At 46.1% G+C, this 144179-nt stretch overlaps 1 protein-coding gene across 3 annotated transcripts; it reads right to left on the reverse strand.

Annotated features, from left to right (window-relative positions):
- Nucleotides 1-20547: 20547 nt before the first annotated feature.
- Nucleotides 20548-96521, reverse strand: CYSLTR1 (cysteinyl leukotriene receptor 1). Of its 3 annotated transcripts, XM_073641362.1 has the most exons (5): nucleotides 96367-96521; nucleotides 50529-50743; nucleotides 49993-50127; nucleotides 34074-34213; nucleotides 20548-23127 (listed from the first exon to the last, which is right to left on the reverse strand). In XM_073641362.1, exons 4-5 carry the CDS (start codon nucleotides 34092-34094, stop codon nucleotides 22081-22083), a joined length of 1068 nt encoding a protein of 355 aa, XP_073497463.1. In that variant the 5' UTR covers nucleotides 34095-34213; nucleotides 49993-50127; nucleotides 50529-50743; nucleotides 96367-96521; the 3' UTR covers nucleotides 20548-22080. The 3 variants fall into 3 exon arrangements, with proteins under 3 accessions (XP_073497463.1, XP_073497464.1, XP_073497462.1); XM_073641363.1 differs by lacking the exons at nucleotides 49993-50127; nucleotides 50529-50743 and adding an exon at nucleotides 75783-75872; XM_073641361.1 differs by lacking the exons at nucleotides 49993-50127; nucleotides 50529-50743.
- Between the last annotated feature and the right edge of the window lie 47658 nt (nucleotides 96522-144179).

Raw genomic sequence — 144179 nt, forward strand, 5'->3', positions numbered from 1 at the left:
ATAATGACTTCACGTGATCTAGACTGTATGCTTCTGTTAATACATCCCAGAATTGTATTTGCCTTTTTTGCTGCTGCATCACACTGTTGACTCATGTTCAGTCTATGATCTATTAGTATACCTAAGTCTTTTTCACATGTACTGTTGTTTCAGATGTGACCGTCCTCTCCGGCAGCTGGCGATACACTGACAGAGCTATGGCTCCTGCAGTATATCGTGATTTGCTGCTGGCTGAGGTCACCGGAATTCAAACAGCTGATGATCAGCTGAGAGCTCCAGTGATCTCACTTTCGACATTAGTGCTGTGTGAGAATTTTCTCATGAATTTTCCCACCAGCACTGATGCAGTATATGAGATCACCGGAGCTCCCAGCTGATCATCAGCTGTTTGAACTCAAGTGACCTCACCCCTGCAGCACAGCACTGTACACTGACAGGAGTGATACACTCCTGTCAGTATACAGTGCTGTCTTCTACAGCAGTGACATCACTGATTGATGTGACTGTTGTAGAAGTGACCCGGATCGCCGTGGGATTACATCATGATGGCGGACAGGTGAGGGATATTTGTTAGTAGGGTTTTTCCTAAAGTTTGGCAGCTGTTGGACTCACTGCATACCATATAACTGTATAGCAGACCCTCTCCTTTCTAATAGGAGCATGTCGTTACTGTGGACCAGCTCTATATGTCTTTAAATTGTTACTAGATATTTTCCTAAATTTTGGCAGCCGTTGGACACACTGCATACCCTATAACTGTATAGCTGACCCTTTCCTTTCTAATAGGAACAAGTCATTACTGTTGTCCAGCTCTATGTGTTTTTAAATTGTTAGTAGGGTTTTTCCTAAATTTTGGCAGCAGTTGAACTCACTGCATACGCTATAACTGTATAGCAGACCCTCTCCTTTCTAATGGGGACATGTCGTTACTGTGGCCCAGCTCTATGTGTTTTTAAATTGGTATTGGGTTTTTTCCCAAATTTTGGCATTACCACTATAGGAAACCCACTCCTTTACAATGGGAACATTTTTTGTACTGAGGCCCTCCTCTATGTCTCTTCAAAGGGGTATTGGGTTGCGTTCAAATTTTTGGCAGCCCTTGCAGTCACTGCATACGCAATAACAGTATAGAAGACCCACTTGTTAATAATGGGAACAACAAAGCATAACCGGCTGATGGCCCTCTAACAATACTGAGGTCCAACTGCTGGCCCTTTAAGAATAGTAAGGGCCGCCTGATGGCCCTCTAAAAATAGTGTTTGTGACTGTCAGAGTCCCTCCTTCATAAATGAAACAGGATGTGTCTGATCATGTCTCACACACCACATGGCCAGATAACGTAAAATGTTAAAATGACATTTCCCGGTGAATGTATTTTTCATTGTTGAAAGCAATGCAAAAGTGCAAAAACCCATCAAAAACGTTACGTGTGAACATAGCCCATTGTGTGGAGAATTTATTTATTTTGCCTTATATACAAGTCATTACCCTGGAAAGGATCTTCCTTAACATATTTCCCAGTAAAATCCATTAAAAGTGGTGTAATACTCTAACAACATTGTTGACAGCGGTGACCTGGGAGTCAGAGATGCCTCCAGGGGTCTTCCCCATGCTGTTCCCATGTCATTTGAGTACTGTTCCCATCGATTTGGGCAATTTTTAGGCCCCCTGCAGACCGCCGGGGGGGGAGCCGCTGGGAAAATGCTCGAGTTTCGCATAGACTTACATTGGGCTCGTTTCTCGGTCCGAGCGCTCGAGCATTCCAATGTGCTCGACCCGAGCAACGAGCACCCGAGCATTTTAGTGCTCGTTCATCACTATTATTTATTTATTTATGTTCAAGTGGGCATTACCAGAGAGATTTCGCTGGGGGCATGTACTACTTCCTCTTTCTGAAGTTGACCAATCATAGGCAGGCGGAAAGAAGAACACACCCCACAATAGCTTAGAACAGGCTACTTTTGTGTGTGACATAATGACACAGTCTGCTCTCCTCACGGCAGAGTGATGACATGTGCTGGAGTGTGAGAGTGTGAACTGTGATAGCAGCAGAAGAGCATTAGGACCCTGTGAGTTTTGCCTGGCTGAGCTCAGAGCAGGGGCAGAGCAGGAGACCCTATATGTTCTGAGGGTGTCTGCTGTGTGAGACACTGGACGGGGCGTCTGAGGAGAACTGTGAGGACTGAACTGCAACAAGACTCTCTCTCTACAAGCTTTCCTGTGGGGGTTGTTAACCCCTGGCCCTGGTGAAGCTGTGTCCCTGTTTAAGAACGAGTGCTGAGCTGGGGAAAGCTGTGTGGCTCTTTGGAGTTTTGTGGAAGTCCATGCTGAGTGACTAGAGACTTTGTGCTAAAGGAGCCAAGTGTCGAGTGAGAGGGAAAGAGACTGAGAATATCATCTCTGTGATGGAGCACGTGGTTGGTGGTCTGGAAAACAGTGAGTCACTACGAGAGGAGAGAAGGGGTCCGGGGCCATTCACATTGAGAGGATACTGACAAGCCTTGTGAAGAGTTCTTCCCAGACCTAAACCTGAGGCTACAGGACTAAAGTCCCCGGCGTATGGGCTCGGCATCGGCCAACAAGACAAGGAACCTTTACTGTTTTTGTGACCATTGCTTTTTATTTGGCGCCAATGTTTTCCAGGACTAGCTGCAGCCACCGCGATTCACAGGCCTGTGATAGACCACATCTGAGGTTAACGGTACTGTAACTTTAAGATACCCGGGTATCCCTATACTAGGGGAATAAGTGCAATTGGTATAGTTTCATGCATTGTTATTAATAGTGGTAGGATTGTACTCAGTGTGCCATCTCAGGAGTCCCTATAGAACACCCTCACTAGATTGACACAGTGTTTAGGTAAAATTGTTCCAGATCTTTAGAATAATTCACATAAACTGGAAACCTTGAGATTGGCACATTGATTTCAGCTTTTGCTGATTGTGTGTATTTAGTAGAGACAGTGTCCCAGGTAGAACCTGAGACTGATTCATGCAACACTGAATTTTAGTCTAATCCCTGTTTTAGTAAAGAAAGTATTGTTTATTTCTGTCTCTGTCTCAGTTTGTGACTCACTGGATCTCTCTCGGACCTCCAGTCATTACAGGAGCACAGCAGACTTGAGTGTGATTAACAGCTTTTAGCTTCCATCTCTAGGAGTCAGTGTGGAGGGTGGGCATAAAAACATTTAAAATAAAAAGCTGATTTTAAATAAGTAATTTTTTTTCTTAAAGGAATGTCTGTTTTCTTTACTCCTAAGAAACAGCAGGAAGTGAGAACAACATTAAAAGCCATCAAAGTCTTCTACGTTTGATTAAACATCGATGGTTCCAAAACTTCTGGCATGAGAAAAAGCAAAGTCATTTTGAATATGATGTATGAAAAAGTGGTGTTTGTTTCATTTTTATGATTAATTGAAATTTCCTGCCTTTGTTTGCTGTTCATTTTCCTATAACGCCAAATCCCAAGTGATCATCCAAATCAGTCTTACATATGATACGTCTCTTCACATCGTTGGGCGAGCACTGGACAAGCTGATCATTTGCTGCAGTGAAATATTTAGTTGGTGTCAGACAGGACCAGGAACAAAGGAGACAATTCCTGGCTGCACTACAGAATATGTAGTAATCATTATATTGGTTTTGGAAATAAAAAAAAAACTAAAGAAAAAGTATAAACTATACATGCTTTCTTCTCTCTTTACACTTGAATCTGCTGTGCATAACAAATCTCCCACCTCTCCGATCTCGCAGACTAACTAGTTAGGTGAATGGTTTTGCAGCAGCAAAATGGAAACTATTGAAAAGTTGCTAAATTTTACATTCAGAAAGCAAACAATCAAAAAAATGTATGGCAAAAAGGTGTACATAGTCTTTACCTTTTGTTTTTAACCCCCAGGAAATGGAGAAGGTGTTGGTGGATGCAAATATATTTTACACATTGCTTTCTATAGTATATATCTTTATTGTAATTTATTTTTAACAAGAAAGAAAAAAAAATACATTCATAATAGCATATTTCTTTTGGTCAGGAACCAACCGGCATGATACAATTATGCATATGACACAAATATATTACTTTCCTCAACATTTATTAAAGCAATACTGTTCAGTAATGGGTTAAGGCACATAAGTACATGGTGACAGGTCGGGAAGATAACAGTCTCCTAACTCTTTGGCACAATCTAGGCGGATGTAGGAATTAGATTGATTGGCAATTAAATTGTCAAAACCCTCTCTGCTCCCATTCATTCGAGGTCGTGCGAAGCTCAAACCATTAGATAAAATGCTGACTATTAAGCATATTCATATTGATATAAGTTAATCATTTTGTACTAATCAGTTGTTTTTTTTTTCAATATAACATTATCGAGGTTGGAGAGCTGATTTTTTTTTTACATACAGAGCCTGCGGCCACCACTAGTAGGATCAGATAAGCTTACTGCAATGAACTCAATTATAGCCCCCTCTAGTGGTCAAATAAAACAGTCATAATTAGAGATGAGCGTTGTTCTACTCGAACTGTTCGCCAATCTCAAATTCGAGCTGTTTTGGGCGGTGTTCGAGCCGTTCGGCGAACACGAACAATTTGAGAAAAATTCGGCTGTTCGAGGTTATGTTCGATAACTGTTCGTGCACCAAAATCATAACTGGATTTTTTCTCAGTAATGATGAAAATTAATGTTAATACGCAGTTTGAGTGTACAGCGGGGTGGGGGGAGGGGCAGGGGATGGATCTCTGCAGGAACAATGAAGATCTCCATTTTTTTTTCTCTTTCCCGCATTTACAGTGGGGAGGTGCAATCTGTCAGCCTATCAGCAGCGCACACACGGAGCGAACTGCTTTTTTTCACACAAGCAAGGGCATGTGTCATTGGCAGTGTATGTCACATGTCCTTGCTCTATAAGACCAAGCCATTTTCCCCGTCGCCACCATTTTCTCACTGCTGCAGCTGCGTGTTAGACGGCACCGCTGTTGCTGTGTGCGCTATACCTTGTTAATTTAAAAGCCAATTTTCGCACAAATCTACAGATAGCTTGGGAGTAGGGAATAGTTGTGATTGCAGTCCTTTTAAGGACTAGGTTACAGCATTTCCTACGACTTTTATCAGGCAGGTCTGTGCTCTTAAATAGATAGGTTGTGGGAGTAAAGACTAATTGTAATTGGAGTCCTTTTCAGGACTAGGTTACATGAGTTCCTATCAGTTTTTGCCAGGCAGGTCTGTGCCAGTGCTGTGCAAGTTTTTTTCACAGCATTTGGCTGAATCTAGCAAAGCTAATCCTTTTTGGCCTATTGCAGAGTGTGTTAGTCAGTGGAGAAGTCTATCTGTGTTGCAAGATATACCACCTGTGTATAGAACACCAATTTTTTTACTGCACCTAGTGAAGTAAAATCTTTTGGGCATAGCATCATTCTATTAGTCCATCTATACTGACCTCCATCAGGTTGCAAACTGAATATAATTTTTTTCTGCATCTAGCTCTGAAAAAATATTTGGCCTTCTAGCAGTGTGTCGGACTTTCTCTATTAGTCCATCTATACTGACCTCCATCAGGTTGCAAATTAAAAATAATTTTTATCTGCATCTACAGTACCTCTGAAAAAATATTTGGGCTTCTAGCTGTGTGTGGGACTTGTTGTATTAGTCCATCTATACTGACCTCCATCAGGTTGCAAACTGAATATATTTTTTTCTGCATCTACCTCTGAAAAAATATTGGGCTTCTAGCTGTGTGTGGGACTTGTTGTATTAGTCCATCTATACTGACCTCCATCAGGTTGCAAACTGAATATATTTTTTTCTGCATCTACCTCTGAAAAAATATTTGGGCTTCTAGCTGTGTGTGGGACTTGTTGTATTAGTCCATCTATACTGACCTACATCAGGTTGCAAACTGAATATATTTTTTTCTGCATCTACCTCTGAAAAAATATTGGGCTTCTAGCTGTGTGTGGGACTTGTTGTATTAGTCCATCTATACTGACCTCCATCAGGTTGCAAACTGAATATATTTTTTTCTGCATCTACCTCTGAAAAAATATTGGGCTTCTAGCTGTGTGTGGGACTTGTTGTATTAGTCCATCTATACTGACCTCCATCAGGTTGCAAACTGAATATATTTTTTTCTGCATCTACCTCTGAAAAAATATTGGGCTTCTAGCTGTGTGTGGGTCTTGTTCTATTAATCCATCTATACAGACCTCCATCAGGTTGCAAACTGAATATAATTTTTTTCTGCATCTAGCTCTGAAAAAATATTTGGCCTTCTAGCAGTGTGTGGGACTTTCTCTGTTAGTCCATCTATACTGACCTCCATCAGGTTGCAAATTAAAAATAATTTTTATCTGCATCTACAGTACCTCTGAAAAAATATTTGGGCTTCTAGCTGTGTGTGGGACTTGTTGTATTAGTCCATCTATACTGACCTCCATCAGGTTGCAAACTGAATATATTTTTTTCTGCATCTACCTCTGAAAAAATATTGGGCTTCTAGCTGTGTGTGGGACTTGTTGTATTAGTCCATCTATACTGACCTCCATCAGGTTGCAAACTGAATATATTTTTTTCTGCATCTACCTCTGAAAAAATATTGGGCTTCTAGCTGTGTGTGGGTCTTGTTCTATTAATCCATCTATACAGACCTCCATCAGGTTGCAAACTGAATATAATTTTTTTCTGCATCTAGCTCTGAAAAAATATTTGGCCTTCTAGCAGTGTGTGGGACTTGTTCTATTAGTCCACCTATACTGACCTCCATCAGGTTGCAAATTCAAAATAATTTTTTGTATGCATCTAGCTCTGAAAAAATATTTGGCCTTCTAGCAGTGTGTGGGACTTTCTCTGTTAGTCCATCTATACTGACCTCCATCAGGTTGCAAACTGAATATAATTTTTTTCTGCATCTAGCTCTGAAAAAATATTGGGCTTCTAGCTGTGTGTGGGTCTTGTTCTATTAATCCATCTATACAGACCTCCATCAGGTTGCAAACTGAATATAATTTTTTTCTGCATCTAGCTCTGAAAAAATATTTGGCCTTCTAGCAGTGTGTGGGACTTGTTCTATTAGTCCACCTATACTGACCTCCATCAGGTTGCAAATTCAAAATAATTTTTTGTATGCATCTAGCTCTGAAAAAATATTTGGCCTTCTAGCAGTGTGTGGGACTTTCTCTGTTAGTCCATCTATACTGACCTCCATCAGGTTGCAAAATGAATATAATTTTTTTCTGCATCTAGCTCTGAAAAAATATTGGGCTTCTAGCTGTGTGTGGGTCTTGTTCTATTAATCCATCTATACAGACCTCCATCAGGTTGCAAACTGATTATAATTTTTTTCTGCATCTAGCTCTGAAAAAATATTTGGCCTTCTAGCAGTGTGTGGGACTTTCTCTGTTAGTCCATCTATACTGACCTCCATCAGGTTGCAAATTAAAAATAATTTTTATCTGCATCTACAGTACCTCTGAAAAAATATTTGGGCTTCTAGCTGTGTGTGGGACTTGTTGTATTAGTCCATCTATACTGACCTCCATCAGGTTGCAAACTGAATATATTTTTTTCTGCATCTACCTCTGAAAAAATATTGGGCTTCTAGCTGTGTGTGGGACTTGTTGTATTAGTCCATCTATACTGACCTCCATCAGGTTGCAAACTGAATATATTTTTTTCTGCATCTACCTCTGAAAAAATATTGGGCTTCTAGCTGTGTGTGGGTCTTGTTCTATTAATCCATCTATACAGACCTCCATCAGGTTGCAAACTGAATATAATTTTTTTCTGCATCTAGCTCTGAAAAAATATTTGGCCTTCTAGCAGTGTGTCGGACTTTCTCTATTAGTCCATCTATACTGACCTCCATCAGTTTGCAAATTAAAAATAATTTTTATCTGCATCTACAGTACTTCTGAAAAAATATTTGGGCTTCTAGCTGTGTGTGGGACTTGTTGTATTAGTCCATCTATACTGACCTCCATCAGGTTGCAAACTGAATATATTTTTTTCTGCATCTACCTCTGAAAAAATATTGGGCTTCTAGCTGTGTGTGGGACTTGTTGTATTAGTCCATCTATACTGACCTCCATCAGGTTGCAAATTGAATATAATTTTTTTCTGCATCTAACCCAGCCAATAGTTTTGTCCTAATTCCACAGTTTGGCCACTCAGCTCTGCTCGGTTACCATCCATTGTTTTTTTGTGCAAACAACTCCAGAGTTGTGAATTAGTTAACCACCAAAATGAGTGGAAAAAGGCCTGCTGCTGGTGGAAAGGGGAATAGGCGTGTTGGGAAGGGGAATAAAGGTTGTGTCCGTGGGGTAGGTATTAAAGCACCAGTAACATCTGCAGAAGAAAGACCATCTTCCAGCCAAACTAAAATGTCTACTTCTTTTAGCGGACAATGTGATAAGATCCCTTTCTTACGGCCACGCCAATCGCTACAAATTCCAGATGAGGCACAAAAACAGCAGGTGCTTCAACGGATATCAAGTGCTCCTTTAAGTGGGCTCTCCTCCACATCAACTTCAACATCACAAATACTCCAGTCCTCAAAGGTGTCACCCCAATCGCACTTGCTTCCTCACAGCTCCCAAATCTCCAGCTGCCCGTCTGAGTATGAGGTAGAACAGATGGTTGAGTCTGCAGAGCTGTTTACTCATACTATAGCCTGGGAATCAGAGGTCGACTCCAGCGCTTCTGTGAATCCAGACGAGGAAATGATCTGCACTGATGCCCAGAATCTTTATGAGTCGGATCCAGGACCAGACGCAGAAGGTTCTGACCATAATGTAGACCCTCATTCCCAAACTGTAACTCCTGTTGGTGGAGACAATGAGGAAGACGATGATAAGACTCAAATACCTGATTGGAGCGACAACTTTAGTTTTTTGTCAGGGAAGGAACAGGTTGGCTCTGAGAACGACGGGTGTGATAACGCACAGGGTGATGATGATGAGGTTGGAGATCCCACTTACTGTCAACCCACAGTCAGCCAAGAGATGAGGTCAGCAGAGGAGGTGGAGGAAGATGCTAGTGACGACGAGGTCAGGTTGCGCCTTCCTGGACAGAGACGTAGTACTGGAAGCACGTCAACAACTGCATCCTCAAACACAACTCTGCCTCTCACCACAAGTCGTGGTGGCTCTTCAGGTCGCATGGGTGCTAAGCCTTGCATAGCCTGGGCATTTTTTCAGATCGATAAAGATGACCCAACTCGTGTTATCTGTAACATTTGTCAGCAAAAGCTAAGTAGAGGCCAAAAAATACATAGTTTGAGTACTTCATGCATGAACCGGCACATGGACATGAAGCATAAGTTGCAGTGGGAAGCTCAGTGTGCTACAATGCGGCCTAGCCGGCCGGGCCAACCGCCGTCTGCCATATCTTGTGCATCCGTGGCCTCTTCATCCTCTGTGACTGGGGGGACAGCAGTCACACCTGTTTTGGGGCGCAGACCTGCCACCTCTTTACCCGCAACAGCCAGCGTGATTGGCAGGTCATCATTTTCTTTGGAGGTGGGAACACCAGCTGGTGTTGAGCGCTGTCCGACATCGATAGCACCACCTTTGGATCAAGGCAACCTAACATGTCCGCCTGCATCTTCCTCACAGTTTGCCGGGGACACCCTTATCAACCTCGTCTAAGCACAATAGCCAGCCCTCGGTCCCTCAGATGTGGACAAGTAAAAGACCATTTCCTCCTAGCCATGAGAAAGCTAAGAGGTTGAATTTCACCATCTGCAAGCTCTTGGCTACAGAAATGCTGCCTTTCCGCCTGGTGGACACAGAGGATTTTTGAGACCTTATGTCCGTCGCAGTGCCCCAGTACCAGATGCCCAGTCGGCACTACTTCTCAAAGAAAGGTGTGCCTGCGCTCCACCAGCATGTCGCACACAACATCACCGCTTCTTTGAGAAACTCTGTGTGTGACAGGGTGCATTTCACCACAGACACTTGGACGAGTAGGCATGGACAGGGGCGTTACATGTCGCTGACTGGGCACTGGGTAACTATGGTGACAGCAGGACAAGGGGCTGCTGTCCAAGTCTTGCCGTCCCCACGAGTTGTGCGTCAATCCTCTTTATGTCAAAGTTCCTCCACTGCTTCTGCCTCCTCAACCTCCTCTCGGTCTTCCACCTGCACCCAAAGCCTGTCTGGTCATGCCACAAGCTTTCTAACTGCGCAGAAGGGATCCTGCACACCTCCTTACTATGCTGGCAGTAGGGCTCAACGTCATCAGGCGGTTTTTACATTGAAATGTCTGGGAAATGTGAGTCACACAGCTGAGGAGTTGTGGTCAGCTCTGGAGAACCAAGTTCATGAATGGTTGTCTCCACTGGACCTGAAACCAGGGAAGTCCGTGTGCGACAATGCTGCAAACCTGGGTGCGGCCCTTCGCCGGGGCAATGTCACACACGTGCCTTGTATGGCTCACGTGTTGAACCTGGTTGTCCAGCAATTATTAGCCCACTATCCCAGACTAGATGGCCTTCTGCAGAGGGCACGGTCGCTGTGTGCTCACTTCCGCCGTTCGCATCCCGCAGCTCAGCGACTTACATCTCTACAGAAGTCGTTGGGCCTGCCACTTCACCGGCTAAAATGCGATGTGCCTACCCGGTGGAATTCAACTCTGCACATGTTGCAGCGACTGTGGCAGCACCGACAAGCCCTGGTGCAATACGTTCTGACGTATAGCCTGGGCCAACGAGATTCAGAGGTGGGGCAAATCACGCTGGAGGAGTGGTCTCAGATCAGGGACCTATGCACCCTTCTGCACAGTTTTGGCGACGAAGATGTTTAGTGCTGACGATGCCATTATCAGCATGACTATTACGGTGATTTACATGCTGGAGCACATGTTAAACAGAATTCGGAGTCAGGTGGTGGCACAAGAGGAGGTGGAGGAAGTAGAGGAGGAGGAGTTGTATGCGGAAGGGCTAACATCTGCAAGGTCCAGACGGTCGGCAGCACCAAGGCGGCAGGCATGTGAGGGTGGGGGAGATGGTTTTACCAGGGCGCATGGTAGCAGCCAAACTAGTGAGGAAGGTGCAGGAGCCCAGGAAGAAGTGGAGGACGAACTGATGGAAGACTCATCAGATGAGGGAGACCTTGATCACATTTCTGTTGTGCGAGGTTGGGGGGAGAGGACAGAGGAAGGAAGCATGATTGTTACCTCGCCACCAACACAACAGGGACTTGGTGCTCCTGGATGCGCAACACACATGAGTGCCTTCTTGCTGCACTACCTGCAACATGACCCTCGAATTGTGAGAATTAGAAATAATCCTGACTACTGGGTTGCCACACTGTTAGATCCCCGGTACAAAAGTAAATTTGCAGAAATTATTCCTGCCATAGAAAGGGATGCACGCATGCAGGAGTATCAGCAGAGTCTGTTGCAGAATCTTACATGTGCTTTTCCACAAAATACCAGTGGTGCACGTAGTGAATCTCACAGTTCCAACTTGCCAACCGTGGGACCGTCAAGTGTTCAGCACTCAAACCGTAACAGAACCACAGTATCTGCTGGTAACATCAATTTTGCGGAATCATTTCACCACTTTTTTAGCCCATCCTTTGCAAGGCCACAGGAGACAAGAAGTCTGACACATAGTCAACGCCTAGAGACGATGGTACAGGAGTATCTCCAAGTAAACATTGAAGCCACGACTGTGTCACTGGACCCTTGCTCTTTTTGGGCTTCCAATCTGGATAAATGGCCGGAGCTAGCCACTTACGCCTTGGAGATCTTGTCATGCCCCGCAGCCAACGTTCTGTCTGAACGTGTGTTCAGCGCTGCTGGTGGTGTGCTGACAGATAAGCGTACGCGGCTCTCCACTGATAATGTAGACAGACTCACGTTCATAAAGATGAACAAATCATGGATCCGAAACGACTTTTCTACCCCTGTGTCATCCTGGGGAGAGTAAAAGCTTGATGATTGGTTAAAATCACCCTACCAACCGTTTTAAGCTTTCAAATTACTAATCATGTTTATCTGTATCTTGACTGGAAAATAATTTGGGCTTTGTAGCAGTGTGCAGCACTGATCCTATTAGGCCATCTATACTAAAGCTTCACCAGATTTAAAATTAAAAATAATTTTTAGCTGCATCTAGCCCGGAAAATAATTTTGGGGCTCCGAGATGCGCAAGACACATAAGTGCCTTCTTGCTGCACTACCTGCAGCATGACCCTCATATTGTCAGAATTCGAAGTAATCATGACTACTGGGTTGCCACACTCTTAGATCCCCCAAACTTTTCGATCAACCTTTTCATTTTAATAAAGACCAAAAAAATGGTCATTTTTGAAATTATAAGCATTAGCAGGTTGTTAGAAACTGAAATCAAACAGTTTTCAACTCAAAACTTTATTCAAGGTGATGTTACATTTTCACATAGGACCCCTTGTTCGAAAGGAGCTTCTGAACTCTCTCGTCCATTGAATTTGTCAGGTTTTGGATGGTTTCTGCTTCAATTGTTTTGCATGAGGACAGAATACCCTCCCAGAGCTGTTGCTTAGATGTGAACTGCCTCCCGCCATCATAGACACTCCTTTTAATGATGCTCCAAAGGTTCTGAATGGGGTAGAGGTCAGGGGAGCATGGGGGTCACACCATAAGTTTGTCCCCTTTTATGCCCATATCAGCCAGAGATGCAGATGTTTTATGTGCAGCATGAGATGGTGCATTATCATGCAGAAAAATGATCTTGCTGTGAAATACACGGTTCTTCTTCTTGAACCATGGCAGAAAGTGCTGTTTGAGAAAATCCACATACATTATGGAGTTCATCTTTAGCGCCTTCAGGGATCCTAAAGGGGCCGACAATCTCTCTCCCCATGATTCCAGCCCAAAACATTACTCCACCTCCTCCTTGTTGGCGCTGTAGCCGTGTTTGCGTGGGGTGTCCATCAACCAGCCATCCTCCACTCCATCCATCTGGACCATCGAGCGCTGCACGGCACTCATCCGTGAACAAAACTGTTTTGAAATCAGTCTTCATGTAATGTTTGGCCCACTGGAGCCGTTTCTGCTTGTGTGAAGTGGATAGAGGAGGTCGACAGGATGGCGTATGCACAGCTGCAAACCTCTGAAGGACCCTGCATCTTGTTGTTCGGGGGACGTTGGAGGCACAAGCAGCTTCAAAAACTTGTCTGCTGCTATGACAAGGCTTTTTTGCCGCTGCTCTTTCAACCTGACGTAATTGCCTGTAGGAAAGAGTCCTCAATTTGCCCTTATCAGCACGCACACGTGTGTACTGTGAATCAGCTACATACCGTACTTCTTGATTGCCAAGACACTTCATCCTGATCATCGCACAATGTTGATTGTAGTCATGCCTTGACCTAAACACTCCACAATTTGTTGCTTCTCAGCAGCCGACACATCCTTTTTCTTTCCCATTTTGGCAGAAAATGTAGGCTGCTTAATAATGTGAGAGAGCCTTCTTAAGTAGTCTTGCCTTTCATTGGACACACCTGCCAAACTAATTAGCACAGGTGTCTGCAATTGCTTACAGTGATATAAAGAGCCCTGACACACATCACCATCAATGAGTTTAACTGACAAACAAACAAATTCTTCCCTTATCACTCCTAAACACTTTTTGCATAATAATTTGGAACGCAGTGTACATGTGCTTTTCCACAAAACACCAGCGGTTCACGTAGTGAATCTTACAGTTCTAACTTGCCAACCGTGGTCTGTATGGAGTTGTTCAATAAAGGGCCCAAAATTAAGATAACATAGATGGGAGAGGTCTCTATGAATAGGAATTCCTAAGTATTTGATACCCTGTGAGGGCCAGGCAAAGGGAAAGTTGGACTGGATGGAATCCTATATGGATTTGGGGAGGGAGACATCGAGGGCCTCAGACTTCGCTGCATTGATTTCAAAATTTGACCATGTAACAAAGTGATCTATTTCAGCCATAACAGCATGGATGGATATATGTGATTGAGTGATATATACTAGGACATCATCAGCAAATAGAGAGCACTTGTACTCGGTGCCTCCCACCTCAATCCACCTAATATTGGGGTTATGGCGAATTGATGAGAGCAGGTGCTCCGTCACTAGGATGTATAAGAGAGGGGACAGAGGACATCCCTGCCTTGTCCCATTGGTGATTGTGAAAGGTGATGAAAATGTTCTGACGCACCCCCTGGGCCTTGGGACACCCGGAGCCGGACCCTTTTTGGTGGATGCTGGTGGTTGTAGTCTTCGTGGCGGCGACCCCGTTCCGTGGCTCAGGGCGGTCAAACCAGTGGCGGAACTATTTATGTGGTTTTGATGTTTAAATGTACGACTACGCCACCCGTGGATTGCGGTCAGAGTGAACCGCCGCTACAGGGCAGAGCGCTGAGGCTGGTGTTGTGGGTGCAGCAGAGCGTAGCATAACTCCCCACGGGAGGAGTATAGCCTCAGGACAGTGTATGCGGAGGATGGGGGTGATGGTGCAGGGCAGCAGCAGTAACGACACGGAGTCAGTGATGCAGTTCAGGGCCTTTACTCACAGTTCTTATTATCCAGACCACGTCTGCAGGTAACGGCTGCCCACATCGTACTGTGCTCACCAGGTGAGGGGCTCAGACAACTCCCAGATAACTTTGGAGCACTTCACAGGACCCCCTTTGTGTGTCCTTTGTCTGGCCTTTCTTACCAACACTTCTGTCCGGCTGCCTCGGGCCTCCTCTTGGTAAACTTGGCGCCAGTTTCCCTGACCCTATGTGGTGCCTTCCTAGCGGGTGTAGCGAGGGGCTGCGCCACATAAAATGTCAGAGCCTCCGGTTTCTAGCTGATTGTCGTTTCCTGCCTCCACTAGTTCGGGGACCGGTCTCCCCCTTTGGCCTGACCCCTCCACGAAGGTGGATTCGGGCGTGCGGTGGCGACTCGCCCGTCCGCACCCCTGGGATCCCTTCATTCCTCGTTCCTGGAGCCTTCTCCGCTCCTCTTCCTTCCTTCTCCCTCTTCCAGGCCTGGGCCTCTGTTACTAGGCCCGCCTCCGGAGCAGAGCTCATGCAGAGCCCCTGCTCCCTGCCACTTCTGCTCAGACTTCTCTGCACTGAACTAAGATGGTGCCCACCTTTTATACTCCCTTCTCAATGCACCCAGGAACCGCTTCCTCCCTGCTCCTGCACTACAGGGTTCCCCTTCCTCAGTGTTCCCTCCCCCCACTCCAGCCAGGGACAGGGACTGTCGTGCCCATCTCAGGGGCATATTGGTCGCCCTGCCCCACGGCAATGTGGTGTAATGCATGCAGGTGTCGGGTCCTGATCCACACTCCATCCTTACCTGAGAGTGAGATATCACACCTCTGGGTGAGGTGCAATACGTCTGTAGCAACCGAGCCCTCAGGGTGCTACAGTTCCATTTATCTTCAGCCTAGGTGACGTATTGTGATACAGGGCCGTGATTTTGGCTATAAAAGGGTCCCCTAGACCCCTACCCCAAGCTTTTTAAGAGAATCATATATGGCGTGCCAGGAGACTCTATGGAATGCTTTCTCAGCATCCAACGAGAGTATCTAATTACAAATTTTTAACTGCATCTAGCCCAGGAAATACTTTGTGCCTAGTAGCAGTGTCTGCTAGTCAGCGGATTATCCCGGCTGTTAAGCAAGCTACACCACCTGTAGTTTAGACACTTAATTTTTTCAAAGGAAATGCTTCGGGACCATGGGATACTTAGTGAAGAGCATCAGGAGGCACCCCAAGGCATAGGGGCTGGGACTGGCAGTAGGATGCCTTGCGGTGGACAGCCGAGCTCGATCCTTATAAAAGCTTTTTAACTGCAGCAGCTTTAGTGGACGCTACTGGAGCTGGAATTACGCGGCTGCTGGCATGAGACTTGCCCTCCAATAGATCCTTGTAAATGGATTTAAAGTGTATTCATTCAAATTAGAGAGACAATTTAAATTAAAAAGCTTAGAGCTGCCTCCACCACAGGGGGGCTCGCTCGGCCCACCAGCGGACAGGCACCAGTATTGGGAGAGGGGGGCTGGCCATCAGGGTTCACCGCGGCTCTGGCACAAACCCGGCGACACGGAGGTGGCACGGGCAGGAGCGGACTGGCCGTGTCGGCTTCTCACTTTTTGGATTTTAGAAGGGCATGACATGCCTATATCTGTGTCTCCCCCTCCTTTTACTCCTCCACCTCTTTTATTTTCGCATGACTATATGTACTTGTCACTTTTCCATGTGTTAGTTATGTCTTCTGAGCAGTTTGTCAGCTTTTGGACAACTTTGAAGGTGTTTTCTATGTGTTTCTATGTGTTTTTGTTTGCCTGCCATTGGTTTTAACGGTGTTCGAAGGTGTTCGACGAACAGTTCGACGAACAGTGTTCGGGTGTTCGACGAACCGAACCGAACTCGAACACTACGGGGGTGGCTCAACACTAGTCATAATCCTTCAATTTACCTTAGTATTTATACAGGGGATTTTGAGCTTTGGATAAAAAAACTAAATCTGACCTCTACAAAGATATATAAAGTAATTAATCAGCATAGGACTACATTCAGATAACCGTGTTAATTCGTGTGCTGATTAATATCAATATAAATATACATTAAAGTGGTAAAATTTGATTTGCAAAAATAAGATATTATACAACTCTTCTCTTAAATTATTTAAATAGAACTAAAATAAATAATATAAAAATAGTAAAAAGGAAATGGCAAAAAAACCTGCATATACCAGATACCCCAATTGTTCTCATGCACAGAATATAATAGGGTATTAGTGGGAACCAAGATCTGGCTGCAGTTAAGGGTCCCTAGAGAAGTTTTCTTTGTTTGACCTATAACAAAGCAGCTGGGCAGTGCCAAGATCTTACGGACCAGCCTTTGCCAATGCTAGATCAAATAAAGGCCTATAAATAATTTGCATTGAAATAAAATACAATATTCACGCATTCTGCTATGCAGAAAACATATTTATGCATTAAAGTGGAAAGTACCTGGACTAAACTGTTACCCAGAGCAAATGATCAGCAGTCCTGCTGCCGATATTGTGTGAGATTTTATGCTGAAAGGTGAGCTGATGGACAAAAATACATTTTCCCATTAAGTCTATCAAGAGGGAAGGGAGGAGCATATTGAGAAAATAAGCAGAGTGAGATACAGACCGATCCTGCTGCAGATTTCTGGTAAATGCTCATCTTACCCCAGTGCTGGGTTCTCAGCTAACTGCTATATAATGTCCACCAAAAGTTCATGTCTATGTGCAGTATATGGGAGACTTCATAGCAGCTAGTTTTCACTCACTAGCTCAGAGGCAACTGAAAACCCAGACAGAGGTCGTGGGGCAAATTGGTGAAAAATGCAGGATACCGGTTATATAATGGACAGATATAGTGTACACCCGACAGCTTATTCATGACAGCTATTCCATATACATATATTTATGGGCCCTGCTGTGTATTTTATGTGTATGGACGCCATCTGACTCTCCCTGGCTGATGAAGTCGGGTGAAAAGAGGAGTCAGGCATACTGAATTCAGCACCTGATCAGTTCATATTCAAGGGAAATAAGCCGCAATGACTTACTCCCCTCTCCTCATTAAAAACGTATGCATACTCCGCCAGCGGGGTAATTACAGCTTTACGGTATGTTCATACTGAGTTTTTCACCTAGTTAAATCCACATCTAAAAACGGCCTCTAAAAGATGTGGTTTTTGAAGCATATTTTTAAACAGTACATGGTTTTTGACGTTTTCTTCCAGTGTAGCCATTGATGTGTTTTTTTTTTTTTTATAATATGGGGTGTAACAATATGATGTGCTTTTTGCTGTGTTTCTGTTGCAAAAAAAAACCAACGCATCAAAAACTGTGATAAAAAACCATGGCAAAAACACGCATCTGGGAAAATTGGTTTGATTATGCTGATCAGAGAGTGATCCGATTATCTCGGGTGTGGAGAAAAAAAAAAAGAAAAGTTTCTCAATGTTCAGTCAGTCAGTCCGTGAAAATCAGACTGCACCTTGATATTGTGTGATCCGATGTTTTCCAAAGACCCTTAGATATAAATGGACAAAGGCGAACCGATTACCAGAGGCAACTCGTGCATGCTGTGATTTTTTTTCTCTCTCTTCCCTGGCATTGGATAAAAAAAAGAGGCATGAAAAATTTCTACAAGAATAAAGGAGCAAGAGGTCAGCAAGAAGTTAAGGATAAAAAGCTTCTTAGTACCTGTACCATAAGAACAATGCCAGTCAATAGGTCCTATTTAAGGACTGAGCACTTATGAGTGGAGAAACAAACTAATAGATAACTTTGGAAAAAACAAACAAAAACAAAAAACCTAAAACATATTTTGGCTTCATTCATATTTGACACAAATTCTATTACAGATGATAATAATCGCTCTACATAAAAAACTATTGGTCCGACAGACCTTATTACAAGCCAGGAGGCTCAGTGGGTGGACAGTGGTGGGGTTGACAGCTTCTCTAAAGCTTTTTTAATGATCCCAGACAGCCAACTTTTTTTATGGACACGTTAGGAAACCAGATTAAAGCATTACAATTTTAAGTGACACATGTCTGCAGTAAATAATTACAATATGAAGATATTTTCTGTAAACTGTAAAAGGACGGTAATTACATTCATAATAATCTGCGCGAGCCTCTCCAGCTTAAAAAAACCCAAAAACTTACGCATCAATTGGTATTTATTTTTTTTACCGACAAAGGAAAAAATTGCCTTTTTATGGAATGTTCAGGAATTTCTATGTGATTGGAAATCCAAATCAGTCTGGCAGAACTGCTTTGTGGTTTCTGTTATGAATAGATATTAAACACAGATGTGATCAAAATTGTATTAATCTCGTACAAAGAGTAATTATTTTCACACAGGAAGCATAGTCAATGTAAACCTTCCTATACAAACTAAGAAGTGGTCAAATATTAAAAAAATTACACAATTGTATTAAAAGGGTTTTCCGGTCTAAAATGAAAAGTCTGCAGTCACTCTGTGAGACTGCAGACTTTTGAATCCTCCCAGCGCAGGCACTGTGTGCTGAGAGGATTAGTCGGTTTCTGAGCCAGGTATGGCGGTGATGTATGCGATATGTATACTCCCCGGCAGAAGCTATCTAGTGGGTGCGGCCTCGCTCCATACAAGTGTATAGAGCGAGGCCCCACCCACTGGACGATCGCACCCACTGGACAGCCACACCCACTGGACAGCCGCACCCACTGAACAGCCGCACCCACTGGACAGTCGCGCCCTCGCTCTATGCACCTGTATGGAGCAAGGCCATGCCCACAGTCCGGGAGTCTGCATTTCACGTACATCACCGCCGTTCTCGGCTCAGAAACCGACGAATCCTCGCAGTGCACAATGCGTGCACTGGGGGAATTCAAAAGTCTGCAGTCACACAGAGTGATGAGGTGATGTCACAGCTCACCTCCTCCACCTCCTGTACAATAACACCTCTATATACAGTAGATAACACAAGATCCAGCATTCACAATAGGTGATGTCACAGCTCACCTCCTCCTCTCCCTTCACAATGACCTTTGCCCAGATGAGAGCATGATCGTTAAATACTTTAATACCAGTCAGTAGGGTCTGAGTCAGTCTGTTGTTGCTAATGTCCCTCTAACACAGGGATGTCAAAATTAAACACACAAAGGGCCAAAATGTAAAACTTGAACAAAGTCGTGGGCCAACTAGTATACAGTATAATGGGCTCCACAAAGTCCTCCATACAGAATAATGGGCCTCATAGTCATTTATATAGTATAATGGACCCCCAAAGTCCTCCATGCAGAATAGGATCCCCATAGTCCTCCATAAAGAATAATGGGCCCCCATAGTCCTCCATACAGAATAATGGGCCCCACATAGTCCTCCATACAGAATAATGGGCCTCACATAGTCCTCCATACAGAATAATGGGCCTCACATAGTCCTCCATACAGAATAATGGGCCCCACATAATCCTCCATACAGAATAATGGGCCCCACATAGTCCTCCATACAGAATAACGGGCCCCACATAGTCCTCCATACAGAATAATGGGCCCCACATAGTCCTCCATACAGTATAATGGGCCCCACATAGTCCTCCATACAGAATAATGGGCCCCACATAATCCTCCGCACAGAATAATGGGCCCCACATAGGGGTGGCGGTTCTGGTGTCGGAGGCCAAATATAACCAACCTGTGGGCCAGAGTTTGACATGTATGCTTTAACAGGAAGTAATAGGCTAATATTAGACCTAGAGGCAAGTATGAAACTTGCAAGACTTCAGATTTTTAAAAAAATATCTAAATCGTAATCTGGAAAAAAATAAAATTAAAAAAATGTTAAAAAAAACACATCTAAAATAAAAACCTGTTTTTTTTTTAAGATGACACATTCCCATTAATACCTTAATATCACTACTTTACTTTTATACATGTTTTATTTTTTTTTACTTTTTAGATCTAATTGTTCTTTTATTTATTTTCCTGACTGCTCCAATGTTCCAGGCTAACTTTATATTTTTTTTCAATATTCTAAAATTACCCTTGTGAATATACATATCTATACATTTATAGTTTTCTAATTTTTTAGCCAATGCATGTTTTTTGAAAGTGTTATTTACTTCACACTGTCTTCATTGTTAGAAGTACCTGCTGTTACCTATGGGTAAACCTGGCAACAATCTTTCAATTTGTCTATGGCGCCACCACAGGAGACATGAAGCATAACACAATTCTCTTTTTAATTACTGGGCTGTTTATTTTAATGAGTGGGTAGATTGGATTCTCCAGAGAAAATAACTTTTTAGCTGTGTTCCATTCTGGCTAATAGAGAGTTTCGTGACCACCCCCTTACGTCCCCTCCCCCATCTATTGAGTCTGCCCAGGATTTTTTTTAAATTGTTAACAGTAATTAAGTCTTGCTGACTAAGGCTATGTTCACATTAAGTTGTCACGGTTGGCACTCCTTCACTGTAGACAAGTCAATACGACCCTTGGTACTATCGGAGGAGCTCTGTTAGATCAGCTGGGGTATTACTAGGTTAGCATAAGTTATTCTTTTATTTTACCAAATCCAATTACGTTTAGTAAATTTTATTAAAATTATGGACAATTCCTTCAACTCATAAATCTCCAATATTTTTAATGGGTTCTTAAACCAGACAATCCCATTAAGGTCAGTCTTACCTGACCATTTTGCTTCGTACATATATATCAATGCTGATATCCTTATTATGACTTTTCATACAATATGATTTTAAATTTATCCTCCTTAATCTGTCGAACTTGGCAGTAGTCATTACGGTCTACATATACATGAAACATATTCCATTTACATTTTTCAGTGGTTTCTAATACATAGAACTAATGGAAATCAGCAGTGAAATGTCCTTGAGCATAACTGCCAAGATTTGAGAAGTTTTACCATACTTCTGCTTTCCATGATAAACATAGAAATTAACAGGAACACTGTTTTCACATCTTCTCAAAGTATGTTTGTTTCTTTGAAGTCACTTGAAGAATTAACTATTTCTTGAGAAGCATTCCATAGGAAAAGCATAGCAACTTAAGCCAAATGTCTCCGCCAAACACAAACACACACAACATTGCTGTAAAATCTTACATCGTTTGGTAAAAGTAAAAGTGGTCCAGTTGCCTATCTTTGGCTAAGTGACCTAGTGCAACATCTTTATGCTGTACCCAAGAGAAGGTAAATATATCATTATACAAAGTCTTCAAAATAGGCCAATGAAGATCAAGCTCTTATTTCAGAAAGTATTTAGAGTTAATGATTCACAGACATCGTTTGTTGAGCTTATTCATAGATATCATTCTACCAGGAAATCAACAGTTGAAAGAATTTACAACAACGGACATCTAGAAAACAGAGAGCTTGAAGCATAGAAGGTTCCTTCTTCGCTAAGGCTAAAAACACTTTCGCCATCTCATGGATGAATCTACAGATGGTTCTTTTGGCGAGTTGTGGCAGGTCTCTTAAATTGCTTATGTTTATTCGATAATCCAACTTGACCCCATTTATCTCAATTTTTGGTAATCTGAAATTAGAACCATCATATTGATTTGGTAATGTGAGATTGACACAGGAACTTAACTTTCACTACTGTCCTGCTTCTCCAAGGCAGGAAAGACTTCAGATTTCTCATTTAAGCTTCCCGACTTTTTCCTTTTATTCTCTTGAGCCATACTTGTAACAGAGTGCTTTCTTAAGGTTGAGAGTCTCCTTCGAAAGTTTTCTCCTGAGAAAAAGTAGAGCATTGGATCAAAGCAGCAATTAGAGGCAGCAAGGGCCAATGTTATCACTACCTTCTTCTGCTCCCATAATGCCTCATTGCAGTCCTTATTCTTGTTTACTGTGTGAAGGTGTATTGCCCGTTGGATATGATATGGCATAAAGCTTAGGAAGAACACAGCCATGACTATGATAATCATGCGAATGGCCTTCTTTCTGGAATTCTGTTGTTTTGTCATAGAATTCTTTAGCAATGTCTTTATAATCATGGTGTAACACACCAATATTACAATGAATGGTAATATGAAGCCAATGATGAAAGCAATGTAGCTGAGAATGAGCACCATTTTTTTTGTATCTTCAGTAGGTGGTGGCTCGAAACACTTGGTTGCATTGGTTTTGGAGTCTACATATGACTTAGTCGATAAAAATGGTGAACTTGTTATAGTGACAAAGAGCCATATTCCTACACAAGCCCACTTTGCTCTCCGTATAGACACAAATTTGAGATTTTTAACTGGGAAGACTATTGCCAAAAAACGTGTGACGCTCATTGCCGTCAGAATGAAAATGCTGCAGTACAAGTTGACGTAGAAGACGTAAGAACTGATTCGACAAAAGAATTCACCAAAGTACCAGTTTCCTTTGCTGACGTAATAAACCACTCTCAATGGAAGGGTGCAGATGAACAGCAGATCAGAGATGGCAAGGTTAAGCATGTAGATATGGAATGCTGTTCTCTGCCTGTAGGTTTTTATCAGGACAACTAAAGCAAAGCTATTGCCGACAAGACCACATACTGTAAACATTGAATACGCGGTAGAGTAGACCTTGTTACGGAAATCATCAATGTTGCAGGATGATGCATCATAACTTGGAGTTGTGGTATTCCACATGTCAGGTATCTAGAGAAAAAAAACAAAAGCAATAAGCAGAGGCCCATGAGACTGGAGTTTGTAGGGAGGAGCGAGGATGGTTTTAAGGCGAGGGGTATAACAGGGTGGGGAGCTGGTATAACAATAAGGAAACTTTGGGAACAGGGAAATCCTGGTGTAGGAATAGCAAGTTGGGAGTCCCATCCTACCCACCGTGTGATAACTGCATTTTCCTGTGTTGGCTCTGTATCGGTGGCACCTATGGTTGGTACTATTTGGATCTTGGCAACTTCGGCATTGGGGGTCCTTACAGTTAATTTAGTAGTTAAATTAGTGATCTGGGAATAATCTTGGTTATGATTCCTTTAGTTCATAGAGTCAATTTTGGTCAATTTGAGGAAATTGGTGGCTTTGGAGAGGGCATTGTTCCTGTGAGCTTGTGAAGCAATTAATTCTCCACATGCTTTGGCTTATAATCACCTGAGATGGTGGTTATTGCTAAGAAATAATTGTGTTTGCCAGATCTGTTTTAGCTTCAAGAACCCATCTATTGGCTTTGTTATTTAGACTCATCAATTGAGATGTTATTTAAGAATGACTTATGTAAGTTTTATATTTAGTTTAATAAAATGGCAGCTGTAGCCAATTCAATCCAGCCTGGATTGTCATGTGTTCTTTTTGGAGCGAGTGGTAATATCAATTGTCAATTCCTCAGAAGAACAGGTAAAATATTGCAATTTGGAATATGCAATGTAATATCATTCTGCATTAAAGATGGTCAGAATGACTAATACAATCATATTTTATTTAAAAGGGTGGTCCGAAATCCAAATCAATTTTCATCCTTAATCCCCATCTATTTAATGCCATAATCTAAACTATATTCTATTATACACACATGGTCAAAATTGTTGGTACCCCTCTTTAATGAAAGAAAAACCCATAATGGTCACAGAAATAACTTGAATCTGACAAAAGTAATATTAAATTAAAAATCTATGAAAATGAACAAATGAAAGTCAGACATTGCTTTTCTGCTTCCACTGAATTTAAAAAAAGAATTAAACTCATGAAATAGGCCTGGACAATGATGGTACCCCTGAAAATAATGTGACAAAAGGGATATGTTAAATCAAGTTGTGTCCACTAATTAGCATCACAGGTGTCTACAATCTTGTAATCAGTCAGTGGGCCTGTATATAGGGCTACAGATACCCACTATGCTGTTTGGTGACTTGGTGTGTACCACACTCAGCAGGGACAAGAGGAAGCAAAGGAAAGAGTTGTCTCAGGAGATTAGAAAGAAAGTTATAAACAAGCATGTTAAAGGTAAAGGTTATAAGACCATCTCCAAGTAGCTTGATGTTCCTGTGACTACATTTGCACATATTATTCAGAAATTTAAGATCCATGGGACTGTAGCTATCCTCCCTGGACATGGCCGCAGGAGGAAAATTGATGACAAATCAAAGAGACGGATAATACAAATGGTAACAAAAGAGCCCAGGATAACTACTAAAGAGATTAAAGATGAACTTCAAGCTCAAGGAACATAAGTGTCAGATTGCACCATCCGTCGTTGTTTGATCCAAAGTAGACTTTATAGGAGACGACCAAGGAGAACACCATTGTTGAAAAATAATCATTAAAAAGCCAGACTGGAATTTACCAAACTACATGTTGACAAGCCACAAAGCTTCTGGGAGAATGTCCTATAGACAGATGAGACAAAAATGGAAGTTTTTGGCAAGGCACATCAGCTCTATGTTCACAGATGGAAAATGAAGCATATCAAGAAAATAAGTCTGTCCCTACTGTGAAACATGGAGAAGGCTCTGCTATGTTCTGGGGCTGCTTTGCTGCATCTGGCACAGGGTGTCTTGAATCTATGCAGGGTACAATGAAATCTCAAGACTATCAAGGGATTCTAGAGAGAAATGTGCTGCCCAGTGTCAGAAAGCTTGGTCTCAGTCGCAGGTCATGGGTCTTGCAAAAGGATAATGACCCAAAACACACAGCTAAAAACACCCAAGAATGGCTAAGAGAAAAACATTGGACTATTCTGAAGTGGCCTTCTATGAGCCCTGACCTAAATCCTATTGAGCATCTTTGGAAAGAGCTGAAACATGCCATCTGGAAAAGGCAACCTTCAAACACGAGACAACTGGAGCAGTTTGCTCATGAGGAGTGGGTCAAAATACCTGTTGAGAGGAGCATGTAACGGGTCTGGGAGGCGGAACCTCTGAGCTACTATACAAGGGGGCGGTCCTTGTAAGGGAGCGGGTGGCGACCAGGCAGGCAGTCACAGCAGGTGACCGGGACAGTCTCTAGAAGAACGGGCAGGAGGTCACGGCAAGTGACCGGGGCAGTCTCTGGATGAACGGGCAGATGGTCACGGCAAGTGACCGGGGCAGTCTCTGGGTGAACGGGCAGATGGTCACGGCAAGTGACCGGGGCAGTCTCTGGGTGAACGGGCAGATGGTCACGGCAAGTGACCGGGGCAGTCTCTGGGTAAAGGGTTGGTACGACCTGTGGCGGCTGATGGTAGACGTGAGCTCCCAGGTGAGCAGGCGAGAGTCTCTGGATAAACGGGTGGTCACAGCATGTGACGGCGGAGCCTCCAGGAAGACCAACAGACAGGCGGCAGATGAGCGCTCCCGGGTGAGCGGGCAGAAGTCTCTGGACAGGCGGGTGGTCACAGCACGTGACGGCAGAGCCTCCAGGTAGGCTAGCAGACAGGCAGCAGATGAGCGCTCCCAGGTGAGCGGGCAGGAGTCACTGGACAGGCAGGTGGTCACAGCACGTGACGGCAGAGCCTCCAGGTAGGCTAGCAGGCAGGTAGCAGATGTGCGCTCCCAGGTGAGCGGGCAAGCTGGTCCATAGACAGACTGACAAGAGTTGGAAGGCAGACCGTCGGACCTCAGGCAAGCAGGCAGGTAGTTGATGTGCGCTCCCAGGTGAGCGGGCAAGCTGGTCCTTAGACAGACTGACAGGAGTAGTAAGGCAGACCGTCGGACCTCAGGCTAGCAGGCAGGTAGCAGGATATCAGGCAGGAATTAGACAGCAGACTGGCAGGAATCTGGCAGGTATCTGGCAGGTAACTGGCAACGGGACCTGAGGGCTGAAGCAGAGTAGTGAACAGTGCTACAACATTGCTCGGGCACCTCCATTTTGGAGGAGGTGCCTTTTATATGGGAGGTCCTCCGGCAATTGGCCGGGGACTCCTTAGGACGGCGCGCGCGGTCCCTTTAAGAGAGGGGGAGCGCGCGCGCGCGCGCCCTAAGCACACTGCCGGGGAAGGAGCGCGTGCCGGAAGCAGCGGGGAGAACAGCGCTGGAGGACGCCGCGCCAGGAGCGGGGAGGTGAGAGGGACGGCGTCTCTGCCTAGAACGGGGCAGAGACGCCGATGCTACAGTACCCCCCCCTTTAGGCCCCCTCTTTTTTTGGCCAGAAAGAAATTTCTCAAGGAGAAGCGGGGCGTTGATGTTTTCCCTGGGTTCCCAAGTTCTCTCCTCAGGACCAAACCCCTTCCAATCTACCAGAAAAAAGGTTTTTCCTCTTACCCTCTTGGAGGCCAGAATACTCTCTACCTCAAAGATGTCATCAGCGGAAACCGGAGCAGGAGGGGCACCTGGATTTTTTGAAAAAAAGTTAAAGACAACGGGTTTGAGGAGAGATACGTGGAAGGAGTTGGGGATCCGTAGGGTGGCCGGGAGTTTTAATTTGTAGGCCACAGGGTTAATTTGCCTGAGGACTTCGAAGGGGCCGATGAATCGAGGACCCAACTTGTAGGAGGGTACTTTGAGCCGCACATGTTTGGATGAGAGCCAAACTTTGTCTCCCGGACGGAATTGGGGCGGATCCAGACGTCTCTTATCAGCATATCTCTTCATCCGCTCAGAGGAGAGAAGAAGAGCGGACCTGGTGCTCTCCCAAATAGTAGAAAATTCGCTGACAAGAGACTCCGCAGCAGGGTTGTCCACAGAAACGGAGACAGGAAGTGGAATCCGGGGATGTTGGCCACCGACTATAAAGAACGGGGATTTGGAAGAGGACTCGCTCTCATGGTTGTTATAAGAGAATTCGGCCCATGGTAGGAGATCCACCCAGTCCGAGTGGTGAGCATCAACGAAGTGCCGGAGGTAGCTGGACAAGATCTGATTGATCCGCTCCACTTGACCATTGGACTGAGGGTGGTAAGCGGAGGAGAAATCCAGGGTAATGTCCAGCAGCTTACATGTGGCTCTCCAGAAGCGAGAGGTGAACTGAACCCCACGATCCGACACGATGTGGAGGGGCAGACCATGGAGACGGAAGATGTGGCGGATAAAGTCTTTAGCCAGCTCGGGTGCAGACGGAAGACCAGGCAGGGGAATGAAGTGGGCCATCTTAGAAAAACGGTCAGCGACAACCCAAATGACAGTGCAACCGGCAGAAACTGGAAGGTCGGTGATAAAGTCCATAGCGATGTGTTGCCAAGGAGCAGCAGATACGGGAAGGGGCAGGAGATGGCCGGCAGGTAGATGTCGGGGAACTTTGTTACGGGCACAGGATGAACAGGCCGCGACGAAGTCTACCACGTCCTTACGCAGGGTAGGCCACCAGTAATGCCGGGTAATAAGTTGGAAGGTCTTCTTTTGGCCAGCATGGCCAGCTAGTTTAGAAGAATGTCCCCAGCGAAGAACCCTCTCCCGATCTGGCACAGCTACGAACGTCTTACCGGGTGGAAGACGAGTCAGATCCAAGGGGGCCACATTCATCACCTTGGAGGAGTCGATGATGTGCGTAGGTTCCTCCTCTTGATCAGAGGACAGGAAGGACCGGGACAAGGCATCAGCTTTGACGTTCTTGTCCGCCGGACGGAAATGAAGAATGAAGTCGAAGCGGGCAAAAAACAACGACCACCGGGCCTGGCGAGGATTGAGTCTCTGGGCATTTTGGAGATATGCCAGGTTTTTGTGATCCGTGTAGATAATTACCGGGTAGAGAGCCCCTTCAAGCAGATAGCGCCACTCTCCCAGTGCCAATTTGATGGCTAGCAATTCATGGTCTCCTATGGAGTAGTTGCGCTCCGACGAGGAGAAGATTTTGGAGAAGAAGCCGCACGTTACCATTCTCCCAGTAGAAGACTTCTGGGTGAGCACCGCTCCGGCTCCGGAAGAGGAGGCATCAACCTCCAGGTAGAATTGTTTATTACAGTCCGGACGGTGCAGGACGGGAGCAGAGGCAAAGGCTTTCTTTAGGGAAAGGAAGGCCTCCTCGGCTTCAGGCGACCATGTTCTGGGGTTAGCCCCCTTACGGGTAAGTGCAGATATGGGAGCAGTCCGAGACGAGAAGTGTGGGATGAAAAGACGATAATAATTAGCGAAGCCCAGGAATCGCTGTATCGCCTTCAAACCTTCAGGACGAGGCCATTTTAGAACGGAAGAGAGCTTCTCGGGATCCATTTGCAGACCTGTTTGGGAGATGACATAGCCCAAGAACGGAAGGGAGGTCTGATCGAAGAGGCACTTCTCGTATTTGGCGTAAAGGTGGTTCTGCCGAAGCCTAAGCAGGACCTGACGAACATCCCTCCGGTGTGTGGGGAGATCCGAAGAGAAGACCAAGATATCGTCCAGGTATACCACTACGCAGGAGTACAGGAGGTCACGGAAGATGTCGTTGACTAGTTCCTGAAAGACCGCGGGAGCATTACAGAGACCGAAGGGCATCACAAGGTACTCGTAGTGACCGTCCCGGGTATTGAATGCCGTCTTCCACTCATCTCCTTGACGGATACGGACCAGATTATACGCTCCTCGTAGATCCAGCTTGGAGAAGATCCTGGCGCCCTTGAGACGGTCAAACAATTCGGAGATGAGTGGCAGGGGATATTTGTTTTTTACCGTGATGAGATTGAGTCCTCTGTAGTCAATACAGGGACGTAGCGAGCCGTCTTTCTTTTTGACAAAGAAGAATCCGGCTCCAGCCGGGGAGGTAGATTTTCGGATAAATCCCCTAGCCAGATTCTCTTCAATGTACTCAGACATGGCTCGGGTCTCGGCTGCAGACAACGGGTAGATACGCCCACGGGGAGGAGTGGTGCCAGGTACCAGGTCGATCGGGCAATCGTATGGCCTATGGGGTGGCAACGTCTCAGCTTCCTTCTTACCGAAGACGTCCGCATAGGGCCAGTAGGGAGCCGGGAGACCAGGTAAGTTAGCTGGAGTAGGCTGAGGGCGGAGTGGACGGACCGGGACCAGGCAGGTCCTATGGCAGTCAGGACCCCATCGGAGTACTTCACCGGACCGCCAGTTCAATACGGGTTCATGTGTCTGGAGCCAAGGTAGACCTAGCAACAGGGAGTGAGAAAGTCCGGACAGCACATGGAATGAGATCTCCTCAGAGTGCAGCATTCCCACCTGCAGGGTTATGGGTTCAGTGACGAGCAGGATGGTCTCCGAGAGAAGTCTTCCATCCACGGAGGCGACTGACAATGGTTCAGCCAGGGACTTGGTGGGAATATGGTATCTCTCTACCAGAGACTGGGAGATGAGGTTTCCAGCTGCTCCAGAATCCAGATGGGCGAGTTCAAAGAGACGGTTTTCTCCCCAAGCAATAGAGACCGGTAAGGTCAGAGACGGAGAGGGCTTACTTTTGTCTAGGACGACCTCTCCGAGTGGTCCTAGACACTGGCGTTTCCCGGCTTTTCCGGGCAGGAACGGATGAAGTGCTTCATACTGCCACAATAGAAACAGCTTCCCTCGGCTCGGCGAGATTCTTGGTGAGAACCGACCATCTTGGTCTGGTCGACCTGCATAGGCTCAGGAGAGTGTAGCTGAGGAGAGACGGAGGGAGTGACGGGTTTCTGAAAAGTAGGAGCTAGACGTGGAAACCTCCTCTCACGGGTAACCTCTTTGGCACGCTCCTGGAACCGCAGGTCAATCCGGGTGGCAAGAGTTATTAGGTCATCGAGAGTGGTAGGAATATCCCGACCGGCAAGTTCATCTTTTATATGGCCGGACAGACCCTCCCAGAAGACGGAAACCAGAGCGTCATTATCCCAGGCCAGCTCCGAGGCAAGGGTACGGAACCATATGGCATATTGGCCCACGGTGAGACTTCCCTGACGGAGGCGTAGCAGAGATGATGCGGATGAGGTCTTCCGTCCGGGTTCGTCGAAGACTTTCCGGAAAGCCGTGAGAAAGGCAGGCAAGTCGGAAACCAGGGGGTCTCCTCTCTCCCATAGAGGATTTAGCCAGGCCAGGGCCTCCCCGGTGAGATGGGACATGATGAAGGCAATTTTGGCCCTGTCGGAGTTAAACTGGTGAGACAGGAGTTCAAAGTGCAGGGTGCACTGATTTATGAAGCCCCGAGCCTGGGCGGAGTCGCCTCCGAAACGAGGAGGTGCAGAAAGCCGGGGTCCGGGGTAGGATACCATGTTATTAGTGGGCAGTGGAGCTGCCGGATTGCGAGTCATGGCACTGGCGGTGGTTGCAGGCAGAACAGTCAGAGTGTCCAGGCGAGAATTGACATTCCGCAGGTGACCCAGGATGGACTCCTGTTGGGACCTCTGACGGGACAGTTCATGACACAGGTCCGAGAGCGAGGGAGCTTGGGTGCCACCGGGTTCCATGGCCCGAGCAAACTGTAACGGGTCTGGGAGGCGGAACCTCTGAGCTACTATACAAGGGGGCGGTCCTTGTAAGGGAGCGGGTGGCGACCAGGCAGGCAGTCACAGCAGGTGACCGGGACAGTCTCTAGAAGAACGGGCAGGAGGTCACGGCAAGTGACCGGGGCAGTCTCTGGATGAACAGGCAGATGGTCACGGCAAGTGACCGGGGCAGTCTCTGGGTGAATAGGCAGATGGTCACGGCAAGTGACCGGGGCAGTCTCTGGGTGAACGGGCAGATGGTCATGGCAAGTGACCGGGGCAGTCTCTGGGTAAAGGGTTGGTACGACCTGTGGCGGCTGATGGTAGACGTGAGCTCCCAGGTGAGCAGGCGAGAGTCTCTGGATAAACGGGTGGTCACAGCATGTGACGGCGGAGCCTCCAGGAAGACCAACAGACAGGCGGTAGATGAGCGCTCCCGGGTGAGCGGGCAGAAGTCTCTGGACAGGCGGGTGGTCACAGCACGTGACGGCAGAGCCTCCAGGTAGGCTAGCAGACAGGTAGCAGATGAGCGCTCCCAGGTGAGCGGGCAGGAGTCACTGGACAGGCAGGTGGTCACAGCACGTGACGGCAGAGCCTCCAGGTAGGCTAGCAGGCAGGTAGCAGATGTGCGCTCCCAGGTGAGCGGGCAAGCTGGTCCATAGACAGACTGACAAGAGTTGGAAGGCAGACCGTCGGACCTCAGGCAAGCAGGCAGGTAGTTGATGTGTGCTCCCAGGTGAGCGGGCAAGCTGGTCCTTAGACAGACTGACAGGAGTAGTAAGGCAGACCGTCGGACCTCAGGCTAGCAGGCAGGTAGCAGGATATCAGGCAGGAATTAGACAGCAGACTGGCAGGAATCTGGCAGGTATCTGGCAGGTAACTGGCAACGGGACCTGAGGGCTGAAGCAGAGTAGTGAACAGTGCTACAACATTGCTCGGGCACCTCCATTTTGGAGGAGGTGCCTTTTATATGGGAGGTCCTCCGGCAATTGGCCGGGGACTCCTTAGGACGGCGCACGCAGTCCCTTTAAGAGAGGGGGAGCGCGCGCGCGCGCGCCCTAAGCACACTGCCGGGGAAGGAGCGCGTGCCGGAAGCAGCGGGGAGAACAGCGCTGGAGGACGCCGCGCCAGGAGCGGGGAGGTGAGAGGGACGGCGTCTCTGCCTAGAACGGGGCAGAGACGCCGATGCTACAGTGCAGAAGTCTCATTGACAGTTACCGGAATCGTTTGATTGCAGTGATTGCCTCAAAATGTTGTTCAACAAAATATTAAGTTAAGAAGAATACAATCATTTCTGTCCAGGCCTATTTCATGAGTTTCATTTTTTTCAACATTTCTGTGGAAGCAGGGTTGAAAAGCAATGTCTGACTTTCATTTGTTCATTTTCAAAGATTTTTAATTTATTATTACTTTTGTCAGATTCAAGTTATTTCTGTGACCATTGTGGGTTTTTCTTTCATTAAACGAGGGGTACCAACAATTTTGACAACGTGTGTACCTGAATTAAAAATTCCCTAACTACCTAACTACACTATCTAGGGATTATAGGGATTAAGGATGAAAATTCATTGAGATTTTGGACCACCCATTTAAGGTATTTAAAGGACCACTATCACTAAAAAATGACCTATTGTTTAAATCAGGTTTTGTGTTCCATGTATTTATTAAAAATTGTCAACTTTTTTCACATCACAATATTTATTAAAAAACAAAATGAGTAATCTTGATATGTTCACACTGACCACTAGAGCTATTTTAGACTCATAATTCTTGTTCTTTCAGGAACAGCTTTCAGCATGCTCCTTATCAGTAGAGGTAACATAACAATGACAGGTAACACCTCTATACACAGCTGATAACACAGGATCCACCAATCACAATAAATAATGTCACACCTGACTGCTCCTTTTCCTTTTACAATCACCTTTACACATGCTCATTAGATGCTTTCATAAAAAAGGATATGGTCGGAATCTGTACATTACAGCAAATGTACATGTGTTGTTTCCTAAAATAGGAAGTATGCGTCTAAAAAAAAAAAAACAGTGGCCAACATGAAAATTGCAAGAGTTAATTTTAACATTTTTAATACAGATTGTGATATGGAATAAAAATATTACCAACAATTAAAAAATAAACACATTTAACAAAAACTTGATTTAAACTATAGATCTTTTTTGATGACAGCTCGCCTATAAGAGTTGACATCCATGTTATATATATTTTTACAATTTCGCCATACAATCAGCAAAATAGAAGCTGCAAAGGATCTGTCACATGATGACTAGCAATAGTGCCTGATGGGCTCTATTAACTTTAAAATTAGATCTCACATACCACGGTGTCTGTGGGACAACAAATTAGTGCTTCTATTTTCTTCTGGCAAATGTGATGGAATCTGTGAAGAAGCCTTCAATCTAGATGTCAACAAATTCCAAGACAACATAGCAAAATGTTCTTCTGTCCAAGAAAAAGCCTGATTACACCCCTGCCAGTAACGACTCTGTTAAGATCTCAGTCGCAGAGGTCGCGATCGCGACTGGCCCGAACAGGTGGAGGAGTCCGTTGACACCAATCCTCGGATGCACATTCAGCTGAAGTCTATTGCAGCGCAGGGGACCCGCTGGGTCCGTGCACAGCAATACATGCTGCCGGCCAATCAGAGGCCAGCAGCTGATGTCGGCGTGCAAGTGACTGGGGGCGCATGGCAGTTATGTCATTCCCTCTCATCACTTGCACGCTAAAGTCAGCTGCCAGATTCAGAAGAGGGAGATAGGGGAAAGTGAGCATAATCATTTTTTTTCTATGCATTAAAGAACAGTGGTTGAATGGGGACATATACCAGGATGCGCCCAGGATGGGGGGAGACATATATACCAGGATGGGGCTCAGGATAAGGGATATATATTGTATACCAGGATGAGGGACATATATACTAGGATAGGCCCAGGATGGGGGGAAACATATATATCAGGATAAGGCTCAGGATAAGGGATATACACTGTATACCAGGATGAGGTGACTTACATACTAGGATAGGCCCAGGATGGGGGACATTACTACGTAATGGGGGAGAAAGGACAACTTGTATGCCATTATAGAATGCTATAAGGGCCCATATATCTGATCAACATGTGGGTTCAGGTCCAAATTTTGCACTGGGTCTGTACCAGTAATAGTCACGCCACTGATTACTGGTGCGGACCATCAATGATGGTGACCACTAACGTGTGGCCATTGATGGTTGGCAACAGAACTTGCCTATTCTAAACATTAATGTAAGTTTACTGAATGCTACGTTACAGGAACTGAACTTCTTCATAACAGAAATGCTCCTATGTACCTGACTTGTATGCGGCAACATCTTAAACCTTGCAGAAGATGCTCAGGAACAGTGTGTAATTCTTGTAAAATATCTTCTGTGATTTTTTGACTTTTGAATATTCTTCTAGATTCTAATGACTCTTGACATGGTTGGAAGTCCTAAAATTAAAGGGAAGACAGTTATGATTTGTACTGCTTTCCATTAAAATACATTATGCATAAGTGTAAATCGTATTCAGATTATTTTTCAAGAAATGTGAGAAATGTCCTGTTAAGCTGAATGTATCTTACAGAAATCAAACACAGGATGTACAGGAGGTGTGAAACACTGTAAATCTGAGGAGAACACTATTTAAGGGAGTTATCCACTACTACAATATTGATAACCTATAGTGTTGAGCGAACATGCTCGACACTGCTCGGTACTCGCCCGATCATCACGCTACTCGGGATGTTCGGCGAGCACCGAGCATTTCCGGGTTTCTCGGGCGGGAGCTCGGGTCTCCGCCCTGCATGTTTGGCACTTTTTACAGAGCCAATGAACATGAACTGGATTGCCAGCCAGTCACTGTAATGCTGCAGCCATGTTGTTTGTGGGCATTACAGTGATTGGCTGGCCGCACAGCGTCACCTTGAGTATTTAAAACCGGGCGCCGCCATCTTGGACACAGTCGCTCCGGATCAGACAGTGTAGGGACAGCGCTGCTGATTTAGGGAGAGATATATCCTGCAAAATAGTTAGTGTAGGGTCTGTAAAGGCTGCCAGATCAAACAAACAGTCCTTCTCAGGACTAATATCCATCCCAGATATCAGGCAGGCAGGCTGTATAGGAGACGCAATGGTCATACCAGCGAACGCTGCATTACAGTCCTGTGTGCTCCTGTTGCTGAAATTGATAAACTTAGCTCCAGGTCTCGGGGGCCATGAAAAATCCTTTTTTTTCATCTAAATCCTCTTTTTTTTTTCCTCCTTCACACTGTACAAATACCCATCTTATTAACCTTTTGGTCCCCCCCCCCCCCCAAAAAAAAAAAAAAAAAAAGTGTGTCTCTGATTTTTCAGACACAAATATATCTGTTGAAAATAGTCTGGTGTAGGCCCGAGAAATACAAGTGTGATGTTGCAGTTCCACGGGTCAAATCTCTGTATTATCCTGCTTTTTTGCATTTTTTTCCGTAAAGAAAAACAGTAGTGTCTCCTGATTGTTCAGACACAAAAATATTTGTTGAAAATAGTCTGGTGTAGGCCCGAGAAATACAAGTGTGGTTTTGCAGTTCCACGGGTCAAATCTCTTTATTATCCTTCTTTTGGCATTTTTTGCCGTAAAGAAAAAAAGTAATGTCTCCTGATTTTTCAGACACAAATATATCTGTTGAAAATAGTCTGGTGTAGGCCCGAGAAATACAAGTGTGGTTTTGCAGTTCCACGGGTCAAATCTCTGTATTATCCTGCTTTTTTGCATTTTTTGCCGTAAAGAAAAACAGTAGTGTCTCCTGATTGTTCAGACACAAATATATCTGTTGAAAATAGTCTGATGTAGGCCCGAGAAATACAAGTGTGGTTTTGCAGTTCCACAGGTCAAATCTCTGTATTATCCTGCTTTTTTGCATTTTTTGCCGTAAAGAAAAACAATAGTGTCTGCTGATTATACAGACACAAATATATCTGTTGAAAATAGTCTGGTGTAGGCCCGAGAAATACAAGTGTGGTTTTGCAGTTCCACTGGTCAAACCTCTGTATTATCCACTTTTGGGCCGTTTGTATCTAAAAAAAAACAGTTTGAGTGTGTCGCTCACTGTTCAGCCGCAAATATATATATATTTAAAAAAGTCTGGTATACACACCAGTAAATTATAACTGTGGTTTTGCCGTTCCACGGTAAAAAATCTCTATTATCCAGCTTTTGCTATTTTTTCTGTAAAGAAAAACAGTAATAGTTTCTCCCTGATTGTTCAGATTGTTTAAAAGAGTCGGGTGTAGGCCAGAGAAATAGAACTGTGGTTTTCCTCTTCCACGGTTCTAATCTACTTTTTATTACCCTTTTTCCATTGATAGTGCGAGTGTAAGCTATTTTACTTCCTTTACAATGGGCAAGGTGCGTGGCAAGGGACGTGGAACTGGACGTTCTGGTGATGGTGCGTGCTGAGGACTGGGGCCGTGGCCAAGGTGAAAATGTGCACAACCAACAGCCACATCTTCTCGCTCCCACTTCTTGACAGAATTACTAGGGAAACACAGAACAACACCAGTATTGCGAACTGATCAGTGTGAACAGGTTATTTATTGGATAGCAGATAATACTTCCAGTTACCTGGGCACCACCACCTCCGGTCTGTCTTCCACACGGTCAAGTCTTAGTAGCCGTGAGTCTCGACCGCATACTCCTCCTCACCCTGATGCTCCTTCCTCCCACCATGCCGAGTGAAGTCAGACAGCAACTGATCCCACACTTGGACACTCTGAAGAGCTGTTCACTGGTCCATTTCCAGATTTGTGCCCCTCGCCTGCTACGCTTGAAGTGGTGGAAGAGGAGATCCCAAGATCCCAAGAAGAGGAGAGCTGGCAATTTGTCACAAGAGGTGGACGATGACAAGACACAATTGCCACGAAGTGAGGAGGAGGACCGTGGTGTGGAAGTGGAAGAGGAGGAGGTGGTGGATGATCTAGTAACTTACCCAACGTGGCAGGAGGACATGCAGAGCGAGGCCAGCAGCACACAGGGGGAGGGAGGCAGAGTACCCCAACAGGCAGAAAGAAGCAGTGTGGTGGCTGCAGACAGAAGGCGGGCAACCGTTCCCCGTAACACCAACACGAGGGACGTTGCCAGTACAAACGGTTCGTCTTCCAGAGTCTGGAATTTTTTTAAAGACTCTGCTGATAACCCCAAAAAGGCCATTTGCACCACCTGCCAGGCCAGCATCAGCAGGGGTGACAAAACTACCAGCCTGACCACCACCAGCATGATCAGGCACATGTCAGCAAAGCACCCGACTTTGTGGGGCGAACCCCAGGGTCCACGACCAGTGTCAGCGGGTGTCACCACTGCTTCTACCGCTGTTGTGTGTGTAAGAGAACCCCCTGTTGTGCGTGCAAGGCAATCCCCTGTCCATACTGCATGCAAAGATGGCCCCTCCTCTCAGTCTTCACTTGTTATTGCAGTTTCTCAAGAAACAGCATCAACGTCCACGTCCACGTCCCACCGCAGCGTTCAATTGTCCATATCCCAGACCTTTGAACGAAAGCGGAAATTCGCAGCTAACGCCCCACAGGCCACAGTCCTAAATTCGCACATTTCACATCTGCTTGCGTTGGAAATGCTGCCTTTTAGGCTGGTGGAGACGGAATCCTTCTGCAACCTTATGACGGTGGCTGTCCCTCGGCACTCGGTCCCCAGCCGACACTATTTTGCCCGGTGTGCCATCCCCGCACTACACAAGCACGTGTCCCAAAACATCTGCCGTTCCCTCAACAACGCAGTTACTGGGAGAGTCCACCAGAAAACGAACACGTGGACAAGTGCTTGTGGCCAGGGACAGTACATCTCTCTGACGGCACACTGGGTAAACATAGTGGAAGCCGGGACCCAGTCGGACCTTGGGACGGAACACATCCTCCCCACACCGAGGATTGCGGGCCCTATGTCAGTCAGAGTTGCCCCCACAGTGTACAGCTCCTGCGCATCATCCTCCTCCTCATGTTCAGCCTTCATCTCAGATATCACCACATCAATTACAAGCTGGAAGCACTGCAGTACTGCCTCCGCCAAGCGGCAACAGGCTGTGCTGAAACTCATAAGCTTAGGTGAGAAACCTCACTCTGCTTGTGAGTTGTGGACAGCTGTGAAACAGCATGCAGATCTGTGGCTGAGACCGCTGAACCTACATCCAGGCATGGTCGTGTGTGACAATGGCCGTAACCCGGTGGCGGCTCTGAGGCGAGGTGAGATCTCACACGTACCATGCCTGGCTCATGTGCTTAACCTCGTGGTTCAGCGGTTTCTTAAATCGTACCCCGAGTTGCCAGATCTGCTCGACAAAGTACGCCGCCTGTCAACTCATTTTCGCAAGTCGGCTACAGCTTCCGCCGCCCTTGCTGTGTTGCAGCAGCGTTTGTAGCTTCCGTCACACCGACTGGTGTGTGATGTCCCCACACGTTGGAACTGTACCCTCCACATGTTGCAAAGGATTTGTGAGCAGAAGAGAGCAGTTGTGGAGTACCACCTGAAACAAGGCCGTCGATATTCAGGTCAGACTACACACATAAGACCTCAGGAGTGGACCTGGATGTATGATATCTGTACCATCTTGACAAACTTTGAGGAGTCCATGGTGATGGACGCCATCTTTAGTGTCAGCATCCCACTTATCTGTCTTTTGCAACGCTCTCTGCAGAGAATTAAAGAGGAGGCATTGCAGCCAGAGTATGATAAGATGGATCAAGATGCCATTGCGGTCGATTACACACAGCCCAGCCTCATCTCATCCCAACGTGCATTGGGGGACAATGAGGGAGAGGAGGAGGAGGAAGAACAGGAGCTTGTATCATGCGCTGTAGACGGTAGTACCTGTACAACTGTCATACCGTTGGTTCAGCGTGGGTGGCCTGAGGACAGGGGGGAGGAGGAGGAGGAGGAGTAGAGCATGGTCAGTCGTCATCTTGGTGAGGACACGGAAGTCTTGCCCATTACCAGTCTGGCACGCATGGCTGACTTTATGTTACGCTGCCTTAACCGTGACCCTCGCCTTGTCACAATGTTGGGTGACAGTCATTACTGGTTGGTGACACTTTTAGACCCCCGCTACAAGGAGAACTTTCACTCTCTTATTCCTGTGGTGGAGAGGTCTACAAAAATGGGGCAGTACCAGAAGGCCCTTGCTGCAGAACTGTTAAAAAAATTCCCATCTGAACACGCTAGCGGCAGAGGTCACAGTTCGTTGCCCAACCAAGGCGAGAGAGACGCAACTCCAATCCAGCATGGGCAGGGGAACACTGTCAACGTTCTGGGACAGTTTTCTCAGACCCTCCCTTCGGACAGACCCTGAGGCGCGGGGTACTCTCACAATGAGTGGAAAGTTTCAAAAGATGGTGTGGGAGTACCTTGCCGACCGTATCAGCGTCCTCCGTGATTCCTCTGTGCCTTTTAATTATTGGGTATCCAAGCTGAACACTTGGAATGAACTCACTCTCTACGCCTTGGAGGTCCTGGCCTGGCCTGCCCTGCTGCTAGCGTGTTATCAGAGCATGTTTTTAGTGCCGCTGGGGGATTTATAACTGATAAGCGCACTCGCCTGTCAACTGACAATGCTGACAAGCTGACCATTATCAAAATGAACAAGGGCTGGATTGGGCCAGACTTCTCATCACCACCAAATGACAGCAGAGTAACATAAAGTCAAATCCACTGTGTTATTTCGGGAGGTGTATTCACATGCACCGCTTCACACGCACACATGGGTATACGCTTCCTCATTTCTGCTGTTTTATGTTCTTCTCCTTATCCTCAGCCTCGACCACCACTATACCACCAGGGTGACTGTGGTCCGTGTTGCTATTATTGAAAGTTCCTCCGTCCTTATTTTTGTCAGCTTTTGCTTGGAAGGCATAAGCAAAGACTGTGGGATACCCACTCCCCATTAATGGGAATAATATTTTTAACATGCTGTACTGTATGGCTCTTGTAACGGGCATTAAAACCGTCTTGTTAAGCTACTGGGACCTCCACATCTCTTACGAGGGGCATTAAAACCGTCTTGTTAAGCTACTGGGACCTCCACGTCTCTTCCAAGGGGCATTCAAACCGTCTTGTTAAGCTACTGCGACCTCCACCACTTTTCCAAGGGGCATTAAAACCATCTTGCTAAGCTACTGGGACCTCCACGTCTCTTCTGAGGGGCATTAAAAGCGTCTTGTTAAACCACTCTGAACTCCACAGCTCTTCCAAGGGGCATTGAAATGTTGTTTTTAATTAACTTTAACCTCCACGACTCTTCGAACGGGCATTGCATTTCTTCCTAATTTTTGGCAGCTTTTGCTTGGAAGGCATAAGCAAATACTATGGGAGACCCACTCCCCAATAATGGGAATAATGTTTGTAATATGCTGTACTGCATGGCTCTTGTAAGAGGCATTGCAAGTTCCTCTGTCCTAATTTTTGGCAGCTTTTGCTTGGAAGGCATAAGCAAATACTATGGGAGACCCACTCCCCAATAATGGGAATAATGTTTGTAATATGCTGTACTGTATGGCTCTTGTAAGGGGCATTAAAAGCGTCTTGTTAAGCTACTGCGACCTCCGCCACTTTTCCGAGGGGCATTAAAACCGTCTTGTTAAGCTACTGTGACTACCACGTCTCTTCCAAGGGGCATTCAAACCGTCTTGTTAAGCTACTGGGACCTCCACGTCTCTTCTGAGGTGCATTAAAAGCGTCTAGTTAAGCTACTGTGACCTCCACCACTTTTCCAAGGGGCATTAAAACCGTCTTGTTAAGCTACTGGGAACGCCACGTCTCTTCTGAGGGGCATTAAAAGCGTCTTGTTAAGCTACTGTGACCTCCACCCTTTTCCGAGGGGCATTAAAACCATCTTGTTAAGCTACTGGGACCTCCACGTCTCTTCTGAAGGGCATTAAAAGCATCTTGTTAAACCACTCTGAACTCCACAGCTCTTCCAAGGGGCATTGAAATGTTGTTTTTAATTACCTCTAACCTCCACAACTCTTCCAACGGGCATTACATTTCCTCCTATTTTTAGTCAGCTTCTGCTTTTCAATGCAAAGGCGAAAACTAAGGGAGACCCACTCCCCAATAATGGGTAGAAGGTTTTTAGTATGCTGTAATCCACGTCTGTTTCAAGGGGCATTGCAGTTCCTCATAATTTTTGGAAAGCCTTCCATTCACTGCTTAGGCCAACAGTGTACAGGAGACCCAGTTGCTATAAATAGAAAAAACGGTTTAGTTAAGGCCCTCTGACCTCCATGTCATTTCCAAGGGGCAATGGAGTGCCTCAAAATTTTTGGTAGGCATTGCACTCACTGTATGCCCTATAACTGTGTAGCCGAACCGCTCCTTTTGTTACAGAAACATATCCTACAAGACATATGTGGTTGACTGGTCTGATATTGATGTGAATGGTCCCTGTTCCTCCTACTCTTTCTCCTTTGCCACTACCTCATCCATCATTTATCACCTGAAGCTTTGTTTTAACGGGAGTCTTAGAACTGGGATAGTAGCAGGAAAACATCCAGCAATCCTCGGAGGAGGTAGGATATGTGCCAAAACGCTGACCACCTCAGGCCTTGTCGCTACTACATACATGCGCTGGCATTCCAAGAAAACAAAGCAGATGCTAACTTCTATCATCATCATCATGCTCCTCACCTTGGCACTCTGAACTCCCTTGATGGAGAAGTCAGGGCCCACTGGAGGAGTCTTGTTCTCTGGTGGGCTCGTCCAATGCTGCCCTAAAGCAGGCCGGGCTAAGAAAAGTGTGTGGGGGGAAGTTGACAGGATAAATAGGGGCGGCTGGGGACCGAGTATGGACACCCGGCCGCCCCCTGGCGGCTGGGGACCGAGTGTGGGCACCCGGCCGCCGGGCGGCTGGGGACTGAGTATGGAGACCAGGCCGCCAACGCAGCCATGACGTGGTGGCCAGATTCCGCCTCCACATGCCTAAAAGGCCCAATTTCAAGTGCAAGCAAGCAGTATGGTATTGCAGCCTGGGGATGGGTGGGTGGTTGGCAGCATATTTGCGCTTGCATTGCAAGGAATGGGGGATGTACAATTGAACACTACCCTGGGACAAGAACTTGCACGGGCAGGGCCGGCTCCAGGTTTTTCTGGGCCCCGGGCGAAAGAGTCTCAGTGGGCCCCTTTAACACATACCACGATTCATGATGCAGAGATACCGCAGAGAAATATATATATATATAGTACAATGCAAAGATTTCACTTCTTACATTACATGAGTGATATCTACTGTAAATTCCACAATAGCTCAGAAACCGGTGAATCGCTCCACACAGAATAGTGGCCCCCATATAAGGCTCCATACGGAATACTGGCCCCCATATAACGCTTCATACGGAATACTGGCCCCCATATAAGGCCCCATAAGGAATACTGGCCCCCATATAAGGCCCCATACGGAATACTGGCCCCCATATAAGGCTCCATGCGGAATACTGACCCCCATATAAGGTTCCATGCGGAATACTGACCCCCATATAAGGCTCCATGCGGAATACTGGCCCCATATAAGGCTCCATACGGAATACTGGCCCCCATATAAGGCTCCATATGGAATACTGGCCCCCATATAAGACTCCATGCGGAATACTGACCCCCATATAAGGTTCCATGCGGAATACTGACCCCCATATAAGGCTCCATGTGGAATACTGGCCCCCATATAAGGCTCCATACGGAATACTGGCCCCCATATAAGGCTCCATACGGAATACTGGCCCCCATACGGAATACTGGCCCCAATATAAGGCTCCATACGGAATACTGGCCCCCATATAAGGCTCCATACGGAATACTGGCCCCCATATAAGGCTCCATACGGAATACTGGCCCCCATACGGAATACTGGCCCCCATATAACGCTCCATACAGGATACCGGTCCCCATATAATGCCCCATACAGGCTGTCCCCCCCTTATAATGCTCCATGCAGGCTGTTACCCCCCACATAATGCCCCATACAGGCTGTTACCCCCCACATAATGCCCCATACAGGCTGCCCCCCCCCTTTATAATGCCCCATGCAGGCTGTTCCCCACCTTATAATGCCCCATGCAGGCTGTCACCCCTCCTCTTTATAATGCCCCATGCAGGATGTCACCCCTCCTCCTTATAATGCCCCATGCAGGATGTCCCCCCCCTCTTTATAATGCCCCATGCAGGCTGTTCCCCACCTTATAATGCCCCATGCAGGCTGTCACCCCTCCTCTTTATAATGCCCCATGCAGGATGTCCCCCCCTCTCTTTATAATGCCCCATGCAGGATGTCCCCCCCTCTCTTTATAATGCCCCATGCAGGATGTCACCCCTCCTCCTTATAATGCCCCATGCAGGATGTCCCCCCCCTCTTTATAATGCCCCATGCAGGCTGTTCCCCACCTTATAATGCCCCATGCAGGCTGTCACCCCTCCTCTTTATAATGCCCCATGCAGGATGTCCCCCCCTCTCTTTATAATGCCCCATGCAGGATGTCCCCCCCTCTCTTTATAATGCCCCATGCAGGATGCCCCCCGCCCTTCTCTTTATACTGCCCCATGCCTCCATACATTAAAAAAAAAAATCAAATATTCACCTCCCTTCTCCTCACCTGCTACCTGCTGCCTGCTGCCCGCTGCCTACTGCCTGCTGCCTGCTGCTCGGGTCCGAACTCCAGCGTTGTCGGCGTCTTCCCGCTCAGCGCTCCCTGTGACGGCTCAGGGGAGGGCGCGGTGTAAAGACGTCACCGCGCCCTCTGACCTGAGACGTCACAGGGAGCGCAGAGCAGGAAGACAGCTGATCTGCGGAGGCACGGGGAGAGGTAAGTATCTGCCTGCCGGGGCCCTGAGCAAGCGGCGGAGAAGGGCGGGCGCTGACACCGCTCTCCTCCGCCCATAGCCCAGCAGGGTGCGCGACCGCCAGTGGGCCCCTCTGCCTGCTCAGGGCCCCGGCATTTGCCCGGGTGCGCCGGGTGCTGACGCTGGCCCTGTGCACGGGGATAGTTGCAAGTCTGCATCTTCTGATGCGGCAAGGATGACTTCTGATGGGCACACTTTTAGGCAGTGACCTGGGTGTCAGAGATGCTTCCAGGGGTCTTCCCCATGGTGTTCCCATGTCTTTTCAGCACTGTATGAATGTGTCACACAGCACATGGCCAGATAAGGTTGTAATATGTTAAAATGACATTTCCCGGTGAATGCATTTGTCACAGTTGAAAGCAATACAAAAGTGCAAAAACGCATAAAAAATGCTACTTGTGAACATAGCCCAAGATGTGGAGGAGTATTTTTTTTTTGGTTATTTATTTTACCTTATACACAAGTCTTTACCCTGGAAAGGAACTTCCTTATCATATTTCACAGGAAAGCAGTTTCAGTTTCGTTTTTGAACGTTTTATTGTGAGCCCGTAAAAAAGTGGCTTAATACCTCTGACCACGTTGTTGACAGCAGTGACCTGGGCGTCAGAAATGCTTCCTGGGGCGATCCCCATGCTGTCCCCATGTCATTTGAGCACTGTCACTATCGTTTTGGGCTCTTGCTAGGCTTTCTACAGACTGCCGGGGGTGCTGCCGCAAAAATGCTCGTGTCTCCCATAGACTAACATTGGGCTCATTGCTCGGGTCGAGCACCCGAGTATCACGGCGAGCTTGGCCCGAGCTTCGAGCACCCAAGCATTTTAGTGCTCGCTCAACACTAATAACCTATACTACCGTAAAAGCGGAAAACCACTGTAAAGGATGGCACTGAGCCTCTTGGCCACACCAAGTGTATGCCAAGCATACTAATTAGAATATTTGATTAAACTTCAGATTCGGCAGAACAGAGGCAGCAATTAGAACACAAAAAGTGACATTTTTATAGTAGCTATATTCCCTACAAGGCTATGTGCTTAATTTATACTACCAGTTTGGGTTGACAGACTCCATTTAAATCTATTAATTGCAAAGTTAATTTTATATTTTTCTTTCAAATTCACTAAAGCAATAAAAAAAATACATACTGCTATTTTTGACTGCCAGACTCAATTTAAAAAATAGCCTACAAATTTTTTTCTACAGCCCATAAGCAGACCTACTGTATGTATTTCAATGGTTAGCGCTACTTTAAAGAGGTAATCCAACCCCGCTCACTTCCACATAAGGAGATGAGTGAGGCCAGCGATGTCACGTCTACAGATACCTGCAGCTCGCACACGTAAGCCGGCAGATATTGAGCATCTGCCCTATTCTTTATTAGGACAACTGCTTGATACTGTACCTGCAGCTTGTGCACATGAGCTAGAAGATACCTGTAGACATGAGGTCACCAGCCTCACTCACCTCATAACACGGAAGTGAGAAATCCTTGTGTAGTTTCATCCAATAGTCATTTGCTTTATTGCTAACTGATAGACAGTAGATGTAGAGGGTAGATATAAGAAAAAAAATGTACAACTGCAGAACCAAATTATACAAATTTTGCTTGCACACTACAATCATGGAGACACATAGGTTCGTATAAGGGCTATATAAAAAATACGGTAGGATATGATGAGTCAAGTCAGTTTTCTTTTAGATTCATAGGAGCAATAAGAAAAAATGTTTGGAAAAGTGCTATTATATTAAATTCAGAAATTATTTACATGATCAGGGCAGTTGAACACTTCAGAGGGACTCTCCGGCGTTGGGTCCCATGGTGAAGCTTTTTTGTGGGCCAAACCCATGCACGTGTAGGCACAAATGTGTGCACAATTTTGCAGTGAAATTGAAGTGTTACCTGCAAAGTTGTGTACTTCTGGTTAAAGGGGTTGTCCACTCCCCGAACAACCCATTCTGAATTCCTTGTATTTTCCCCCAGTAAAATAATGACACTTCTACTCACTTCCGAGGCTGGCGCCATTTCAATGATGTCGGCACTGGCTCTTCTGGGGATCGCGTAACATTGTTATGTCACGTGATTACTATAGCAAATCAGTACTGGCTTCACTCTCCTCTCCTAAGGAAGTAATTGACATCTGGAGGAAGGGAGTGCTGTGGCTACTCTCCATCTTCCTCCGGATGTCTTGATTTGTCAGAAGGAGGGGAGAGTGAAGCCATCGCTGATTGACTGCAAGGATTATTATGTCACGAGATCCCTGAGAGAGCTAGTGCCGACACCGCTGGAATGCTGCCAGCACCGGAAGGTGAGTATAAGTGTTATTATTTTACTGGGAATGGGGTGAAACATCGAGATTTAGAAGGGATTGTCCGAATAGTGGACAACCCCTTTAAAATAGTCTTCCACGACACACTGCAGCAAAATGACGGGGCCCTTTCATCCATATGAGATAATGACCTGAATAATTGAAATTGAAAAATAGGTTTTCAATGCTAAAATATTTATTAAAGAAAAACTTTAGAAAAAAATAACTTTTCAGTCTCATCCCAATGTTATATGCTCACTTTAAATTTAAAATCTGTATGGATGTTTTGTGTTTTCAATTGGAAAAAGGGAGGAAAATTGGATAAATAACATGATTGGAAATTTATTGTCTACCACTAATGTGTTCTAAAAGGAAATCATTCAATTTAGTATCGATTTTTTGATGCCATTACTAGCCAGAGCCACAATTGTGTAATTGTGGTGGACATGGTCAAACCTGGTAGGAGTGGATTTATATTGTGTGAATGTTTTGGTGTAAGTTGGGTTTTCGGAGCAATTAGTAAGATCTGTCTTCAATCATTCACACAAGTCTATCCTCTTTACATTCATCGTGATGCAAAAATTGTCAGTTATGACCACGACACGGCTCTCACGAATGAAAGATGGGAGTCCTAAAATAACTCCTCGGCTTAGCTGTTTCTGTAACCCCCACAGATATTACGGGACTGTTTTTGTTGTTATTGCAACTAATAATTATTTTTGTGCTTTTCTATGCTTGATTGGTCTGGTGTTTTATTTAATTTTCATTACTGGTGGCCTCCTGTTGGCTAGGCGGTATGGTGTCTGGAAAAGTTGGTCCTGGCACGCTGTTGTTGGGAATCTGCTGTTGCTGAGCTCTCTTTTAGGGAAGAGGCATTGGCATATGTCTGTCAAATATCATGCAAAATTGAGGAACCAAGATTAAGCTGTGAAAGATGTTCCAGCGTGTGATCGGGAGCCTGAGGAAAGAGGCTGCCAAAAATTGGTTGGGGGCTTGGGACAGGAAGTTGTGGAGAGGGATCTCTCAGCGAAACTTAGAATCTTCAGGAGTCAACAATAGAGTTTTACGTTTAGATACCTGCTGAGGAGAGGGCGATTACTGTTATGATCTGCTACAAGCACTAAGGAAAGACAGGAGATCTGTCCCTGCAATAGAACTAAGCTGGATCCCTACGATGTAACGGGGAACCTGATCCTGCGATCAGACCCGCTAAAGTCCTCGGCTAGTCTGAACGAAGACCTATAGATGTGAGGAAGGGATCCCTACAAGAACTAGGGACTGGGAGAAATATGGACACCTCCTAGCAGAAACTGTAGCAGAAATAAGACAAACAAACAACATAGAACATAGAGGTCCGAAGACCTAGCAAAACTGACTGAGAAAGGAACAGAGCACCAAGCTAGCTCAAGAGTAGAAATTACAATGAAGTCCAGCAAGGCCAGGAGGGCGGAGCCGGATTAAATAGGCAAAAAAGGTCATGTGACCAGCAAACTAGAAAAAACCGAACAGGAGAGTTCTAACAGTACCCCCTCTTCTAAGAGGATCCTCCGGATCCCCTAGGCCCGGACTTATCAGGAAACCTCCTGTGAAACGCTCTGACAAGTCTGGAAGCAGAAACATCATCTGCCCTCACCCACGAGTTATCCTCGGGTCCAAAACCCTTCCAAGCGACGAGATACTGCAAACTCCCTCTATACCGTCTAGAATTTAGGATGCGGGAAATTTCATATTCCCCGTCCTCCACCACCGGAGGAACAGTGGCAGAGGCGTCACCATCCGACACATCAGCTCTTTTCAACAGAGAAACATGAAACACCGGATTAATCTTCCAGGAGGTAGGAACCTCCAACCTAACAGCAGATTGGTTAACTATCTGAAGCACCTTAAAGGGCCCTACAAACTTGGGACCCAATTTTTTAGAAGGAATCCTCAATCGCAGATTCTTAGAGGACAACCAAACCATGTCACCAATAGCAAACGAAACCTCTTGCCGTTTCCTATCAAAGTACCTCTTAGATTTTTTATTAGCCTCCTGAAGATTACCACGCACATCCGTCCAAACTCTCTCCAAATCACCGGAAAAACTCTCCTCCTCAGGAACAGCCGATACCAATTGGGAGAATGACCCAAAAGACGGATGTCTCCCAGAACAACAAAAAAAAGGCGAACACCCAGCAGAAGAGGATGTATGGTTGTTAACACTAGGACTACTAGACTCGTGACCCCGCCTAGAACTACTGAAAGGAGTAATTTTGACTCCTTGCTTGTTTTCGTTTATTTTTAGAGTTTCATTTGTGGTTATTTATTAATAATTATATTTTTTGTAATGTATTATTATTGTGAGATCCAACAGTAAAGCTTTTGATTGTTTTTTTTCTGCTTTTCTTATTTTTCTACAGAAAATAACAATAATTATAATAGACGTTTTTCAAACATTTTTTTTTATTCAAGTGCACACATATAAACAACAACTGAAGAACAAAAAGCAGAGAAAATGTAGGTGGAGGAGCATAAAAATGAAAATATGGCGCAGAATTCACCTTCTAAACATTTGGTGTTTCGCATTTTAGGCATTGCCTTTGATTTATGGCAGTACATTGCCCACACAAAGACTTACCACAAGTCTTACAATTTCCGACAGATCTATTTTTCTTGCACTTTTCTTTGATCTGGCAAAATTTTGTTTGAACCATCACTTCTGAGCATGTAGAAACTTGGGACGTGGAACCCTTTTCCCTATCTGTGACATAAGGACCACTCAACTCTCTCACAAGCGTTTGCAAAAATGCCTTGCGTGACATTTTTTGGTGGGTAATCTCCTTGAATATTATCCATGCATTTATACCCGCAAAGTCTAAGGCATTTTCAAATGCATGAACAGGCCATCTCCTTGTGCATGTTCGTGTGGTATATTTTCGTGCCATCTGATCCACTACATCTACTCCATATTTTGTTTCATTGGAAAACTTTACCGTTTCTGGAGTTTTTTTAGCGGAATCAGACGCAACAACAACATCTGGATGGACGGAACTCAAAATGACAACATTTTTGTTGGGCTTTCCTTGATATACTGTAAGTGTAAAATTGTCTTCATTTCTAAACACTTTAGTGTTGTACAATTCCTCTTTCATGGATTTTATTTCTTTAGGCACTTCTCGCCTTATCTTGTTCAGTGTTCCCACGATGGTTGTTCCTTTGCTTTTTAGCTGTTTAGCTAATTTTACTGAAGTAAAATAATTATTGGTTGTAACATTGCGACCTTTTTTCAAAAACGGGTCCAATAACTTCATTACCACATGGTCAGCTAAACGGTCCTCAGCACGGCGTGTGTCATCTTTGCCTAGATAAGGGAAGCCATTTGCCAGATATTTGCTCCTCTTATCAACAGCTAGCCAATATTTGTGGCCATATTTATCTGGTTTGGAAGGCATGTACTGCGTGAATGGACACCTAGTTTTGCTTGGGAAAAGTTGCTCAACCACCGTTATGTATGGGCCAGGTTTGTAACACGCAATACAATTTTCAATAAACCTGTCCCACACAGTAGAAAATAGAGCAAACTTGTCCGTTTGCAGTCTCTCCGATCGAGTAGATTTCTCATCAAATCTGAGAAACCTCATAATTTCAACAAAGCGGTCCCTAGACATTGTCGCTTTGCAAAACGGTATTCCCCAGTCATTACACCAAATACTGCTAATCGAGTGACGGTTCGTGCCAGATATTCCACGAGCATAGAATATCGCAATGAATGCATCTAGCTCCTCATCAGATAGAGTAAACTGTAAATTATTGTTCCTGCATGCTTCTGCAAGCGTACAGTTCTTTATATGTGTCAATATATATGAATCAAAAAATAAACGCCATGCGCTCAAAGGACTATCGATAATGATATTTCTTCTGGCGTATCCTGTAGGGCCAGGTGCTTCTCGAAGAATATTTTGGCTGTCACGCCTACCAGGCAAGTGTTCTCCAATTTCAACAGGTTTCCATTGAATACCATCCGCTGAAACTAGTATTCCTTCAGATTCGCCTTCTCTGGTGTTTGTTGTTGCATTACCTTCGCCGCCATCGTTATCTGTTGTTCTTTCATTTCTGGGACGTTTTGCTGATTTTTTCTGTCCACGACCAGGAGGATGGTCACGAGGCAACATAACTGCATGAGCCCGATCCCCAGTTGATGTGCTTGGAATATCTGTAAAAAAGTTGATGAATATTTAGAATTTTTGTTTTGTAAGGGTCCGTGCACACTGGCTGGATTAGCGGCGGAATATCCGACCGGATATTCTCACCACAATCCGGCCCGTACCTGCCCGCTCAGGTACAGAGCGGAGTTTCATACCTGAAGCTCCGCTCCGAACCCCGGGCTGGAGCCGCTGTCTGGGACGGAGCCGTGCTCGCGCGTAAGCAAGCGCTGCTCTGTCCCTGACAGCGGCTACAGCCCGGGGTTCGGAGCGGAGCTTCAGGCATGAGCGGGCAGGTACGGCCTGTATTGCGGCAAGAATATCCAGATGGCTATTCAGCCAGAATTCTGCTGGTGTGCACAGGCCCTAACTCAGTGTGTGGAAGAACAAATAAATACACATAACTACTTACCTTCTGGATTTGTTCCTTCTGAGTCTTCAGATTCACTTGATATGTTCTGAGGAATGAAATCTTCATCACTGTCAGAATCAAATACATGTTCCTGCAATTCGGATTCCGATTCATCCTCCGGTATGGATTGCAAAGTAGCCAGAATATCCTGAGGCTTTATCAAACGTCTTCTCTCCATATTCCTCACAAATTCCATAATTCTATATAGTTCCCTGCTGAAAAATAGAAATGAAATGAAAACTAAAAGAAATAATAACTGTTCTGCCACCTTCAAAAGTAGGTGGGCTGAATCAGTTGACAGACAGCTAAACTATTTCATAACAATTCATACCTGTATGAGTCTTCAGAGCTCGTATGTCTGCGTCTGTTCTCTTTGTCTCTTCAGCTGAACTGAAAGTAAAGTTACTATCCAGAATACTGTCTCCTGCTAGGACCTTAGAAAAACACCACCCTTCATTAGCATAAGATAAGAGCCTAGAGTAAACAAGCTATTTTGTTCAGCATTACACAGTAATACAAGCAGGTAAAACACAAGGAAAATGTGAAAAGTTGACATGTAAATTGAACTAAATCTATATGAACATCGGAGTAAATAAGACAGAGTGAAAAAATTATGCACAAAACTTTATAGCAACATTTAGTGACAAAAGGACCTCAAAATATAGTAGGGAGTCAAAATGACTCCCTTCAGTAGTTCTTGGTAAATTTTGAAAAAAACGCGCAAATTTTTCACCAAAATTATTTATTCTCACAAAATCTTTTTTCACATCATATTTGAGGAAAAGTCACCGAGTTTCAAGCCGGAATTCTGAAAAATGTAGTCACAGAAGAGAAATAAAAAACGAAAGGAGTCACCATCCGACACATCAGCTCTTTTCAACAGAGAAACATGAAACACCGGATTAATCTTCCAGGAGGTAGGAACCTCCAACCTAACAGCAGATTGGTTAACTATCTGAAGCACCTTAAAGGGCCCTACAAACTTGGGACCCAATTTTTTAGAAGGAATCCTCAATCGCAGATTCTTAGAGGACAACCAAACCATGTCACCAATAGCAAACGAAACCTCTTGCCGTTTCCTATCAAAGTACCTCTTAGATTTTTTATTAGCCTCCTGAAGATTACCACGCACATCCGTCCAAACTCTCTCCAAATCACCGGAAAAACTCTCCTCCTCAGGAACAGCCGATACCAATTTGGAGAATGACCCAAAAGACGGATGTCTCCCAGAACAACAAAAAAAAGGCGAACACCCAGCAGAAGAGGATGTATGGTTGTTAAGAGCAAATTCAGCAAGTGGCAGAAACTCAGACCACCCCTCTTGATTGTCTGCCACAAAGCAACGCAAGAACTGTGCAACATCCTGGTTCTTTCTTTCTGTCTGGCCATTAGACTCAGGATGATATCCGGATGAAAACGACAAATGAACTCCCAACCTGTCACAAAAGGCACGCCAAAAACGAGCCATGAACTGAGGTCCCCTATCAGAAACAATGTCAGTAGGAACGCCATGTAGTCTGACAATTTCCTTGACAAAGGCCTTAGCGAGTGTCTTAGCGCAAGGCAGTTTGATGAAGGGAACCAAGTGACACATCTTGCTAAAACGGTCCACGACCACCCAGATGACTGTGAAACCCTCAGAGGGGGGAAGGTCAGTAATAAAGTCCATAGCCAGATGTGTCCAAGGTGCACTAGGAACCTCCAGAGGGCAAAGCAACCCCGCTGCAGGAGTATGTGAAGACTTAGATCTAGCACACACAGTACATTGACGCACCCACTTAATGACTTCCTTCTGCCATCCAGGCCACCAAAAACTGCGACCCACAAGTCTCTTAGTCTCAGAAATTCCTGGATGACCTGCCAACCGAGACTCATGACACTCTACAAACAAATCTCTCCTAAAGGTCCTAGGCACAAACAACCTCCCATGGGGAGTGTTAGATGGGGCATTCTCCTGAGCTTTAAGAATCTCATCCTCCAAAACGGAGTCCAAAGCAGCAATCACAACACCTTCTTGTAAAATGCTCTCCTCCTCCTCCTCAGCACCGACCATGGGAGAAAAGCTGCGAGACAAAGCATCAGCTTTAACATTCTTGGTACCCGGGATGTAAGTAACGGAAAAATTAAACCGCGAGAAAAAAAGTGCCCACCTAGCCTGACGGGCATTCAAGCGCTTGGCAGCATCAAGATAGATCAGATTTTTATGATCAGTGAAAACCTGAATGGGAAATTCAGCACCTTCCAAGAGATGACGCCAGTGTTCAAATGCGAGTTTAATAGCCAGCAATTCCCGATTACCAATATCGTAATTAAGTTCAGTCTCAGAAAATTTTTTTGAAAAAAAAGGCACAGGGATGTACTCCATCCTTGCTTTCCTGAGACAACACCGCACCGACCCCCACAGAAGAAGCATCAACCTCAACCAAAAACGGCTTAGTCACATCAGGCTGCATAAGGATGGGAGCAGAGGTGAACCTCTCCTTTAGAAACACAAAAGCTTCAATGGCCTCAGTAGTCTACTGAACCGCATTAGCACCTTTCCTGGTGAGATCGGTCAGTGGTTTGACAATAATAGAATTTTTTTTTATGAATTTTCTGTAATAATTGGCGAAACCCAAAAACCTCTGTATCGATTTCAAACCAATAGGCCTAGGCCATTCCTGAACCGCCTGAACCTTCACCGGGTCCATCTCAAAGCCCTCGCTGGAGATAATGTAGCCCAAAAAACTAATTCTCTGTACAGCGAACTCACATTTCTCTAGCTTAGCAAAAAGCGAATTGTCCATTAATAACTGTAAAACCTCACGTACGCTCCGCCAATGAGACTCCAGATCCGGCGAATAAATCACAATGTCATCCAAATACACAACCACATTTTTGCCGATCAAAGGTCTAAGGATGTCATTAATAAGATTCTGAAAAAATGCTGGAGCATTGGTAAGACCAAAAGGCATAACCAGATTCTCAAAATGACCCACAAGAGTGTTAAAAGCAGTCTTCCATTCATCACCCTCCTTCATGCGCAACAAATTGTATGCCCCCCGGAGATCAATTTTAGAGAACCACTTGGTCCCCACTAACTGGTTAAACAAATCAGGAATCAATGGCAGTGGGTAAGGATTGCGTACAATAATTTTATTAATCTCACGAAAGTCCAGACAAGGACGTAAACCGCCGTCCTTTTTTTTAACAAAAAAAAATCCAACAGCCACAGGAGACTTGGAAGGCCTAATGCGACCGGCGGCCAAGCTTGTCTGTATGTATTCCTCCAAAGCCTTTCTCTCAGGAATAGTAAGATTAAATAAACGACTTTTAGGAAGAGTCGCTCCAGGGACAAATTCAATGGTACAATCATAGTCTCTATGGGGAGGCAAAATTTGCGATTCTTTCTCAGAAAAAAATTTCCAAAAATCCTGAATAGGTACAGGTAATTCCCCTTTATCCACAGCAGCAATGCGCCTGTTACAACACTGGTCATAACACTTAGGGCTCCAGGACTTAATTTCATTGGTAGACCAATCTAGTACAGGATTGTGCAATTTTAACCAGGGTAACCCCAACACTACTGGAGAAGGCAAATTATTTAATACTACCAAATCCAAATTCTCTTGATGAATACCATTAATAGTGAAGGGAAATTCACAGACCTTGTGAGTAACACATTTCAAGGGAGTGCCATCGACAGAAACCACAGCAATAGGGGATGACAAAGGTTTGGGTTTTAATTTAAGTTTTTCCAGGAACCCCCCATCAATCACATTTAGAGTAGAACCACAATCCACAAATACCCGAAATTCAATTAATTCTTCCTGAGCAGTGGTAGTAGCAGAAAGAAGTACACCCTTAGTATTTAAACAGGCTATACGGGCATAACTGACCTTTTTTTTTTCTTTGTTCACACGAAGCACACAGTTCCTAATGAAATGATCAGATCCACCGCAATAAAAGCACAAACCTTCAGAAAATCTGCGGCCTTTTTCCTGAGAGCGGGGTGACATCGCCCCAATCTCCATCGGCTCTCCAATGTCAGTACAGACCCTCTCAGGACTCGGAGCTGACATGGCAGAGGATTTACTCTCATTAACCCTTGCACGCAGTCTCCTGTCCACCCATATAGCTAATTGCATTGCCTCCTGCAAGTTTCCAGGTGAAGGATAAGCAATCAGCAGATCCTTAACCCTTTCACCTAGCCCCGCAAGAAACAAACTTTTCAAAGCTGAATCGTTCCTCCCTACCTGAGCAGACCACCGACGGAAGTGAGTGCAATAATTTTCCACATTACCTGATCCCTGTCTCAAACGTCTTAATTCAGACTCAGCAGATGAGACACGATCAGGATCATCATACAACAACCCCAAAGCAGAAAAAAAACTATCCACTGATCTAAAGCACGGATCACTAGGTTGGAGAGAAAAGGCCCATCCCTGAGGTTCATTGCGCAAAAGTGACATTATGAACCCTATGCGCTGTGATTCATCACCAGAGGATCCGGGTCTTAAACGAAAATACAATAAACAAGCATTTTTAAAGGAAAAAAATCTTGTTGTTCACCAAAAAATAGATCAGGCAGACGTACCGTTGGCTCCACAAAATGTGCTCAAGAACAGCTACTCACGTGTTGTTGGAGCTCGGCCACCTCCAGAGAGAGTCCCTGCAGGCGTTGAGCCAAATCCTGAACCGAGACCATGATGGAAACTGGAGGTCTTTCCTTAGAGAAATTTATTTAGTTTTTTTTTGGCTGGACTTACTGTTATGATCTGCTACAAGCACTAAGGAAAGACAGGAGATCTGTCCCTGCAATAGAACTAAGCTGGATCCCTACGATGTAACGGGGAACCTGATCCTGCGATCAGACCCGCTAAAGTCCTCGGCTAGTCTGAACGAAGACCTATAGATGTGAGGAAGGGATCCCTACAAGAACTAGGGACTGGGAGAAAGATGGACACCTCCTAGCAGAAACTGTAGCAGAAATAAGACAAACAAACAACATAGAACATAGAGGTCCGAAGACCTAGCAAAACTGACTGAGAAAGGAACAGAGCACCAAGCTAGCTCAAGAGTAGAAATTACAATGAAGTCCAGCAAGGCCAGGAGGGCGGAGCCGGATTAAATAGGCAAAAAAGGTCATGTGACCAGCAAACTAGAAAAAACCTAACAGGAGAGTTCTAACAATTACGACTCAACTGGATTGAATCAGTTTATCTGGAATATCCTAGTGTGATAGCAGTGTCAGTTTAGCTGGAAATTAAAGTCACCACCACAAGCCCACTAGTTCAGACTGCTTAGGTCTTACTACTGTGGACTGACTGTATTATGCCCTTTGGCATCAATTTTTGCTTCTATAACTCATGAGAGCAAGAAAATAAAAAAAAGTTTATCCGCAGCAAACTGAACTGTGTCCGCAACATTCTTAGGAAATAAACCTAGCCCTTACACCTTACACACTGACCACTTCCAATTATTAAATGGGACAGAGGTGAGATTCCACCATCAGACGTTTATAACCTCTTATACAGAAAAATTATGTTATTCTTGCAGGTTTTTTTTTAAAGTTTCATATGACCAGGGTCAAGACATTAGATTATGCCCTAATTCAGTGCTCTTCTACCATGGTTTTAGGAGTCACACGTGGATTTTAAACTCCTGGCATGTGACTACCCAGCTTTAACTGATGCAGATATGAAACTAATGGCATCAGAAAGGATATATCATTGCTAATACCTTTATGGTTTTGCTGTGGCACAAAGTAACAGATAAAGGTAGGTCATCATTATCAAATTGGTGGTGGTTCTCCCCCTCTCAAGTTCATTGTAATAGGAGCTTGGCAATGGCCACTAGACAGTAGACGGAGCAGTGTTGTTTCGACTTCAGTCACTGTATACATCTGTCCACTCCCAGAATTGACAACAACCAATCAATGGGGATCCAACACCTGGCAGTGACCACCCAACATTCTAGGGATAGGTATCAATATCATAAGGCCGGAAAGCCCCTTTAACACTTGGATAGAAGCCATGTCACTAGGTCACGACTTGTTACTTGTTCTTATTCTTCAGTAAATACATATCCACCCTCACAAACATCCCAACCTTCAGGAGTCCAAAAAAAAGAAAAAAGCTTAGGATTTTTGTGTCGATGAAAAAAAGATGCCTAAAAGGAAAAAAGAAAAAACATATGTATCCTGTTCTGGAAATGGATAGGATGTCCCTAATGTTTGGATTGTGAATAGCGGAATTTAGGAGAGAACACAGTGTGACAGCTCTATGCCCGGAGAAAATTCTTCCTCATCTTTTTTTTTTTTTTTAACAATATACATTATTTTGCCTTTACAATCACGGCTTTTTTAGTTTTGCTTACTGGAATGCAGAACAAGCTGAATAAACTGTTATTATGGTTAATAGACCTAGAATATATTATATAACCATACAAGTCCAAATTTATGCGTGAAAATAATTTACTGTAATTTTAATTAGTCTAAATTTCTGGGCTGATTAAATTCTGATAAAGAGCATCTGTACAGAGCGAGCTGTCAAAGTGTCGGGGGGTGGATATAGCTGCCATTCACAAGACTGTGAGTGGTGACTGGAGCTGCGTCGGCACGCTTCTATAACTGAAAGTCAGCGCTTCCTGGGAGGAATAAAGTTAGTTTTCTCCCAGTAGCTGCTCTTTCAGTAAAGTGGCCAGACAGCATTGGAAAGGTATTAAACTGCAGATTAACCCCATATCTGCAGGTTAGAAGCATTTGAAGAAATGACAGGTTCCCTTTATGTGAAAAAAATCTGTCTATTTGGAGCCACTAAAGGGAGCATAGGAGCTTTCTGCATGCTGCTTATTATTGCATTAAAGAGGTTGTCTCACTAGAGACTGGAGGTTAGCAGCTAATTGAACAACGTTCACTTCTTTGACCTACAAAAACAATTGATTTTGCCAGAAAATGCAATTGCCGACCAAATATTTTCCCTGAAAAATATTATAAATATTGATAAATGGCCATCCAGGTAAAACAAGGTTGGCCAAGAACCATAAGTACGGTAGTTCTTTAGAGGAAGGTCCCAAACAGGGAGACATGTAGTTGCCTTTGGGGTACCAAGAGCTGAGCTGTAGCACCAAAGTTCCGTCATTACACAGTGTATGGAGCTGTGATGTTCCTGCTCGATGCACAGTATATTTTTGGTAGACATGAGACAAATTAACAACTGATCTGTAGGCGTGCAGGTTATCATTAATATTAAAGTCAAGAAATAAATCACCGACTTTCACACTTTAGTTCGAGTGTTGTAAAGAGTAAATCAAATCTTTATAGAACTATGCAAATTACAGGAAGGGTTAAGCAGAATTAAACTAAATTGCTGTGTAGATCATCCACTGACAATAAATAAAACATTTGCTAAACCTCCTAAATATACAATTCCATGCAAATGGCAACCATCTGGTTTAAAATTTCTTCTGCAGCAGGACAACGACCCCAAACACAAAGCCAATGTCATTAAGAAATATCTTAAGAGTAAAGAAGAACAAGGAGTCCTGGAAGTGATGATGTGGCCAAACAGATCTCTGATTGCAGCATCAAGTCTATGTGGGATTACAAGAATGATTTGCACAAGTGACATCCTCAGTAGATCTGTGGTTAGTTCTCTGAGATGTTTGGAACAACTTCACTGCCGAGATCCTTCAAAAACTGTGTGTAAGTACCTAGCACTGTACATTTTTGGAGTGAATGAAAATAAGCAATCCCGCCAATGTTTTTTTTTCGTGTGTGTGTTTTTTTAATGCAATTTCAGCTAAATTGACATTTTTTTATACAAGTCCTTATGATATATATGCATATGTTGGACTTAATAGCACAATTTTTTGTTGGAGCGGGTTAAAGAGCAGCAAAAAGAGATTCTGTGTGTCCTAGACATAGCAGTGTGTAGGCTTTTCTTGGCGTGTCTCTCGAACTTGCATGTTTTATTGGTGGTAGATGAGTTTTTCCCATACAGATACGCCTGTAGTCACATTTTATTTACTATAAAATACAAGAAAGAAATTGTGATGCAAAAACTAATCATAGTGGAGTCTTGGCTCGCAGCCAAAAATAAGGAAGGAGATGAACATATTTTTCTTTGTAGTGTCCCTATAGAAAATTATTTCCTTAAAGTGACATTTTTATTCTCTAGAGAGACAGGACAAAGACTGCAGAATTTTTATGGTATGGTATGTTAGAAAATGCCACACTACCATTACAATGTTGGCCTTCTCTGGCCCATGTAAGTACCATGTAAGTACAGGTGCAAACAAGCAACCTCCCAAAAATTTCCAGAAACAGCCCACAAAATGCCTACTTATGGGTTGGGTTGGCCGAAATCCCACCACTTAAGTAGTCCCGACCACTTAATTGCCTTTGCAAAATCAGGACTGTTGGTAAATATATATCTGCATCAACACCTAACAAGATAGGTGATCACAGTCCAATCCTGAGGTAGGAATTTTTGTCATCTGCTATTGCTAGTAATAATCTGTCAAACATCATAACATGATCACGAGGTGCACGGCTCCATTACTGTTCCAATTGGTGGGGTCCTGGAGATTGGATCCCATTAATAAAACATTGAGGACCCTTTTAACTGTTAGCTCCAATGACTTCATTACATGCAGTCTTAGACTTTACCCATCGAAAGTCAACTTTTGAGCACAAAACACACTGCTATATGGCAAATCATTAAAAAAATGTTTGAGCAAGAAGATTTCAAGAGACTCGGGCAAGGTCTCGATGGCGGTCTATGTATGAATCATGGAACATTTGCAGTAAGTATTATATTGATTTATAAGTTACTGTACAGTGTTCTGATTCCAATATAACCTTCATTGATTAAAGAAGCACTCCTCCTCCTATCATAGTTTTTATTTTCTTAATATATTGCAATCATATTATATAGCACTGTGTACTTACACTTGCTCACTTTGCCTTTTTACCCAGATAATTCTTCTCTTTTCCATTAGGTCTATGACATCACATGATTAAAAACTGACTTGCTGAATTGTAGGTCTAATGATGACTCATGCAGGTAAAAGAGACTTCTTGTTTCTACATATGGCTTAGAAGGAGTCAGCTAGTCTGTTTTCAATCACGTGATGTCATAGACCTAATGGAAAAGAGAATAATTAACTGGGTAGAAAGGCAAAGTGAGCAATTGTAAGTACCCAGTGCTAAATAATATGACTGCAATCTATTAAGAGGTTAACGACTTTGGTAGAAGGAGTGCTTCTTTAATGTCTTTGATGTCTACAGTTGTCTTTAGTCCTTCACATTTGGGTTTATATTAGTTTTATTTATGTAACTCAGCATTTACTCTGATGTCTGGGAATGGAACAGCTGTAAGACATCGCTGCTGTTTGTCATGCCTGACAAGCAGTTTTCTTGGTTTCCATGTTTATTTGGGTATATTTTAGTAGAAATCCTGACTACTGAAGAAACCAGTATGTCAGACTATTTTCACCAACATTTTCTAACTCAAAAGTGGATGTAAAGGTCTCATTTTTTGTTACTATTTATAATCACTGTTTATGTACAGGACACCTAAGACTCTAAAGCTCGGCTCTCGGCATTCTTTTTCCTCTTTTGTTACTGGACAGAGATGTCAAATTGTCATCAGTTTTCACCTTTTGTCTGTCACCCATTGATCCCTAAAATCATAACAGAACTGGTAAAGCTTTATATAAGATAACACACCATACACATAACTAGTATTGCCATTGTACACCTATATAACACCATCATGCACCTAAATAAGATCACTATAATAGACACATCAATAGTACTTCTAGACTCATTTTAGTACTGTGCTTGGTTGCTGTGGGTCCAACCAGTGGAACACCCCAACAATCTCAAGAATGGGGTTCTGGCGATACAGTGTAAAATCTTAATGAGCCAAACGATTCGATTTGTTAATCCAAGAGAAATACCTTATTGTGTTTTATTAGAGATTGCTAGCTGTGTTTTATTAATGTTCTGCTTGCTCGTCAGTTTATGTACACTAATTTAACTTGTAAAGTGTCCAGCATTCCACTAATCTCATTACTATCTCAGGAGCCTCTAACCATTGTTCAAAAATCATCTAGGCCCATTGTGTAAGTGTTGAAAGAAGATCCGGCAGAGCCTTCACCACAGGGAGTCTCACATGTAGACCCAGGTGATGTGGTCGACCTGAGAAAGATATCTCCACTAATGCACACTTAGCTTTGGGGGAGGGGGAGGATGAGGGCACTTCTGCTATTCAGGGGGCTGAGCCCAGAGAAGCAGAAGTGACATGTATTTTTGTAGCAGTCAGACTTGGAAAGGTGAATCAAAGAGCATCAGATAGACTTTACAAGGAGAATGAGAGACATCCTTCAGGACAGTAGATGGATTGCACGGCATTACCCAAAGAGACACAGATTTGGATTCTATATGATTCTAGTCTAAGGGTATCGTCCCTGACTGGAAAGATACGGAACTGCTCCATTTGACAATCAGAGATATAGATACATTTTGGAGAGACCAGGGTGCGACAAGGTCTCACTTTGCCCTATGGATATGTTGTTTGGGGTTGCCTGGAGGGACCCACCAGTCATCTGGCCCCATGGAAACTCTCGGAGAGGCCAGGTTGGGACTCTCGGGTCTCCTGGCCTTGTACCTTGATGGACTGCTAGCTTCCTAAATGTTAGAACCCTCCTGTTTGTTTTTTCCATCTTGTGTTTTGCAGTCACGTGACCATCTGCCTATATATTCCAGCTCCGCCCTTTTGGCTGTGCTTGACTTCAGTGTTTGATTGTTTCTCTATCCAGGAGCTTCGGTGCCTTTCTCTGTCAGTTCTCTTGGTCCTACTTGGACCTCTAGTACCTTTTTGTCAGTTTATCTTTTGTGTTCTGCAACAACTTCTCTGTTTAGGAGGTGTCCCATTTTTGTCCCAGTCCTTAGTTCTTTTAGGGACCCCTCCCCTTATGCTATAGGTCTTCGTTCAGACTAGCCGAGGACTAAGGCGGGTCTGTTCGCTAGGAACAGGCAGCCCGCTACATCGTAGGGATTCAGCTTAGTCTTACCGTAGGGACAGCTTTCCCCTATCTTTCCTTAGTACTTGTTGCAGATCATAACAGTAAGTCCAGCCCAAAAACCTAAAAGGAAAGAAATTCAGGGATCAGCATGGTTTCCATCCATGATTTGGCTCAATGCTTGCAGGGATTGTCTCTGGAGGTGGCCGAGCTACAGCAACACGTGGGTAGCTGTTCTGGAGCGCATTTTGTGGAACCCAAGGTAGGACTGCCTGATGTTTTTTATGGTAAACAGCAAGATTTTTTCTCCTTTAAATATGCTTGTTTGTTATATTTTCGTTTGAGACCAAGGTCCTCTGGGAATGAATCACAGTGCATTGGTTTTATTATGTCACTTTTGAGCAATGAACCACAGGGGTGGGCCTTTTCTCTCCAACCTAATGATCCATGTTTGAGGTCGGTAGAAGAATTTTTTTCTGCTATGGGGCTATTATATGACGATCCTGATCGAATCTCATCTGCTGAGGCAGAACTCAGGCGTTTGAATCAGGGTCAGATGATGTTGAAAATTATTGCACACACTTCAGAAGATGGGCTTCAGAAGTCAAATGGAATGATCCTGCTCTGAAATGTTTATTTCTTGCTGGTCAGAGTGAAATGGTTAAGGATCTGCTAATTGCATTCCCTGTGCCTGAGACTCTGCAGGATGCCATGCAATTAGCTGTTCGAGTGGACAGGAGGCTGAGGTTCAGGCTCAGTGAGGTAAAGACTCCTGTAATGTCAGGTCCTAGTACCCAGAAAATCGGCTCAGACAGCGGAGAACCCATGGAGGTTGGGGCGATGTCACTCCGCTCTCAGGAAAGAGACCGGAGGTTCGCCGAGGGATTGTGTCATTAATGTGGTAAAGCTGACCATTTGATTAAGTATTGTGAACTTCGTTTAAGTAAAGAAAAATAAAAGGTTAGGTACACCCGTATTGCTTGTTTACGCTCTGCAGGAGCATTTATTTCAGGGAGTACTACTTTGCAGGAAGATTTGATTGAATTTCAGGTATTTGTGGATTGTGGTTCAACACTTAATGTAATTGATAAAGGTTTTTGGAAAAACTGAACTTGAAATCCAAACCTTTGTCATCATCTATTTCTGTGATTGCAATTGATAACACTCCCTTGAAATGTATTACTCACAAGGTTGCTGCTTTTCCCCTCACTATCAATGGAGTTCACCAAGAAATTTTGGACTTGGTTGTATTGGATAATTTACCCTCTCCAGTCGTTCTAGGTTTGCCTTGGTTAAAACTGCACAATCCTTTACTGGACTGGTCCACTAATGTGATTAAGTCTTGGAGTCCGAAGTACTATGATAAATGTAGTAATGGGCGCATTGCGGCTGTGGAAAAAGGGGAATTACCGGTACCTATTCAAGATTTTTGAAGGGTTTTTCCAGACTAGGAGCCGCAAGTTTTACCTCCTCATAGGGATTATGATTGTGCCATTTAGTTTGTTCCGGGAGCTGCTCTTCCCAAGAGTCGATTGTTTAATCTGACTATCCCTGAAAGAAAGGCCTTGGAGGAATACATACAGACTAGCCTGGCTGCTGGTCACATTAGACCTTCTAAGTCGCCTGTGGCAGTTGGATTTTTCTTTGATAAAAAAAAGGACGGGGGTTTACGTCCATGTTTGGACTTTCGTGAAATTAATAAGATTACCGTACACAATTCCTACCCATTGCCGTTAATTCCTGACTTGTTTAACCAGTTAGTGGGGGCCAAGTGGTTCTCTAAAATTGATCTCCCGGGGGGGCATACAATTTGTTACGAGTGAAAGAGGGTAATGAATGGAAAACTGCTTTTAACAGTCCGGTAGGTCATTTTGAGAATCTGGTGATGCCTTTTGGTCTTACCAATGCACCTGCATTTGTTCAGAACCTTATTAATGACATCCTGAGACCTTTGATTGGTAAGAATGTGGTTGTGTATTTGGATGACATTTTGATTTATTCACCAGATCTAGAGTCCCATTGGCAGAGTGTATGTGCAGTTTTGCAGTTATTGAGTGATAATTCACTCTTTGCTAAACTGGAGAAATGTGAGTTCGCTGTGCAGAAAATTAGTTTTTTGGGCTACATTGTCTCCAGCAAGGGCTTTGAGATGGACCCTGTGAAGGTTCAGGCTGTGCAGGAATGGCCTAGGCCTATTGGTTTGAAATCTATACAGAGATTTTTGGGTTTTGCCAATTATTACAGGAAATTCATTAAGAATTTTTCTGTAATTGTTAAGCCTCTAACCGATCTCACCAGGAAAGGTGCGAATATGGTCCAGTGGACTACTGAGGCCATTGAAGCATTTAAGTATCTCAAAGAGAGGTTCAGTTCTGCCCCTATCCTTATGCAGCCTAATGAGACCAAGCCTTTTTGGTCGCGGTCGATGCTTCATCGGTGGGTGTCGGAGCAGTCTTGTCTCAGGAGAATAGGGATGGAGTACATCCTTGTGCCTTCTTTTCGAAAAAAATTTCGGAAACCGAACTGAATTATGATGTTGGAAATCAGGAGTTGCTGGCTATTAAACTTGCGTTTGAACATTGGCGTCATTTTTTGGAAGGTGCTAGATTTCCTATTCAGGTTTTCACAGATCATAAGAATTTGATCTATCTGGATGCTGCCAAGCGCTTGAATGCCCGTCAAGCTAGGTGGGCACTTTTTTTTTCTCGGTTTCATTTTTCTGTTACCTATATCCCTGGTACTGAGAATGTTAAAGCCGATGCTTTATCTCGCAGCTTCTCTCCTATGGTCGGTGCTGAGGAGGAGGAGAGCATTTTTCAGAAAGGAGTTGTGGTGGCGGCATTGGACTCCGTTTTGGAGGATGGGATTCTGAAAGCTCAAGATGATGCCCCATCTAACACTCCCCATGGGAGGTTGTTCATGCCTAGAACCTTTAGGAGAGATTTATTTGTGGAGTGTCATCCATGAATTTCTGAGACTAAGAGACTTATCAGTCGCAGTTTTTGGTGGACTGGATGGCAGAAAGAAGTCATCAAGTGGGTGCGTCAGTGTACTGTGTGTGCTAGGTCAAAGGCTTCACATACTCCTGCTGCGGGGTTGCTTTGCCCTCTGGTGGTTCCTAGTGCGCCTTGGACGCATCTCACAATGGATTTTATTACTGATCTTCCTGTGTCCGAGGGTTTTACTGTCATCTGGGTGGTCGTGGACTGTTTTAGTAAGATGTGTCATTTGGTTCCATTCATTAAGTTGCCCTGCGCCAAGACACTCGTTAAGGCGTTTGTTAAGGAGATTGTCAAGCTTCATGGCGTTCCCACAGATATTGTTTCTGATAGAGGATCTCAGTTTGTGGCTCGCTTTTGGCATGCTTTTTGTGACAGGTTGGGAGTCCATTTGTCATTTTCGTCTGGGTATCATCCTGAGTCTAATTGACAGACTGAAAGAAAGAACCAGGATGTAGAACAGTTTTTGCGTTGTTTTGTGGCGGTCTGGTGGACAATCAAGAGGTGTGGTCTGAGTTTCTGCCTCTCGCGGAATTTGCTCTTAACAATCATACATCCTCCTCTGCTGGGTGTTCTCCTTTTTTTTGCTGTACTGGGAGACATCCGTCTTTTAGTTCTTTCTCCAAACTGGGGTCGGCGGTGCCGGAGGAGGAGAATTTTTCCGGTGATTTGGAGAGATTTGGACTAATGTACGTTGCAACCTTCAAGAGGCTAACAAGAAGTCCAAGAAGTATTTTGACAGGAAACATGAGGTTTTGTTTGCTGTGGGTGACATGGTTTGGTTGTCCTCAAGGAACCTGCAGTTGAGGATTCCCTCTAAAAAACTGGGTCCTAAGTTTGTGGATCCATTTAAAGTGCCTCAGGTTGTTAACCCGTCTGCTGTTAGGTTGGATGTCCCTACTTCCTGGAAGATTAATCCTGCGTTTCATGTTTCCTTGTTGAAAAAGGCTGATGTATCAGATAGGGATGCCACTGTCACAGTTCCTCCTGTGGTGGAAGACGGTGAATATGAAATTTCTCGTATCTTGAATTCTAGATGGCATAAAGGGAGATTACAGTGTCTTGTCTCTTGGAAGGGTTTCGGTCCCGAAGACAACTCCTGGGTAAAGACGGATGATGTCTCTGCTCCTAGGCTTGTTAAAGCTTTCCACAAGAGGTTTCTGGATAGGCCTGGGCCTGGAGGATACGGAGGATCCTCATAAAAGAGGGGGTACTGTTAGAACCCTCCTGTTTGTTTTTTCCATCTTGTGTTTTGCGGCCACGTGACCATCTGCCTTTATATTCCAGCTCCACCATTTTGGCTGTGCTGGACTTCAGTGTTTGACTGTTTCTCTAGCCAGGTGCTTCGGTGCCTTTCTCTGTCAGTTCGCTTGGTCCTTCTTGGACCTCTAGTACCTTTTTGTCAGTTTATCTTTTGTGTTCTGCAACAACTTCTCTGTTTAGGAGGTGTCCCATTTTTGTCCCAGTCCTTAGTTCTTTTAGGGACCCCTCCCCTTATGCTATAGGTCTTCGTTCAGACTAGCCGAGGACTAAGGCGGGTCTGTTCACTAGGAACAGGCAGCCCGCTACATCGTAGGGATTCAGCTTAGTCTTACCGTAGGGACAGCTTTCCCCTATCTTTCCTTAGTACTTGTTAAAGATCATAACACTAAGCTTGCCGCTACCTTCTCTTTGTGGGGGCTTGCCAGAAGCGGAGGGCCACTGGTTGAGGTAGTTGGCCCTGGAAGTCTCCAAAGTTGCAGCTGTTCTATCCCAGGCGGGCGGAGAAGGAAGGGTGAGACTGTGTAATGTTGTACCATCTTGGGTATTTGCTCGGACTTCTCTGTGTGTTTATTGTCTGCTTTGTGGTTCAATAAAGTATTTTTCTATGCTGTTTTACTCTCACCCTTTGTTGTCTGAGTAGTGTTACGCTCACAGAAAACCCCGGGTCCTCACAGACTCTGTAGAAACCCAAGAACGAGGCTTTGCCCTGTCTTGAATAGAGTGGAAGTGGACATGCTCAGACTTGCTCCATTCTTTGTCATTTGGACTGCTGGAAGCAGCTGAGTACAATGCTCAGATTTGTCCAGCAATCCCATAGACAGTAAATGGAGTGGAGGTGGGGCATGCGTATTTCCATTCCATTTGAGACTAGGACGCAGATCCCCGTTATTTGAGGTCCCAATGGTTGGACACCAAGCATCAGCAAGTTATTCCCCATCCGTTGTGTGAAAAAAAATATGATTGTACTGTCTTAACCAATTATTAAGTTTTTATTATTAAACATGCATCAAAATATGCTCACTCCTCAACACTGAAGTTACAACACCAAGAAGGGAAAATCGTGGAGTTCTGGAAATCACAGGCTGGATTGACATGTTAATGATCTGCAAATAATGAAAAAATGGAAACAAAATTTTCAAAATATCTCGATTTATTCAGCCACACACAAAAATCCCTGCACTTACACGCCTTGGCTGCTATCAATGAGGTTATTAATGGTTGTCTGAAGAATGTTCTACACTTTGGCAATATCCGCTTGCTGTCAGCTGCCTGTGCAGTTGCCAACCAAGGGCGCCCCAGATGTACTTGATGGTAGACAAGTCCGGAGATGCTGCAGGGCATGGTTGCATGTTTCGGCCACGCCGGCTTCTCACGGTAGCACAAGCAATTTGCAGCCTGGCGATATCATATTGAAAAACAGCTCCTGAGACACTTTGGAGAAATGGTTGTGCCACTGGTTCAAGCACCAAATCGATGTAATGCGAGCTGTTAGTGTACCTGGAATCAAGACTAGAGGAATCGGGCTTCCCTACATTATGCCGCCCCACACCATAATCCTGGAAGTAGGACCAGTGTCATATTCCCTTGTGCCCACATGGTCTTGTCAGGTTCGGAGAATGGAACGTAGTGATTCAATCTGAACTGCATGTAAAATTAGATGTAACTAAGTTACATCAGTGTCTACAGATTCATCAGAATGCATCTGCACGACATTGGGCTACGAGCCAGACATCCAGCTACAGGTGTGCCATTGACCTCATGCCTTCACTCTGAAAGGCTATCATGGTGCAGAGCAAAATGGCAATGGCAGATGGAGGTCTACCCACTTCAGAGATGAGTCCCGCTTTTGTCTTGGATGCAATGATAGCCAGAGATTGGTCTGGTGACCACGTGGACAACGTTATGACGAGACGTTACCAAGTTATTGATGGATTAAAAGTTGGCTTGTAAAAGTAATTTCATATAAATATATACACATATACGGTATATCTCCATCTAAGGCAGGGCAATAAGCAGGTTGTAATTTAGAGAAGGGTGTTGTAAACATGAGGATGACTGATTATATGCTCCTAGTTTTGTATCCTATCTAAGCAGACGTATCTCATAGTCCATCTCATATTTCCAAAAGGAGAAAAATTTGCGCAAGTGTTCTGAAATTTTGGGTTGTACAAAGTTTTCCATAATTTGTGAAATAAATGTTTGATTTGTGCTAAAATCAATTCAGGATGAAAGATCTTGTAAAACCTGACCAACCATTTCAAAGACTACAAATAGACCATATTCAGATGTATACGTGTGCTGTCTAAGTCCCAGTAGGTCTTGTGGACATGCTTTCCTTGGGTAGAGACAGGGTCGGACTGGGGTGTCTGGGGCCCACAGGGAGAACTGACTCTAGGGGCCCACCTACTGCCATATGCAAAAATCTGTTATCCGCTATCTCTGTTATAGTGGAGCATTGACTGGCGGCTCCTGCACATCTACTGTGCGACTCTAACTGCGATGTACAGTTACGGTAGTTTGCATTAAATGGGTTCTTTGGTTAAAACAAGTTATCACTAGTGTTGAGCATTCCGATACTGAAATATCGGGTATCGACCGATATTCGCGGTATCAGACTTCCGATACTGAGTTCCGATACTTTTACAATATCGAATACCGGAATCGGAAGTTCCCATAATGCCTGCGCTCTGCAGTGTCTCTGCGATCCAGCCTGTCATCAGAATGCCATCCCAGCGTGGGAGAATTCTCCTGCTCAAGCGCTGAGATTACATTATCTCCCTTACATTACAATTAAATGGAATAGCAGGAATTAATATTTTTTTAACACGTTAATGCCACAGCCAAGGTGGTTGTGGCATTACAGTGGTTGCCCAAATCGATGGGAACAGTGCTCACAGTGAAACATGAAAAGCCGGCAATTCATCAGCGGCATATACCGGTACCCGACAATTTAGAACAGAAAGAATAGAGCTTCACACATAGATTAGATAGATAGAAACATGTCAGTCACATATATAAGAAGTACAGTGACAGTATTGGTTACTGTACTTGTCATTTAGTGTTAAAGGATTTATTTAAAAAAATAATAGTGTTTTCATGCACCGTCTCTTTAAAAAAGCCGGCCGGCAATTCAGCATCGGTACCCGACAATTTAGAACAGAAATATAGAGCATCACACGTAGATTAGATAGATAGAAACATGTCAGTCACATATATATGAAGTACAGTGACAGTGTTGGTTACTGTACTTGTCATTTAGTGTTAAAATAAAGAATTTATAAAAAAAAAAAATTGGAGTGGGGTTCCCCGTAATTTTAGTCTCTAGCGGAGATTAAGCAGACGGCTGGGGCAGATGTTTGAAGCCTGGGAAGGGGGAAATACCCACGAAGCTTCCCAGACTACTAATATCAGCCCCCGGCTGAATACCTAGCCTTTACTAGCTATTAAAATGGGGGACCCCAAAAAAAATGACGTGGGGTCCCCCCTATTTTAATAGCTAGCAAAGGCTAGGCAGACAGCTGGGGGCTGATATTAATAGCCCAGGAAGGGTGCCATGAATATTGGCCCTCTCCCAGGCTAGAAACACCAGCCGTTAGCCGCCCCAGAAAAGGCGCATCCATAGGATGCGCCAATTCTGGCACTTAGCCTCGCTCTTCCCACTGCCCTGTAGCGGTGGCAGTGGGGTAATAGGGCTGGGGTTGATGTCAGCTTATAATGCCAGCTGACATCAAGCCCAGGTTAGTAATGGAGAGGCGTCTATAAAACACCCCCATTACTAACACCATAGTCAAAGTTAAAAAAAAACACAAACACCCAGAATAAAGTCCTTTAATTGAAATAAACACACAATTCTTTATTGTTCTAAATTAAACCATACTTACCGTCACGCCCGTTCCAGCTGAAGCCAACGATCTCCTGCAATAAAAGTAAAATAATAAAGCAACATCATCCTTACCTTTCCATGGTTCCCAGGACGGCTTCAGTTCTGCTACATTCACATGACAGGCTGGATTGCAGCAGAAAGCTGTCATCCAGCCTATAATGCCGCAGACACTGAGAAGCGCAGGCATGCTTGCGCTCCTCAGTGTCTGGCTGTGACGGCATCCAGATGAGCCGACAATGAACTCAGCTCACCTCATGCACGTCACTGACAGCGTGGGAGAATTCTCCTGCGCATGCGGTGAGCGTGAGAGACTCGGCTCATCTGGATGCCGTCACAGCCTGACACTGAGGAGCGCAAGCATGCCTGCGCTTCTCAGTGTCTGCAGGATGACAGGCTGGATGGCAGCTTTCTGCTGCGATCCAGTCTGTCATCTCGATGTAGCAGAGCTGGGGCTGTCCTGGGAACCATCGAAAGGTAAGGATGATGTTGGTTTATTATTTTTCTTTTATTGCAGGAGATCGTTGGCTTCAGCTGGAATGGGCGTGATGGTAGGTATGGTTTAATTTAGAACAATAAAGAATTGTGTGTTTATTTCAATTAAAGGACTTTATTCTGGGTGTTGTGTTCTTTTAAATACTTTACTAGATATTAATGGCGGTCATGTCTAATATTGTCGTGACCCCATGAATTTCGGGCTTAGGGCCAGCTGATAATGCCAAGCTGGCCCTAACCCCTTTATTACCCAGTGAGCCACCGCACCAGGGACCTGGATGATTTGAGTACAGCGCCAGAAGATGGCGCTTCTATGAACGTGCCATTTTCTGGGGTGGCTGCGGACTGCAATTTGCAGCGGGGGGGGGGCAGAAAGCTTGGGCCTCCCTGCGATGCGAATTCCAGCCCCCAGCTGCCTAGTTGTACCTGGCTGGACACAAAAATAGGGCGAAGCCCCACGTATTTTTTTTTTTAATTATTTCATGAAATTCATGAAATAATTAAGAAAAAAAGGGCTTCCCTATATTGTTGTGTCCGGCCAGGTACAAATAGGCAGCTGGTGGTTGGGGGCAGCCCGTTCCTGCCTGCTGTACCTGGCTGGACACAAATATAGTGCGAAGCCCCACATCAATTTTTTTAAATTATTTCAGGAAATTCAGGAAATAATTTTAAAAAAATTGACGTGGGGCTTCGCACTATATTTGTGTCCAGCCAGGTACAGCAGGCAGGAACGGGCTGCCCCCAACCACCTGCTGCCTATTTGTACCTGGCCGGACACAACAATATAGGGAAGCCCTTTTTTTCTTAATTATTTCATTTAGTTCATGAAATAATTAAAAAAAAAAAAAAAAAAACGTGGGGCTTCGCCCTATTTTTGTGTCCAGCCAGGTACATCTAGGCAGCTGGAGGCTGGAATCTGCAGCGCAGGGAGACCCAAGCTTTCTGCCCCCCCCCCGCTGCAAATTGCAGTCCGCAGCCACCCCAGAAAATGGCGCGTTCATAGAAGCGCCATCTTCTGGCGCTGTACCCAACTCATCCGGGGCCCTGGTGCGGTGGCTCACTGGGTAATAAAGGGGTTAGGGCCAGCTTGGTATTATCAGCTGGCCCTAAGCCCGAAATTCATGGGGTCACGACAATATTAGACATGACCGCCATGAATTTCTAGTAAAGTATTTAAAAAAAACACAACACCCAGAAAAAAGTCCTTTAATTGAAATAAACACTCAATTCTTTATTGTTCTAAATTAAACCATACCTACCATCACGCCCATTCCAGCTGAAGCCAACAATCTCTTGCAATAAAAGCAAATTAATAAACCAACATCATCCTTACCTTTCGATGGTTCCCAGGACAGCTCCAGCTCTGCTACATCGAGATGACAGACTGGATCGCAGCAGAAAGCTGCCATCCAGCCTGTCATGCCGCAGGCAGACACTGAGAAGCGCAGGCATGCTTGCGCTCCTCAGTGTCAGGCTGTGACGGCATCCAGATGAGCCGAGTCTCTCACGCTCACCGCATGTGCAGGAGAATTCTCTCGCGCTCTCAGTGACGTGCATGAGGTGAGCTAAGTTCATTGTCGGCTCATCTGGATGCCGTCATAGCCAGACACTGAGGAGCGCAAGCATGCCTGCGCTTCTCAGTGTCTGCCTGCGGCATGACAGGCTGGATGGCAGCTTTCTGCTGTGATCCAGCCTGTCATGTGAATGTAGCAGAGCTGGAGCCGTCCTGGGAACCATGGGAAGGTAAGGATGATGTTGCTTTATTATTTTACTTTTATTGCAGGAGATCGTTGGCTTCAGCTGGAATGGGCGTGATGGTAAGTATGGTGTAATTTAGAACAATAAAGAATTGTGTCTTTATTTCAATTAAACGACTTTATTCTAGGTGTTTGTGTTTTTTTTTAACTTTGACTATGGGGTTAGTAATGGGGGTGTGTTATAGACGCCTCTCCATTACTAACCTGGGCTTGATGTCAGCTGGCATTATAATCTGACATCAACCTCAGCCCCATTACCCCACTGCCACCGCTACAGGGCATTGGGAAGAGCGAGGCTAAGTGCCAGAATTGGCGCATCCTATGGATGCGCCATTTCTGGGGCGGCTGACAGCTGGTGTTTCTAGCCTGGGAGGGGGCCAATATTCATGGCACCCTTCCTGGGATATTAATATCAGCCCCCAGCTGTCTGCCTAGCCTTTGCTAGCTATTAAAATAGGGGGGACCCCATGTCATTTTTTTGGGGGTGGGTCCCCCATTTTAATAGCTAGTAAAGGCTAGGTATTCAGCTGGGGGCTGATATAAGTAGTCTGGGAAGCTCCGTTGGTATTACCCCCTTCCCAGGCTTCAAACATCTGCCCCAGCCGTTTGCTTAACCTCCGCTAGAGACTAAAATTACCGGGAACCCCATGCCAATTTTTTTTTAAGAAATCCTTTATTTTAATACTAAATGACAAGTACAGTAAGCAACACTGTCTCTGTATTTCATATATATGTGACTGACATGTTTCTATCTATCTAATCTATGTGTGAAGCTCTATTCTTTCTGTTCTAAATTGTCGGGTACCGGTGTATGCCGCTGCTGAATTGCCGGCTTTTCATGTTTCACTGTGAGCACTGTTCCCATCGATTTGGGCAACCACCTCCCCCAATACATTCTACATTATTCTTAGTTGTTTTCCTTCATGTAGAATTAACCTACAAGGAAAGAAAGGGTTTATTTTCATTCCGATATTTGTGTCCCATTGACTTGCATTGGTTTCCGGTATCGGAATCGGCGATATCCGATACTTTTTGAGTTTCGGCCCGATCCAATCCGATCCGATATTTCCTGATATTGGAAGGTATCCCTCAACACTAGTTATCACCGATCCATGGGATCCACAGGATCGGTGATCACTTATTGATCGTTTGGGTCCGAACATTGGAAACTGCACTGATCGGAAAAATGTGGAACGCTTATCCCTGACAGGACACTTATCCCCATTTTAAAATGCAGCGACAGGTGGGACATCTGACTGCAACCTCATTCATTCTCTTGGGGGCTTCCAAAAAAGAGCAGCGCTCACAGTCACTGAGGGAATGAATGGATCAGTGGTCGCATCTCACATGCCACTCCAGTCTAATGAGGAGAAAAGCTTCACATTCTGCCGATTGTGTCCCAGCAGTCAGACCCCCACCAATCAATATTATCACTGATCCTGTAGAGAGGTGATTACTTCTTTTCACCAGAGAACCCCTGTAAGTGCATCTCTGCCGCTCTGGTCCAAGTATTTAATCTCTAAGGTCACGGCCCCACTATCAGTATTTGGTCAGTATTTGTTCTCAGGAGTGGAAGCCAAAACCAGGTGAGGAACAATCAGAGAAAAGGTAGAATAGAAACAAGTCACCAATTCTGCATTTATCTCCTACTCCTTGTTTTGGCAGCGACTCCTGAGAAAAAATACTAAACAAATACTAATGGTGGGGCTGTGGCCTAATGGAAAAAAATCTTTTCCTAGTTAATATCAGCAAGAACAAAATGACCGCTATACACAACACAGTTCACTATATCAACACCAATAATACCACATACAAAAGGGACAAATATCGCCACACCATGACTAGATCACATGTTACCACCACATAGTGACCGAATAATACCACATACATGGAACAAATACGGCCACACCATGACCAGACCACATATTACCACCCCAAAGTGACCAAATACTACAATACTGATCATGAATACAAACCACAATACTAACAACACTGTTATTACCACCAGCGACATTATACACAGGAGCTCTGTATATAGTGTCAGTGTACAGGTAATACAGTGATCACCAGTGACATTATACACTGGAGCTCTGTATATAGTGTACAGGTAATACAGTGGTCACCAATGACATTATACACAGAAGCTCTGTATATAGTGTATACGTAATACAGTGATCACCAGTGACATACACAGGAGCTCTGTATATACTATATACACACGTGGTCAGAATTGTTGGTACCCCTCGTTTAATGAAAGAAAAACCCACAATGGTCACAGAAATAACTTGAATCTGACAAAAGTAATAATAAATTAAAAATCTATGAAAATGAACAAATGAAAGTCAGACATTGCTTTTCTGCTTCCACTGAATTTTTAAAAAAATAAACTCATGAAGTCGGCCTGGACAGAAATGATGGTACCCCTGAAAATAATGTGACAAAAGGGACATGTTAAATCAAGTTGTGTCCACTAATTAGCATCCCAGGTGTCTACAATCTTGTAATCAGTCAGTAGGCCTGTATATAGGGCTACAGATACTCACTGTGTTGTTTGGTGACATGGTGTGTACCACACTCAACATGGACCAGAGGAAGCAAAGGGAAGAGTTGTTTCAGGAGATTAGAAAGAAAATTATAGAAAAGCATGTTAAAGGTAAAGGTTATAAGACCATCTCCAAGCAGCTTGATGCTCCTGTGACTACAGTTAGACATATTATTCAGAAATTTAAGATCCATGGGACTGTAGCCAACCTCCCTGGACATGGCCGCAGGAGGAAAATTGATGACAAATCAAAGAGACGGATAATATGAATGGTAACGAAAGAGTCCAGGAAAACTTCTAAAGAGATTAAAGGTGAACTTCAAGCTCAAGGAACACCAGTGTCAGATCGCACCATCCGTCGTTGTTTGATCGAAAGTGGACTTTATGGGAGACGACCAAGGAGAACACCATTGTTGAAAAAAAAAAATAATAAAAAAGCAAGACTGGAATTTGCCAAACTACATGTTGGCAAGCCACAAAGCTTCTGGGAGAATGTACTATGGACAGATGAGACAAAAATGGAAGTTTTTGGCAACGCACATCAGCTTTATGTTCACAGACGGAAAAATGAAGCATATCAAGAAAAGAACACTGTCCCTACTGTGAAACATGGAGGAGGCTCTGTTATGTTCTGGGGCTGCTTTGCTGCATCTGGCACAAGGTGTCTTGAATCTGTGCAGGGTACAATGAAATCTCAAGACTATCAAGGGATTCTAGAGAGAAATGTGCTGCCCAGTGTCAGAAAGCTTGGTCTCAGTCGCAGGTCATGGTCTTGGACCAGGATAATGACCCAAAACACACAGCTAAAAACATCCAAGAATGGCGAAGAGGAAAACCTTGGACTATTCTGAAGTGGCTTCTATGAGCCCTGACCTAAGTTCTATTGAACATCTTTGGAAAGAGCTGAAACATATCGTCTGGAAAAGGCAACCTTCACACACGAGACAACTGGAGCAGTTTGCTCATGAGGAGTGGCCAAAATGGCTGTCGAGAGGTGCAGAAGTCTCATTGACAGTTACAGGAATCGTCTGATTGCAGTGATTGCCTCAAAAGGTTCAACAAAATATTAAGTTAAGAAGAAAACCATCATTTCTGTCCAGGCCGATTTCATGAGTTTAATTTTTTTTTTAATTCTGTGGAAGCAGAAAAGCAATGTCTGACTTTCATTTGTTCCTTTTCAAAAATTTGTAATTTATCAGATTCAAGTTATTTCTGTGACCATTGTCGGTTTTTCTTTCATTAAACGAGGGGTACCAACAATTTTGACCACGTGTGTAGTGTAAGTGTACATGTAATACACTGACTCACCAGTGACGTCTCTAGGTGAAGTCCTTCATCTTTGCTTTTCTTCTTCATCTGGCACAGACAGCCATCACTTCTTCCAGCCAGGAATCGTCTCTGCAGAAAATAACACACAGTTACCAATAACTGATCTCTTCTAGAGAATATTCCCACTTTCTCCCCCCGACTTCAACACTATACCAGTTGAAGAAAAAAAGCAACATAGTGCCGTCCGGCACAGTAACAGGACCCCTCTTTTGTCCCATCCCATGGAAAACAATTTCCTAAAAAGTAAATTATATTACAGAAGTAATAATGTAATAATAATAATTGGAATCTAAAGTAATAATGTTCCCCACTGGCCACCATAAACTAATAAAGTATGTTCCTCAATCTGGCCCCCAAACAATAATTAAGTCCCTTGTCTAGCCAGGCACCCCCATATGTCCCTTCTGGCCCCCATTTGTCCAGTGTGACCCCTCCACATATTTATCCTAGCACACATGTATCGAGCCTGCCCCCTCCCATATACCCATCCTAGCCTCCCCCATGTGGCCAGCCTGCCCCCCCCCACATATCCACCCTTGCCTCCATGTTTCCAGCCTGCCTCCCCATATATCCCCCCATATATCCTCCATGTGTCCTGCTTGCCCCCTACATATCCACCCTGGCCCCCATGTGTTCAGCCTCCCCCCATATATCCATCCTGCTCTTCCCTCCTGCATATATCCATCCTGACACCCCCCCATATATCCATCCTGGACTCCATGTGTCCAGCATGCCCCTATACATATCCATCCTGGCCTCCATGTGTCCAGCCTGCCCCACCCATATATCCATCCTGGCCTCCATGTGTCCAGCCTGCTCCCCCTACATATCCATCCTGGCCTCCATGTGTCCAGCCTCCGCCCTCATATATCCATACTGCCCTTACCCCCTGCATATATCCATCCTGACACCCCCATATATCCAGCGTGCCCCTCCATATATTTATGCTAGCCCACGTGTATCGAGCCCGCCCCACCACATATCCATCCTAGCCCCCCATGTGTCCAGCCTGTCGTCCCCCCCATATAAACATCCTGGCCTCCATGTGTTCAGCCTGCCCCCCCATATATCCATTCTGGCCTCCATGTGTTCAGCCTCCCCCCTCCCATATCCTGGCCTCCATGTGTCCAGCCTGCCCCCTCCCATATATCCATCCTGGCCTCCATGAGTCCAGCCTGCCCCCCCATATATCAATCCTGGTCTCCATGAGTCCAGCCTGCCCCCCCATATATCCATCCTGGCCTCCATGTGTCCAGCCTACCCCCCTATATATCCATCCTGGCCTCCATGTGTCCAGCCTGCCCCCCCATATATCCATCCTGTCCTCCATATGTCCACCCTGCTCCCCATATATCCATCCTGGCCTCCAAGTGTCCAGCCTGCCCCCCATATATCCATCCTGTCCCCTATATATCCATCCTGGCCTCCATGTGTCCAGCCTGCCCCACCCATATATCCATCCTGGCCTCCATGTGTCCAGCCTCCGCCCTCATATATCCATACTGCCCTTACCCCCTGCATATATCCATCCTGACACCCCCCATATATCCAGCGTGCCCTTCCATATATTTATGCTAGCCCACATGTATCGAGCCCGCCCCCCACATATCCATCCTAGCCCCCCATGTGTCCAGCCTGTCGTCCCCCCATATAAACATCCTGGCCTCCATGTGTTCAGCCTGCCCCCCATATATCCATCCTGGCCTCCATGTGTTCAGCCTCCCCCCTCCCATAGATCCATCCTGGCCTCCATGTGTCCAGCCTGCCCCCTCCCATATATCCATCCTGGCCTCCATGAGTCCAGCCTGCCCCCCATATATCCATCCTGGTCTCCATGAGTCCAGCCTGCCCCCCCATATATCCATCCTGGCCTCCATGTGTCCAGCCTACCACCTTATATATCCATCCTGGTCTCCATGTGTCCAGCCTGCCCCCCCATATATCCATCCTGTCCTCCATATGTCCACCCTGCCCCCCATATATCCATCCTGGCCTCCAAGTGTCCAGCCTGCTCCCCATATATCCATCCTGTCCCCCATATATCCATCCTGGCCTCCATGTGTCCAGCCTGCCCCACCCATATATCCATCCTGGCCTCCATGTGTCCAGCCTGCTCCCCCTACAAATCCATCCTGGCCTCCATGTGTCCAGCCTCCGCCCTCATATATCCATACTGCCCTTACCCCCTGCATATATCCATCCTGACACCCCCCATATATCCAGCGTGCCCTTCCATATATTTATGCTAGCCCACGTGTATCGAGCCCGCCCCCCCACATATCCATCCTAGCCCCCCATGTGTCCAGCCTGTCGTCTCCCCCATATAAACATCCTGGCCTCCATGTGTTCAGCCTGCCCCCCCATATATCCATCCTGGCCTCCATGTGTTCAGCCTCCCCCGCCATAGATCCATCCTGGCCTCCATGTGTCCAGCCTGCCCCCTCCCATATATCCATCCTGGCCTCCATGAGTCCAGCCTGCCCCCCTTATAGATCCATCCTGGTCTCCATGAGTCCAGCCTGCCCCCCCATATATCCATCCTGGCCTCCATGTGTCCAGCCTGCCCCCCTATATATCCATCCTGGTCTCCATGTGTCCAGCCTGCCCCCCATATATCCATCCTGGCCTCCAAGTGTCCATCCTGCCCCCATATATCCATCCTGTCCCCCATATATCCATCCTGGCCTCCATGTGTCCAGCCTGCCCCCCCATATATCCATCCTGGCCTCCATGTGTCCAGCCTGCCCCCCCATATACTCATCCCCCTTTGCCTGAGTCCAGCCAGGGCCCCCCCTTGTGTGTCCAGCCAGGTTTCCCCCTTGTGTGTCCAGCCAGGGTTCCCCCCTTGTGTGTCCAGCCAGGGTTTCCCCTTGTGTGTCCAGCCAGGGTTCCCCCCTTGTGTGACCAGCCAGGGTTCCCCCCTTGTGTGTCCAGCCAGGGTTCCCCCCTTGTGTGTCCAGCCAGGGTTCCCCCCTTGTGTGTCCAGCCAGGGTTCCCCCATTGTGTGTCCAGCCAGGGTTCCCCCATTGTGTGTCCAGCTGGGCCCCCCTTGTGTATCCAGCCAGGGTTCCACCTTGTGTGTCCAGCCAGCCTACCCCCTTGTGTGTCCAGCCGGGCCCCCCTTGTGTGTCCAGCCAGGGTTCCCCCCTTGTGTGTCCAGCCAGGGTTCCCCCCCTGTGTGTCCAGCCAGGATCCCCCCTTGTGTGTCCAGCCAGGCTACCCCCTTGTGTGTCTGTCCAGCTGGGCCCCCCCTTATGTGTCTGTCCAGCTGGGCCCCCCCTTGTGTGTCTGTCCAACTGGGACCCCCCTTGTGTGTTCAGCTGGGCCCCCCCTTGTGTGTTCAGCTGGGCCCCCCCTTGTGTGTCAAGCTGGGCCCCCCCTTGCGTGTCAAGCTGGGCCCCCCTTGCATGTCCAGCAGGGCCCCCCCTTGTGTGTCCAGCTGTTCCCCCCCCCTTGTGTGTCCAGCTGGGCCCCCCCTTGTGTGTCCAGCTGGGCCCCCACTTGTGTGTTCAGCTGGGCCCCCCTTGTGTGTCCAGCTGGGCCCCCCCTTGTGTGTCCAGCCAGTGCGTCCAGACCATTACACACACACAACTCTTACCTTCCTGCGCTCCCGTGCGGTGTCCTCCTACTCTTGAGTTGTGCGCCTCCTTCACAGCAGGCGCATGACGATGACGTCATACGCCGGCCGGCGAAGGGAGACACGCAGCTTCAGCTGCTTCACTGGGACGTGCGCCGCGGTGGTTCAGGTAATGAAAGCTGCGTGCGCGCGTCCCTGCATACACTGTGCCTGCGCTTTTAAAGGGCCCGTGCCCCTTAAAACCGCAGGATATTTTTTTGTTCTCTTCTCCCCCTCTCCTCTGCAGCAGGGGGCGGGGCCCACCGGGAAAATTCCCGGTATCCCGCCAGCCCAGACCGACCCTGGGTAGAGACCTCGCCTGCTGCAAAGGTAACATCAGCTTCTTAACAGATTTCTCTGCTATATGAAATAGTGCAGAGGGAAAACCTACCTGAGACAGTGGAGTATGACAGAGGAACACACTTCTCAAGACTGGTAATTGTAGAGATGCTGAAAGGGCTTCCAATGAACCCATAGCTACTGTACTGTATAATCCACAGCCAGAAGAAAACACAGAGCAAGTGGTGTTTTAACAGCAATACAGCTAAAATCTGTGAGCAAACACTTATTTGGTGCTTGAACTATCTTTAGCCTGTTTTCCACAGGGCAATTTTCCATTTTTTTGCATTTTCATTTTATTCCTATCTTTCTTCCGAGAGACATAACTGTTATATTTTTTCTATCAGCATAGCTGCATGAGGGCTTCTTTTTTTTGTGGGACGAGTTGTACTTTTGAATACTTTCATTCATTTTATCATGTAATGTACTGGAAATCAGAAAAAAATTCTAAGTGTGGCGAAATTACAAAAAAAGCGCAATGTTTTTGGGGGTTTGTTTTTATTATAAGGTAAACATTACCAAGAAATATGATTATCCTGGTCGTTATGATTACGGTGATACCAAACATGCATAGCAGGTGTTTGCTATGTAATCTGAGAGCAGCATGATGTACGGGAGAGACCCTGATTCCAGCGATGTATCACCTGCTGGGCTGTGTGTTGCTGTTTCTATAAAATCAGTGTTTCATTAGCAGGAGATTATCACTACAGGACTAGCTGTCTCGTGCCTCCTTGTCTTACCCCACCCACTTAACTAATTGGCAGCTTTCTGTCAATATACAGAGCGGGGTCATAAACGTTATTGCTGTGTGTGAAGAATATTCAAGATATAATCCAATATCAATCATTGTGCCCTGTTTGGCCAGGGATTATAGAGGTCTACAAATGTACGACTGTAACCAGACACTCTGCAAGTGAGGAGGCCCGAGAGGCAGGGAGTGATAAATACCTTACAGCAGCTGTGAACTGCCACAGGAAGGCCCCCTGTGACTTCCAAGCCATGTTCTTTGTATCAGACAATTATAATTCAACACCGAGTTATGGGAATACGATACATCCCAGTGATACACCGAATAGATTTTTGGAAACACATGAATCGGATGAATGTCACCCTGGCTTTCAGCACAGTCCAGCGCATAGAGAAAGGGAGATACACGACACAGCCTTGGTGCAGCCCCTGGGGCCAGTGTGCATGGTATCCACATGTAGCAGGGGCCCGGCTGGATCCAATGACACCAGAATCGGCTCCCTAGGACATTAAGGAAGTATAGCCCATTCTAGTTTTTGGAGTTTTTAGCCGAGGGGGTGGAGGCCAGGGGTGGAGATTTAGGTTCATCCAGGAGGCAGGAGGGGGAATGATCCAGATGGGTTAAGAGCTCCAGAGCCCTAGCTCCATTGTCTTTTTCTCTGGGAGGTTGAAAGGATACATCGTGTGGGAGAAGTCCTGCAACAAAGAGAGAGGGCCCCACAAGCCTCCCATGTGGCAGCCCCTCCCTCGCAAGCCAGGCCTTTTATCTGACTGGTAATTGACTCTTAATAACTGCTTTATATCTTTTGTACCACTACTATTGCGTTTGCATCTCAGACCATTATGTATGTACAACCCTTATGTATATAGTGTAATGTTTAGTGTGCCCTTAAGGTGCTTAAATATATAATTTAACCTTGGGCTGCTCTTTTATCTCGATCCATGAACACACACGTCCGTTGTTCGGCTTAATCCTCTTGCTACCGGGCAAGGTTTCTGACCCGATATAATCCCTGTTAATGGACCTGGGACTTATATCTAATAGAAACTGTTGGAAACCCCTCTGATGAAACATATGCAAAACGCGCGTCAGGGGCTCTCTGTGTGGCCACTATTCTAGGACTGTATGCACTCTTAATTAATTATATATATCTTTATATTGTGAACAAATCCTTCTACTGACTAGTATATGTAATGGAGATCTCTTCTAATGTTATAGGACTTATTTTTCAACAACTTTATATAGTGGGTATGATTATCTTTATGAATTTTTGACTAATGGATGCCCATGAGGGAATTACTTTTGACTATTTATCTATATAATTTGGATCCACTGAATATCTAATGTTATCCCCATTGATATCTATTCTATGTTGAAATAGCCTCATATTCTACTGGATACAGTAGGACATTTGTCCTATGTCTTTCAGCATATTGTCTGTTCACAAGAGTGCTTTACATTTGTAATTTATTTTGACCTGTTTATGTGGCCCTATCTGACTTTTCCCCTTATTTTGCTTTCTTTTATTGTATTCTTTGTTTCAATAAAGTATTTATTTTATAATAATACGGCTTTAGCTCCTGTGTTCCTTGTAGGTTTTATTTTTTCTAATAGAAACTGGTGGCAGCTCGACCAGGCCGACAAGGTTCTGCTTCACTGGGGCTAATGAAGGGACCCCTCAGTCTGTCGGGGTGTGAGCGAGTGTGGTGCCACGTCAATGACTGAGTGGGCCACCTCTTCTCACTCTCGGTGCCTTCCTGAACCCGTGTGGACAGGGGGTTTCTGTGTAGAACTGTTCCAATCTGACCTTATGCGTCCCCAAGGGGGTGTTGGTGCAAAGGGCAGATTCGTATCACATGATCCATCTGACATAATTGTGATGTCAGGCGGGAGGCGGAGTGTGGATTCTTCACAAGTGGTGGCAGCGGTAGAATTCTACAGGATCTCTCTGCTGCCATCCATCACACTGTGCATAGAAAAAATTGCGATCTCCTATGAACACCAGCACCTTTATGACAGGCATGAGTGTCTTCAGAAGACCCGTGGCCATCATGGTAACCTATCGGCACCCCATGATCACATCTCGGAGTGCCGATGGCAGTTAGAACAGCATGACTAACCCCCGGCACAGACTGGCAGCGACACTTGACAGGTTAACATCCGCAGATGAAGCTACAGTGCACTCGCAGCTGTTAAAGGGAGATGATGGCTGAATAGCGCAGCCATCATCTTCTGACAAAGATGAGGGCCCAGTTGTTCCCTAGACAGGAAAAACAGGGACAAAGGCAAAGACTTAAGATATACCAGTACATCATATGTCGGTAAGGGTTCCAAGGAGTTGTATGGTGAAAATAAGTTATCACATATTCACAGGATAGCTAACAACTTGTTGATCGATGTGGCTCTGACCACTAAGACCCACACCGATCGACAGAAGGGGGAACTAGTATCCTTAAACCAATTAGAATATCACTTATGTCAGCACTTGTCTTTCCTAGTAGCGACAGTCATATGTAGCTTGTAAATTGGCACACATAACATTTGCCTTGCCGCACTGAGGTTAGGACGCCTACTGCAAATATGAAGATAGCAATCGTTATCTCTATGAATTTCTTATAGGATCAGCAGCTTTAATATGTAATCTGAAAAAACAATCTGTATATTAATAATGTTTAAAAGGCCTAACTGAACCACAATAGAACGGTCTCAGACATAGGGCTTAGCATTTACGTATGTGCACCATCAGTGTTTTTCACTGACACATACAGTGATGAGAAAAAGGGTAACAATGTTTTGAACTTTTGACTTTCAGGCTCCATATCTCACCATCCACTACTGCTTTTAACATGAGACTACCATCATTTTATAGACAATCATCTTGGCTAGCTCTTACATAAATTTGACTTGAAACTGTTTAGCATATGATTAATTATGCAGATTCTTGTCATCTCACTGCATTGTTAATGTTTTGCTCCTAAAAATCTAAATTTTAATTTGTATTATTTTGTTATTGGCTATCACTATCACATAGTATTTTAACTCCCAGCTCCCCCCATGCAATACACATGCCCCCTGAAGAAACAGGGTGAAACGTGCGTTGGGGCTCTGGATAAGTTGATCTACTCCTCTCTAGATGCATGTGGATCCCTTGTCATTTTGCACTGATAATATGATTGTTTATAGCACATAGGAACCGCTTGTCATGATAAGTGATCACTGTGGATCTGGTGACTGATCTATTGATGAGCTTATTATAATTTTGATCTTTCTTGTTTATGCTAATCATACCCCAATGGGATACACATTACCTATCAGCATCTGTCATTGCATTTGAGTTAATGCTGCAGCCAATATAAGGCTGTGTTCACACTTTTAAGCACAGCAGCCCTTTGCCACATTTGGCTCTTTGTGCAGGGAAATGGTAAAATCACTTAATCTCGCAGGAAAAGCAACTTGTGTCACCTGCAAGACTGCATGACTGCTCATAATGACTGATTTTGCAAGTGAAACAGCTGTTTCCCTGCAAGATTAAAGAGGTTGGCCACTACTTCCGCTCCTTGGGATAGGCCATCAATATCTGATTGGTGATGGCTCAATATCTGGCACCCCCACTGATCAGCTGTTACCGGGACAGAGCAGCTCCATTAAAACTATAGTGGTTGTGACCAGGTACTGCAGATCCATTGGGCACTGGATATATACATTTGAATAGGGGGTCGACATGGAGTACCTGGCCATGGCCAATATAGAAATGACAGAGCTGCTGTGCTCAGGCAACATCTGAGAACTTCCAGGCAGTGCCCATAACAGCTGGTTGGCGGGGGTGCCAGGTTTTACATGCATGAGGTGTGTAATATGTCTGGAGCAGATGGGACACTGAGCTGAATAATATCAACATCAGCTGCTGAAGAACCTCTTTTTTAAATGAGATGGGACACTCCATGTTAGACAAGCATTGACTGAGGAGAAGGATCTACGACAGCTCACTAAGACCACTAGATAGCGTCTATGGAGCTCAGTAAAACCACTAGATAGCGTCTATGTAGAGCCACTCATCGATCATCTCTAGGTGCTGACATCAGAATGTGATGATAAAAGAGTAATCCGGGAACAAGATGATGACCTGCTCATGTAAGGGAGTGTGATCGGAGCTGCATTACCAGAAAATGCTCACTATACAGTGTAAGAATCTGTGGGGATCTTAAGCTATGAACTTCCAGTGGCCATGGAATCTGGTAACAGCTGATGGGTGGGGGCGGATAAGTCATCAGTATCTAAGTCCTGGATAAATTCTGCAAAGCAAATTTCCATATGTGTATGATGTACAGTACAAGCCATAAGTGGAGCAATTTTCTAGTAAGTTCTTAAAACAAAGTTGGAGATTCTCATTAAATGTATTGTCTGAGATTAGAAAAAAAAAGTATTTCCGATTTCCCATTGCTTTTAAAGCACCAATATGTTCCATATATTGTCTTCACTTACAGCAGTCCCTTTCCTCAATATGCAAAAACACCCACTGACTGCATAGAAATCCAATCCCTGGAATCTTTTCCTATAATAATAGACAACTCCTAGAATTGAGCATCAAACAACAATGACTTTTTGTTGTCCCACAACCACATCCTACATTTTTTTGGAACACTATAAAGAACACAGATGTAAGTACAGAAGTATCTATCGTATGTAGTAATCAGATAATTTCACTTAAAAACTGCTAAGGTCAATCTACTCTGCCCTCCCACAGGAGAAAGACCCCACGGTACTTTGTGTACAGTATGGAAACTCCTATACATACAAGTACATAGTTAAAGAGTAACTAAACCTCCTGGCTGATTCTTTATATTTATCAGGCACTTGAATTACCTGCAGATCAGTTGCGGTTCCGAGTCTAAAGACCCCCCACGATCATGCAAAAGACCCCTGAGAAGTGCATAGATCAGCAGACCATAGCGCACAGCTTCTGCCTGAGCGCGCACACTGAGTGGCATAAGGATTCAAAGGAAAGCAAAGGCTTCATACTCTAGGCTTTCCATTGAATCCATGCTCCGAGTTGTCTGTGCACACGGCAGAAACTGTGCGCCCATGTCTATAGATCTGTGCACTTTTCAGGGGTCTGGTGCGCGACTGGTGGTTGGTCTCGATTCAGAACAGCAACCGATGTGCAGGCAATTCAGGTGCCTGATAAATATGTAAAATAGAACCTCTTTTTCTGACACAGAGCCCAATGTTAGCTGCATATGCAGAGGTAGATTACAAAAACCTTACTGCATGCGGTCACCACTAGAGGGAGCTGAAGCTCTTACTTGCAACTGTGACTACATATAACTAACTCATTAATAAACAATACGCATTCGTAAGCTCCCTCTAGTGGAGGCTGCTGGGATTTTTTTTTTTTCATTTTAATTTAACTGTGATTTAGAGCAGATGGAAGTCTTGGCTGCTCTTTTTCAGATTATACTGTACTCTAGGTTTCATCCGGCAGATTCTAGTTTAGAAATTCCTCCAATGGTTTCATATATTTTTGTCAAGTAAGATGTTACGGGTTTGGTTTAAGTAGACTAGCGTAAAAAAAAAAAAAAAAGATCAGCTACAAATTCCTTTGCAGATGTGCCTGCCCTATACAGGTGTTGAAAGGGAGTAGGAATAGAAATTTGTGAAACTCTGAAGAGTGTCTGATTTGGGAATATTGAAATTTGAGGATTTTATCATTTTCTGGTAAGAACTTAAATTAATATGCTACTATATATGCATATCAATATGCACTGAAGAAGCAGAAATAAAGTATAAAGCATAGGGGACAGTGCTGCATTCCGAACTTCTGATGACACTGGGGTGGATTAAGCTCCCAATAAACAATATAACTAAGGTATAGTAACTGATCATTGTGCCTTCATCAAGCAGAACTAAAATGTAGACAACTCAGAAGAAAGGACAAATCAGGAATTACACACAGCGAGAATAACACTTAATGTTTTCTCACATCTGTGCAGAAAATGATCTCATCAGCGGAGTGCAAGAATCCTTCCATAAGCTGTTTTGCCAAGGTGTTATCTGTCCTCGGCCAACCATGCATGTATTATTAATGTAGGAAAAAGCAGCCATATAGCGCCCGTACGGGAAACAACCAAGAGAATCAAGCAAAGGCAAGCTAGATTTAACAAGAAAACATCCGCCTGACAGTGACTGGCAATGTTGGGTTCTGCCAACGCCAAGAGGCATCTAACGTGAACAAGAAATATCAATGAACACTGATGACATTGTGGTTTGTGAAAAAAATTCTAAAAAAATACGATAACAAAAACCTCTTTGGACATTAGTCTTCATAAAAAAAAACAGTGAGACATGCCTAATGTATTAAGATGCCCACTGCCTCTGGCCATCTGTACGGCAGAAAATCATACGTGCTATCATTTATGCTATTTTCTGGTGTAAATGATAGTAAATTTGTTGGACGCCAGAGGTCACACACCTTCATTAAGTGTCATCCACTTTTCAAAAAGTACCATGTGGAGGATAAAAAGAAGAAAGTTCTAAATCATTTGCAAATTTGGCACTATCATCGGCAACTTTTTCCTTCACATGGCAATTTTTTTTTTTTAATAAAAAAAAAGCAGCCTGTAATGTCATCAACAAACTACAGAGTGGATTTTGTTACAAAAATGCTGTGAACTTGCTGTATCTTTTCCTCTTTTGTTGCAAGGGATAAAACAGCACATTCACAAGACTCATAAAAAAAAAACGTTAATTCTTGATGATTTTCCATAAGGAATAGAAAAAAAAAAAAAAGATTAAAATCCACATGGCATGGTCTGAAAATTCACTGACGCGTTTCTGGCGTCTCAGCACCCTAATTTGTAGTGTGACACTTATGAATAAGGAGCTCTGTTATGTCAGAAACGTATCAGTGATACTACCAATAAGGGCACCGAAATGCCAGAAACGCGTCAGTGACACTACCAATAAGACACCAAAATGCTAGAAATGCGTCAGCGATACTACCAATAAGGCCATCGAAATGCCAGAAATGCGTCAGTGACAGTACCAATTAGGGTGTCGAGATGCCAGAAACGAGTCATTGACCCTACAAAAACGGGTGCTGAGATGCCAGAAACACATCAGTGACAGTACCAATAAGGGTGCTGAGATGTCATAAATGAGTCAGTGAATTTTCAGACCGTGCAAGGAGGATTTCAGCTTTTTTCTATTCCTTATGGAAAATTAATAAAGAAATAACTTTTTTTAATGAGATGTGCATGTGCCGTTTTCCCTTCAATCCTCAAAAAAATTTACCAAGTTGGAAGTCCACTACAGGAGTGGCACCCACAGATGTGGAAAAGACGTGAAAATGCAGACATAGTAAGCTCATATCTGATTTTCTTACGCATATCTAAAGGATAAAATGCTCAATGAAAATTCACAATGGGTCAAATTATTTCAAATCAGTACAGAGCTCAATTTCCATCTAAATGAGATTTTGTAAAATCTCATCCACAAAGCTTGCACCATAATACAGAGCAGGTTTTCTGAATGCAAATCACAATGCAAAACTTAAATAGGTTGTTCACTAGTTTAACAATGATGACCTATACTTAGGATAGATCTTCAGTGTGTGATCAGTGGGGGTGCGACACCTGGTACCCCCACCGATCAGCTAGTCTCAGTGCCGGCTGGAAGAACTCAGCTATGGGGCTGCTCCGTCTAATGATAGTGATACTGCACACCCGCCTCCTATTCAAATCAATATGGGACAGATTGCAGTATCTGGCTGCGGCCACCATTAGTAGACAGCAGTGATGAGTGAGCGTGCTCGTTTAACCCTTTCGTACGACACCACCAACAGCTGTTCTCGGTGCCGGCGGCGGCCAGAACTGCTCAGTTATGGAGCTGCTCTGTCTGCTAGTGATGAGCGAGCGTTCTCATTTAACCCTTTTGCCGAGCACGCTTGGGTGCTCGGTAAAAGGGTTAAATGAGCACACTCGCTCATCACTGGTAGACAGGGCAGCTCCATAACTGAGCAGTTCTGGCCGCCGCCGGCACCGAGAACAGCTGATGGTGGTGTCGCACCACCACCAATCAGACATTGAAGACCTATTCTAAGAATAGGTCATCAATGTTAAAGTAGTAGACAACCTCTTTAAGGTTGCCTTACATGGAATAAAACTGGCAGTTTCACAGGGCAGTTTTCTCATCATTATTTTGTAGTATTCATTAATCAGAATCCGGAGTACATGCAACTCTTAACATTGTGACAGCAGAGAGATCAGTCAGATTATTCTCCTACATTCTGGATAAAGGCGAGAGTTGGGTTTGGTATTCTGCCAAACATTGATGCCTCTTCCCTCAGCTCAATGGCTAGACACCTCTGCTATAAAGACTCGAGTCATCCCAGAGAGATTGGATGTTAGGTTTTCTATGATTTTCTCTGAGTATCTATTCAAAACTAATCTGTCTGTCCAAAATTAGATTGCATTAGTAATCAGATTTCAGTCTAATTTTATTTACACATATTCAAAATAAATTAACCAGTGGGTCACCATTGTCCATGTACTGCCCTTTGACAGTAGACCTAAAAGTCTAGAGTTATACTGCACATTATTTTTCATAAATGATCATGCTTTTAACACATCAAAAGATGAGAAGATCAGTCCTGAACTTCACCTCTCTGGTTTACTACCTGCCAATCTGCCAGACCGTGCACCGTGTAGCACAATAGCAGACTGAGTATACCAAGTATTATGTTTCAGGAATTAAAGGTAAGAAAACCACAGTACTGCTTAAAAAACTAAACTATTAGGCTGTGTGCCCATGATGAGTTTTTGGCACTGCGTAATCTTACTGCTTCAGCAAAGTGGATGGGATTTATAGAAATCTCTTACCCACTGGGCTTTTTTTATGTAGCATAAACAGATTTGTGGTGTGTGTGAAATCCGCAACTTGTCACTTTTTCTTCCGGGTATGCTGAGTTTTAGGTGCCGATTTTCTCCATAGCATTGCATTAGATGCAAAAAATCCACAAATAAAAAAAAAAATCATGTAATTTGCACATGATTGTATCAATAAAGTTTTGCCAAAGCCAAATACCAGGAAGTATTAAAAAAACAAAAACAAAAAAATAGCTTTATTTAAAGAAAGACATACCAAAATGACAAAAATGCATGTAAAAAAACCACACTCATAAACTCAATGAAAAAAAGGCAAGTAACCTTAAATGCAGAAAATGCAGTTTCTGCTTGAAAGATTTGCCGTTTTGACCTCCTGAAAAAAAAAAAATCATGTGAACATACCCCTATAATCTCCACTTGATTGAAGTGTCAGATTCTCTTTTGGACAGCAGCACAATCACTTATGAGTTCCTGTATTTTCTGTAGCTTTCACAGTGTCAACACATTCCGTTTTGTAGAGATTGTCATTGCACGTATCAGGGCTCACAATCTGATTTACCTATCTCATTCTCACACATGGACACACATGCTCACTTGCTTAGAAAGCCACTTAACTTTGTATATTTTCCAACTCTTGGTGGTAACACACAAGCTCCATGTTAGGGTTACCCTTGGTCAGATCCAGGACCCCAATAATAAAGAATAGTGCGGACCACTGAAGCACAATGCTACTTGTACTTTACTGTTTTGGTAGTGTAATGAAAGATCCAAAATTTGGATTCATATCTGATGACTAGGTATGTGCAGACCCGTGGACGTTTGGATTCTGGTCCCCAACCTGAACTTTTCCCCAAAGTTTGGTTCGGGTAACAGAACATTACCCAAACTTCTACCGGAACCTGAACCCATTGAAAACAATGTGTACCCGGACTCTGGAGCTGAAAATAATCTTCCTCTCCTGAAACGGACTTACCCCGGAACTCCGAACATTGCAACAGACTTCTGGGGAAAGTCCATGTTCTGAGTTTAGCACCGAACAGTTACTTTCCGGTACGAATGCCAGACTTTCAAGTTCGGTTTTGCCCGTCTCTACTGATGACCCGATGACTTCGTACAAATCAGTAAAGTATTGCATGGTCTTCTCTGCACCTCTGCACGTGCAGAAGGATTACATAACATCGTGAACATTTTACAAAACATAACATGTTCCTCCTTTTAAGATATAATTAGATTATGTCACAGGACGATAACGATGTAGTAAGATATAATCCCACTTCTGCATTACAGACGATATATAGTTCACATGCACCTTGCGCTCACATGTCCGCATACTCTGAAAATGAGATCTCCAATTACTGGGGTTCGTAGTATGGGGAGGGATTATTTTCATTATACCTTTAAACTTTTCAGAAAGGAAAAAGTGACTGCTCTTAAATTCTTTTTTTGACTTTTTTTAAAAATAGACTTTTTTTCAGTGTTCTGGATCCATTCTTGTTCCATGTGTCCATTTTTACAATTCTTTTATCATCAGTTTTTCTCGTACATAAAGAAATAATTTGAGAGGTTTTCGCTATTATTTTGCTCAACGAAAAATGAATAACACTCAGATGACACATACAATGTGTTATCAGATTTTTTTTCAAGGACCCATTTACTTGAATGGAAGAGTTTGATCTGCTAATCAAATCAAAAGCAGACTTTTTTGTTTTAAGGACAATCGGTCTGCAAAAAACCCCTCAGAAATGTTAACCAGAAAGATCATGCACTTAAAGCACAAATTTGGGTATGATATGTATGTGATGCCTCTGCTCAGAAAGCCCGTGTTTTACCCTGGGTGTTGGGGGACTCGGTGTCGGGCCCTGCGTTGAAGAGATGGGATGCAGCCGTGGCCCGGGCCCGACCCGTGCTCAGGGCCGTCACATTAGAAAGAGATGGTGTGGGCTATTCCGGGTTGAGTGGCTGAATAAACGACTACGCCACCTGTGGTGTCTGGTGAAAGGGGCCACCAGCGCCGCTACAGTCCGCTGAGGCCCGATGTCATGGCGGCCAAAGTTCTCGCTGCTCCCCACAGGCGGAGCAGGGCCTCAGGGCAGGCAAGGCAGGATGAGGGGGGTAGCAGTAGCGCGGGAGAGAGAATGGGCACCGCGTCGTGTGGTATGGTGCGTAATGAACAGTCCGGAGGCCATAGGGGTGAACTTCCAAAGCTTTACTCACTCAGAGATGTTAGCGGGAAGGCGACTCCCTGCTCCTCGCGGAGTCCTGCGGCCACCAGGGACGGGGGTCCGACTACCTCCGAGGAAGTCCAGTGTTTGGTAGCGACCCTGCACCAGAGTGTTCCTGCACTACAGACTTCACCCATTCCCATCTGTGCGTGTGTAGATAGGCCGGGTCTCCCTCTGAGCTCCTCTCAGGACTAGGGCACCGGTGGCAATTCCTCTCCATCCGATGCCCGGCCGGATCCTCAGGGCCTAACCGGGCTTTCCCGTCCAGGACATAGAGTGCAAGGTCGAGTGTCGGGGGCCGGTACCCCTCTTGCAGCCGGAATCCCTCTGAATAGATCAGGTAGGCGAGGACAGGTGGCGTGCTCCGCTCCGTCTGCATCCTCCCCGGGACCCATTTGCTAGGGAGCCACACTCTAAAGCTCCCGGGCCTTCTTGATCCTGGTCCTCGGCCGGGTTGAGACATTCCTTGTCTGCAACCTACCTCTCGTCCCAAAGATCGGGGTACGAGAGCTGTGTCCCATGCCGGTGCAGGCCCACACAGGATCTGCGCTCCCGGAGGGAAGTCACATTACACACAGTATTTTCACAGCACAGTGACAGCCGACAGACTAGAAAGGGCTAGACTGATGGACCAGAGAAGACAGGACAGAAGGACCAAAAGACCAAGATCAAAGATGGCATTCTATTAAATATGAAATCTAAAATGTAACTTACTAGTGTTCCTCCACCCACACCCACTAACTGGTTCCTACCACTTTGTGTTCCCCAGTCTCCCTGTAACCAGGGGAGCAGCACCTAGTGCATACTAGCTCCCTCTGGTGGAAATGTGGTGTTGGATGCAAAAGGCTAGGTCACTGCCATCACACCGGCCTTACCTCAGAGGAGGAACACCACACTCCATTGAAGAAGTGCAGCATTCCTGTGGCGGTCGAACCCTCAGGGGCGCCACATGTATATGTACTGTATATATATATATCTAGCAAAAAAGTGGAACAGCACCATATATTCTAAATCCGGGTGCAAGGCCCCCACACAAATATCCGTTTGTTAGCCAATATAAGCAAAAAAAGGCAGGCAGCACTCCTAAAAGGCTTTGGTGAGAAAAATGTGGACTTTATTCACCCATATGGCTTTATTTGCCCATATGTATTTGCACCATATGGGCGAATAAAGTCCACATTTTTCTCACCAAAGCCTTTTAGGAGTGCTGCCTGCCTTTTTTTGCTTATATATATATATATATATATATATATATATATATGTAGATATCACTTTAATATTGGTATTGTTCCCCATAGATTTTCCTATGTGTCCTAAAAAAAAGCGCCATTGGGAAAAAAAAAGCATTTCAACTATATATATATATTCTAATTTATTATTCCTTAGGCTAGATACCCATGATGAGTTTTTGACATTATGTATTTTTGCGGTGTCAAAAATGCAGCATCTTAGACCACGTTCACAAGTTCAGTATTTGGTCAGTATTTTACATCAGTATTTGTAATCCAAAACCAGGAGTGGGTGATAAATGCAGAAGTGGTGACTTGTTTCTATTATACTTTTCCTCTGATTGTTCCACTCCTGGTTTTGGGTTACAAATACTGATGTAAAATACTGAACGTATGAATGTGGCCTCCAGCAAAGTGGATGGGATTTATAAAAATCTCATGCCCTTTGCGTTCTTTTTACTCAGCGCAAGCTGACCTGCGGTGCGTGTTTCAAATCAGCAACATGTCAATTTCTCTTGCGGGTACAAGGAGTTTTATGTGCAGATTTTTCCCATAGACTTGTATCAGATGCGGAAAATCCGCAGGTAAGAAACGCACATGTGTATTTAGTGCGTTTCTGCAAGGCTCAAAAAATAAAGCAGCTTTATTTAAAACATGACATACCAACAAGAGACTCAAAACAGTGTAAAAAGATGTGATAAATACACATGTAAAAAAGAAGACGCACTCAAAAATGCAATGAAAAACGCAAGTAAAATGATTTACTTAATAGGTGCAGAAATTCTGCAACATCAAAAACTTGGGGCTTCACTATGTGCACTAAAAAATGACAGAGGGAAAAAAACCACAATGCAACTATATACAGGTGAATCTCACTAAATTAGCATATCATCAAAAAGTTAATTTATTTTAGTTCTTCAATACAAAAAGTGAAGCTCATATATTATATAGTGACATTACAAACAGAGTGATCTATTTCAAGTGTTTATTTCTGATAATGTTGATGATTATGGCTTACAGCCAATGAAAACACAGAAGTCATTATCTCAGTAAATTAGAATACTTTTGAAAAATGTTTTTAAAATCCGAAATGTTGGCCTACTGAAATGTATGTTTAGTAAATGCACTCAATACTTGGTCGGGGCTCCTTATGCATCCATTACTGCATCAATGTGGCGTGGCATGGAGGCGATCAGCCTGTGGCACTGCTGAGGTGTTATGGAAGCCCAGGTTGCTTTGATAGCACCCTTCAGCTTGTCTGCATTGTTGGGTCTGGTGTCTCTCATCTTCTTCTTGACAATACCCCATAGATTCTCTATGGGGTTAAGGTCAGGCGAGTTTGCTGGCCAATCAAGCACAGTGATACTGTTGTTTGTAAATCAGGTATTGGTACTTTTGGCAGTGTGGACAGGTGCCAAGTCCTGCTGGAGAATGACATTTCCATCTCCAAAAAGCTTGTCGGCAGAGGGAACCATCAAGTGCTCTAAAATTTACTGGTACACGGCTGCGCTGACTTTGGTCTTGATTAAACACAGTGGACCTACACCAGCAGATGACATGGCTCCCCAAACCATCACTGATTGTGGAAATTTCACACTAGACCTCAAGCAGCTTGGATTGTGGCCTCTTCACTCTTCCTCCAGACTCTGGGACCTTCATTTCCAAATGGGAATTGGAACTCTGGGACCTTGTGGAGTGTGTCAATGACTGCCTTCTGGACATGTGTCAAGTCAGCAGTCTTCCCCATGATTGTGGAGCCTACTGAAACAGACTAAGGGACCTTTTTAAATGCTTAGGAAGCCTTTGCAGGTGTTTCTTGTAATTTTTTTTAATTTACTGAGATAATGACTTTTGTGTTTTCATTGGCTGTAAGCCGTAATCATCAACATTAATCGAAATAAACACTTGAAATAGATCACTCTATTTGTAATGACTCTAGATAATATATGAGTTTCATTATTTGCATTGAAGAACTGAAATAAATTAACTTTTTGATGATATTCTAATTTTGTGAGATGCACCTGTATATACATTTATAAGTAAGAAACCCGAATACGTATTTTGACTGCAGCGAATACTCCTGGTATTTAAGCTTTCTACCTATAAATCATTGTCAAATCCTTCACTGTTCAGGCAGAGTCGGAATCTGTCGGCCATATAGTGATCACACAAGTGCCCAGCTCAGTACAAGTTATCAGAGCTGTGTCCTGTACAGGGCGATACACCTGTGTGACTATTACGTGAGCAGGACAGATATTCCGCCTCTGGAAATAAACACTGAAGAATCATATTAAATGACAGGAGGCATGTTACAAGAGTGCGAGGAATTGATACAGAAGGTATATTTAAAAATGGCAGAATTTTCATTATACTCAAAAAAAAAGAAGTTTGCTGAAATCTGAATGCCCCTTTAAAGGACTGGATTTCCTTTTCCATAAGGCTAAGTTCCCTTGATGAGCTTTAATGTTGTAGATTTTCTGAACTCATTAAGTAAAATAGGTTATTTATTTTTCAAAAATACGCAGCTCAAAAAACTCAATCAAGGGAAGGAACAATTTTCCAAAGAGAAACAGAAACATTAGGCTACGTTCACACTAAAGCTTTTGATGTTGCAGATTTTCTACACTTACTAAGTAAAATAGGTTACTTGCTTTTTTTTTTTGAAAACTCACCAAAAGCTCATTGTGGGAACATAGCCTTAGGGTCGAAAAAGGGACGGTCTCACAAAAAGAGGGATTTGGTGATATATCCATGCGCACATATTTTCTATAGGCGGAATATGTCCATAAACCTCCATACGTCCATTTATCCAAGGATCCTTGGAGGAAGGTTGAACTTGATGGACCTGGGTCTTTATCAACTTGATGCTCCTAGGTTTTTATCAACTTGATGACCTAGGTCATTATCAACTTGATGGATCTATGTCTTTATCAATTTGATGGACCTAAGTCTTTATCAACTTAATGGACCTAGGTCTTTATCAACTTGATGGACCTAGGTCTTTATCAACTTAATGGACCTAGGTCTTTATCAACTTAATGGACCTATGTCTTTATCAACTTAATGGACCTAGGTCTTTATCAACTTAATGGACCTAAGTCTTTATTCAACCTACTACTATGTCACCATGAGTTTACAGTAATGCTCCCATAAGTGCTCAGACCACAATGTCTTCGACTCCTTAGACATAAGAAACTAGTAGGATTTTTGGATTGTGACACAGTAATACTCCTTGCGGGGCAACATTGCTAATGGTAATGGACAATTGTGCTCCCCACATGAATGACAGGCGTGTAAATCAATAACCCCCTGTAGTCATCATAGTCCTTAGGTTGAGCTCTAAGGATCAAAACTCTACACAGGTCATAGCAGCAAACCACAATAAAAAGAAAAGTGCAGATGTTATAAGGAAAGATTAGTACCTACCTATTCTAGATTGTTCGTTTTACCTCCTCTGCTTTTGGATAACCACATTTTACAAAGTGCATAAAATTAAATTATAGAGTCTGAATATCTCATTGACTTACCCAGTAAATGGAGCAGAGCAGAAGTCTTGAGTTGGTCAGAGCTTAGCTCAGGCTGCAGGAGAGGAGCGCTGCTGAACAAGCAGTGGAAGTTACAGGAGCAGAAAATCCCTCGTCTGTGCTTGGCAAGAGAGAACTGATATAGACTGCAAGGACTACAGACTAAATAATGTGCCTGTCTGGACCTCCCCATGTAACACGCCCCGAATATCACACAAAGCACGTAATCCGGAGACCAAGCACCCTTCTCTTAAAGAAAAATTACACCTGGCATTGAATGAATATATATATATATATATATATATATATATATATATGTATACATATATACATTTACAGGATATATGTATATATTCTGTAAATACAACATAAGTAATATTAATAGATCTTTTAGTTTGTACGATTTCTGGGAGGTTCACACATTCACAAGTTGACATGAAAACTGCAATGTTATCGTGCTACAAAAAATAGATAATAAAAAATTATGTAACAGATGCGGTTAACCCCTTCATCCCCCAAGCCTGTTTTCACCTTCATGATCAGGCAAAATTTTACAATTCTGACCACTGTCACTTTATGAGATAATTACTCTGGAACGCTTCAACGGATCCCCCTGATTCTGAGAATGTTTTTTTGTGTGACATATTGCACTTCATGATAGTGGTAAAATATCTTCGATATGACTTGCGTTTATTTATAAAAAAAAAACGGAAATTTGGAAAATGTTGTAATTTTCAAAACTTTTAATTTTTATGCCTTTAAATCAGAGAGATATGTCACACAAAATAGGTAATAAATAACATTTCCCACATGTCTGTCTATTTTACATCAGCACAATTTTTGAAACATATTTTTTTTTTGTTAGGAAGTTGTAAGGGTTTAAAGTTGATCATCGATTTCCCATTTTTCCAACAAAATTTACAAAAACTTTTTTTTAGGGGCCACATCACATTTGAAGTGACTTTTAGGGGCCTATATGACAGAAAAATAACATCTCTCGAATTTCATTTCAAAATGCCTTTAAGGGACAAAATCTAAAGAAAATGACATTAAATAAAGTTTAAAGTGACCCATTAGGAAAAAGCGGAAATGCATGACTACCTATACCGGAAATAACTCTCTGTTTATGCCGGTCATTATAACCACTGCACAGGCAGCCCAAGTGTAGATGCTGCCTGTGTGCATCCACCAAGAGGTCTTTAGAATGGCAGGAATTAGGTAAGTAAATGGTAGAGTTTAAGTGGAAGTTCACACTCAAGTTGAAAAGCAGCAATCTCTGGCAAATACCAAAGGTTCTCCTACAGGTATTGTATCATCTCATCATAAAATTACATATTGTGAAAATCAGGTTTTTATGTCACATTTTTTTTTTAATATTTGGATTTTTTTTTTATTATATCACAATATTTATTAAAAATATAAATAGAAATTTTCACACCAGTCATTTGGGGCTTTTTTAGACTGTAACTTCCCATTGTTTCAGGAAATTTGCATGTACCTTAGTAGCAATAAACCCAACTCTGACCCTATCTTTTGTATTGAAGCATCTAATGAGTGTGTGAAAAAGTCATTGTGAAGGGAGGAGGAGCAAGGTGAGCTGTGACATCACCTGCTGTGATTGGTGGATCCTGTGTTATCTGCTGTGTATAGAAGTGTTACCTGTCATTATAATCCTGCCTCTGATGATAAGGAGCTTGCTGTAAACTCTTCCTGAAAAGACAGGGATCTAAGGGGTAAATTTTCTCCTTATGGAGGGCGACATGTCAATATGAGGAGGCTTAAACACCTTGCATGCTCCTCTGGGAGGAGCCGCAGCATGTCAATTTATGTTGCTGAGACGCTAGTTTTCGCAACAGAAATTTCCACATTAGAATGGATAGGGTGAGTTAAATCCGCATGGTTAAGTGAACACATGCGGATTTAACCTGCGTGATTACAATGCAGCGCTTTGGACGCAGCGAATATACGCTGCAAACGAAAGGGCTGCTACTTCCTGATTTTGGGAACGTAGCCTTGGATGTAGCAATCCTACAAGTCAATATCGACCCTTTAAGGAGCCTTGTAATATGACTTAGGATAAAAGCCGAATCAGAATCTCTATTTACAGACACGGTGTTTCAGGGTATTGCCCCTCGTCAGTGCAAAGTATGAGATCTGATTTGGCTGGAAGGGGGAGGCTAAGACTAGGATCTAAGGGGTAAGTCATCTCCTTATGGAGAGTGACATGAAACATGAGTCTAAAATAGCCCCAATGGCAAGGGTAAAAATTACAAAATTACTAAAATTGCTTTTTTAATAAAGATTTTAATATGAAAAAAAAAAAAGAAAAATACAAGTAAAACAAAAACCTGAGGTAAACACTAAATAATTTCTAACAATGATAATAATAGTAAATAGTAATTATTACAAATTAGTAGAAAAAAAGAATAAATACTTTGTATTTTAAATATGGCTTTGTTCAGAAACTTTTTTTTTTCTTTGATTGGAGATGCGATGTATACCTCCGATAGAAGGCTGCAATATGTCACCTATTGACTCTAATAGTGCATGTTAGGGAAATCAAAATTATACGTAACACAGTCCACATGATTTATTGCTTGCTATTTTATATGATATTGCACCAAGTCACAGCACAATACTTCATGCAATATTCCCGGAAAGGATATTTTCAATGTTGGATTTTTTGCAAACACAGTTTCGTGGATGCATGAGATCAGGCAATATGAAGCAATCCCATAGGATTACATTACATTATATATGATATCACAATGGGTTTTCCCAGATATGAGCAATTGTTGCCGCACAAGTATGTCCTAAGGAAATAATTGCAGACTTTTTCATTGTCCAGTTTTTTTATGCAGCAGCTGAACCTGGCAGCTTCACTATATGATAAATTACAGGATCTAGTGTCCTGGGGACTGATTCTTGAATTCTTTTCCTGTGTAGTGAAATAGTTCTGTGATATCGGGCACCTGACTCACCTTAGAAGTACAGTAGCTTTTCGTCAGAAGGATTGAGAGGTTATCTAAGGACGGGATTATGTAACAGGGAAAAGTTTGCATAAAAACAAAGTAAAATGGGAAGTTCATGGAATTCAAAACAATAAAACAAAACATAGACTCGGTTTTATTTATTTTCTTTTGCTCCTAACAATAGAGCAAAGAAATCACAATGATCCCAAATTTTGCCTCCTATGTCAAATTCTGCAGCCCTCATTTATGACAATTGTCTTCGTTGTCCATAGCAAACAATCAGAGCTCAACTTAAATTTTTTTAAAACATCTCTGGTGAAATGAAAGCTGTGCTATGATTGCTGCAGGAACCAAAGACAGCTTTTCTTTTCGATAGTTTTGAATCTGCTCCTATGTTTTCTTGGATGATTTTCGGTCAAAGTTAAGGCTTCATACAGACATCAGTTTTTTCTCATACAAGTGGTATTTGTGTATAGTTCACAGGGCTTATAAAGGAGCATGTGCTAAAGTCCTGGATTGGAGAAATGTGTCACTGTGGTGGCTAGCCTTGGTGATATAAGTCCTGGAAATTAAGTTTCCAGCTGGGAAGTTTATTTTAATGGAACCAGACCTTGGGTCCTGGTTTTAGGAGCGGCTAGAAGAGCTTGGGTGGGAATGGTTGCTCCCGTAGTTCCAGTCTGGGCTTTGCAGCTCCTATAAAAGGCAGCTGATTTGTCTCAGAAATGGTCTGTGTGTTGGAGGAGCGAAGGACTCTAAGGTTGTTTAGTCTTTGCAAGACCTGCGGGAGGTGGATCTGTATTTGAGCGGGTGTGCCCATACTGCTGTACAAACTGTTTACTTTCTGTTGTACCTTTATGGCAGAAAAGACTGTTTTTGTTTTGTCTGGAGTCCTCTAGAGTTTATGAACTTAATAAACCTCATCTTGTTGGACCAGACACTTTGCCTTTGTGTATGCTAGCGGCTACCAAACAGCGGGGATCTCTACAGGCTATTCACATGTTCGATTCTTTTCCTTGGATAGATTGGTCCATGCAAAATCGCAAAGACATGTCTGATATTGATCTGAGTGCAATTCACTATGGCTCTGTGAAAAAAATCGGACATTATTCTGATGTCATTTGTGTTGTGTCTGTTTTTCATTGACAGATAGGAGAAACTTTTTTTTCTCATCAGAAAAAAACTGATGAAACTCAGATATCATTCTGTGAAAATGACTGATGAAACTGGGTCCGTTATTCTCGTATGTGAAAAAACTGAGGTCTGAATGAGGCATTATAGAATAAGGGGATGTGAACTGCAGTTGATACCCACAATTTTGTTTCTCAAGTCCTCAGACAGTTCTCTTCTGCTCTTTCTATTCTCCATTGTTAGTGTGGCACACAAAGACACACAATGCAAAGATTGAGTCAACTTCTCCCCTGTCACCTTTGCCACAGGTGAGTTTGAACGAGCATCACATGCTTGAAACAAAGTTGTTTACCCACAATTTTGGAAAGGTGCCAACAATTTTGTCAGGACCATTTTTGGGGTTTGTGTGAAATTATGTCCAATTTGCCTTTTTTTATTTTTATTTTTTATTTGTGTTGTTCCAATACACACAAAGAAAGTAAGCATGTGTATAATAAAATATGTGTAATTGCAATAGTTTTCTGGGAGAAATACTTAATTTTCTGGAGCAATTTAGAGGGTGCCAACTTTTTTGGCCATGACTGTATATTACAAATATGTAGAATTCATAAATAGATACTTGGCCTTTGGGTGAGAAGTAGTGTCCACTTCCCATATACTGTACCTTTTTTTAGTGAGTTATTGTAATTTCAATATATGTTGTAAGGCAGCTACCGGATATATGGTTGATGGGAGGTATGTATCACAGAGATAGTTGTCATCTGTGATGTAATCCTGGAGTATTGCTCTAGTGCTAAGAGGATTGTTTGGTGCGTCTGGGCCAGGTTTTACGGGCAGTCTGAGAGATGGTGGGTTTGGCTGCCCACATACCTCATCTCTGGGTGTGGTTAAGAGGTTAAAATGGAGTCCATTGTTTGACACATGGTCCGTGTGTGTGGAGGGAGAAGGCCTCCTGTGTGATATCCAGACTGCACTAATATACTGGATGCTATCCAGCCTGTGTGACCAGGACTGGCCAACAAGGGAATTTGTACAAAGAACTGTTTTTTTTTTTTTTGTTTTGCCTGCACTGAATGCTGTTAATTTTTCCTTTGATTATGGATTTTTTATGAAACAGCAATAAACCACCATGGACCTTTAAATGGAAACGCTTCCTGTTTTGCCTACCAACACACCCAAGTGAGTAGCATTCCCTACAATGTATATCAAGAATGCGTATTACGTTTCATAAAACACCCTCTCAAATCTCACAACACTGTCATTCAGTACCCAAAACATGCCTATATAATCCATAAATAATACTTCTATACAATATCTAAAGCATACTGCCATGTAGCATCTACAAAACACATAATTACCATAATAAATTCAATCTGTCTAAATAAACACTGCATCAATAATTGCTAGATTAATTATAACTCTAACACAATTTGTTATAAATTATACAACAAGTCGTTTTTATTCTATGTGTAATCTGCTATTAATATGTAATGCTGGTGAGTGAATGTAATGCTGGTTGATGTTAACCCACTGTGCCACGGGCATGGCTTGCCTTGGAGGGGCGTGACTAGGTGCTTACCGGGTCTTCACTAGAGTTTCTGGTTTTGAGGATATGCTGGACTGCCAGTAGACAGCAGGTACAACTCCAGCGCAGTCCAAGGGACTGCAGCAGCTGACCAGAGGGTCAGAGGCATGGGTATATGGAACAAAAGGGCAAAGACAAAAACGTGGTTAGACAGTCCGATGTCAGGACAGGGAGCACAGATTCAGGATACATAGCCAAGGTCAGGACAGGGAGCACATATTCAGGATACATAGCCAAGGTCAGGACAGGGAGCATAGATTCAGGATACATAGCCAAGGTCAGGACAGGGAGCACAGATTCAAGATATGCAGCTGAGGTCAGGAGCGGAGAGGTCAAACAAGACAGGTAGGCAAGCCGGGTCAGTAATGAGAGAAACAGAAACACAGAAGCACAAGCAGGGCAATAGCAGAGCAAACTCACTAGGAACCTTCTGCATGTGTGAGCATGCTATTAATTGACTGCCAATTGTTAAATATATACCAATTATTGGTTGTTAAATGCCTCTGGTCAGTTCCTCCGAATGTACCCTAACTCTTGGGGCAGAATATCCCATTATTGACTATTCTTATGTAGCGCCCCGAGGGTTTGGCCGCTACAGGGGTATTGCACCTCAGTCCAGAGGTGTGATATTCCACTCCCGGGTAAGGATGGAGTATGGACCAGGGCTCAGTTAGCTGCATACAGCACACACACCCCATTTCCGAGGGACAGCTCAACGGTGCTCCCACTAGACATAAGTGCAGGCACGACCGACCATGTCCCTGCTGGAGTGGGGAGGGAGGGGTGGAACACCCAGTGCTGTAGGGGCAGATAGGGGGCGGTTCCTGAGTGTAGGAAGGAGCCCATTGGTTGCTGGTCACCTGGGCTCATGGCTAGAGGGAGGTATAAAAGGTGGGCACCATCTTAGATCTAGGTTCGTTCAGCCAGAGGAGAAGACAGGGAGTAGAGGCTCTGTAGGAGCTCTACTCCAGAAGGGCCTAGTGAGAGGCTGAGGAGGAGGTGAAGGGGAGCTGAGATTCTAGCTCATCTCAGCTCCAAGAGAAAGGAACAGAAAGGAACAGAACAGGAAAGAAAGAGAAGAAGAGACAGAGAAACAGAAGGGCTCAGGAACAAGAAGGTGGAAGGGACCCTAAGAACCCACGAGAATCCAGGGTGCAGGGTCAGGCAGATTAAGGGTACCGGATCCCAAGTTGGTGGAGGAGAAACAACCCTCAGCCAAAGACCGGTCGTCGTGATCATCTATTGGTGCGACACCTCATCAAACCTGCTAGGAAGGCACCATATAGGACAGCGGAGGACGGGGCCCACGTTTAACCGCACAAGTCCGCGGCAGCTGGACAAAAGTGGGTCACTGGTGAGGCAGGCCAGAGAAAGGATAAAAGGGGGTCCTGTGCCATGCTCCTGAACTGCCTGGGAGTTGACCGAGCCCCTCACCTGGTGGACGCAGCACGGCTCGGGCGGTCACTGCCGACGGAAGTGACCCGGAACAAACGAACTGTGAGTAAAGACCCTGGACTGTAACTTGTTGTCCGTGTGCTCCTTCGCTCCTCCAGCACTATCAGCACCGGGACTCGCACTACCATCACTCCCACCATCCACTACACTGCCCTGGGGCTGCACTCTTCCCGTGGGGAGTCACATCACCTCAGCTGCACCCATCATCAGCCCCAGCGGACTGCCTTGCAGCGGCGGTTCCTAATAACCGCAATCCACGGGTGGCGTAGTCGGACATTATCTAACGCACGTAGCAGACTACCATTGGCCTGACCACCCTGAGCCGCGGGACCGGGCCGCCACTACTACTACCCCCATCGTTCCCCTATCGCCCGGTTCTGCGTGCCCCACGGCCCAGGGGGCGAGTCACTTAGGGTATGCTCACATGACATTTTTTTATCCGCTGAGTTTTCTAGGTGAAGCTGTTTTAGGAAAACTCCAATGGTCTTTTCCTGAAGAGGCTTCACTGGTGGCTTGGATGTAATCTTTTGTAGCATCTCTGCTACCAGTGTGGCACCCCAGGAGTCCGGTTGCCACAGTGGTATTGCCCCCCTCACAAGGGGGTGATGCCATGTCTGGAAGCAAGGAGGGGTCCGCTGATCAGGTTTTGTTAGCATGCAACACTTTCCTGGCTCCAGACCAGCAAGGGGAGCTCCTCCCCTTAGCAACTGGCATCTGGAGGCGGGGTTAGTTTGTGTGAAGAGAACAGTCAGGAGTTGAAGTCAGGATGTCGACGAGGAAAGACCTAGGGAGTGGAGCTGCACGGCAGTTCACTCCAGAGGGAAACGCAGAAGAACCGGACACCAGAGTCCGAGGTTGAGGGGCACCGAAGGCCCAGCAGCAGAAACTGGAGGGCAGGAGACTGCAGGTTTCCTGGCCCCATCAGACGCCCGGAAGCTCAGCAGCATGATAGGGCTCAGCACCGCCACGTGGGAGCGACACTCCAGGAAGGCCCGAGCTGCCTGCCATGTGGTACTCAGGGACGAGGGCCGCAGCATAGCTATACGCAGCAAGGCCAAAGAGGTAGCGCAAAGGGAAGGCCTCCAACTTCACCTGGCTAGGTGGATCCCCCAACTTGCTTCCAGGTGGCCCGGACCTCTACTACCAGCTAGTACCAGTGCCCCGGTCTGCCTAACCACCGCAAATAAAGATAAGAGGAAACCGCCATTAAGTTGTGGACTGATTATTAACTGCGCCATCCTCTGCACTACACCATAACAGAAATGTCTACACTGCCCTGGAGCTAAGCTCTACCTGTGGAGAGCTAAACCAACTCTGCTGCATTAACAACAGCTCCAGAGGACCTGCTCCGCAGCAGCGGCTCCCTTTAGCCGCATACCACAGGTGGTGTCACGAACTGTATACAAAAACTATAAATCCCCTGTAAATATCCCCTTTTTACTGACCGCTCTGGGTCACGGACCGGGTCACCGCCACTGTGACATCACCCCTAGCAACGACCGGCCTGGCACGGAGTACCCCACGGCCCAGGGGGCGCGTCCCCGGCATCTTTCCTCTGCACTATAGTGGTGAGTGGCTTCCTCCAAAGTCTAAACATGCTACTTATTTTAACCGCCTCGCGGTTTCCGAACCCTCAGGTGGCAAAAGATGGATCATGTGCACATCAACTGTTCATTTTTTGGATTTCAGTTTCATGGCGCTTTTGCAGATGAAACAAATGTTGCGTGCTCATCCCCTAACTTTAAATAACCATATTAATCACCGTTCTTCCACACATAATGAATATCCCTTTTCTAAAACCCTTGAAAAGAATTAATCATTGACCTCATACTGCATACAAGGGGAATATGGCATTGGGATCAAGGCTTTTTGTATCTAGTTTATATTATATTAGCAGCTGCTGCGTATCATTGAATGCACTTTTTACTTGTAACCACAGACTTTCTTTTCCTCTAACAATGTGTGAGGCAGTGACTGGAATCGTATACGAGGGACGTTATATATCCCCCAGAATGTGTACAGAGACCTATTAAACCCGTTGGTGTGCATTGCAGTCACAGACACAGCTGCAGCTGCAATGCAGGAATGAAGGTGAGCATTGACCTGGTCAGGCTATCTGGCTAAGGCAGATCAAGGAAAACCCGGCAGGGCCTTCATTTCTTGGAGGAGGCTACAAGAAGGCAGTGGTGCGGCCTCCTCCCTTCAACTCGGGTTTTCCAGTGGCCTTTAAAAACCCTGCATTAAGGATTAGTGTTGTTCAGTGTTGGGACCTGCTAGGAGCATTACAGAAAAGCTCGGCGGACCTGTGAGTAGCTGAACCCACGCCTGGGAAGGCTCTGCATCCTTCAGGCTCTGAGCGGCCTGGCGTGGCCGTTGCCCACGGCAAACGTTGTTCATGGACTTATGTAAAACCGGCTGCGAACCGGATGACTTTCTGTTTTACCCGTGAGTTGCTGAATAAAAGCTGCTTATGTTGGACTTTCTTGGGTCACTGTCTCAGTTACTGAATGGTGTGAACACCGCCTCCTTACAGCTTGGTGGAGACTGCGGGCATTGTGACTGAGGCATATCCCACAAGCAGCGGCATGCCCACAATCCATCCTGCCACCTTCCAGCCCAAACCTGTGGACTAAATGGAGGAGCTGTTAAGGCAATTGATCCTCACGCAGCGGCAGCAGCAGGAGCAGTTCAAGCAGCAGCATACCAATGAGCTGATCATGCAGCAGCTCACAGCACTGCCGGAGACGCCAATGGCACCAGCCCTGGAATGTCGAGAGGCCCGGCACAAGGTTCGCTCAGCGTTGAGGAAGATGGGACTGGAGGACGACGTGGAAGCCTTCCTTACCATCTATGAATGCACAGTAGAGCGGGAAAACCTACCAGCCGGCCAGTGGGCGGAAATGGTGGCTCCATTTTTGGTTGGCGATGCCCAGAAGGCCTACTTTGACCTCAGTCGGGAGGACGCCCAGGACTACCAGAGGCTCAAAGGTGACATCCTTGCCCGACTGGGGGTCAATACATACGTGAGGGTTCAGCGCATATTTTCATGGGCCTTTGTGAAGACCCGACCCACCCGGTCTCAGGCTTATGACCTTCTGCAGCTGGTAAAGAGGTGGCTCCAGCCTGAGACTTTGACTCCAGCCCAGATGGTGGAGAGGGAGGTGGTTGACCGGCTGGTGAGGACTCTGCCGAACTCTGACCCCAGCTCCCCGACCAGGTGGTCAGCCTGATCGAGCGCTACTTGGCCACTCAGGACTTTATACGGGACTCTTCCCCCTCGCGGCTGTCATGCCGGACCCTGCCAAGCCAGGAACCGGGAAAGGGGTCGCGTCCCTCTGCTGAGGACAGTTAGCCCCATACCCGTGCTGAAGGGGTACCCCAGAGGGAGAGTGGCTGTAGACCGGTTCCCTCCCAAATGGTCGCAAGAACTAACAGTACCTCCACCATTAGGTGCTGGCGGTGTCAGGGGTCGGGACATGTGGTTGCTAACTGCCCCTTGACTACAGAGCCCATGGACTGCGGGTATAACCGCCGGGTCTCACTATACACCCAGACCGTCTGCACTGTGAGTGCCGATCCCCCGGACAGTGAACTCCAACTGTGCCAGGTACTGGTTAATGGGTACCCAACGGAGGCCCTCTTAGACTCAGGGAGCCTAGTGACTTTGGTACATGAGTCGCTGGTGGCAGGAGACAACCCCAGAGGACGGACAGTCGGGGTTGTGTGTATCCATGGGGACCTCCAAGAATACCCAACTGCGGAGGTAGTGTTGTCCACGTCACGAAACATGTGGTGGGGGTGGTAAAAACTCTTCCCTATGGGACTGTGTTGGGAAGAGACTTGCCCCTGTTCTGGACCCTGTGGAAAAACAAAAACCACTCTCCCCCGGTAAAATTTATTACGGGCGCTGTACCCAAAAACCTGAGTCAGGGGTACCTGCCGCAGGGGTGTCCAACCTAGGGACAGAGTGTGACCCCGATAGGTTTTCCCTAGAGTTGCTGGCAGGAGAGGTCGAGGAGACCCCATCGATCCCCGAGCTGGAAGTGTCCTGGGGCACATTTAGGACAGCTCAGCTACAGGATCCCACCCTGACTCAGGCACGGGAAAGGGTTTTACAGGTAAATGGTGTAGCTCAACAGCCCGGTGCAGATACTGTGTTTCCACACATGGTGGTCAATGGTGAGTTGCTCTATAGGGTGGAAAAAATCAGGGACAAGGTCGTGGAACAGTTAGTGGTACCTCAGTCGTACTGTCGGGCGGTTATGGAGATGGCACACACCTGCTGAGCGTATCTTGCAGCGGTTCTTTTGGCCGGGGATTTACGCGGAGGTCCAAAAGTACTGCGAATCCTGCCCCGAATGTCAGTTGACCACACCCACTGCAAGTTTCCGTAGCCCATTGGTACCTCTGCCAGTGATAGAGGTACCTTTTGAACAGATTGCAATGGACTTGGTAGGGTCCATTGCAAAATCCACTCTTGGCCACCAACATATACTGGTGGTCGTCGACTATGCCATCTGGTACACAGAGGCTATACCGCTATGCCACACCTCGGTGAAACTGATTGCACGGGAGCTGTTTGCCATATTCTGTCGCCTTGGGCTACCTAAGGAGATCCTAACAGATCAAGGGACCCCTTTTATACCCAAGGTGACAAGGGAACTGTGCAAACTGCTAAAAATAAAACAATTGCGCACCTCGGTGTACCACCCTCAAATCGACGGGTGTTACGCTCACGCCCGGACTGTTTGGCGTGAGCGTGGTTAGTGGTCCCACTGGGCCACGAATTGAGGAGTGCCTGGAGGGGCGTGACTAGGGACCTCACCAGATCCGACTATGGATGCATGGCGGCTTAATCGACTCTGTGGTCTGAGGAGGGACGTGGGAGGTGGCCCATGTGCTACTCCAGGTCAGACCCTGGCCACAGCTGTTGACCCACACCGGGGAATGCAGGAATGGGCAGGTTTGGCTGATATGCAGACGGGCGGGTACTGCCAGGCATGGCTGGTATGCAGACAGGCGGGTACTTGCAGGCACGGCTTGTATGCAGACAGGTGGGTACTGACAGGCACCGCTGGTATGCAGACAGGCGGGTACTGGCAGGTAGGTAAACAGGCTGGATAGGGACCAGTAGAGACTGGGATACAGGAACCAAGCTGCAGGTGCGGAGGGCAAGTGGAGCAGAGTAGAGCAGGGCCGCAGGTGTGGAGGGCAAGCGGAGCAGAGTAGAGCAGAGCCGCAGGTGTGGAGGGAAAGCGGAGCAGAGTAGAGCAGAGCCGCAGGTGCGGAGGGCAAGCGGAGCAGAGCAGAGCCGCAGGTGCGGAGGGCAAGCGGAGCAGAGCAGAGCCGCAGGTGCGGAGGGCAAGCGGAACAGAGCAGAGCCGCAGGTGTGGAGGGCAAGTGGAGCAGAGCAGAGCCGCAGGTGCAGAGGGCAAGCGGAGCAGAGAAGAGCAGAGCCACAGGTGCGGAGGGCAAGTGGAGAAGAGCAGAGCCGCATGGGCGGAGGGCAAGCAGAGCAGCAGGTGCGGAGGACAAGCGGAGCAGAGCGGAGCAGTGTCGCAGGAGCAGACAGACAGGATAGGGCTCTGTTTACATGGAACAGACAGGGACAAGGAAACACGGGAAGATAACTAGGACACAGGAGGTAGATACAGAGGCAGGGAAACAGGACAAGCAGAACCAGATACACACAAGGTACTTGCTATAAAGTAGACAACTAGTAGGAGTTAGGTACTGGTTCAGACACTGCAGGAAAAGGGAAGGATCGGACATAGAGACAAACAGGTAATGGGCTAGGACACAGTTCAGACAGGAACTGACACAGTAACAAGATACAGGAACGAGCCTGGGCATTCAGCCCCCAGGGTGGCGGTGATAGACTAGAAATCACAGATACAGGTAACGGGCCTGGGTACTCAGCCCCCAGGGTGGCGGAAACAGACAATATTCAGGACAGGACCTGGCAACTCACAGTTGCACAGAACACACCATAAGAAAGTGTTGCTCAGGCATCTCCCACTGGGTGGAAGAGGTTTAAGTATCCAGTGACTCACAGCAATAGGCTGGGGACGCATTACGACTGCGCACACTGTAACTTTAAGAATCAGGAAGTACCAGCACCGCCGCCCTAATCAAGCAGACAAGAAACATGCACACAGCAATTAGAGAAGTATAGTGCACAGCCTGGACTGGTAGGTAAGTTGGTGGTCTTGCATGGTGTGAGATGGTAAGCCATGCCAGCACGCAACAAGGGATGTTAAAACGGGCTAGTAGAACGGTTCAATAAAACCCTCAAGTCCATGTTAAAAAAGGTGGTTTCTAAGGACGGAAGGGATTGGGACATGTTGCTACAATATTTGATGTTCGCCGTTCGTGAGGTACCCCAGGCTTCCACAGGATTCTCTCCCTTTGAGTTACTGTACGTCAGACACCCTAGGGGTCTGTTGAATGTAGCCAAAGAGACGTGGGAACAAGAGCCGACTCCACATAGGAGTATAATTGAACACGTGGCTAGTATGCAGGACCGGATCAGGGCGGTCATGCACATAGTGAAAGAACATCTGTTAGATGTCCAGGTAGCACAGAGGCGTACATATAATAAAAGAACCACGGTCAGGTCTTTTAACAAGGGCGATCGGGTGTTAGTACTGGTACCCACAGCCGAGAGTAAGCTCATGGCTAAGTGACAAGGGCCATATGAAGTTCAAGAAAAGGTGGGGGAGGTAAATTACCAGGTGTATCAGCCTGGAAGGAGGAAACCTGAGCAGCTTTATCATGTAAACCTGCTAAAACCTTGGAAAGATCGAGAGTGTATAGTTTCCGACGTCACTCCAGACATGCCGCCAGAGAGTTCTCTACCTTCAGCCAGGGATGCGCCCGGGGGAGAGGTCAGGATAAGTGATGCTTTCACTAAACAGCAGCGATGGGAGGCTCTTTCTCTGGTGCAGCAGAATACTGACGTGTTCTCAGAGCTACCGTGTAGGACTACGGTTCTCCAACATGACAATGTCACTGAACCTGGGGTAAAGGTAGGAATGAGACCGTACCAGGTGCCTGAAGCCCGGAGGCAAGCCATCATGGCTGAGGTAAGACAAATACTCCAGTTAGGCGTCATTGAGGAATCACGGAGTGAGTGGGCTAGCCCCATCGTACTAATCCCGAAACCAGACGGATCGTTACACTTCTGTAATGATTTCCGGAAATTAAATGAAGTGTCGAAGTTGGACCTTTATAAAATGCCCAGGGTGGATGAGCTGATTAAGAGACTGGGGCAGGCCCTGTACTTTACCACGCTCGATCTCACCAAGGGTTACTGGCAGGTACGTCTCACAAAATCGGCAAAGGAAAAGACCGCCTTTATAACTCCGGAGGGTCTATATCACTATGTGGTCTTACCTTTTCGGTTACATAGGGCCCCAGTGACATTCCAGAGGCTGATGGACATAGTGCTCAAGCCCCATCAGGAGAACGCATCCACGTATCTAGATGATATCATCATCTTTAGCACCGACTGGCATATGCACCTATCCTGCGCACAAGTGGTGCTGGATTCTCTCAGAGCCACGGGGTTAACGGCAAACCCCCAAAAATGTGCGATAGTGCTAGAGGTAGCCCGATATTTGGGGTATGTGATTGGCAGAGGAGTTATCAAGCCACAAATCAATAAAGTTGAGGCCATTAAAAACTGGCCTACACTGTCAAGCACAAAGCAGATGAGGGCATTCCTTGGCATCCTTGGGTATTACCGCCGGTTTATACCTAATTTTGCTGGGAGAACAGCGGCCCTGACCGATCTCTTGAAAGGGAAAAAAACGGTAATGGTTCGGTGGAACCCTCAGGCAGAAGAAGCGTTTCAGTCCATGAAGCTGGCCCTGTGTGAACAGCCGTTCCTCATCAACCCCAACTTCAAGGAAACCTTCATTGTACAGACAGATGCCTCGGAGCGGTATTGTCACAAAAAGTGAATGGTAAAGAGCACCCGGTCACCTACTTGAGTAGAAAGCTTACCCCTGCGGAGAAAAACTATAGCGTGGTAGAGAAGGAGTGTTTGGCTATTAAGTGGGAATCGCTACGTTATTTTTTGCTCGGGCGTCAGTTCCGCTTGGTGACGGACCACTCACCCTTGGTATGGATGAGAAACGCCAAGGAGAGGAATGCGCGAGTCATCAGGTCGTTTCTGTCACTGCAAAATGTCAGTTTCTCTGTAGAACATTGCGCTGGGAAGTCGCAGGCAAACGCGGATGCCCTGTATGGTGACAAATGTTCAACCACAAAAGTTTCAACAGAGGGGGGGAATATGTGAGGAAGTGACTGGGATAGTATATGAGGGTTGTTATATATCCCCCAGAATGTGTACAGAGACTTATTAAACCCGTTAGTGTGCATTGCAGTTGTAGCACCCTGAGGACTCGGCTGCTACAGGGGTATTACGCCTCAAGCCAGAGGTGTGGTATTCCACTCCCGGGTAAGGATGGAGTGTGGAACTGAGCTCAGTTAGCTGCATGCACTACACACATCCCATTTCCGGGGAACAGACCGATGGTACTCCTGACGCGCCCCTGGGCCTGTGTCGCGCTGCGTTGCGCACGCGGGAGCCTACCCGGAGCCGGATCAGTGGAGGGTTGTAGTCTCGTGGCGGTGACCCGGTCCGTGCCCAGGGAGTCAAACTAGACGGCAGTCTATTAGTAGTAAATAGTTGATGACTACGCCACCCGTTGAGTGCAGCCAAGAAGCTGCTGCTGCAGGGCAGACCGCTGAGGCCGGTGGTAGGATTGTGCAGCGTGATAGTATAACCCCCAACGGGAGGGGTATGGCCTCAGGGCAGCCGACGTGGATGATGGGGGTAGCAGGAACCACTCAGAGACGGTACGGTGTAGTTCAGGGTCTTTACTGGTAACAACGACAGACCCTCCCGGAGTACTTGCTAGCAAACGGGGCCTGGTCAGTCTTTGAGCAGATGGGATCTCCCCTGGCCAGGCGTAGTTGTAGGCCTCCCAAACTGACTGTACTCTTCTGGCTACCTTGCTAGAAGCTGATGTAAGTAGCCCACGTCCCTGAGTGTACCGTGTGGTGCTCACCCGTATGGCCGGTGACTCGGGGCCTTCTAATGGCTTCCGCTCCACGATGGCGGTGCTGGTCCCACGCGTGTGACCGTGCCTTCGGGCTTCTGGGCCAGAGGACCTGAAATCCCCTGCCTGACGGATTCTGCTGCTGGGTAGAAGTTAGTCCCCACAGCCTCGGACTCCGGGTCCGGTAAAGAATCTTCTTAGTCAGGGCGAGCTCTGTAGCTGCCAGCCCCTGACTCCTTGTAACTCTGCTGTTTCCTATGCTGCTTCTTGTCTCCACTCTCCTTGTCTGACTCACCCTGCCTCAGCCCCGGGTTTATACAGGGGAAGTTCTTCCCCTCCCAAGACTGGGCAGGAGGTGTGGCATGCACAGGATCCCTGACCAAAGGACCTCCCACCTGCTCTCAGACATAATATCTCTATCACTGTGGCAACCAGACCCCTGGGGTGTCACATTCCCCCCTAGTGAAATTTAGTACTCCGGGACTAAACACATTTAGAAAAACATAACAAAGTATAACAATAACAATACTATAAGAAAAACACATAAGATGGTTACGGCGTGTCCGCAACCGGATGCAGTCTTTGAAGAAAAGCAAAGGTGTCCATTTCACCAACACAGGGAGACGTAACCAGGTAGGGGTCTGTCCTACCCCGAGTCCTTAACAGTCTCTAGTCCATCCTGGGTTACGCTCCAACTATATACAAGGATTCCCGGTAAATCCACCAAGGTTTCCTAAAAACAACGCCGGAGAGTTCCACTTGTTGCCGTTGCATCAGTGCCCGGATCTCTTTCTGGAGCACCCGCTGCTCGCCGGAGCTGGCGTTCTTGGCAACCTGCTGTAAAAGGAAAATCACCTCTTTCCATATGTCCGGGTTGATTGCAGCGGCGGCAGATGGGTCGTCCGTCCTCGCTGTATCGGTCACTGGGTCTTCCTCTGGCCGGTGGGGTCCTCCTTGGTCGACGCCACGGGATGTCCTCCGGTCCGGATGCCAGCTGGATCTTCCCTGGGGTGGAAACCTGTAAAGACTGCACAGTTCGGGTTAGCGCAGCAACGCTCTTAGCTAGCTCTTGGACCTGATGGTGTAGGTCTGGAGCCGGGTCATTGTCCAAAGCCTGCGCATCAGCTCCCACAGGCCCTGCCGACAAGGGCGCCGCCTCCTGGTGGTAAGTGATAGCTGGGCGCCTGTGGGTAACAACGCCACCCGGTGCTGGTTCTCGGAGCACCCGGATAGCTCTATCCTTGAACTGTGCAAAGTCCAGATGGGGATCCTGTAAGGCCATTGCCCGCAACTGGGTTCGGTGGGCATTGCAATATAAACCCTCTATAAATTGTTCAGTCAATAGCCTGTCCTCGTTTCCCACCCCATCAGGGTCGGTCTGCTTTATGGCCCTCAGGGCCTCTTGTAGGTTTAGTGCATAGTCCCTTATACTCTCATGCGCTCGCTGCTTGCACCCGTAGAATCTAAGCTTAATCTCGGCTGAGGTGCGGGTATCAAAGGTGTCCTTCAGCCGGGTTAGTATCCCTGCGACAGTCTTCCTCCCAGGTGGCCAGGATTTTACTTCCCTTCTGGCTGCCCCGGTTAGTTGGGCCACCAGGATGCTCACTTTTTGCTCTTCTGTGAGGGGGTACACCTGGAAGAGGCTATCCAGCTTTTCTCTAAAGTCATGCAGGGTATGTGACTCCCCTGAGTACTGGGGTAGCCAAGCTGCTCCCGGGATATAGGGCATGGTGAAGGGCATAACTGCAGCAGCGGTAGCGCTGGCGGGGGTTGAGGCAGTGAAGCTCTCCTCCGTATCCGACATCTTCCTCCCCCCTAGTGGACCGTGGCCTACCTTGCGATGATCCTCTTCCGTAGGCCGCGGCTCCGTAGTGGATCGTCAGGGTTGAGGACCTTCCGTCGCGCTCCTGTGACGTCGGCGTCTGCTGGGCTCCTTCCAGGACCTTACGCAACGTCCGGACGTGAGGCGGGGCTTCAGTTCTCGCGCGCTTTCGGAGTCCACGCCCCTCTTCTTCCCGCGCGGCGTCCTCAAGATGGCGTCCAATGGCGGGAAAACTCCACGGATGGCGGGAAGAAGGTCGAAGATGGCGCCGGATGGCGGGAAAACTTCACCACTGGTAAGTTTGAACAGTCTTTGCTTTTCAGGCACGCAGTACCCGGTGGTTGCGGGCACGAGATCCTGCCGACTACGCCAAAGTTGACGCGCCCCTGGGCCTGTGTCGCGCTGCGTTGCGCACGCGGGAGCCTACCCGGAGCCGGATCAGTGGAGGGTTGTAGTCTCGTGGCGGTGACCCGGTCCGTGCCCAGGGAGTCAAACTAGACGGCAGTCTATTAGTAGTAAATAGTTGATGACTACGCCACCCGTTGAGTGCAGCCAAGAAGCTGCTGCTGCAGGGCAGACCGCTGAGGCCGGTGGTAGGATTGTGCAGCGTGATAGTATAACCCCCAACGGGAGGGGTATGGCCTCAGGGCAGCCGACGTGGATGATGGGGGTAGCAGGAACCACTCAGAGACGGTACGGTGTAGTTCAGGGTCTTTACTGGTAACAACGACAGACCCTCCCGGAGTACTTGCTAGCAAACGGGGCCTGGTCAGTCTTTGAGCAGATGGGATCTCCCCTGGCCAGGCGTAGTTGTAGGCCTCCCAAACTGACTGTACTCTTCTGGCTACCTTGCTAGAAGCTGATGTAAGTAGCCCACGTCCCTGAGTGTACCGTGTGGTGCTCACCCGTATGGCCGGTGACTCGGGGCCTTCTAATGGCTTCCGCTCCACGATGGCGGTGCTGGTCCCACGCGTGTGACCGTGCCTTCGGGCTTCTGGGCCAGAGGACCTGAAATCCCCTGCCTGACGGATTCTGCTGCTGGGTAGAAGTTAGTCCCCACAGCCTCGGACTCCGGGTCCGGTAAAGAATCTTCTTAGTCAGGGCGAGCTCTGTAGCTGCCAGCCCCTGACTCCTTGTAACTCTGCTGTTTCCTATGCTGCTTCTTGTCTCCACTCTCCTTGTCTGACTCACCCTGCCTCAGCCCCGGGTTTATACAGGGGAAGTTCTTCCCCTCCCAAGACTGGGCAGGAGGTGTGGCATGCACAGGATCCCTGACCAAAGGACCTCCCACCTGCTCTCAGACATAATATCTCTATCACTGTGGCAACCAGACCCCTGGGGTGTCACACTCCCACTAGAGAAATGTGCAGGTACGACAGTGTCTGTTCCTGGCTGGAGTGGGAGGGGGGTGGAACATCCCAGTACTGTAGGGGCAGATAGGGGGAGCAGCCTGGGTAAAGCTAGGAGCTCATTGGGTGCTGGTCACCTGAGCTCACACATAGAGGGAGTATATAAGGTGGGCACCATCTTAGATCAGGGTCAGTCAGTTGTCAGTCAGCCAGTCAGACAGTCTGTCTGAGAGCCTGAGAAGCAGAGCAGAGGAGAAGGAAGAGAGACCCAGAGGCGCAGAGGGGACCCCAAGATCCCAGAATAAGGACAAAAGGGTGAAGGGTCGGCAAAAGGGTACCGGATCCCAAGCTGGCAGAGGCTACAGCACACCTTAGCCAGGAACCGGAGTTCGTGGGCAGGATCTGCCACGACCCTCACCAAATCCACTAGAAAGGCATACCAAGCATAGGGTCAGGGAGCCCAGAGGAGGCTTGACCACCAAGAGACCCGAGGGAGCCGGCCAAAAGTGGATCCCTGGTGGGAACGGCCAGAAGAAGGGAGAGTCAGAAAGGAGCTCAGGACCATACTCAAGAATTGCCCGGGAGTTGACCGAGTCCAGGACCTGGTGGACGCAGCACGGCTTGGGTGGTCACTGCTGTACACAGTGACCCGAGCAACACCAGTAAGTAAAACCCTGGAACTGCATTTTATGCCTCTGAGTCTCCTTGCTGCACCTTCACAACCACCATCCTCCACAGCTGACCCCCTGAGGCTATACCCCTCCCGTTGGGGGTTATACTACCAAAGCTGCACACATACCAACAGCCTCAGCGGACCCTGCTGCAGCGGCGGCCTTTTGACCGCAAATCAACGGGTGGCGTAGTCGACACAAAGAACTCTAATAACATCTGTAGGACTGCCACACACTGAGTTTGACACCCTGGGCACGGACCGGGTCACAGCCACTCGGAGACTACAACCCCCATCTGATCCGGCTCCGGGTATCCCTAACAGCACTGGCCCAGGGGGCGCGTCAACTTTGGCGTAGTCGGCAGGATAACGTGCCCGCAACAACCGGGTACTGCGTGCCTGAAGAAAAGTTCACCGTTACCTCAAAAAGAAGTCTCCCGCCGGTTCCGGAGGGTCCCCGCCAACGGACCCCATCACAGGTCGTTTCCCGCCGGTTGTCCGCCATTTGCAGCTTTTTCCCGCCATCCATGGAGTTTCCCGCCACTGGGAGACGATTCCCGCCATTTCCAAAGATTTCCCGCCTTGGAAGAGCGGACGCCATTATGGGCGTGCCAGAGGGTGGCAAGAGGCCACCTCCCATCGTGGGCCAGGTCGAAGAATGGCGCCAAAAGCGGAAACCGCGCCCACCAACAGAGACTGTGATGCTGGAAGTGTCCATCAGCGTAAGAGAACTGCCCCTGGAACTGACAATCACAAAGTTGCCCCGGGACCACCCTCAATGTGGGCGGAGACAGAACAAGAGAGCAAAGATGGGTGTCGCCTGGAGCAGTCTGGAGAGAGCGCACCCGGAGACAAGACGTCTGGAGGAGAGTCCAGAGAGAGCGTACCCGGAGATGGAGGGAGAGACAGGCAGCACCGACCCAGTGGTCAGGAGCCTGCTGCAAGCAACGACCCCACTAGGCTTAGTGGAGGTCCTAGCACAGCTCCCCCGAGACCGGGAGTGTGCACAGACCGCGCTGGAGGGCCTCGCACGGAGGATGGCCCGGGTGCAACGGGAGACGTTGGCGGAGTGGAGCCGAGAGATGGCCCAGCAGACCGAAACCCGTCAGCGGAGCACGCCACCCGAGACGAGGAGACAGATCGCCTCTGAGGATGGTGCAGGAGAACTGAAGGCCGGAGACGGCGCCGAGAAGGGAGCTGAACGGACGGAGGCAGGTAAAGGGGACGTCTCTATCCCGAGCCGAGAAACCGCATACCTGCCCCAGCTCCCCGTCGCAGAGCCCGAAATTACCCCTGCCGTGCCCGTCGCTGCATCGTCACCGCCGCAGACTAGGCCTCAAGCGGAAACCGCGGCCGCGACCCCTGTGACGTCACTCGCTTCGACCCTGAGCGCGGCAAAGCAGGAAATACCATCGGCCTGGTCGCAAGGCCTAGTACCCCCGGGCGCCGCTATTCCAACAGCGCCCCCTACCTCCGCGGAGCCACCGGCCTGGTCGCAGGGCCTAATAACCCAGGGCGCCGCCGTTCTTACGGTGCCCTTTGCCTTTAAGGTGCCCCAGGCCTGGTCGCAAGGCCTGGTTAACCCGGGCGCCGCTACCATCAACGCGCCCTCAACATCTAGAGTGCCGCACCTGGGTGAAAATCTATTTGCCCAGCATACGTGCCCGGATGGGCAGCCCTTCATATGGCCCCAGGAGTACATTCAGCTGGAACTCCAGAGAGCAAGGCCCATGTGCGAGCCCCTGATTCCGGCTCCGAAGCCCGTAAAGAGGACCTCGCCCCCGCTGGAGGAGGCACAGTTCGAGTGGGACCCCACTGGAGAAGACCTCATGGGGTTCACTCAGGAGACTCGGGCGGCCGCAGCGGAGCGTGCAGAGTGCTGCCGCCAGCAGCTCGAAGTCTTCGAGAGGGAGCGGAGAGAGAGGCGGGTCCGGGAACAGCAGATGCAGATAAGAAGCGCGGAGCAGAAGAGCCGGACCAGGAGGAAACCCCGTTCAGCTCATGGTCCCCGTGCCACCGGGACTGTGATAAAATTCAATATGCAGCACGGATGGGGCTTTATCAGAGACCATCAGACCCCCGGCGACGTCTTTGTAACTCGCAGAGACGTAGAAAGCCATCTGCCGGAGGGACACAGAGGTCGTGACCTGTATGTAGGGGACGAGGTCACCTTCACCCGGCACAAGTGTGCCAAAGGACCCTACGCCCTCCATGTGCATCGCCTGACGGAGGAGGAGCTGCGGTGTGAGGAGGAGCAAGAGGACCCGGACGGGTCTGAAACTGAAACCAACCAACAAGAAAGAGCAGGAGGACGCCGTCGTTGAAGTACGGTAGAGAGAGACTGTATAAAGTTGCCCGTCGGGGTACCAAGAACTGTTGCTGATTTAAATATGTCCCCGTTGGGACAAGAGTGAACTGTTAAACCGTGTGTCCCTTTTCCCCACTGGTCGAGGACTGAGAGCGGCCACCTTCCCTTGTATATAGTTGCGCTTTTTAAGGCGCCCCCTACCGGTTTTATAGGAAACTGTTTTCTTCCAAGAGAGACTGTCGCACTTTGCCCGGTCACAAGTTGCACCGTGACCGGAGGAACCAGAAACAAGAATGTTATATATGAAAAGTTTATTGCTGATGATATCTATATGATGTTTTCTATGTTTATGTTTATGAAAAAAATTGTATGTTTTGGATGTTTTTTTTATATCTTACAGCCCGAGGACGTGCTGTGATTTACCAGGGGGGAATGTAGCACCCTGAGGACTCAGCTGCTACAGGGGTATTACGCCTCAAGCCAGAGGTGTGGTATTCCACTCCCGGGTAAGGATGGAGTGTGGAACTGAGCTCAGTTAGCTGCATGCACTACACACATCCCATTTCCGGGGAACAGACCGATGGTACTCCCACTAGAGAAATGTTCAGGTACGACAGTGTCTGTTCCTGGCTGGAGTGGGAGGGGGGTGGAACATCCCAGTAGTGTAGGGGCAGATAGGGGGAGCAGCCTGGGTAAAGCTAGGAGCTCATTGGGTGCTGGTCACCTGAGCTCACACATAGAGGGAGTATATAAGGTGGGCACCATCTTAGATCAGGGTCAGTCAGTTGTCAGTCAGCCAGTCAGACAGTCTGTCTGAGAGCCTGAGAAGCAGAGCAGAGGAGAAGGAAGAGAGACCCAGAGGCGCAGAGGGGACCCCAAGATCCCAGAATAAGGACAAAAGGGAGAAGGGTCGGCAAAAGGGTACCGGATCCCAAGCTGGCAGAGGCTACAGCACACCTTAGCCAGGAACCGGAGGTCGTGGGCAGGATCTGCCATGACCCTCACCAAATCCACTAGAAAGGCATACCAAGCATAGGGTCAGGGAGCCCAGAGGAGGCTTGACCACCAAGAGACCCGAGGGAGCCGGCCAAAAGTGGATCCCTGGTGGGAACGGCCAGAAGAAGGGAGAGTCAGAAAGGAGCTCAGGACCATACTCAAGAATTGCCCGGGAGTTGACCGAGTCCAGGACCTGGTGGACGCAGCACGGCTTGGGTGGTCACTGCTGTACACAGTGACCCGAGCAACACCAGTAAGTAAAACCCTGGAACTGCATTTTATGCCTCTGAGTCTCCTTGCTGCACCTTCACAACCACCATCCTCCACGGCTGACCCCCTGAGGCTATACCCCTCCCGTTGGGGGTTATACTACCAAAGCTGCACACATACCAACAGCCTCAGCGGACCCTGCTGCAGCGGCGGCCTTTTGACCGCAAATCAACGGGTGGCGTAGTCGACACAAAGAACTCTAATAACATCTGTAGGACTGCCACACACTGAGTTTGACACCCTGGGCACGGACCGGGTCACAGCCACTCGGAGACTACAACCCCCATCTGATCCGGCTCCGGGTATCCCTAACAGCACTGGCCCAGGGGGCGCGTCACAGTCACAGAAACAGCTGCGGCTGCAATGCAGGAACGAAGGTGAGCATTGACCTGGTCAGGCTATCTGGCTAAGGCAGATTAAGGAAAACCCGGCAGGGCCTTCATTTCTTGGAGGAGGCTACAAGAAGGCAGTGGGGCGACCTCGTCCCTCCAACCCGGGTTTTCCAGTGGCTCTTGCCACAGGTCCTTTAAAAACCCTGCATTAAGGATTAGTGTTGTTCAGCGTTGGGACCTGCTAGGAGGATAGCAGGAAAGCTCGGCAGGCCTGTGAGTAGCTGAACCCACGCCTGGGAAGGCTCTGCACCCGTCAGGCTCTGAGCAGCCCGGCGCGGCCGTTGTCCACGGCAACCGTTGTTCATGGACTTATGTAAACCCGGCTGCGAACCGGAGGACTTTTCTGTTTACCCGTGAGTTGCTGAATAAAAGCTGCTTATGTTGGACTTGCTTGGGTCACTGCCTCAGTTACTGCACGGTGTGAACACCGCCGCCTTACAAATGGTAAATATTAGCTGAAGGTATGTAATTGTCTCTAAATAGTATCCTCAGGAAGTCGATCTTGATTAGATGTGTGTAACTACATGTGGTTTGAGGAGTTACAGCACTGGTGCTGGTCTCTGCCAGCACATTATAATATCATTCATATACGTCAGATTAAACATTTAGGCTGTGTGCCCACGATGCGGATTTAATGTGCTTCTGCGGCGGCATTTCCGTCGCGGAAACTCATTAAAATCGCTTGGTAAGAGGTCTGGGATGTATCCCAATGATAATCTGCATGTGCTGTACACATGCTGCAGAAATTTCCGCTGCGGATTATCATTGCGGAAAAAGCCGCAGCACAACCAATTTGGGCGCGATTTTGAGGCGAAATCGCGCCCATTGACTTGCATTGAACCGCATAACATGAGCATGTATGCATGAGGATGTTATGCGGTTCAATGAGCGAATGGTACCCAGGTCTGGAGAAGAGGAGACTCTCCTCCAACCCGAGAACCATGGCAGCTGCAACTTACGAAAGAATTCTAAAGTAAAAAAAAAAATATTCATAGTCACCTCTCCGGCAGCCTCCGGTCTCCTCCCGGCCGCGTCCTCTCTCCTCGGCGTCCCACGGTGTACTGGCAGATCCTGGGGTGGCGTCATTTAATCCGCAGATGGTCAAGCGACCACTGACGTCAGTGGTCAGCTGAAGGTCGCGTGACCATCAGCTGACTAAATAACATCACTGCAGGTCCTGCCAGTACACCGTGGGATGCCGAGGAGAGAGGACGCAGCCGGGAAGAGACCCGTCACAGAAATTTTAGTTACAGTACCTATCTTCCTAATATAAATGTACCCTAACAAGAATAAATTGCAGATTATTCATCAAGTCTTTTTTGAGGACGTTTCTTTTTTCTTTTTTTTTTTTAATTGTCTTTTAAGGTGAGGTTTTTGGCAGGAAACTGACTCATCAACAGAGGAAAATTGTATTATATGTCTCCGCTTCGTACTTTTAGCTTTCAATACCACAGTTTTCATTCTTTTGCGCTGATTAATGTTATTTTTTATGTCTATGGCAGTGCATTTAACCAATCTTCTGTCATTTATGGTTTCTACCCTTCTAGCATTTCATATATGCGTATAAATTGTTCTGGACATAATCTATCATCTTCTTATCTTGTCTATAAATCTATTCATGATCTTATAAACTCTTCTATAATTGTCCATTTCCTTAGCATAAAGCAATAACAAGTATAAGCACATTAATTATTCCTCATTTCTTCCTAAATTGAAGATAATTTCTATGGGATAATGCTCTTTGTGTCTTTAGAAGTGACTAATTGCTAAATATGGTGAGTTCTTCCTGCTTAAAGAACACGAGAGCAAATTAAAGAGAATCTGTCAGCAGATTTTTGCTATACTGAGAGCAGCATGAAGTAGGGGCAGAGACCCTGATTCCAGCGATGTGTCACTTACTAGTCTATGTGTTGCTGTTTCAATAAAATCAATGTTTTATAACCAGGAGATTATCTCTGCAGGACTAGGTGTCTCGTGCCATCTAGTCCTTCTGCTCTGTGTAACCCCGCCCCCACCACTGATTCTGTCAATATACAGTGTACACAGCCAATCAGTGGTGTGGGAGCGGTTATCCAGGGTCAGCATTCATAGCTCCGCTAGATCTGCAGCAAAGAAAACTGAGATTGTATCACAACTGCTGCACCCAGTAAACTAAGTGATACATCACTAGAATCATGGTCTCGACATCATGCTTCTGTCATATTACATAGCAAAAACCTGCTGACAGATTACCTTTAATTATATTCCAAAATATCTGGGTGAGACTAAATTGTAATGAGTGAAACAAATGTTTACTTTGCATGCTAAAACATTTTTGGGCAGAGGGGCCTATTTTTTATTGCTTAGTTTTTTGGCTGTTTTTCTTGTTTTGCGTCAAAATCATCTTTTAAGTTGTGTCTAGTTTGAAGTCTATTTTCTACTTTTTTTTTCTTTTTAAGTCTTAGCATATTGGTAATAAGGATTTAGCATATTGGTCCGGAAAACGTTTGTGAGGGCTTTTAAATATGCCTGCATTACAACATTTGCACACGCGTTGTATGTTGGTGGCAATATATTTCGCCTGTCCTTAAACAAATACTTGCTTAGCTGGTTGGTTTTCCAGACATACGTGAGCTTTAGGTGGGAGATTACAGCATAATAATGAATCTATTCTGGGGTGGAGTAAAGTCAGAGATGTCTCCGGCTGGGGACCTCTAGGATGCAAACCTAAAGGAAACACTCTTGATAGATATATGGAGGGTCAAAAATGCGGAAGTCAGGGGATTTTCTCATCATTCCAGTAGGTTTCATTCTGTATCCTAGCTAGATCTTGCAGTTGGCAGTGACTTATAAATGAATGAAAGTGGAATACCTTCCTAGATGTATATCAGATCATTCTCCATTACTGGTAGACCTTCAAATACAGAGTGTCACGCAAGGTGAGGGAAGGAACAAGTGTACAATGACAGGAAGAGGGGGAAGGGAGCCTAACAGCTAGGAAAAGAGGGAGTGGAGACCCCTAGGCAGATCTTATATCACCCTGACTACCCTATCGTCCCTATATAGGTTCCACACCTATCGCCGAGCAGGAAACCTAATCCCTGAATGTCCCTAGAGCTAGGCCCTAGGTAGGGAGGGGACAGGGTGAACACTAGTCAGGCCCCACTGAACTAAAGACAACAATGTAAACAAACAAAATGGAAACACTTGAGAAGACACCAGAGAGATAACGCAAACTGTCCTCCAAGGGAAGTTAGAGAAGAAACTAGCCGACTACTAGTATTCCAGGCATGGACAGAGGAACATAGAACTATCACCGGCGACTCTCTGGAGACACTGAGAGTTTTTAACTACCAAGCAAGGGTGTGTCAATTAGCAGCAGAAGGTGGAGGTCGCTGCTGGGTCCTAAAGGAAGAAGGATATCACTACACTACAGAGATGAGAGGATCAAGAAGGCGTCTGCAATGCCAAGTGCAGTGACCCCTACAGCCGGATCCAGATTGACTGTCTGTCACACTTGATACATCTGTGACACAGAGGATACGTACAGAGTTAATAGATTTTGGAGAATTATGCCATTTGGTTAAACATTACAGATGCCTTTCATGTTGAACAGTTACTCACTGAATACTTTAACTTAAATGCTTGGTCAATAAAGTCACTCCTTGGGAGGCCACAATGGCATATCTTAGAGGTATACTGATTCAGTGTATTACTGGCTGTGAGGAGCTGCCCATTTATTAAAGACTATGAGACTTTTCCATCACAGAGCTATGTTTCCGTCAATATTATTACTGTTATGTTCTGCTACCAGAGCTAAGGAAAGAGTGGAGATCTGTCCCTACGATAGAACTCAGCTTTATCCCTACGATGTAACAGGGAACCTGATCCTGCGATCAGACCTGCTAAAGTCCTAAGCTAGTCTGTACGGAGACCTATAGATGTGGGGAAGGAATCCCTACAAGTACTAAGGACTGGGAGGAAAATGGGACACCTCCTAACAGAAATAGTAGCAGACAGACAAAACAAACAAAATATATAGAACACTGAGGTCCATAGACCAAGCAAACTAACAGAGTTAGATACAGAGCACAGGCTAGCTAGAAAGTAGTTATACAATGAAGTCCAGCAAAGCCAGAAGGGCGGAGCAGGATTAAATAGGCCAACAAGGTCATGTGACCAGCAAAGGAAAAAACCTAAGAGCAAGGTTCTAACAGTACCCCCCCTTCTAAGAGGATCCTCCGGATCCCCTAGGACCAGGCTTATCAGGAAATCTCCTGTGAAACGCTCTGATAAGTCTGGACGCGGAAACATCATCTGACCTCACCCAAGAGTTATCCTCGGGTCCGAAACCTTTCCAGGCCACAAGATACTGCAAACTACCTCTATACCGTCTAGAGTTAAGGATGCGAGAAATTTCATATTCCCCGTCCTCCACCACCGGAGGAACAGAGGCAGAGGCGTCACCATCCGACACAACAGCTTTTTTTAACAGAGAGACATGAAATACCGGATTAATTCTCCAGGAGGTAGGAACCTCCAACCTAACAGCAGATTGGTTGACAACCTGAAGCACCTTAAAGGGCCCTACAAACTTGGGACCCAATTTCTTAGAAGGAATCCTCAACCGCAGATTCCTAGAGGACAACCAAACCATGTCACCAACAGCGAACAAAACCTCCTGTCGTTTCCTATCAAAGTAGTCTTTAGATTTTCTGTTGGCCTCCTGAAGATTACCACGCACATCCGTCCAAACTCTCTCCAAATCACCGGAAAAATTCTCCTCCTCAGGCACGGCAGATCCCAACTTGGAGAACGACCCAAACGACGGATGTCTCCCAGAACAACAAAAAAAAGGCGAACAACCAGCAGAAGAAGATGTATGATTGTTCAGAGCAAATTCAGCAAGTGGCAGAAACTCAGACCACCCCTCTTGATTGTCTGCCACAAAACAACGCAAGAGCTGCTCAACATCCTGGTTTTTCCTTTCTGTCTGGCCATTAGATTCAGGATGATATCCGGACGAGAACGACAAATGAACTCCCAACCTGTCACAAAAGGCACGCCAAAAACGAGCCACGAACTGAGGACCCCTATCAGAAACAATGTCAGTAGGAACGCCATGAAGTCTGACAATTTCCTTGACAAAGGCCTTAGCGAGAGTTTTAGCGCAGGGCAGTTTGACGAAGGGAACCAAGTGACACATCTTGCTAAAACGGTCCACGACCACCCAGATGACAGTAAAACCCTCAGAGGGGGGAAGGTCAGTTATAAAGTCCATAGCCAAATGTGTCCAAGGAGCACTGGGAACCTCCAAAGGACAAAGCAACCCCGCAGCAGGAGTATGTGAGGACTTAGATCTAGCACATATAGTACATTGACGCACCCACTTAATGACTTCCTTCTGCCATCCAGGCCACCAAAAACTGCGACCCACCAGTCTCTTGGTCTCAGAGATTCCGGGATGACCTGCCAACCGAGATTCGTGACACTCAACAAACAAATCTCTCCTAAAGGTCCCAGGCACAAACAACCTCCCATGAGGAGTGTTAGATGGGGCATTCTCCTGTGCTTTAAGAATCTCATCTTCCAAAACGGAGTCCAAAGCAGCGATCACAACACCTTCTTGTAAAATGTTCTCCTCTTTCTCAGCACCGACTATGGGAGAAAAACTGCGAGACAAGGCATCCGCCTTAACATTCTTAGTACCAGGGATGTAAGTAACGGAGAAATTAAACCGCGAGAAAAACAGTGCCCACCTAGCCTGACGGGCATTCAGACGCTTGGCAGCATCAAGATATATCAGATTTTTATGATCCGTAAGAACCTGAACGGGAAATTCCGCACCTTCCAAGAAGTGGCGCCAGTGTTCAAATGCGAGTTTAATAGCCAATAATTCCCGATTACCAATATCGTAATTCAGTTCAGTCTCCGAAAATTTTTTTGAAAAAAAGGCACAGGGATGTAATCCATCCCCGTTATCCTGAGACAATACTGCGCCAACCCCCACAGAGGAAGCATCAACCTCAACCAAAAACGGCTTAGTCACATCAGGCTGCATAAGGATGGGAGCAGAGGTGAACCTCTCCATGAGATACACAAAAGCTTCAATAGCCTCAGAAGACCACTGAACCGCATCAGCACCTTTCCTGGTGAGATCGGTCAGAGGTTTGACAATACTAGAAAATTTTTTTATGAATTTTCTGTAATAATTGGCGAAACCTAAAAACCTCTGTATCGATTTCAAACCAATAGGCCTAGGCCATTCCTGTACAGCTTGAACTTTAACCGGGTCCATCTCAAAACCTTCGCTGGAGATAATGTAACCCAAAAAACTAATTCTCTGTACAGCGAACTCACATTTCTCCAGCTTAGCAAAAAGCGAATTGTCCATTAACAACTGTAATACCTCACGTACGCTCCGCCAATGAGACTCCAGATCCGGCGAATAAATCAAAATGTCATCCAAATACACAACCACATTTTTGCCGATCAAAGGTCTAAGGATGTCATTAATAAGATTCTGAAAAAATGCAGGAGCATTAGTAAGACCAAAAGGCATAACCAGATTCTCAAAATGACCTACAGGAGTGTTAAAAGCAGTCTTCCATTCGTCACCCTCCTTCATGCGCAACAGATTGTATGCCCCCTTAAGGTCAATTTTAGAGAACCACTTGGCCCCCATTAACTGGTTAAACAGATCAGGAATCAATGGCAGTGGGTAAGGATTGCGTACAGTAATTTTGTTAATCTCACGAAAATCCAGACAAGGACGTAAACCGCCGTCCTTTTTTTTTTACAAAAAAAAATCCAACCGCCACAGGAGACTTAGAGGGCCTAATGTGACCGGTGGCCAAACTTGTCTGTATGTATTCCTCCAAAGCCTTCCTCTCAGGAATAGTAAGGTTAAATAAACGACTTTTAGGAAGAGTCGCTCCAGGGACAAATTCAATAGAACAATCATAGTCTCTATGGGAAGGCAAAACCTGCGATTCCTTCTCAGAAAAAACTCTCCAAAAATCCTGAATAGGAACAGGCAATTCTCCCCTATCCAAAGCTGCAATACGCCCGTTACAACACTTGTCATAACATTTATGGCTCCAGGATTTAATTTCACTGGTAGACCAATCCAGTACAGGATTGTGAAATTTTAACCAGTGCAATCCCAATATTACTGGAGAAGGCAAGTTATTCAAAACTACCAAATCCAATTTCTCATGGTGAACACCATTAATAGTGAGAGGAAATTCACAGACCTTGAGAGTAATATTCTTCAAAGGGGAACCATCCACAGAAACCACAGCAATGGGGGATGATAAACGTTCGGGTTTTAAATTGAGTCTTTCCAAGAATCCCCCATCAATTACATTCAGAGTAGACCCACAATCAACAAACACCCGAAATTCCATTAATTTTTCCTGAGCAATCGTGGAAGCAGCTAAAAATACACCCTTGGAATTTAAACAGGCAATACGGGCATGACTGACCATTTTTTTTTCTTTCTTCATACGAAGCTCACAGCCTTTAATCAAATGACCAGATTTTCCGCAATAGAAACACAAGCCTTCAAAAAATCTACGGTCTTTTTCTTGAGAGCGAGGTGCCACCGATCCAATCTCCATCGGTTCACCACTGTTAGTACACACATTCTCATAACCAGAAACTGACATAGCAGAGGATTTGCTCTCATTAACCCTTGCACGCAGTCTCCTATCCACCCGTATAGCTAATTGCATAGCCTGTTGCAAATCTTCAGGTGTAGGATAAGCAATTAGCAAGTCTTTAACCCTTTCATTGAGCCCAGCAAGAAATAGACTTTTCAGAGCAGAATCGTTCCACCCTGTTTGAGTAGACCAACGACGGAAATGAGTACAATATTTTTCCACATTACCTGATCCCTGTTTCAAACGTCTCAACTCAGTCTCAGCTGATGCGACACGGTCAGGATCATCATATAATAGTCCCAAAGCAGAAAAAAAACTATCCACTGATCTGAAGCATGTATCACTAGGTTGCAAAGAAAAGGCCCACTCCTGAGGCTCTTTGCGCAAAAGTGACATTATGAACCCTATGCGCTGGGATTCATCCCCAGAGGACTTGGGTCTCAAACGAAAATACAATAAGCAAGCATTTTTAAATGAAAAAAATTCTCGGTGTTCACCAAAAAATAAATCCGGCAAACATACCTTAGGCTCCAAGAAATGTGCTCCAGGACAGTTACTCACGTGCTGACGGAGCTCGGCCACCTCCAGAGAGAGTCCCTGCAGGCGTTGAGCCAAATCCTGAACCGACACCATGATGGAACAGAAAAATCTTTCCTTAGAGAATTTGCAGGCTGGACTTACTGTTATGTTCTGCTACCAGAACTAAGGAAAGAGTGGAGATCTGTCCCTACGATAGAACTCAGCTTTATCCCTACGATGTAACAGGGAACCTGATCCTGCGATCAGACCTGCTAAAGTCCTAAGCTAGTCTGTACGGAGACCTATAGATGTGGGGAAGGAATCCCTACAAGTACTAAGGACTGGGAGGAAAATGGGAAACCTCCTAACAGAAATAGTAGCAGACAGACAAAACAAACAAAATATATAGAACACTGAGGTCCATAGACCAAGCAAACTAACAGAGTTAGATACAGAGCACAGGCTAGCTAGAAAGTAGTTATACAATGAAGTCCAGCAAAGCCAGAAGGGCGGAGCAGGATTAAATAGGCCAACAAGGTCATGTGACCAGCAAAGGAAAAAACCTAAGAGCAAGGTTCTAACAATTACTATGTTTTTTTGTAGATTTGCTTGCTGTGTTTTATTAATGTTCTGCTTGCTCGTCAGTTTATGTACACTAATTTTACTTGAAAAGTGTTCCTCTTCAAGAATCAATGTTTCCATTCAGTGACAGTAAGCAGAGGAAGACATGCTGGCTGTAACTTTTGTATACATAAGGCCTGACAAGAGATTGTCAAAGGTAAATGTAAATTTGGTTAGTCTCTTTAATATCTCAGGGGCCTTAAACCATTGTTCAAACAGTGACTAGGCCCATTATGTGAGTGTTGAATGTAGATCTGGCGGAGCCGTCACCACAGGGAATTTCACATGCAGATAAAGGTGATGGGTTAGACCTGAGAAAAATACCTCCACTAATACACACTTAGCTTTGGGGGTGGGAGGGTGAGAGCAGTTCTGCCCATTCAGGGGGTTGATCCCAGTGAAGGAGACAAGAAGTGGGGAGTTGTGGGGAAGGATCGAAGGCATAGGATCAAGACTGAGGTCCTGGACCATGGATGGATCGATGGCATATGGAAATCAGTACCGACTGGGCTGAATAAAACGTGCTACAGTTGGGAGATACAGTATGTCGTTGGGATTTAAACTTTCTTAAAGGACTGGATGTCTGTGATTCCATCAATTTATCTGTCATATGGAGGATTATGGACTGAGACAATTGTATTTTGGACATTTACCTGGAATTGCTGTATTACATTGGAAGTAAAGAATAAAATATTGTTGCATCGTTAACCTGCCTGGGTGATTATTAAAAAACCCAAAACTCAGATCCTCACACTGGCATTAAAAATAAACGTAGGCAGATAGACAAGGCATTACAGGAACAAAGGACTGATGCAGAAGCTAGATGTACTAAGGAATGTTCACTTATTTCTGGGAATTTGAAAAAAGAGGTACAGGAGGCTCAAACAAACTTTCTTTGAAGGAGAGAAGAACGCGGGGGATCTTTGGCTACTGTCGACAAAGCTCAAGCCAATTCCTTTCATATAATCCCGTAGTGACCACCAATACTTCTTTTTACTGATCTGTGATATGAGAGAATAGCATCCACCGATGAGTGAAAATGCAGCACTTGTCAGCTGTACATTGATAGCTTACACCCTGCTGCATCAGCCACTATCTGTGTCGGCACCGACCATGGCAGTCACCCCTTAGATGCTGTTGTCAATAGTGACTATGGCATACACATGGTTAACAGAGTGTGGGGATTCCCTTTTTAGCCCAATCGGCACTCTGAAATTATAATTTTGTGATCCTGGTGGTTGCAATGGCAATTTATGGCCAAATAGCGACCTCAGAGTCTTACGCCTCTAGTGACCTGTTCAGGAGTAAGCAACAATTAAGTGGTAAAAATAAAATTTTTCTTTACTGTCATGCCACTTTACATTAATTCCTGAAAGGCACTTGAAGGTATAATAAACTACTTGACAGTAATTTTGAATATGTTGAGGGGTGCTGTTTTTAAAATGGTCTCAGTTTTGTTTTTTTTCCTATATATATATATATATATATACTGTATATAGGTTCCCTAAAGTCACTTCAAAACCGATTAGGTCTTAAGACTATGTGCCCACGTTGCGGAACTGGCGCATATTTTTTACGCTTCTCCCTGGCGGGAAAATCGCATGCGGATTTTACATGCGGTTTTCCCGCCAGGTAGAAGCGTTTGTGAGGCGTCTTTGCAGCGTCTTTGCATGCATTTCTGCATGCGGGTTATCAAGCACTTCTCCAAGTGATTTAAGCATCACTTGGAAAAGTGCTTGACAACTTGTTCACACTATATAAATCCATGCAACCGGCATGAATTTATATAGTGTGACCAAGTAATAGTTAAAAAAAAAGAATCAGAATGGTAAAAAATAAAAAAATAAAGTTTATAGTCACCTTCCGATGCATTCTCTGCCCTGTCCGGAGTCTTGAGCGGCTCACGCTGTTGTGTGCAGGACCTTCGGTGACGTCATTGAGTCATGTGATGGGTCACATGACTCAATGACGTGGCAGGTCCTTCACACAACAACGCGACGGAGGGAAAACAGAAGATAAGTATAAACTTTATTTTATTCTTTTTTTTACAGGTTCTTTGGTACCCAGGTCTGGATGAGAGTCTCCTCTCCTCCAGACTTGGGTACCATCCGCACATTGATTCCGCATGCGGAAACACAAAATTAATGAACATGCTGCGGATTTTTGACCGCAGCATATACGCTGCGGAAAAATCCGCAGCATGGGCATTGACATTGCGGAATGCCATTGGGGACCATGGGGTGCGGATATACATGCGTTTTACAAGCGTTTACGCTGCGGAAATTCCGCAGCATATACGCTTGTAATACGCAACGTGGGCACGCAGCCTTAAGAAATAAGTTTTGTAAATTTCCTTGAAAAAATGAAAAATTACTGTTACAAATGTAAGGCTTCTAACATCCTAGAAAAAAAGGCCATTTTACAGATGATGCTCATGTAAAAGAAACAGAAGGTAAATGTTATTTATTAATTATTTTGTGTGGTATACCTATCTGATTAAAAGGGTAATCATTAGTGTTGAGCGAACAAGCTTGACACTGCTCGGTACTCGCCCGAGCATCACGCTACTCGGGATGTTCGGCGAGCACCGAGCATTTCCGGGTTACTCGGGCGGGAGCTCGGGTCTCCGCCCTGCATGTTTGGCGCTCTTTACAGAGCCAATGAACATGCAGGGATTGCCAGCCAGTCACTGTAATGCCGCAGCCATGTTGTTTGTGGGCATTACAGTGATTGGCTGGCCGCACAGCGTCACCTCGAGTATTTAAAACCGGGCGTCGCCATCTTGGACACAGTCGCTCCGGATCAGACAGTGTAGGGACAGCGCTGCTGATTTAGGGAGAGATATATCCTGCAAAATAGTTAGTGTAGGGTCTGTAAAGGCTGCCAGATCAAACAAACAGTCCTTCTCAGGACTAATATCCATCCCAGGTATATCAGGCAGGCAGGCAGGCAGGCTGTATAGGAGACGCAGTGGTTATACCAGCAAACGCTGCATTACAGTCCTGTGTGCTGCTCCTGTTGCTGAAATTGCTGGACTTAGCTCCAGGTCCCAGGGGCCAGGAAAAATCCTTTTTTTTAATCGAAATCCTCTTTTTTTTTTCCTCCTTCACAATGTACAAATACCCATCTTATTAACCTTTTGGAGTCCCCCCCCCCCCAAAAAAAAAAGTGTGCCTCTGATTTTTCAGACACAAATATATCTGTTGAAAATAGTCTGGTGTAGGCCAGAGAAATAGAAGTGTGGTTTTGCAGTTCTATGGGCCATTTGTATCTAAAAAAAACAGTTTGACTGTGTCGCTCACTGTTCAGCCGCAAATATATATATATTTTAAAAAGCCTGGTATACACCAGTAAATTATTACTGTGGTTTTGATGTTCCACGGTAAAACATCTCTATTATCCTGTTTTTGGCATTTTTTGCTGTATAAAAATAATAATAGTGTCTCCCTGATTTTTCAGACACAAATATATCTGTTGAAAATAGTCTGGTGTAGGCCCGAGAAATACAAGTGTGGTTTTGCTGTTCCACGGTAAAAAATCTCTATTATTCAGGTTTTGGTAGTTTTTTCCGTAAAGTAAAACAGTAGTGTCTCCTGACTGTTGTGACACAAAAATATATCTGTTGAAAATAGTCTTGTGTAGGCCCGACATCCCAGTGTGGTTTCGCAGTTCCACGGGTCAAATCGCTGTACTATCCAGTTTTGGGCCTTTGGTATCTAAAAAAAAAGCAGTTTGAGTGTGTCGCTCACTGTTCAGCCGCAAATATCTCTATTTAAAAAAGTGTGGTATACCCCAGTAAACAATAACTGTGGTTTTCCTCTTCCACGGTTCTAATCTACTCTTTATTACCCTTTTTCCATTGATAGTGCAAGTGTAAGCTATTTTACTTCATTTACAATGGGCAAGGCGCGTGGCAAGGGACGTGGAAGTGGACGTTCTGGTGATGGTTCGTGCAGAGGACGGGGCCGTGGCCAAGGTGAAAATGTGCCACAACCAACAGCCACATCTTCTCGCTCCCACTTCTTGACCGAATTACTAGGGAAGCACAGAACAACACCAGTATTGAGAACTGATCAGTGTGAACAGGTTATTAATTGGATAGCAAACAATACTTCCAGTTACCTGGGTGTTATGCACACACCCGGACTGACTGGCGTGTGCGGGTGTTGTGGTTCAACTGGACCATGGACCGGAGAGTGCCTGGAGGGGCGTGACTAAGTATCTGGCCGATCCGACCAAGGTGGCACGACGGCATACGACGCCAGTGCACCAGGGAGAAACCGGGCAGAGGGACCAGGTGCTACTCCAGGTCAAACTCCGGACACGGGGGTTGACCCACACTGGGATTACTGGAACAGGCAGGTTAGGCTGGCACAGACTGGTGGATGTAAGCAAACACGGCAGGTATGCAGATGGGTGGATACAGGCGAGTATGCAGGCAGGGAGGTACTGGCCGAAAGGACGGGCTGGAGCACAGAAAGGTTAAGACCCAGTACAGACTGGGTCACAGAACCGCAGATGCGGTAGACAACCACAGCAGAGAGGGAACGCCCAAAGCGGTGGGCAAGAACAGAGCAGGACGGGGCTGCAGGAGCAGCGAGCACAAGCAGGGCAGGACAGGACTGCCGGAGCAGCGGGCAGAAGCAGGGCAGGACAGGACTGCCGGAGCAGCGGGCAGAAGCAGGGCAGGACAGGACTGCCGGAGCAGCGGGCAGAAGCAGGGCAGGACAGGACTGCCGGAGCAGCGGGCAGAAGCAGGGCAGGACAGGACTGCCGGAGCAGCGGGCAGAAGCAGGGCAGGACAGGACTGCCGGAGCAGCGGGCAGAAGCAGGGCAGGACAGGACTGCCGGAGCAGCGGGCAGAAGCAGGGCAGGACAGGACTGCCGGAGCAGCGGGCAGAAGCAGGGCAGGACAGGACTGCCGGAGCAGTGGGCAGAAGCAGGGCAGGACAGGACTGCCGGAGCAGTGAACAAAAGGGTCAGAGCGGAGCAAGGCTGCCGGAGCAGTGAGCAAAAGGGTCAGAGCGGAGCAAGGCTGCCGGAGCAGTGAGCAAGGAGTCAGAGCAGGACGGACAGGGCTCTGTTCACACGGAACAGACAGGAAGGGAAAGGCAGATCCAGATACCCACAGGGTATTTGCAGTGAAGTAGCAAGTGGACCACAAACTCACAAACGGGAGTACAGAGACAACAAGCAGGAGTTAGGTACGAGTTCAGACTCTGCAGAAAAAGGAAAGGAACGGACATAGAGGCAAAACAGGTAAAGGATAGGAGAGAGTTCAGACTGGAACTGAGTGTACGAAAGAGACCGACACTGCAGCGGGATACAGGAGCGGGTCTGGGAATACGGCCCCCAGAGAGGCGGGACGAACAGGCAAGGAGCGTGTTCAGACAGGACAGACAAGATACAGGAACGGATCTAGGTAATCGGCCCCTAGAAGGCGGGAGGAACAGGCTAGGAGCGTGTTCAGACAGGCCTGGAAATACAGCCTCCAGGAAAGGCAGCAGGCAAGAGTACACAGACAGGACTCAGTTCAGACACGGGAACTGACACCGCAAGGCAGGAGACATAGACAGGACTCAGTTCAGACAGGAACAGATACCGCAAGGCAGGGACACAAACAGGACTCTGTTCAGACGGGAACAGATACCGCAAGGCAGAGACACAAACAGGACTCTGTTCAGACGGGAACAGATACCGCAAGGCACAGACAGGCAGATCTAGGAATACGGCCCTTAGAAGGCGAAAGAACAGGCAAGAAGCGTGTTCACAAGAACAGACCACAGTTCAGACACAGAACTGGAAAACAGGCAGGAAAACAGGATAGGACCTGGCATGTCAGAGTCAAAAAGCCGACTGACAGGACACAATGCTCAGGCGCCATCTTGAGGAAGAAGGTGGTATAAATACCCAAAGATGGACAGCAATAGGCTGAAGGTGCAACAGGGGCGTGTCCGCAGCAGGTACAAGAAACAGGAAGTTCAGCGGGCGTCACCCTATGCAGCCAAAACAGACAAACAGACAGCAAGGAGGGAAGCCAGAGAGACATTCTGCACTGGAGATCAAGTGCGCGCTCTTGCACAGTGGGAGATGGACCACCATGCAAGGACGCCGCCAGGTATGTTACACTGGGCACCACCACCTCCGGTCTATCTTCCACACGGTCAACTCTTAGTAGCCGTGAGTCTCGACCGCATACTCCTCCTCACCCTGATGCTCCTTCCTCCCACCATGCCGAGTGTCGTCAGACAGCAAGTGATCCCACACTTGGACACTCTGAAGAGCTGTTCACTGGTCCATTTCCATATTTGGGTCCCTCGCCTGATACACTTGAAGTGGTGGAAGAGGAGATCCCATGTTGCGATGCCCAAATATTTGAACAGCCACGGCCACAGGAAGTCGACGTTGGCAATCTGTCACAAGAGGTGGATGATGACGAGACACAATTGCCAGGAAGTGAGGAGGAGGTTCGTGGTGCGCAAGTGGAAGAGGAGGAGGTGGTGGATGATCTAGTAACTGACCCAACGTGGAAGGAGGACATGCAGAGTGAGGCCAGCAGCACACAGGGGGAGGGAGGCAGAGTACCCCAACAGGCAGGAAGAAGCAGTGTGGTGGCCGCAGACAGAAGGCAGGCAACCGTTCCCCGTAACACCAACATGAGGGACATTGCCAGTACAAGCGGTAGGTCTTCCAGAGTCTGGAATTTTTTTAAAGACTCTGCTGATAACCCCAAAAAGGCCATATGTTCCACCTGCCATGCCAGCATCAGCAGGGGTGACAAAACTACCAGCCTGACCACCACCAGCATGATCAGGCACATGGCAGCAAAGCACCCGACTTTGTGGGGCGAAACCCAGGGTCCAAGACCAGTGTCAGCGGGTGTCACCACTGCTTCTTCCACTGTTGTGCGTGCAATAGAGCCCCCTGTTGTGTGTGCAAGGCAATCCCCTGTCCATACTGCATGTAAAGATGCCCCCTCCTCTCAGTCTTCACTTGTTATGGCAGTTTCTCAAGAAACAGCATCAACGTCCACGTCCACGTCCCACCGCAGCGTTCAATTGTCCATATCCCAGACCTTTGAATGAAAGCGGAAATTCGCAGCTAACGCCCCACAGGCCACAGTCCTAAATTCGCACATTTCACGACTGCTTGCATTGGAAATGCTGCCTTTTAGGCTGGTGGAGACGGAATCCTTCCGCAATCTTATGGCGGTGGCCGTCCCTCGGTACTCGGTCCCCAGCCGACACTATTTTGCCCGGTGTGCCATCCCCGCACTACACAAGCACTTGTCCCAAAGCATCTGCCGTGCCCTCAACAACTCAGTCACTGGGAGAGTCCACCTGACAACGGACACGTGGACAAGTGCTTGTGGCCAGGGATGGTACATCTCTCTGACGGCACACTGGGTAAACATAGTGGAAGCCGGGACCCAGTCGGACCTTGGGACGGAACACATCCTCCCCACACCGAGGATTGCGGGCCCTATGTCAGTCAGAGTTGCCCCCACAGTGTACAGCTCCTGCTCATCCTCCTCCTCCTCATGTTCAGCCTCCATCTCAGATATCACCACATCAGTTACAAGCTGGAAGCATTGCAGTACTGCCTCCGCCAAGCGGCAACAGGCTGTGCTGAAACTCATAAGCTTAGGTGATAAACCTCACACTGCTTGTGAGTTGTGGACAGCTGTGAAAGAGCAGGCAGATCTGTGGCTGAGACCGCTGAACCTACATCCCGGCATGGTCGTGTGTGACAATGGCCGTAACCTGGTGGCGGCTCTGAAGCGAGGTGAGATCACACACGTACCATGCCTGGCTCATGTGCTTAACCTCGTGGTTCAGCAGTTTCTTAAATCGTACCCCGAGTTGCCAGATCTGCTCGTGAAAGTACGCCGCCTGTCAGCTCATTTTCGCAAGTCGGCTACAGCTTCCGCCGCCCTTGCTGTGTTGCAGCAGCGTTTGCAGCTTCCGGCACACCGACTGGTGTGTGAGGTCCCCACACGTTGGAACTCTACCCTCCACATGTTGCAAAGGATTTGTGAGCAGAAGAGAGCAGTTGTGGAGTACCAGCTGCAACAAGGCCGTCGATATTCAGGACAGACTCCACACATAAGACCTCAGGAGTGGACCTGGATGTCTGACATATGTACCATCCTGACAAACTTTGAGGAGGCCACCAAGATGGTGAGTGGCGATGACGCCATCATTAGTGTCAGCATCCCACTTGTCTGTCTTTTGCAATGCTCTCTGCAGAGAATTAAAGAGGAGGCATTGCAGCCAGAGTATGATGAGATGGATCAAGAAGCCGTAGCGGGCGATTACACACAGCCCAGCCTCATCTCATCCCAACGTGCATTGGGGGACAATGAGGGAGAGGAGGAGGAGGAGGAGGAGGAAGAACAGGAGCTGCTTTCATGCGTTGTAGACGGTACTACCTGTACAAGTGTCATACCGTCGGTTCAGCGTGGGTGGCCTGAGGACAGTGGGGAGGAGGAAGAGGAGGAGGAGGAGGAGGAGGAGAGCATGGTCAGTCGTCATCTTGGTGAGGACACGGAAATCTTGCCCGTTACCAGTCTGGCACGCATGGCTGACTTTATGTTACGCTGCCTTAACCGTGACCCTCGCGTTGTCAAAATGTTGGGTGACAGTCATTACTGGTTGGTGACACTTGTAAACCCCCGCTACAAGGAGAACTTTCACTCTCTTATTCCTGAGGTGGAGAGGTCTACAAAAATGGGGCAATACCAGAAGGCCCTTGCTGCAGAACTCTTAAAAAAATTCCCATCTGAACACGCTAGCGACAGAGGTCACAGTTCGTTGCCCAACCAAGGTGTACAGGCGAGAGAGATGCAACTCCAATCCAGCAGAGGCAGGGGAACACTGTCCACATTCTGGGACAGTTTTCTGACACCCTCCCAGCTTACAGGCCCTGAGGCGCGGGGTACTCTCACAAGGAGTGGAAAGTTTCAAAAGATGGTGAGGGAGTACCTTGCCGATCGTATCAGCATCCTCCGTGATTCCTCTGTGCCTTTTAATTATTGGGTATCCAAGCTGGACACTTGGAATAAACTCGCTCTGAACGCCTTGGAGGTCCTGGCCTGCCCTGCCGCTAGCGTGTTATCGGAGCGTGTTTTTAGTGCCGCTGGGGGAATTATAACTGATAAGCGCACTCGCCTGTCAACTGACAATGCTGACAAGCTGACCCTTATCAAAATGAACAAGGGCTGGATTGGGCCAGACTTCTCATCACCACCAAATGACAGCAGAGTAACATAAAGTCAAATCCACTGTGTTATTTCGGGAGGTGTATTCACATGCACCGCTTCACACCCACACATGGGTATACGCTTCCTCGTTTCGGCTGTTTAATCTTCTTCTCCTTATCCTCAGCCTCCACGACCACTATACCACCAAGGTGCCAGCATTGCAAGTTCCTCCGTCCTAATTTTTGGCAGCTTTTGCTGGGAAAGCATAAGCAAATACCATGGGACACCCACTCCCCAATAATGGGACTTATGTTTGTAGTATGCTGTACTGCATGGCTCTTGTAAGGGGCATTGCAAGTTGCTCCGTCCTAATTTTTGGCAGCTTTTGCTGGGAAAGCATAAGCAAATACTATGGGAGACCCACTCCCCAATAATGGGACTTATGTTTGTAATATGCTGTACTGCATGTGACGCGGCCCCTGGGCCGTGTGTACACGTGTGTGGGATACCTGGTGCCGGGTCTCTGGGGTCTGTAGTCTCCGTGGCAGTGACCCGGTCCCGTGTCTCAGGCTGGTCAAACCAGTGGCAGTCTTTCTTAGGTTTTGAGGTTAATTGTCCGACTGCGCCACCCGTGGATTGCGGTCAGGGAGTACCACCGCTGCGAGGCAGACCGCTGAGGCTGGTGTTGTGTGCGCAGCATAGAATGGGATAACTCCCCTCGGAAGGAGTATAGCCTCAGGGCAGTGAGTGTGGATGATGGGGGTGATGGTGCACGAGCGCAGCAGGATCGACTCAGAGTCTTTGCAGTGCAGTTCAGGGTCTTTACTGATGATTATAAGGTAGACCCTCCCGGGAGTACTGGCTAGCATAAGAGGCCTGGTCAGTCTGTGAGCAAGCAGGAGTTCCCCTGGCCAGGTGGAGTTGTAGGCCTCCCCGTCTGTCTGCACTCTTCCTGGCTACCTTGCTGTAAGCGGGTAGAAGTAGCCCACGTCCCTGAGTGTACCGTGTAGTGCTCACCCGTATGGCTGGTGACTTGGGGCCTTCTGTTAGCCTTCTTTCCACAACGGCGGTGCTGGTCCCTTGCTTGTGACTAAGCCTCCGGGCTTCTATGGCCAGAGGACCTGAAATCCCCTGCCGGCTGGTTTCTGCTGCTGGATATATATGTCCTCACAGCTTCGGACTCCTGTGTCCGGTTCCTATTGTCTTCTGCCAGGGCGAGCTTTGCTCAGCTTTCAGCCCCTGGTCTTTAGCTCCTAGCTCCTACAGAGCTCCTTGCTGTTACTTTCCCTTGCTCTCACTCTGACTCTGACTGTTCTCTGTTCTCTGACTCACTCAACCCCACCCCAGATCCAGTTTATAAGGGCAGAATTCTCCCCTCCCAGGACTGGGGCAGGAGGATGTTGCATGTTTAAGGGATCCTGACCAGGAAACCTCCCACTTGCTCTCCGACATAATTTCTCTATTACTGTGGTGACCACACCCCTGGGGTGCCACACATGGCTCTTGTAAGGGGCATTGCAGTTCCTCATAATTTTTGGAAAGCCTTCCAATCACTGTTTAGGCCAACAGTGCACGGGAGACCCAGTTGCTATAAATCGAAAAAAAGGTTTAGTTAACGCCCTCTGACCTCCATGTCATTTCCAAGGGGCATTGGAGTGGCTCGAAATTTTTGGTAGGCATTGCACTCACTGTATGCCCTATAACTGTGTAGCCGAACCGCTCCTTTTGTTACAGAAACATATCCTACAAGACATATGTGGTTGACTGGCCTGATATTGATGTGAATGGTCCCTGTTCCTCCTGCTCTTTCTCCTTTGCCACCATCTCATCCATCATTTATCACCTGAAGCTTTATTTTAACGGGAGTCATAGAACTGGGATAGTAGCAGGAAAACATCCAGCAATCCTCGGAGGAGGTAGGATATGCACCAAAATGCGGACCACCTCAGGCCTAGCCGCTACTGCATACATGCGCTTGCATTCCAAGAAAACAAAGCAGATGCTAACTTCTATCATCATCATCATGCTCCTCACCTAGGCACTCTCAACTCCCCTGATGGAGAAGCCAGGGCCCACCGGAGGAGTCTGGTTCTCTGGTGGGCTCGTCCAATGCTGCCCTAAAGCAGGCCAGGCTAAGAAAAGTGTGGGGGAAGGTGACAGGAGAAATCAGGGCGGCTGAGGACCGAGTATGGACACCTGGCCGCCACCTGGCGGCTGGGGACCGAGTGTGGACATCCGGCCGTCGGGCGGCTGGGGACAGAGTATGGATACCTCGCTGCCAAAGCGGCCATGAGGTAGTGGCCAGCTTCGGCCTCCTCCAAACTAAAAGGCCCCATTTCAAGTGAAAGCTAGCAGTATGGTATTGCAGCCTGTGGGTGGGTGGGTGGTTGGCTGCATATTTTCGCTTGCATTGCAAGGAATGGGGGAGGTACAATTGAACACTGCCCTGGGACAAGGACTTGCACGGGGATATTTGCAAGTCTGCATCTTCTGATGCGGCAAGGATCACTTCTGATGGGCACACTTTTAGACAGTGACCTGGGGGTCAGAGATGCTTCCAGGGGTCTTCCCCATGCTGATCCCTTGTCTTTTCAGCACTGTATGCATGTGTCACACAGCACATGGCCAGATAAGGTTGTAAAATGTTAAAATGACATTTCCCGGTGAACGCATTTGTCACGGTTGAAAGCAATACAAAAGTGCAAAAACGCATGAAAAATGCTACTTGTGAACATAGCCCAAGGTGTGGAGGAGTATTTTTGTTTTTGGTTATTTATTTTACCTTATACACAAGTTTTAACCCTGGAAAGGAAATTCCTTAACATATTTCACAGGAAAACCGTTTCAGTTTCGTTTTTGAACGTTTTATTGTGAGCCCGCAAAAGTGGCTTAATACCTCTGACCACGTTGTTGACAGCAGTGAGCTGGGGGTCAGAAATGCTTCCAGGGGCGATCCTCATGCTGCCCCCATGTCTTTTGAGCAGTCACTATCGTTTTGGGCACTTTTTAGGCTTTCTACAGACTGCCGGGGGTGCGGCCGCAAAAATGCTCGGGTCTCTCATAGACTAACATTGGGCTCGTTGCTCGGGTCGAGCACCCGAGTATCACGGTAAGCTCGGCCCAAGCTTCGAGCACCCGATCATTTTAGTGATCGCTCAACACTATCAGTCGTCATCTTGGTGAGGACACGGAAGTCTTGCCCGTTACCAGTCTGGCACCCATGGCTGACTTTATGTTACGCTGCCTTAACCGTGACCCTCGCATTGTCAAAATGTTGGGTGACAGTCATTACTGGTTGATGACACTTTTAGACCCCCTCTACAAGGAGAACTTTCACTCTCTTATTCCTGAGTTGGAGAGGTCTACAAAAATGGGGCAGTACCAGAAGGCCCTTGCTGCAGAACTGTTAAAAAAATTCCCATCTGAACACGGTAGCGGCAGAGGTCACAGTTCGCTGCCCAACTAAGGCATACAGGCGAGAGAGACGCAACTCCAATCCAGCAGAGGCAGGGGAACACTGTCAATGTTCTAGGACAGTTTTCTGAGACCTGCCCAGCTTACAGGCCCTGAGGCGCAGGGTACTCTCACAGGGAGTGGAAAGTTTCAAAAGATGGTGAGGAAGTACCAGCGTCCTCCGTGATTCTTCTGTGCCTTTTAATTATTGGGTATCCAAGCTGGACACTTGGAATGAACTCACTCTATATGCCTTGGAGGTCCTGGCCTGCCCTGCCGCTAGCGTGTTATCGGAGCGTGTTTTTAGTGCCGCTGGGGGAATTATAACTGATAAGCGCACTCGCCTGTCAACTGACAATGCTGACAAGCTGACCCTTATCAAAATGAACAAGGGCTGGATTGGGCCAGACTTCTCATCACCACCAAATGACAACAGAGTAACATAAAGTCAAATCCACTGTGTTATTTCGGGAGGTGTATTCCCATGCATCGCTTCACACCCACACATGGGTATAAGCTTCCTCATTTCGGCTGTTTTTTGCTCTTCTCCTTATCCTCAGCCTCCACGACCACTATACCACCAGGGTGACCATGGTCCATGTTGCCAGCATTGCAAGTTCCTCTGTCCTAATTTTTGGCAGCTTTTGCTTGGAAGGCATAGGCAAAGTCTATGGGAGACCCACTCCCCAATAATGGGAATAATGTTTTTAATATGCTGTACTGCATGGCTCTTGTAAGGGACATTGCAAGTTCCCCCTTCCTAATTTTTGGCAGCTTTGTCTTGGAAGGCATAGGCAAAGACTATGGGAGACCCACTCCCCAATAATGGGAATAATATTTTTAATATGCTGTACTGCATGGCTCTTGTAAAGGGCATTAAAATCGTCTTGTTAAACTACTGTGACCTCCACGTCTCTTACAAGGGTCGTTAATGTTGTCTTTTTATTCCACTGCGACCTCCACCACTCTTCCAAGGGGCATTAAAAGCGTCTTGTTAAGCTACTGTGACCTCCACGTCTCTTCCACAGGGCGTTGATATTGTCTTTTTATTCCACTGTAACCACCACCACTCTTCCAAGGGGCATTGATATTGTCTTTTTATTCCACTGCGACCTCCACCACTCTTCCAAGGGGCATTAAAACCGTCTTGTTAAGCTACTGTAACCTCCACGTCTCTTCAACGGGGCATTGATATTGTCTTTTTATTCCACTGTAACCTCCACCACTCTTCCAAGGGGCATTAAAACTGTCTTGTTAAACCACTCTGAGCTCCACAGCTCTTCCAAGGGGCATTGACATGTTGTTTTTAATTACCTCTAACCTCCACGACTCTTGCAAAGGGCATTGCATTTCCTCCTTATTTTTGTCAGCTTTTGCTTTTCAATGCATAGGCGAACACTAAGGGAGTCCCACTCCCCAATAATGGGTAGAAGGTTTTTAATACGCTGTAATCCACGTCTGTTTCAAGGGGCATTGCAGTGCCTAATACTTTTTGGAAAGCCTTCCATTCCCTGCTTAGGCCAACAGTGTACTGGAGACCCAGTTGCTATAAATGGAAAAAACTGTTTAGTTAAGGCCCTCTGACCTCCATGTCACTTCCAAGGGGCATTGGAGTGCCTCGAAATTTTTGGTAGGCATTGCATTCACTGTATGCCTTATAACTGTGTAGCTGAACCACTCCTTTTGGTACAGAAACATATCCTACAAGACATGTGTGGTTGGCTGGCCTGATATTGATGTGAATGGTCCCTGTTCCTCCTGCTCTTTCTCCTTTGCCACCACCTCATCCATCATTCATCACCTGAAGCTTTGTTTTAACAGGAGTCATAGAACTGGGATAGTAGCAGGAAAACATCCAGCAATCCTCGAAGGAGGTAGAATATGCGCCAAAACGCTGACCACCTCAGGCCTAGCTGCTACTACATACATGTGCTTGCATTCCAAGGAACAGAAAGCTAAGGAGGTGGATGGCCTCATGATCATGAATAATTTACTCGTTGTGTAGGAGGCCGACCACTGCTGCTGTCTACCTTCTGAACTTTGTGTTGAAGCCTGATTGACCCAGGACCCGCAATCCTCTATGTCTGGAGGACGTGTTGCATCCCAGTGTCCAACTGTGTCCCGGCTTCCACAATATTAACCCAGTGTGAAGGCGTCAGTGAGATGGACCATTCCTGGCCACATTCACTTGTCCACGTGTTTGTGGTTAGGCTGTCCTTCCCACTAAATGCACTGGGGAGGGCACAGGTATTGTTTTGGTATGCGCGCTTGTGTATAAGGCGCACCGGGACAAATAGGGGCGGCTGGGGACCGTTTATGGACACCCGGCCACCCCCACGCGGCTGGGGACTGTGTGTGGGCAC

This window comes from Phyllobates terribilis, unplaced genomic scaffold (genome assembly GCF_046119375.1).
Source record: "Phyllobates terribilis strain yellow unplaced genomic scaffold, ASM4611937v1 Scaffold_7__3_contigs__length_470593459, whole genome shotgun sequence".
In the NCBI taxonomy this organism is placed as follows: Eukaryota; Metazoa; Chordata; class Amphibia; order Anura; family Dendrobatidae; genus Phyllobates; species Phyllobates terribilis.

Excerpts from the sequence above, each read along its gene's own strand:
- CYSLTR1 (XM_073641361.1), bottom strand. The coding sequence starts at position 34,094 with ATGTTGCCGCATACAAGTCAG. Across the intron at positions 23,128-34,073 it reads TGTTGCCGCATACAAGTCAG|ATACCTGACATGTGGAATAC; the intron begins GTACATAGGAGC and ends TTTTTTCTCTAG.